The sequence below is a fragment of the Ambystoma mexicanum genome, chromosome 7p (genome assembly GCF_040938575.1).
Source record: "Ambystoma mexicanum isolate Mex_15411 chromosome 7p, UKY_AmexF1_1, whole genome shotgun sequence".
In the NCBI taxonomy this organism is placed as follows: Eukaryota; Metazoa; Chordata; class Amphibia; order Caudata; family Ambystomatidae; genus Ambystoma; species Ambystoma mexicanum.
The window spans coordinates 496,308,171-496,452,349 of NC_090939.1; the positions used below are offsets into that span (position 1 = coordinate 496,308,171).

At 46.5% G+C, this 144,179-nt stretch overlaps 1 protein-coding gene and 1 long non-coding RNA gene across 7 annotated transcripts; one reads left to right on the forward strand and one right to left on the reverse strand.

Moving 5' to 3' along the window:
* Positions 1-35,517: 35,517 nt before the first annotated feature.
* On the reverse strand, positions 35,518-102,173 carry LOC138526140 (uncharacterized). The gene is made up of 3 exons (XR_011283508.1): positions 101,916-102,173; positions 58,239-58,376; positions 35,518-35,693 (listed from the first exon to the last, which is right to left on the reverse strand). It is a non-coding gene; the product is annotated as an uncharacterized lncRNA (long non-coding RNA).
* LOC138526138 (large ribosomal subunit protein uL2) lies at positions 43,556-84,750 on the forward strand. 6 transcript variants are annotated; one of them, XM_069636529.1, is made up of 6 exons: positions 43,556-43,586; positions 44,134-44,277; positions 58,631-58,772; positions 75,581-75,799; positions 78,541-78,656; positions 84,554-84,750. In XM_069636529.1, exons 2-6 carry the CDS (start codon positions 44,140-44,142, stop codon positions 84,710-84,712), a joined length of 774 nt encoding a protein of 257 aa, XP_069492630.1. In that variant the 5' UTR covers positions 43,556-43,586; positions 44,134-44,139; the 3' UTR covers positions 84,713-84,750. The 6 variants fall into 6 exon arrangements, with proteins under 6 accessions (XP_069492630.1, XP_069492627.1, XP_069492628.1 ...); XM_069636526.1 differs by having other exon boundaries at positions 43,585-43,621; XM_069636527.1 differs by lacking the exon at positions 43,556-43,586 and adding an exon at positions 43,611-43,804.
* Positions 102,174-144,179: the final 42,006 nt, after the last annotated feature.

The window sequence follows — 144,179 nt, forward strand, 5'->3', positions numbered from 1 at the left end:
AGTTCAATGTTTCAGATGTTAAGATGGACTTTCAGAACCAGTCCTATAGGAGGGTTCTGAGAGGCCACTCTAGATGATTAACAGGATAAATAACTCTATCAAGGTAAGCGTGACCTGAGCTGGAAGGCAGACTTCAGGAGATATGGAGGTGATGCAGTAGTATAGTTAACCCAGTATAGAGCCCTCAAATGACTGAAGCAATACAGGAGTATGAGCATACGTTTTAAATTAAGCCTTTACATCTCTAGCAAGGTAAAGTAAAATATAAGTAGCAATACCCAAATCACATTAAACACATACATGTACACAGTTGATTTCAAAGTGAGCTTACCTACATTTTACCCTTAAAACAGTATAAATACAACTTTTCCAAAGCGGAAGGGGATGAGTTCTTTTTGAATGTGTTAACAGTATGACAGTCTTTGAGTCTACATGGAAAGAGGTTCTGCTCCCTCAGTCTGCACCACAAAGTGGGTAATAAGAAAAAGAGGAGGCAGCATGAATATAGACTCTTTAGCAAAGAATTATGAAATAAAGAGGGGCAAGACCTGGTCTAAACAAATGCCATGGTAGGTAGTCTCGAGTGAAGTCTCTTCTGTTTATTTTATTTTATTTATTTTATTACATTTGTTACTCACCCAGTGTGATGCTGGAAATGCATCGGAGGGACAGGGCCTCCGTATCCTTGTCCTTTACTGCTTTTTATCGTGTGTTCTGTCGTGTTTTCCACGCAGGAGTTCGTGTGGGACTCCTGGCGGTGCAGCTATCTCTTTTGGTTTGGTGAACAGACCCATGGGATACCCTTATGGCACCCATGGGTAGGGGTACAACGCTGTGCCCCTAGTGTCTGTTTTTGGGCACCTGTGTGTGACCCACAGAGCAGGGTATGGGCTGGTGGCAGCTCCGTGCTGAAATGACTGGTGCCCTGAGCGTCCTCCATTTTGGGATGCCCAGGCCCTGTCATTGGAATCAGTAGATTCCTGATGGAGACAAAATGGCCCCCATGGCCTCTTGTCTTACCTCTTGTTGTTACCTTGAACTTCCCGAAGTCCCGGGAAGCCCTGCCTCTGTCCCTTCCCCCTGACTGGCTGTTGGGTGGAAGTTCCATATATGGTAGTGTGGGGAAGTGCTGATCAGACTGGCTGGAGCCTTCTCAATGACCGAATGTTGTGGGTACGCCTGAGGGTGGGACCGGGGTGAATGGAGTGTGTGACGAATACGCATTCTGTGTTGTGGGTGTCTAGTATCTGGTGTTTGACACAATGACTGAGACAGCCCTGCACGAAACCGGTATGAATGCAGTATGGAGTGTTGAATGGCTCTGTACTTGTCTCAATACCCATGACTTGTTGTGAGTGTCTGGAGAGAAGTGAATGGCCTGAATGCACTGTGTGCCTGATTGGCTGCCTGCCTGCCTGAATGCCCTTAGTCGTGATTGGATGCTTGAGTGTGACCCAGCGGAATGAATGGGAGATCAACAGTATATCTGGGGACCTCTTACTGCTAGGAATCGTGTTCAGAAGCTGAAGTCCACTACGATGAGTAACTGGAGTAACTGAAGCTTGATCTTGAAGCCCTGCTGGACGAGAAGAATTGCTGTTACTCTCCTTCACAATCTGAAAGCTGTTCTGCCTCCAAGAACTGACCCAGAGAAGACCTGGTAAGGTTCCCTCTTCCTGAGCTACGAGAGACCATCGTGCACCAGATGATCTTTGCCTAAGCTCCCTGGTAGACAGACCTTCGACAGGCTGCCGACCCGATACGGGGACTGCTGCAGAACTCCAAGGAGAAGCACCCGGACTGTTGTCCGCCACTGTCGACGACCGCCGTCGCCGACCGGAGCCGCTGTACTCCCGTTTGCCTAAGAACTTCATTTGATCCAAGGACGCTCTCATCCGCATCGTCGCCGGTGTATCCCGCTGGAGAAGGCCTGACCGTCGACGTGCCGAGGAGCATCCACCGGTGGGTTTCCCGCCACCCAAAGACCACAGAGATGCTGACGACTCGACGCCCTTGCTGGGCCACAGTTCTTCAAACTCTTTGCGGTCCAGAACTATCGACACTGAGGTGCCCCGCACGCCTCTTCCTTGCAGAACGTTTACGCTTCCCCATCAACGAGCTCCGCTAGGAACGACGCGGTCACTTAACCGTCGTAGCTCCACCTGTTCTCTGTCGGACGTTCGACGACCCGTGACTCCTGCCTGAAAGGGAGGGCACTCAAGAAGGGCCGTCGATTCCCTGATGAGGAACGCTACAACGCCAGGTACTTTGGGGTTGCAGAACTATTGGGAAGTCTAGTGTGAACAATATATGGACTGGGCTTGTATCCTTCTTCTACAGGTTGCCCAGGTGGGGGGATCTCCACACAGAACTGTGTTTAACGGTAGTGACCAGTATTCTGCCAACTGTTCAACCATCTTGCTTTCCTTCCTCTCTCTACTGCTGGTTTCCTCTTTATTTTGATCTGTGTGCAATTCTGACCGTATGTACTTTAATGAGATCTGATAACGTTAGTGGTACCACTTTAGAACTGTATATATTTACCATTGTTGATTTCTGAGTACAAAATTAGTTATCGTGATAGCGTACATGACTTTGAATATTAATTATATAAAGTCTGTGTTTTAACCAATACAGGACATTGTGGGTGATTGGGGACTACACTGTACTTAAGAACCAGCCCGCGGGAGCTGCTTCGTCTGGCATGGCTGCCTGAGAGCTCCCACATGGCCCAATGCGCTTTCTAGGATAAATACCGTTCCCCGACCCTGTTTTGGTTCGGAATTGAAGCCACCGGTGGGGGTTCCCCTCCAGCACCTCCCGCTCGAGTGGGTCCCGGCTCCGATTCCTAACGGCCTGTCGCGGCCCCTCTCCAGCTCCGGGACCCACTCGGCGGCAAGATGGCCGCCGCTTCTCCGTGACCCAGAGGCTTCACAGGAGGGGGCAGAGCGGGCATGACTGCAACGCCAATTGACCGCCGAGTTGCATAGTTGCATCCGTGCTACAGATGCACCGGCTCCACGGACCAACTGCCTTTATCTCCGCCGGCTGAAGCAGAGCTACGCTGCGAACCGCTGCAGTTCCCCGGCGCTCCGCTACTTCCCCTTCCCTTTGGAACTGGCCCGCTGTCTACTCCTCGGCTCCTTCCTGCTCGGCCCATGAGGGGGGCTCTCTCTCACCTAGCTAGTAGCTCCGCTCCAGCTCTTCCTGCTGGACGAGCCCTCTGGACATCCCGCCGACACCGCAACGCAAGCACCAGCCCCTCCGGACCCACCTACGCTGTTCGGGGCGGCGTCCGCCCGGGAAGGGCTCCCATCGCGCGGCCTCTCATCCCCGAGGTCCGCTGTCGGATAGCCTCTGCTCCTCACGGCGCCGGACTTCAACTCTTCCCCCGGCACTGCAATAGATCCTGCTCACGGTCTCCACCTCAACTCCCTCGTGAAGAGGGGCAGTGGGCTCTCTCACCCAGGTTGCTGCGGTCCACCGAGGTGCCTCATTACGCCCTGATCGAACCCGGCTGCTCCGGCTCAGAACTGCCTGTCCGCCACGCAAGCCCCCGAACATCCCGCCGACATCACAAATGAAGCTCTGACCCCGCCGGGCCCTCCTATACTGCCCTGGATCACGTCCGTCCGGGAGGGGCTCCCAACGTACGGCAGCCCTTCGCTGCAGGCCACGGCCTGACCTGCCCGCCAGGCCTAACATCCACGGCACCATATTGCTCCTCTCGCCCCCGGCACAGTAGCAGAACTTGCTGCCCTTTCCCATCTGCTCCAGTGGGAGCTCTCTTCACCAGCCATCCCTGCCACGGTCTCCTTCTCAGCCCCCTCTGGGGACCATCGAATCCTCCATCTACGTCCAGGGAGGGCCTACTGGCCACGCACCTGCCTTCCCTCAGCGGTATACGCCCCGCATTGCTGCACTGTCTGGCACTGGGGACCCCCGAGCTGCAGGCCTGCGAGGTCTGGAAGATTATCAACGGGCCGGGTGGCACAGAATCTAGAGGTGAGGAAAAGGGGGGAGGAGTGTGGCTATTCCTGAACTGAGCGGGCTCCTGGGGCTAACGCCCATGGTCAGAGCAGCCCGATCTCCCACCAGCAGTCCATTGTTGACCCAAGCCTGTAGCCCACCTTCCTCCCCGATCCTTAAGTTCCCTGTCAACGTCTGGCTCTCATTGGTTCCCCCACACGAAAACTTTACCTCTCCAACCTCCTTACCTATAATATGTGTAGAAGCGGGAAGCTAGCAAAACAAACTGACATTGCCACCCTCATGGCCTCGTCAGCCGCTGATAGGGCCAAGAAAACCGATCCGCCGGGAGATAACAGCATGAGCGGCTCCCCCGCTTCTGCGAGTCCAGACCCCAACACCACACAAGCTGCAACCAAAGCCGACTTGCAAGATTTACTATCAGCCCTAACCAAGGAAATCCAAAGAAGAACTGAGGAGGTTACCAAGAAACTCAATTCCTTAGACAAGAGAGTGGGAGAGGTAGAAAGTCGGACTTCCGAAATAGAATCCGAGATCTGCGACCAAAGATTTGAACTGGAACACGACAAGGACAGAATAGCCGCCCTTGAGTCAAGATGCTACACCCTGGAAGCAAAACAGGAGGATTTGGAAAACCGATCCCGGAGGAACAACATCAGGGTACGAGGTATCCCAACCTCTATTCCAGATACAGAAGTGAGAGCTTTCGTCTAAGACCTCTTCAGATTCATTATAACTCTCCCAGACAACTCCCCCCTGGAAATAGACCGTGTGCACAGGACGATCCCAAGTAAATCATCCTCACTCCCGCCAGATGTGCTGGCCAGGATTCACTTTTTCCAAATCAAAGAGGACATTATGCCGGAAGCGAGGCAAATGAGACAGATCACTTTCCGTGGAGCCACAATCTCACTTTACCAAGACCTATCAAATTCTACACTTCAGAAACGGAAATCTTTGCGTCCCCTGACAGCCTGGCTGCAAGATAAGAAAATCGCTTATCACTGGGGTTTCCCCACCTCAGTTAAATTCAGTTGGGAAGGATCACAGAGACAAATACAATCCATGAAAGAAGCAGAGAAACTAATGGGCCAACGGGGTACAGAGGGCGAATCCGAGTCTGAGGAAGCAACCCGTCCACTGCGGGACCCCCCCCCGGTGGGAGAGTGGTCCAAAACCAGCAGACGGCACAGGCTAAGGGGCCCTCCGAAGAAAGACGGCGACAGAGGTTGATCAGCCGGTGAGGTCCTCACGCCCCATACATTTCCTCAAGAGGAGGACCAGCCAAAGCCGGCCATAAATTCACCAGCACCAAGATAAGGATCATATATTTATCCGCACGGATACATGGTCAGCGGCAAAACTTTGCCATGGTTCAACTCGGCGGCCCAGTTTGCCTATACCGAGCGTATTGGCGCCACTAGTTCCCCAGTGGCGGTAGGATGCTGTTTTTCCTACCAGTTCAACTTTGGGAAGTGAGGGGGCAAGGGGAGGGGAAAGCGGGACTTAATTTGACAATCCCAAAGCAATGGTCAACATGCGTCTCAAGCTTGGTCCCGCGCTATCTAAAAACATCATGCAACAACAACAGAAGGCATATTACCACTTCAATACAATTGCAAGAGTCGCTCAAGAGCCCTCAGTCTAGGTTGGGGGGAGGATCCATGAGTCACACTCAACACAGTAAGACTGCGGATGGCTAATCCGAACGAAATAAGAATCCTCTCCGGGAACGTCCAGGGGATGAACTCGCCAAGAAAGTGCAGATCAATTGAACACCGCCTGGGTCACCTGTCCGGGGATATCGTCCTACTTCAAGAAACACATCTATTATCGGAAGACGAACATCGCATAAAATTTAAGAGATTCAAGCAGGTCTTCTTCGCCTCTTCAGGGTCGAAAAAACAGGGAGTGGCAATACTACTCAGCGACAACATCCCACTATCCAAGATCACAATAAGGCGAGATCCAGAGGGCCGATATCTCCTACTCAAAGGCTATTTCGAGGAACTACCCATCACGATCGCGACAATCTACAGCCCCAACACTACCCAAGTCAGCTTTATAGCAGAGTTCCTCCCGATCATCCTGGCCTTCCGTGAAGGCCACCTGATCATCGGCGGAGATTTCAATTCCACACCGAACCCGCAGCTGGATAAAACGCTGCCCCCCACAAGAGCAGACTTCACGCAAGCCCTAGCCCTAGCCAATCTATTTAGAGAAACTGAGACTGTAGACGTCTGGAGATTACACAAAGATACCGAACGGGACTATACTCACTATTCCAATGTTCACAAGGGTTTCTCAAGAATAGACCTCATTCTCATCTCTGGTATCCCATTCCCATGCGTTAACATGGCAGAAATCCACACCTGCATGATATCCGACCACGCTCCAGTCTCCGTAAACCTAGCCATCTCGGGACAAAGAAACCGTATCCAGAGGTACTGGAAGTTAAATGACTCACTCTTACTAGACATCAGCATAAGGGCCGAAGTGGAGGACGCAATATCCAACTACTTCAAAGAAAACACATCGGAGTCTACCCCCAGCAACATAATCTGGGACGCAATGAAGGCGGTGATTAGAGGAGTGCTGATCGGGGCAGGAGCGGAACAACGAAGAGTCTCGCAAATAGCTATAACCAAGCTGGAAAATGAGTGCTCCAACATGAAGCACTACTAAAAACACGCCATTCCAGAAAAACCGAACGTGCCTTGAGGAAGGCGAAGGTCGCCCTGAAAATGCATTGCACCAACCAAACGGCTAAATCCCTAGCCTATACAAAACAGTTCTATTACAACAAAGGGAACAAAGCAAATAGGATTTTAGCTCAGAAGCTAAGGGCGATCCGAACTCGAAGCAATATCCTCAAGCTGCGAGGGGAAAATGGCACGCTGCTTTACTCTGAGACTGACAAAATCAATGAACTCATGAGATATCATAATGCAATTATGACCGGGGATCCCACAGCCCTAAATGGACTACCAGACTATCTGAGGCTGCTAGCACCTCACAACTCATCTCTACTAGATCATCTGGAGGCCCCTATTGATAACGGAGAAGTCCTTGAAGCTATCAAAACCCTCAAATCTTCCGCCCCAGGCCCGGACGGCCTTTCTGCAAACTTCTACAAAAAGTTTGCCAGCGTTCTGGCTCCCCAACTAGCTGCTTTATTTAACTCCTTCCTTTCCACCAAAACAGTATCGAAATCAATAGCTGAATCAATCAAGGTACTACTACACAAACCCGGGAAAGATCCCGAACTGCCGGAGTCCTACCACCCGATATCACTCTTAAACAACGATGGCAAGATCTTCGCCAAAGTATTGGCTAGTAGACTGGGGCCTGTCCTCCCAAGGCTAATTGATCAAGATCAGACGGGGTTTATTCCTGGAAGAGGGACCCATGACAGCATCAGATGAATGATAAATCTAATTGAATGTGCCCACAAATCAAAGACAGGGATGGCTGTGATCCCATTAGATGCCCATAAGGCCTTTGACCGGGTGGACTGGGGCTATATCCATGCGATCCTTAAACACTTTGTCTTTGGCCCCAACTTCATCACTTGGGTCATGTCTAACTACCAAACTCCCACTACACAACTTCGAATTAACGGCGCTAGATCAGACCACATACACATATCGAGAGGTACCAGGCAGGGCTGCCCACTATCTCCCCTAGTCTTCGCCCTGTCCATGGAACCCTTCACCGCTAGAATTAGACAAAATGAGGGCATTAGGGGACTACAGGTAGGTGACCAAGCATATAAAATAGCGCTTTACGCTGATGACGTGCTAGTCACCGCCACAGACCTAGCATCCTCCCTGGGGGCGTTATGGAGCGAGATCGAGGAATTTGAGGCCCTGTCAGGATTCAAGGTCAATCTGTCTAAATCCTCAGCACTACCCGTTAACCTCTCCACCAAGGAAAGGGACTCCCTTACCCCACTCTCTCCAATCCCCTGGGCTAATGGTGCAATAGAATACCTTGGGATTCAGATCACCAAAGATCCGAACCGACTGTACTCGAACAACATCCCGCAATCAATTAGCGTCCTGCAGAACGACCTCAAAAGGTGGAAACAGCAGGAAATCTCCTGGTTCGGGCGAATTTCCGCAATTAAAATGAACCTGATCCCCAGGTGGTTATACCAATGTATAGCACTTCCTGTACAGATCCCGGGCCCTGCCATAAAGGCTTTACAAAAGAAAATCCTAGATTTTGTTTGGGGGGGAAAAAACCCTGAATTAACAAACAAATCATGCTTAAAGGGAAATCGCAGGGGGGGTTGGGTGTCCCTGACTTGGCCAGATATTTCCTAGCCGCCCAACTATCACATGCCTTCTCCTGGTTGCAAGAAGCAGACCCCCCGAAATGGCGACAAATCGAAGAGTCCTGGTGCCCGGTCCCTCTACCTGATCGCCCCTATCAGCCACAAATATAACGACCCATTGCTGGAAATCCGCAGCACGGAAATGGGGAGTACGTTGCACCCTGGGTCCCCTATCTCCCATCTGGAACAACCCGGAATTCTCTCCAGGTAACGCCCCGAGGGACTTCGAAGCCTGGGTAGCAGGGGGTCTGTCGAGAACTTGCCACTTTTTAGAAGAGGGTGTGCACATTACTTTCGAAAGATGCTAAATAAAATTCGGAGTGGGAGAACGAGAAAGATTCCGCTACTCCCAAATCAGGCACTGGCTATCTCACAAGAAAACACGTGAAAAATGCGCCAGAGAACCAACAGCGCTGGAACTCACGCTAACGTCGGCAACCAGCAGTGGCAGAATGTCCACCATCTACCGGCTCCTGGACAGATCAGACCCTACAAAAAAAGAAAGATATATGACAGAATGGGAAAAGGATCTTGGTCGTCAAATAGCGATAGAAGAATGGGGGAAATATGGGCCAGATTGCACAAAAGCTCACAATGTATCACGAACAGGGAAAGGGGTTACAAACTGTGCCACAGATACTATATCACCCCCACCCAAATCCACAAAGCTAACCCAGATTTTCCTGACACATGCTGGCGCGGTTGTCCGGTGCCCGGGTCCCTATTCCACCTGCTGTGGTCGTGTCCAAAGGCAGAGGCATATTGGAAGGAAGTTCTCAAACACATCAAAGATATCTCCAGCCTCTCCATTCCTTGGGATCCAGGGATCGTCCTTATAGGGGAAACCAGAGACGGAGCATTCCCGATCTCAGGTCACATACCCCGGCTATGGAATCACCTACTACTTGCTGCTAAAATCGCAATGGCCCTACTTTGGAAAGACGAAAAGGGTCCCTCGATTGCCATATGGTGGGCCAAATGTTGGGACATAGCAGTAGCGGAAAACATCACAGCGATATGAACTGACTCCCTACATAAAACCCTGAATGTCTGGGACCCATTCCTGGAATACGCGGCCAGATTCCTTGCCCTCACGAGGAGACCTCCACTCACCAGATGGCTTCAATGCAGCCCACTGTACTAGGACCCGGAGTTCCCCTTCTCGCGCTTGAATTAATTCGGACAAGCATCAGGGACCAAGAAATCCCCGCTCCCACCGGACAATATTCCAGCTCTACCCTCACTCCCAACCTACAATCACTTTGAGTGACTCTTGCTCATGATGCAACTTATGCCTTTACTGCATTGCTGTAATGAATATATTTTGTTGTAAAAATCAATAAAATGTTGTGTTAAAAAAAAAAAGAACCAGCCCGCATCACCTCTCGAGAAGCTAGGCCTTGATTGCTCGACCACGTGTCAATAATAGAGAATCTTGGCAGGGGTCCTTTGTGCCTCTCCTCTACCAAATAGAGAGCGGAAGTACAGACCCCCCTCCGGTCTTTACAGCTGGTGGCAGCGGTGGGATGCTTAGGGTTTTAAGAATCAGTCTATAATCGTGCCACTTACGAAGGATGTCTGCACTTTATTAAATTAAGGTTTAGTCGTGTACAAGATAACAGCATTACAAGCAATGGAATCTATTGCGAATGGTAAATTGACTCGGATGAGCTTAGAGGCTCTCCAGAGTGCTTGTGAAGCCAGGGAATTAGACTTTGTGGATAAGTCTAGGGCGGAGCTGATAGCTGCTCTGGTGGACTACCAGATCGATTGTGAAGCTCTTGAAGGGGGGATGTAACCACTGAGGACTCTACCCCGAGGGTTGTCGCAGAATCTGATTCTGGGAATGCCATCATTCCTGCTGCCTCTGTTCCAAACCCCAGCACTGCTCTCCAGGGGGAAGCCCTGAAGATCGAACTTTGGAGCTACAACGGGAACAGTTAGCCTCTCAATACAAAAAGTTGGCAACAGATGCTGAGCTTAAGAAGGAGGAGTTGGCACAGCAAGTGATACTCAAAGATAGGGACACTGAGCACCAACGAATCCAGCTAGAGACAGCTCGAGTGGAGACTTCAGCTAAACCAATTGAGAGTGTCAGGTCCCCAGCAACCAAGTTTGTGAAAAATTTGGTTGGTGTGTATGCGGAGAGTTCTGATATCCTCCAATGGATTGAAGCATTTGAAATGGCTTGTGCAATTCACAATGTTGACAAGAGAGATTGGGCTAAGTGTTTGTTAAGCAGAGTGCCTCAAACTGGATGTAACTGTATTCTGAAACTGAGTGTGGAAGAAAGGGGTCAGTATGAGTGCATGAAGTCTGCTTTAATTGCCACGTTTTGCAAGACGCCTACCCAATATCTTAAACGGTTCAGGGATTTTAAGAAACGAGAGAATGTGTCTTGGATTGACTGGGTGAGCGCAGCGCACATGAACATGATGGGGTGGATTGATGGTTACAAAGTGAAAATGTTTGTTGAATTGTCGCACCTCTTGTTTTTTGAGCATTTTTCAGAAGCTTGTTCACCAGAGCTGCGTCAGTATGTTGCTGACCAGGACATTTTGGACCCCTTTAAACTGGCTAGGTTGGCTGACAAGTGGGTCTCCCACCGGGTGTCCCCTAAGGACTCCAGTGGGAAGGACATGGACAAAGAAAAGGGGGCCTCTCAGAAATCTGAGGAGTCCCAAAAGCAGTCACAGTCGGGAAAACCAAAACCTTCCTCTCCGAAGACCCAAAAACCTAATGGGGATAAGTCTGTTGTGGGTGGGAGTAAGAGTAGTGGTCCGCCTGCTGCAAAGCAGGGTCCCAGTGGCTCCAGTACCATACCCCGCACTCCTGGCACTTGTTGGGATGGTGGGGCTCTGTACCACCGAAGGGGTGACCCCAAGTGTAAGGGTAAGGCACTTGAAGTCCAGGCTGCTAGCATGACCTATCCCTACTCCGTACCTGAGGTGGAGGCCCCTGTCCTCCCCATCTCTACTGGGATTACCTTTGGTGCTCCCGTAGAGATTTCCTTAGTGTCCCTTGGGGCCTGGGACCAGTACACAGAAATACTGGCGACTATCCCACAAAACACTCGTAGGTTTTTGAGAAGTGTCCTCTTGAATGGCCAGCCTTCTACTGGTTTGAGAGACACTGGGCAAGCATGACAGTGGTGGACAGGATCCTTCTCAAGCCAGAGGACTATGTAGGTGCTCCTTTGAGAACCACCAGGTTAGCTGATGGGCCTCACAAATTATCGCCTGTAGCCTTAGTCAACATTACGATTGGAGACAAGACAGCAAAGCTTCCGGCCCTGGTTCAGGACAACGTACCTGCGAACATTTTGTTGGGAAACGATTTGGTCGAGTTGGGGATGATCACGGATGGTCTACCCATGGCTGCTGTGGCAGTCACCTGATCGCAGGTCACACAGGGTCCGGCTGCGAGCCCGGCACCCTCGCCGACGGGGAAACCCAAGGCACGAAGGAAACGTAAAAGGAAGAAGACCACCTCTGTGGAGGGAGCCCCTGCTCTTCCTGCTGTTACGACAGCACCCATTGGGATCCATGCTCCAGACGGGCTGGGTCCAGTGGTGAATCCCGTCTCAACTCCTGTGGGAGAAGAGCCAGAAGACTTTCCTGTGGGAGAGGCTCTCAACCCGGAGGATCATCCCGACCTTCAATGATTGTTAGCTGAAGGGGGACCCTCCCGGGCAGACTTCTGTAAGGGACAGAGAGAGTGCCACTCTCTCGAGGGTCTGAGGAAACAGGCCCTGTCCCAGGCACAAGGAGAAGTGCCTAGGACATTTTGGATTTATTGGGAGGGTGAGCCCCTTGTTAGTGAGCTCACTAAGCCTGAACCTGGTGACCTTCCATTTGGAAAGAGTGCGCAGTAACCTACAAGTTCTCCACTTCTTACCACCCCCAGACCAATGGTCTGGTTGAGAGATTTAATAAAACTGTCAAGGGCATGCTAGGTGCTTCGGAAGAGCCCCTAGGGAAGAAGTGGGATCTTCTTCTACCATGCCTGCTATTTGCTTACAGAGAGGTACCTCAAGAGGGTGTTGGTTTCAGCCCCTTTGAGTTACTCTTTGGACATCCCGTGAGGGGGCCCCTTGCCTTGATCAGAGAAGGTTGGGAGGCCACCCCTCCAGGTCCTGCCAAGCAAGTGGGGGACTATGTGTTAGGCCTCAGACGGAGGATGACACAGATGATGGGTCAGGCAACAGCGAATCTTAAGGCCAGCTAGGAATTGAATAAGTACTGGCATGACCTTAAAGCATCGGAAGTGGATTGTCTCCGGGACAGGAGGTCCTTGTGATGGAGCCTACCAAGCCTCGGGCTTTGGCAGATAAATGGACTGGACCCTTCAGGATAATCTCCAAGATGGGCAAGGTCAATTATCTGGTTGACATGGGAGCGACTGGGGTAGCCCCTCAGGTATTCCACGTTAACAGGCTCAAGCCTTTCCACAGGCGGGCCGAAGTCTCATGCCTCTTGCTAGCTTCAGAGCAAGAAGAGGATGAGAGTGAGCCCCTTCCTGATTTGCTGCATAGCTACCCTCAAGATGGCTCAGTGGAGGGAGTACATCTCTCTCCCGATCTGACAGCAGAGCAGCAGAGGGCCTGCAGGGCTTTGCTCCGGCAGTATGCCTCTCTGTTTTCACTGACGCCAGGCCTTACACTGTGGTGTAGGCCCGTAATTGACACTGGTGACAGTGTGCCCATCAAAAGCAGGTGCTACCGTATGTCGGATACTGTTAACAACCACATCCAGGCTGAGGTCGCCAAGATGCTGGATCTGGGTGTTATTGAACCCTCAACCAGTCCCTGGTCCAGTCCTGTGGTCCTTGTCCCCAAGGCAAGTTCCCAGGCAGGTACCAAGGATTGGAGGTTCTGGGTGGACTACCGAGGAGTCAATGCCGTCACCAAAACTGACACGCACCAATTGCCCAGGGCTGATGAGCATGTGGACACCATAGGTGCTGCCAGGGGCGTTGCTAGGGGGGGGCTAAGGGGGCCATAGCCCCTGATCTTTTGGTTGTAGCCCTGGATAGAATCTCAGGAGCTACAGCCAAAAGACTAGCTAGCCCCCAGTCCCAACAGTTCCGACATCAGCTTAGCCCCGGGTCTTTTCCAGACCTAGCAACTCCCCTGGGTGCTGCCAAATTTGTGAGCATCTTTGACCTTCCCTCAGGCTATTGGCAAATAGCTCTGATGGACCATGCCAAGACGGCATTCTCAACACCAGAGGGACTCTACCAGTTTAGGGTCATGCCTTTTGGGTTGAAGAATGCCCCTGCCACTTTCCAGAGATTGGTCAACCATGCACTTAGTGGGCTGGAAGCCTTTTGTGTGGCTTACTTAGACGACATTGCCGTCTACAGTTCCACCTGGGAAGAGCATTTGACGCATCTCGATAAAGTGTTGCAGGGCTTGAAAAGGGTTAACCTCACTATCAAGGCCACCAAGTGCCAGATATCTCAGGGGAAAGTCATGTATCTTGATCATGAGGTAGGAGGGGTCAAATCCAGCCTCTCCCCAGTAAAGTACAGGACGTACATGACTGGGAGACTCCCACTACTCAAACCCAGGTGAGAGCCTTTTTGGGCCTCACTGGGTACTATCGCAATTTCATGGCAGACTATGGAACCATAGCTGCACCACTGACAGCTCTGACTTCACCCAAACAACCTAGGAAGGTTAATTGGACTGAAGACTGTCAGAGGACCTTTGATATCTTGAAAGAAAGTCTGTGTAGGGCACCCGTGCTGTGCCCTTTATCGTTCAAACTGACGCCTGCGACACCAGAATTGGAGCTGTCTTGTCCCAGTTAGATGACAAAGGAAGAGAACATCCGATCATATTCATCAGTAGACAACTTAAGGGTAGGGAACTTAGGTGGACTACTGTTGAAAAGGAATGTTTTAGTATAGTTTGGAGCCTTGGGCGTTTTGGACCCTACCTTACCGGGTCTACCTTCAAGGTCCAAACAGATCATAGCCCCTGAAGTGGCTTATGCAGATGAAGGATGAAAACCCGAAACTGCTCAGGTGGTCCATTAGTCTGCAAGGGCTAGACGTCACCATAGAGCACAGACCAGGGAAGAGTCACGATAATGCAGATGGCCTTTCCAGAAGGTATGTTGACCGTCTGGATGAGGGTGTCTATCTCGTGGCAGATTAGGCACCATGACCTCAGTCTGGGGCGGGGGGGCGACTCTGATGCTGGAAATGCATCGGAAGGACAGGGCCTCTGTATCCTTGTCCTTTACTGCTTTTTATCGTGTGTTCTGTCGTGTTTTCCGCACAGGAGTTCATGTGGGACTCCTGGCGGTGCAGCTCTCTCTTTTGGTTTGGTGAACAGACCCATGGGATAACCTTATGGCACCCATGGGTAAGGGTGCAACCCTGTGCCCCTAGCATATGTTTTTGGGCACCTGTGTGTGACCCATAGAGCAGGGTATGGGCTAATGGCAGCTCTGTGCTGAAATGACTGGTGCCCTGAGCGTCCTCCATTTTGGGATGCCCAGGCCCTGTCATTGGAATCGGTAGATTCCTGATGGAGACAAAATGGCCCCCATGGCCTCTTGCCGTCCATCACCTGTTACCTTGATCTTCCCAAAGTCCCGGGAAGCCCTGCCTCTGTCCCTTCCCCCTGACTGGCTGTTGGGTGGAAGTTCCATATATGGTAGTGTGGGGAAGTGCCGACCAGACTGGCTGGAGCCTTCTCAACGACCGTATGTTGTGGGTACGCCTGTGGGTGGAACCTGGGTGAATGGAGTGTGTGACGAAAACGCATTCTATGTTGTGGGTGTCTAGTATCTGGTGTTTGACACAATGACTCAGACAGCCTTGCCCGAAACCGGTATGAATGCAGTATGGAGTGTTGAATGGCTCGGTACTTGTCCCAATACCCATGACTTGTTGTCAGTGTGTGGAGAGAAGTGAATGGCCTGAATGCACTGTGTGCCTGATTGCCTGCCTGCCTGCCTGAATGCCCTTAGTCGTGATTGGATGCTTGAGTGTGACCCAGCGGAATGAATGTGAGATCAACAGTATACAGTCTAGAAGTGTGCCCAGTAGCCTCTCTGTGAATTTAGAAGTGTGTCCAATAGCCTCTCTGTGAAAGCTGCATTTAGAAGTGTGCCCAATAGCCTCTCTGAGAAAGTTGCATTTAGAAGTGTGCCCAATAGCCTCTCTGTGAATTTAGAAGTGCGCCCACTAGCCTCTCTGTGAATTTAGAAGTAGTCCCAATAGCCACTCTGTGAATTTAGAAGTGTTACCAATAGCCACTCTGTGAAAGTTGCATTTAGAAGTGTGCCCAATAAACTCTCTGTGAATTTAGAAGTATTCCCAATAGCCACTCGGTGAAAAGTTGAATTTAGAAGTGTGCTCAATAGCCTCTATGTGAAAGCTACATTTAGAGGTGTACCCAATAGACTCTCTGTGAATGTTGAATTTAGAAGTGTGCCCAATATCCTAACAGTCTAATACTGTGCCGGGTTGAACCGACTAATCTCCCTAATAACCTCTCTGTGCAAAGTTAACTTAGATGCCTAATACCCTCCCTGTATAAAGTTGAATTGAGAGAAGTGCGCCTATTAGCGTGCCCTAATTGAACTGACTAGTGTCCATAATAGTCTCTCTGCGCTTAGTTCAATTTAGAAGTGTACACAACACCATTAGTATACCTAATAGTATACCTGTGTAATGTAGAATCTAGAACTGTGCCTGATAATATAATATCCCCTCTCTACAAAAATTGAATCTAGAGGTAGACCTAATATCATCTCTGTGTACAGTTGAACTTAGAAGTGTACCTAATAGTACCTAATAGCCTAATATCATCCCTATGTACAACTGAATCTAGAAGTGCACCTAATAGTCTAGAATCATCTCTGTGCAAATTGAACTTGGAAGTGTGCCTAAAAGGCTGCCCCCACTGAATTTAGAACTACAATTAGAAAACCCTCCTAAATCCACCTAAAAGCTTGTACCAAGCATGAGTGCACCCACTCCACCAATGTTTGTCAGAAACAACCACCGCGGACCGCCCCCACTCCCCGATCAGCCTGCCCTCCCGTCCCCCCCTTCCCAAATCACCCCACCCTCCTTCGCACTCCCTGCCATTCCCCTCTCCAAACACCAAGCCAAAGGGGTACGATGGCGAGCCAACCACCCTAAGACCACTCCTCCCCTGAACACCACCACCGACCAGCCAACGTTAACCATGCCCGCTCCCCTCACTATCATACTTGGCACACCCCGCCCTGCAATCATCCACCCCCCACCTTGCCCTCAAACCCCCGCCACCTTCCCCCGGCAATCGCACCCTTTCCCCTCCCTAAAATCTGCACGCCTAGCCCTAGCAAGAATCGAAGCCGCATCCCTCCCCCCTCTGACCCCCCTACCCTCTCTCACACTCCAATCGCAACAAAGAAACTAAAGAGGAAACGTGCCTGGTCCCCCTCAATCTCACAGCACTCTTCGCCTCCCCTGTCTCGACCCACCACCTCATTCCCCCACTCACCTCCCTCCCCCGTGGCTTCATCCTTCCTGAAACCCCTCTCCCTCGATTTCTCATCAACTGAAACTCCTAACCGCCCACACCCCACCTTCAAATCCCCTGAGCCAGACAGGAACATTCTAACACACGCAGCCACCCAATCCCGCCACGAGCCCGCCAATACTTCTGCTCGCCCACTATTCCCTTCGATCATCACTCACCCTATCCCTCTCCCTCTCCAGCTTCCACTCTCTCCGCCACCACCCCCTTCTGCTCCAGCTCCGAGACCAACCTCGCCTGCCGATGTGAACTGCATCCTATTTAATGCCCGATCCGTAGCAAAAAACAAACACTGCATCTTTGACCTCCTCGCCTCCGACAAACCAGACCTGGTTTTCATCACCGAAAATGGGCTCTCTGACGACTTCGCCCCAATCGCTAACGAAGTCTTCCCCCCTGACTACTCCCTCATCCCACTGAACCGTCCCACCAGAGAAGGGGGAGTAGCATTGGTCTTCAAGTCTCTTTTCGACGCCTCAATCATCGACAACCAACCTTCCATTCCTTCCTATGAATCTCTCCTCGTTGAACTATCCTTCTCCCCGTCGCTCTCACATAGCTTTGTATTAATCTACAGGCCCCCTGGCTACGATAGACAATTCGCAAACAACCTCTGCGACTCTATTGCCACCCTTCAACTAAACCATCCCAACCTCACCCTTCTTAGAGACTTCAACATATGACTTGACATCCCCACCAACACTATGACACACTCTCTGGTTGACGGTTTAGACACAATTAACCTCCAACCCCACATAAAAGGCCCGACTCACTATAAAGGACACACTCTTGATGCCATCTTTAGCTCCAAAACCCGGATTCATTTAAATCCCCCCACCCCTATCATCTGGTCCGATCACTTCATTCTCTCGTTCGCCATTCGCTCACCCGACCCCCTTCCCATACTCAAATCTGAACCTCCAAATCTACGCAAATGCTGGAAAAAACAAATTATTGTCCCGGACCTAGCCGATACACTCCTCCAGTCTCCACCACCTACCTGCCAACTCAATAAACAACTAACCGCTGACGCCTTTGACTCATGGCTCAACGCATCTCTGATGCGGCTCACACCCCCTTGCAAACCATCAACCTGCCGTGGCCTCTTCCCCAAATGGTCCACTCCTGAGTTGAAGAACACTTAACAACTATATAAATACCTACAACGCAAATGGCAGAAAGACAAAACCAAGAAGAACAGGGCCACCTTGGCCCGACACCTCTATCAGTACAAGGCCGAAATCCGGAAAGCAAAAAAAGCCCACTACAACTCCTGAATCCTAAACTGCAAAAACCCAAGCCAAGAACTCCACAAAATCATCTCTGAATTCACCAAACCGGCTTGCACCACGACTGTCCTGACCCCCTCACAATCACTGTGCGACTCACTCTCCCTCCACTTTTTCACCACGGCTCTCGAAAGAACAAATACTCTAGCCACCAAACTGGCTCTCTTACATCCACCAGGCAATACTCCCCCCATATCGGCCAGCCCACCAGCTGTGACCACTACGCAACCAACATTCGAATCCTTTAATCCAATATCACCAGAGCAATTTCTCAAACTCCTGTCCTGCCCGCAAACCATCTGGCTCTCTGCTGGACCCTTGCCCAGCCACAACCCTCAAAGAGATTTTCGCTTCCACCTGTGTAGGAGAACACGCAAGATCCATCATAAATGCCTCCGTTTCCTCTGGTATCTTTCCCGACGCATTCAAAACGGTTCATGTCAAACCGCTAATTAAAAAACCTTCCCTCGAACCTCTTGAGCCCAAAAACTACCGCCCCATCTCAAACAACAGATTCCTTGCCAAACTCATTGACCAAACCGCCTACTCCCAACTAAATGCCTTTGTCGAAGCCAACAATCTCTTAGACCCCGCAGAATCAGGTTTCAGAGCCCGTCACGGAACTGAAACCACCCTAACCTCAATCTGGGATGACCTTAAAATGATGACAGACTCTGCGGGATGCGCAGCACTAATCCTTCCTGACCTATCTGCCGCCTTTGACACAATCAATCACTCAATCCTCCTAGACCGCCTCAATTCCCTAGGAATTCGTGGAACCGAATGGATAGTCTCATTCCTCAAAGATAGGTACCAAATAACGATACTCTCCACCTATACCTCCCAAGTCCGACCAGTCGACACAGGAGTCCCACAAGGAGCATGCCTATCTGCCCTCCTATTCAATCTCTACCTGATCACTCTCCCACCAATAATTTGTTCACACAATATTCTGTGTTACAACTATGCTGACGACACTCAACTAATTCTAAAACTAATGAACTCAAAACCCAACTCCCGAACTGACCTGGCCTCCTGCCTCCTCGACATAGAAGTCTAGATGACCCAAAGCCACCTCCTGTTAAACCCCTCCAAAACAGAAATCATGGTATGTGGCAACTCCAAACTTCTTCTGCACCCACTACCCTGGCCACCCTCCATGGACAACTCACCGACCCCCTGCAACTCAGTGAAAAATCTTGGATGCACCCTTGACTCTGACCTAACACTCTCACGCCAAGTCAACAACGTCTCAAAGTCCTGCCACTACCACCTTAAAACCCTTAGGCGCATCTTTCCATATCTCTCCTTTCCCAACAGACTCTCTGCGGTCCAATCAATCGTTATATCAAGACTGGACTATGCAAACCCCCTATACCTCGGAGTCCATGCGTACCAACTGAATAAAGTCCAAAGGGCACAAAACGCGGCAGCCAAAATGCTCCTTTCGCTCAGCCCGAGAGACCACATATCCCCAGCCCTTAAGACTCTGCACTGGCTTCCAGTAGCCCGAAGGGTGACTTTCAAAACCGTATGCATCGCCCATCGAGCACTGCAAAAAACCAGACCCCAATATCTTCAAAACAAGCTAAAACCCTATCATCCTGCACGCACCCTAAAATCAAGCTCAGCCGGCCTCCTAATCATACCTAAGACAAGCTCAGTCAGGTTGGGCGGATCATCATTCTTAGCCTTGGCCCCTACCCTGTGGAACTCGCTCCCACCCCACATCCGCCTAACTGAGGATTTAACGTCTTTCCGCAAACTGCTGAAAACCTGGCTCTTCCCCTGAAACCAACGGTACCAAACTAACCCAAACAGACTAACAGCATCTCATTGACACCAATCCAACAAACTACCTGATGCAAGAAATTGACAGCTAATAACCCAGAATATAAACTAGAAGGACAAACAGAATTAAAAGAGTAAAGAATAAATCATAGGGAAACAGTAAAGAGATTTATACTGCCGAAATGGGCATAATGCATGAGGAGCGAACAAAGCGAATGGCGTGGATGAAATAGTTAGAATGGATGAAGCGTGTGGAACAGATGAATGCGCTGAGTGGAAGAATGCATGAGTGGAAGAACAGATGACTATATAGAGCGAATGAGTATGTAATTCGAATGAGTATGTAGATCGAATGAAGGTTTAAAATGGATGAACATGTTAAGCGGATGAGTGTGCAGAGCGGACGAGTGTGTAGAGCGGATGAGTGCGTAATTATAGAGAAGCTAGTAGAACGCATGAGTATGTAGAACAGATGAATGTACAGAACGGATGAGCACATACCTGATTAGTGTGTAGAGCGGACGAGTATGTAGAGCAGACGAGTATGTAGAGCGGATGAGTATGTAGAGCGAATGAGTATGTAAAGCGGATGAGTATGCAGAGCGGATGAGTATGTAGAGCGGATGAGTATGTAGAGCAGATGAGTGTCGATAGCAGATGAGTACGGAAGTGCAGAGAGTGTGTAGATCGCTGGAGCAGATGAATGTGCAGACCTTGCAAATGTATAGAACGGATGAGTGTATAAAGCAGATGAGTGTATAGAACGGATGAGTGTACTGAGTGGATGAGTGTACAGAGCGGATGAGTGTACAGAGCAGATGAGTGTACAGAGTGGATGAATGTACAGAGCGGATGAATATATAGGACAGGATTACTGCGTATTAGTGAATGACTTTATAGGGCTGACAAGCGCATATTGCTGTTGAATTTGTGGAAAACACGAGTGCTTAGAGCAGATGAGTGCATAGAGTGGATGAGTGCATAGAGCGGATGAGTGCATAGAGCAGATGAGTGCCAGAACCGGATGAGTGCGGGGAGCAGATGAGTTGAATGCGTGGAAAGCACGAGTGCATAGAGCGGATGCGTACATAGAGCAGATGAGTGAAGTGAGCGGATGAATGTGGGGAGCAGATGAATACGGGGAGCAGATGAGTGAGGCGAGCGGATGAGTGAGGCAAGCGGATGAGTGCTGAGAGCGGACGAGTGCAGGGAGCAGACGAGTGCGGGGAACGGATGAGTGCAGGGAGCGAACGAGTGCGGGGAGCAGACGAGTGCGGGGAGCCGATGAGTGCATAGAGCAGATGTGTGCAGGGAGCGGATGATCACGGGGAGTGGACGAGCATGGGGAGCCGATGAGCACGGGGAGCGGACGAGTGCGGGGAGCAGACGAGTGCGTAGAGGGGACGAGTGCGTAAAGGGGACGAATGCGTAGAGGGGATGAGAGCATAGAGGGGATGAGAGCATAGAGGGGATGAGTGCGTAGAGAGGATGAGTGCGTAGAGGGGATGAGTGCGTAGAGGGGATGAGTGCGTAGAGGGGATGAGTGAGTAAAGGGGATGAGTGCGTAGAGGGGATGAGTGCGTAAAGGGGATGAGTGCATAAAGGGGATGAGTGCATAGAGGGGATGAGTGCGTAGAGGGGATGAGTGCGTAGAGGGGATGAGTGCATAGAGGGGAAGAGGCCGACAGGAACGCATGCATGAGGCCGACAGGGATACATGCATGAGGCCGACAGGAGTGCATGCATGAAGCAGACAGGAGTGCATGCGCGGGGCAGACACAAGTGCATGCATGGGGCAGACTGGAATATGTGGGAGGGACTGGAGCACGCGGGGCGGACTGGCGTGCATGAGTGCGTCGAGCAGACCGGAGTGTGTGGAGCAGACTGGGGTGCATGGAATGAATAAGAGTGCACAGAATGGACTAGGGTGCATAGAATTGCGTGACGTACATAGTATGGTTGGAATGCAGGGAACGTTTGAAAGAGCATATAACCCATCATATCACACCACCACGCGTACTCTCCTCTTTACACCACCACTCAACTAGAATACAGAGATACTATGACACCATTCGGTATACCTGTTCTCATTCCAACATCCGCCGCTCACCCCCCATCATTCTAAGTAAGCACTGCTGGTTACACACCTCCCAGCCAGGCGTTCTCCTCCGGCCTAACGCAGCCACATTCGGTCTGGATAAATCCTGCCAGAACTAACACATACTCCTGATCTCTCAACCACCACACCTACCGCTAAGAAGCAGCTATTACACAAATACTGCACCAGCTGCACACATACCCGGTGCTCACATGCACCTTTGACTCTCTCTACTCTCTCTTCTGACCTGAACTTCGGTTCCCAAGGGCGTTCAACCTACCAGCGCCTTCAGACCATACCAATGGTATATAAGGCGCTATATAAATGCAAAATAACTTAACATAACATATCTGGGGACCTCTCACTGCTAGGAATCGTGTTCCGAAGCTGAAGTCCACTACGACGAGTAACTGGAGTAACTGAAGCTTGATCTTGAAGCCCTGCTGGACGAGAAGAATTGCTGTTGCTCTCCTTCGCAATCTGAAAGCTGTGTTACGCTCACCTGGCTCCCACAGAGGCGTCGATCGGAACTGGACAGCTGCGGTCTCCACCAATGTGACGCGTAGGGCCGAGATGACGGACTGGACTGGCCCACCGAGCTTCGTTTGCTTGGCCCGTAGGAATATTCTTCTGCAAATGGAGAAAGGGCATTAACCACCAGTGGGGTTAAGCTTAAATCCCCCACCCCTGCTGTTCTCCCCACAGATCACCTTTGATGTCCCCTCTTATAGTCTCACCTGATGGTTTGAAAAGATGAGCTCTCCATCCTGCATTGAGCGCAGGGGCATGTTGATAACCAGTTGCTTCACTGGCTCGAAGGAATTGGTGAGTTTCAGAACAATATTGACTCAGAGATTCCCGGCAAGACACTGTAAGTATAGAGTTCGTAAGAGTTCAAATGCCTGACTTTCACTCTTGTCCGATTCCTTGCAGGTTGCAGCTTGACCCTAATGAAAAGTTCTTCGTGGCAACCGGTAGTATTCCGGTAAGGATTTGTATTTTCCAACACAGTTCGATAAAATAATGTCAATATGTCACCTGTTGCTTTCTCCCTTATTCAGGCGCTGCGAGAAAGTATGAAGTCTCGGGGAATAATACCTCCGGCGGTAAAATCAGGTAAGTCTATTGTGGTGAGGAGGGTTCCCCTTGTTAGTCCCTTTGTTTCACCTTGCTGTCCTTTTGTTTCCCCTTAGGTGCCGGGGTTCGGCAAAGATGCCGACCCGTGAAGAGGAATGGTACCCCCGGTGGTAAAATCAGGTAAGTCTATGGGGGGGTAGCTAATATTCCTCTGTGTATTCCCTTGGCTCACCTTGCTGTTCTTGTCTTCTCCTTAGGTGCCGGAGTGCGGCGGGAACATGCATGAGGATGCAGTGGAATGTGAAGATGCTGCGAAGGCCGGTGAGTTCAGTGCGGCACTGCAGCAGGCGAGGCGACGCGCATAAAATAACTTCTTTCTTCCAGCTCGAAGGCGCGATGAATCGGGAATTCAGGTAAGGATCAAAGGTATTGCTCTTGTTCTAACCTTTTCTCCTTCTTTATCTCTTTTTCTAGGAGCTCCAAATTCGAGGCGGGTGTGGGAGAAGCCTGGATGCAGACTTGCAGGCACGGTGAGCGTTACGCTGCTGGATGCAGAATAACGCGAAGCGTGTGCTGCTCTTCGGGCATGGTTTAAATAGCCTCCAAAGTAGTTCCAGGTAAATATTCCTCCCCAGCCCCGCCCGAGTAAATAAATAGTCCCTAAGTAAAGTAGTCCCTTCCAAGCCTCTTTTGGCTTGGAGCTCCTGCAGCATGGTCTGCATCAGGTAAGTTTGCAGCATGGTCTGCATCAGGTAAGTTTTAATCTATGAGCCTGGTGCCTGTGGCGCCAGGACAGACTCTCCATATGAGCCTGGCGCCATAGGCGCCAGCACTGGACCCAAATAGCCCCTAGCAGGGGTTGTTGGGCTTGCTTAAGATAACTTGATGCCTGCTTCCGGGGTTGCTGGACTTGATCTGGGTCCCCGGGGATAGGCATCATGACAGCACTACCCCCCAAGGCCCCACCTAAAGTCGTTCTTCCCCGTGGTTTCGGTTTGTCTGGGAAATTTCTGTGGAATTTTTTCACCAATCGGGGTGCATGAACATGGTCACTAGGTTCCCATGACCTTTCCTGTGGTCCGTAACCTTTCCAGTCGATTAATTAAAAGAGTTTTGACTTTATCAGTTCAGGATGTTCTTAACTTCAAATTCGGGTTCTCCGTCTACAAGGATAGGGCCTGGTGGCTTGGTTAGTCTTGTCCCTGGTTGCACTGGCTTCAAAAGTGACACATGAAAGACGGGGTGAATTTGCATATTAGCAGGTAAGTCCAACTTGACAGCCACCGGGTTGATAATGGCCTTAATAGAGTAAGGTCCCAAATATCTGGGGTTAAAGGTCCGTGTTCCCTTTAAAGGTATATGTTTTGTGGCTAACCATACTTGGTCCCCTATCTGGTATTGTGGAGTATCACTTCTATGCCGATCAGCATCTTTCTTGTATTTTTCTTTCGCCTGTTTTAAATGTGTAGTTGCTTCCTTAAAGGCTTGTGTAATCGTAGCGTGCAGATGGTCCACTGCAGGCATTTCTAAGTGTTGGGGTGAGTCAAGGTCTGAGGTTCGAGGATGTGCCCATATAAGGTATAAAAGGGGCTTTGTCCAGTTCCAGAGTGTACTGAGTTATTGTATGGATATTCGGCGATCCAAAGAATATCTTTCCAATTACTCTCAGTCTGATGTAACATACACCGCAGGTATTGTTTGAGAGTCTGGTTGGTCCTCTCCGTTTGACCATAGGTCTGGGGGTGGTGACTGGTCGATAACCTCACATCGATTTGCGCCAATTCACAGCATTTTTTCCAAAAATGTGAAATGAATTGACTGCCCGTCAGAGACCAATATGGACGGAAATCCGTGTATGCGAACAATGTTTTCGAGGAACTCCTTGGCCAGGATTGAAGAAGAAGGTAATCCCTTTAAAGGAATAAAGTGGGCCATCTTGGAAAAAAGATCCACAATAACTAGAATAGTCTTAAATCCATTGCATGGGGGTAGATCAGTATTAAAGTCTAACGATAAGGTGTGGCATGGTGTAGGCGGAATGTCTAAAGGTTGTAAGAGTCCAGCTGGTTTTTTCTTTTGACTTTTGTTTTGGGCGCAAATGCCACAAAACATCACAAATGATTTAATATCCTTTCACCAGGCGGGCCACCAGAATTGTCTTTTAATTTTAGCTTCAGTTTTTGCAATACCTGGGTGCCCCTCCATTAGGGTATCATGATAACGGGAAATGACTAGCTCTTGTAGTTCCTTGTGTGGCAGAAATAGCCGCCCTTGGTAATAAGGCAGATCATTGGTGACAAAGTAGTCCGGGCCTTTTTTTACCCAGTCCTGCAGGGCTGTAGGATCAAAGAGTTGCTGGATCTTTACCTGAATGTCCTCTAGTGTCTGCAGAGGAGTCAGGCCAAGAATTCTTTGTTCGGAAATTATAGGTATTGGTTCTGGGTTCACTTCTGCCTCTCCCATCCCTATTCGTGATAAGGCGTCTGCTTTACCATTCTTATAACCTGGTCGATAGGTTATTATGAAATCGAACTCGGCAAAGAACAATGCCCATCGGAGTTGACGTGACGATTGGGCCTTGGCTGTCTTTAAATACTGTAAGTTCCGGTGATCGGTGATCACAGTAATGGTATGCCTGTCACCGAGAAGATAGTGCTGCCAAGCCTTGAAGGCAGATTTAATGGCTAATAACTCCTTGTCGGCAACCGCATAGTTTAACTCGGGTGCCGAGAACTTTCTGGACCAAAATGCTACTGGATGAAGCTCGCCAGTTTCAGGGTCCTTTTGAGACAGGACAGCTCCCATGGCTAGAATGGATGCATCAGTTTCCACTATTTATGGAAGTTCAGGGCGCGGGTGCTTTAATACAGGTGCAGAAGTGAATTTCGCTTTCAGCTCTTGGAAGGCATTTTCAGCTTCTTCAGTCCACATAAAGCGTTTATTTTTTCGCAAGAGTGCTGTGATGGGATGTACAACATGTGAAAAATCTGGGATGAATCTGCAGTAGAAATTGGCAAAGCCGAGCATGCTTTGTACTCCTTTAACTGAACTTGGTGATGGCCACTTAAGGATTGCGTCCACCTTTCGTGAGTCCATTCGGACTCCCTTTGGGGTCAGGATAAACCCAAGCAATTCAACTTCTGTGGCATGAAAAATGCATTTTTCCAGTTTTGCATGTAGTTTGTGCTGTCGCAATTTCTCAAGGACTGCTCGGACCTGCTTCACATGGTCAGATTCTGAAGAGGAGTATACTAGAATATCATCGATATATACAACAACACAAACGTCAATGAGTTCACAAAGGACATCGTTCATGAAGTATTGGAAGGCTGCTGGTGCATTGCACAACCCGAAAGACATCACCTGGTATTCGAATAACCCATACTTAGTGCGGAAAGCAGTCTTCCATTCGTCGCTTTCTTTTACACGTACCAGATGGTATGCCCCCCGGAGCTCTAATTTAGTGTATATACAAGCGTCCTTCACTTGGTCTAGTAGTTCAGGGATCAGAGGCAATGGGTATCGGTTCTTAACAGTTATCTGGTTCAATGCGCGGTAGTCTATGCACGTTCTGAGGTCACCTTCCTTTTTGGGCACGAAGAACAAAGCTGAAGATGCAGGGGACTTGGATGGGCGAATAAAGCCATTGGCAAGGTACTGGTCTAAGTATTGTCGTAGGTGAAGGTTCTAAGGTTCCGTAAGGGCATAGATCCTGCTACAAGGGGGTTGTGCACCGTGTATGAGATCGATTTGACAATCGTACGATCTGTAAGGAGGTAAGGTGTTTGCCTGTACTTTTTGGAAGACATCCTGGAATTCTTGGTATTCTGGAGGTAGTTGCATGACTGCTGTGGTTACTGTGGCCAGGCCTGCGTTCTGACTTTTCTTTGGGTAACAGGTTTGTACACAATCCGGGAAGGTTATTCTCTTCTCTCGCCAATCAATACAAGGATTATGTGTTTCCAACCAAGGTATCCCCAGTATTATTTGGAACTGTGGGGCTTTGATTAGATCAAAAACAATAGTCTATTGATGCCCATCCTGACCCAATAGTGTCATCTCTGCAGTGGAATGAGTTACAGGCCCAGAGGCAATTTCAGTTCCATCGACTGTGGTGATGACATCTGAGGTGGTTTTTCGGCAGAGAGGTAGATTCATCCTGGAAGCCAATTCATAGTCCACATAGTTTCCTATGGCCCCGCTATCAATGTATGCCCTTACTGCATGCATACGCGATGGCTGCCCTGGATCTATGAGGACCACTGGTATGATGAAATGCGAGGTCTGAGTATCCTTCTTCAAGCTCGGCAAGCGGACCTCTACGCTTGTCGGGCGTGGTCGTTTCCCGAGTCCGACTCCATATGGCTTTTATCAGCAACTCCTACCACCTTCTTGGGTGGTTTTACAGGGCAATCCCGTAGAAAATGCCCAGAAGTTCCACAATATAAACACAATTGCATCAGCCGTCTCCTTTCTCTTTCCTTCTGGGTTAAGGATCCTTTAACCCCTCCGATTTGCATGGTTTCTGAAGCATCTGCTCCTTTGGGGTTACCGTGGGTTTTGACCAACACCTGATTCTCAAACTTGGCTCGATCAGCCTTTCTGTTCTGAAGTCTGTGATCTAACTGGACCACTAAGTCTATATATTCAGCGCAGTCTTGAGGTGGGTTCACGACTTGAGCCAAGACATCCTTGAGTTCTCCTCGAAGCCCTCGATGAAATAACATGATTCGTTTTACCTCAGGCCATCCAGTTTCCACTATCAACCTATTAAAGGTTGCGATGTAGGATAGAAGGTCCTGGCTACCCCGTCGTAGGGACAAAAGTTTGTTATCCAGGGCCTGTCCTTGGGAGTGCCGGGCAAATAGTCTTTCCATGCTCGTTTGAAAGCCCTGAAAATCCCGAAGAATTGGGTCATCCTGAGTAACTAGTGGAATTGACCAATCAGCTGCACTGCCGCTGAGATATAACAATACAAAGGCTACCTTGACTTGATCGTTTGGGAAGGCTCCAGGTCTGCATAAAAAGTGCAGGCGGCATTGGTTCATAAACACGGCAAACCTTTTGGGATCTCCGGCAAAGCGTTCGGGTGGAGCTAATGGAATATTTCCTGATAGGTTTATTTGCACAGGGTTACTCGATAACACAGGATCTGGATTTCCCCCGGAACCAGGTAGGGGTGCTTGTCCAGCCTGGCTTTGCAATAGTTGCCTAGCAAGGTCATCAGTTTGCTCCTTTGACAAAATCAGTTCTCTCCTAGGAGCATTGGTTTCTAGACGGGCGTAATGCACTTCAGCCCTCAGTTCTCCTAGTAATTGGGCCAATTGGTCAGTCTCTGAGGTATCCATAACGCCCGGGTGGGAATTTGTGGGTAGGCTTCGCGTTCTGTTACGCTCACCTGGCTCCCACAGAGGCGTCGATCGGAATTGGACAGCTGCGGTCTCCACCAATGTGACGCGTAGGGCCGAGATGACAGACTGAACTGGCCCACCTAGCTTCGTTTGCTTGGCCCGTAGGAATATTCTTCTGCAAATGGAGAAAGGGCATTAACCACCCGTGGAGTTGAGTGTAAATCCCCCCACCCCCACTGTTCTCCCCACAGATCACCTTTGATGTCCCCTCTTATATTCTCACCTGATGGTTTGAAAAGATGAGCTCTCCATCCTGCATTGAGTGCAGGGGCGCGTTGATAACCAGTTGCTTCACTGGCTCAAAGGAATTGGTGAGTTCCAGAACAATATTGACTCAGAGATTCCCGGCAAGACGCCGTAAGTATAAAGTTCGTAAGAGTTCAAATGCCTGACTTTCACTCTTGTCCGATTCCTTGCAGGTTGCAGCTTGACCCTAATGAAAAGTTCTTCGTGGCAACCGGTAGTATTCTGGTAAGGATTTGTATTTTCCAACGCAGTTCGATAAAATAATGTCAATATGTAACCTGTTGCTTTCTCCCTTATTCAGGCGCTGAGAGAAAGTATGAAGTCTCCGGGAATAATACCTCCGGCGGTAAAATCAGGTAAGTCTATTGTGGTGAGGAAGGTTCCCCTTTGTTTCACCTTGCTGTCCTTTTGTTTCCCCTTAGGGGCCGGGGTTCGGCGAAGATGCAATGGAAGCTGCGCCGACCCGTGAAGAGGAATAGTACCCCCCGTGGTAAAATCAGGTAAGTCTATGGGGGGTAACTAATATTGCTCTGTGTATTCCCTTGGCTCTCCTTGCTGTTCTTGTCTTCTCCTTAGGTGCCGGACTGTGGCGGGAACATGCAGGAGGATGCGGTGGAATGTGAAGATGCTGCGAAGGCCGGTGAGTTCAGCGCGGCGCTGCAGCAGGTGAGCCGACACGCATAAAATAACTTATTTCTTCCAGCTCGAAGGCGCGATGGATCGGGATTTCAGGTAAGGATCAAAGGTATTGCTCTTGTTCTAACCTTTTCTCCTTCTTTCTCCCTTTTTCTAGGAGCTCCAAACTCGAGGCGGGCGTGGCAGAAGGCAGGATGCAGACTTGCAGGCACGGTGAGCGTTACGCTGCTGGATCCAGAATAACGCGAAGCGTGTGCTGCTCTTCGGAAGTGGTTTAAATAGCCTCCAAAGTAGTTCCAGGTAAGTATTCCTCCCCAGCCCCGCCCGAGTAAAAAAATAGTCCCTAAGTAAAGTAGTCCCTTCCAAGCCTCTTTTGGCTCGGAGCTCTTGCAGCATGGCCTGCATCTGGTAAGTTTCCAGCATGATCTGCATCAGATAAGTTTTAATCTATGAGCCTGGCGCCTATGGCAACAGGACTGACTCTCCATATGAGCCTGGCACCATAGGCGCCAGGACTGGACCCAAATAGCCCCTAGAAGGAGTTGTTGGGCTTGCTTAGGATAACTTGATGCCTGCTTCCGGGGTTGCTGGACTTGATCTGGGTCCCCGGGGGTAGGCATCATGACAGCTGTTGTGCCTCCAAGAACTGACCCAGAGAGGACCTGGTAAGGTGCCCTCTTCCCAAGCTACGAGGGACCATTGTGCACCAGCTGATCTTTGCCTAAGCTCCCTGGTAGACAGACCTTTGACAGGCTGCCGACCCGATACAGGGACTGCTGCGGAACTCCAAGGAGAAGCGCCCGGACTGTTGTCTGCCACTGTCGACAACCGACTTCGCCGACCGGAGCCGCCGTGCTCCCGTTTGCCTAAGAACTTCATTTGATCCAAGGACGCTCTCGTCCACATCGTCGCCGCTGTATCCCGCTGGAGAAGGCCTGACCGTCGACGCGTCGAGGAGCATCCACCGATGGGCTTCCCGCCACCCAAAGACCACAGAGACGCCGACACCTCGACATCCTTGCTGGGCCACAGTTCTTCAAACTTTTTGCGGTGCAGAACTATCAACACCAGGTGCCCTGCATGCCTTACACCCAGACCCATAGGTATCACGGCGAGGTTACAGACAGCTTGGTAATGCATATGTTACATTGGCACAAATGGCAAAAAATACAAGAAATACAACATAGGACAGATATTCATAACATAACATGGTAAGATATATTTACATCGCATTGAGATGACTATATTAATGTTACTGATTAAATAGGCAGGTTTTCAGCATTTTTTTTACCCCTTTAGGGTTGTCTCATTTTTGATGGAGATCGGCAAAGTGTTCCAGTGTTTGGAGGCTAAATGCTGAAAACTAGCGCCTCCTGCTCTAGTCTTTTTGAAGTGGGGTATTGCGAGTAATGAGTGGTTGTTAGATCTTAGGGATCTGGTACTTGTTTTTTTTGTTATTACGTGATTTAAACAGATAGGGGCATTTTCGTATAGGCATTTGAAAGTGGTGCACAGTGTTTTGAACACGATCCTTGCTTTGATGGGGAGCCAATGGTGCTTGCTTCTAATTTTGGAGATGTGATCCGATTTTCTTATTCCAAGGGCCGCCCTACGGGCTTTATTTTGTATCATCTGCAGTTTATTGAGGTTGGTGGTCAAAGTACCTAGAAATAGAAATTTGCAATAGTCGAGTCTAGATAAGATCAGGGCTCTTGCTAGAGTGATGCAATTGGATGAGGTCAGGAATTGACGGCTGACTGAGATGAGCTTTGAAGTGTAGGACGTGTAGGATGAGAGTGTGCTGATGTGTTTGGTCAAGGAGAGGTTTGAATCTAGATAGACTCCTAATGTTTTTACATGTTTGAGTACTGGGATGATGGTGCCGTCTATGTTGATTGTGGCATAGTCTGGCTGAAGTGCATTTATTTTGGCTTGTGAACCCACAATGAGGATCTCTGTCTTTTCATCATTAAGACAGAGGCTGTTTAAAGCCATCCAGTTTTGAATTATGGAATAGATTGTATTTATGGTAGATGTGTCTTGTATGTAATCCCTGTGAGTGTGATGAGAATCTGGGTATCATCTGCAAAGTGGGTGTAGATGACACCCATATTATCCAATGCTGAGAAAAGGAGCTTCGTGTAAGCATTGTAGAGAGTGGGGGATAGGCAGGATCCTTGTGGGACACCTATGGGGACTGGTATAGGGTCTGCAGCTTCTTTGCCTATAGACACTCTGGAAGTTTGTTCTGCTAAAAAGGATTTGATCCTGGAAATCTTTAGCTAGGGTGGAGCAGAGTTTGCTGTGATCCACAAGGTCGAACGCTGCAGATAGGTCCAATAGGAGAAGGATAGAGCTTCCCTGAATCTCTGATAGAGTCCATTTGGATTTTGAGATCCAGTAGCGCTGTTTCTGTGCTATGGTTAGGGCGGAAACCAGATTCTCTGGTGCCAAGGAGTTGGTTCTGTTCCAAGTGTGCTTGGACTTGATTGTAAGTTATTTTATCAATGATTTTTAATAGGAAAGGGACCGTTGTTATAGGTCTATAGTTTGTGGGCACAGTGGGGTCGAGGTTGGGCTTTTTTAGCAGGGGGTAACCCAAGCTTCCTTAATGCTAGCTGGCACTGTATTTTTGTCAAAAGAGGCATTTATGAATTTCGTTATGATGGGTGTCAGTATATCGGCGCATGATTTGACTACTTTAGCCGGGACGGAGTCTCACTTGCAATTGGATGCAAGTGAGGCATGTTTTCTTTTTCTTGTCTACTATTTTTCACTCAAAAGCATGTCACAAATAATAATGAAGCCTCTGTTGTTTATAAATGCCAATAAAATGTTACATTGAAAAAAGAAATTGGAGTCCTACCGAACTACTGTGTGTCTGTGTGTGCTTGTGTGGTATGCTGGTGGTGTCAAGAGAGAAGGACTGAGTGTTAGCCTCAGGTTTGATAATGAGGATGTCATTAGTAACTGGCGGGAAGGGTGATAGGGAGGGCAAGAATGGCGTGGGGCATGGGATAGGATGGTGCCTTGGGCATGCTGGTTTAGAGAGGCCATTTTTGTGTACATTGTAATGGCTACCTAGGCAAAAAATGTGGTTTGGTATGAGATAGAAAGGGGACATGATGGAATTTAGGCAACCTAACATGATTGATGTGTCTAGGTGGATATATGGTCAGTGTTAATCAATACTAGTGGTGTATAGGCTTGAAGGGCAGCTATAGTTAATGAGTAGTGCTGATATTTATCCAAATAATCTAATACTTAGTCATACAACTATAAAATAGGCTGATTAAACAATTCAACAAGTAGGCTAGTTTGACTTTTAGGATACAAGCATTATTGGCATCAAAGCAGAAGGCAATTCTTAGCAGCATTGTATAAAGGCTAGTCAATAAGAGAACAATACAGTTGAAATAAACATTATATACATGGATTAAAGGCCTGTGGGCAACTAGGTCATCAAAACAGTTATACAAATAGGCTATTTCGCTGTTGGGCGGGTGGGCTTATCAATCGTGGAATATGAAGCTATTGTCAGTTAAGCAGTAGGCTAATGCAGTAGTACTGCATATAGATTGACAAAATATTGAAGCTAGTCGCTAAAACATGCTAGGCAGTATAGACTGTAAATTGGGCATTTGGGTATGCGTAGTAAGTAATGTTGGCAGGAGCGCTCGAGTGTTATGGTAGCACTGCTCTGAATAACTGATGGGCATTAATGCATAGCCATTCAAGGTGAAGTAATATGAGGCGCATAGTGGTGGTATCACTGTTTCGTTTCAATGTGCAATTATCTAATAGATACGCGTATGTTAACAAATGGGCATGCCGTACTCGTCACCCCTATAGCAAAGGCAGGTGAGTACCTTGGTGAGCTAGTGAATGTCAATGAGGGTCACAATGTTTTTAACTCTGGCTTTGGTACTCACTTGTTGACCGGAGCCCGCTACTGGCTGGAAAACAATGTCTGGATGGAAAGTTAGCTGGGTTGGAGGAGGTATCCCAGTAGATTTGCCGCAGTTGCCCAGAGGTGAACAGGGGCAAGCAGGGCCTTTAGCTGGCCTTCAGTGCCGGCTCTTCCGCCTGCTGGCGGATGTCTAGTTGTGAATGGATGGTGTTGCTTAGCAACGCTCAGGAGGCATAGCCTCACTTTTGCGCAGCGACGCACCTGACATTTTGTTTTTCAAATCAAATGTCGGCGCGGTGCGCCGAGCTGATCCAGCCACTGCAGGCTGCAATATCAATACGAGGCAGAGGATGATGCTTCACGAAGGGTCACTGGTCATTTCAAGCAAAAAGTCGGCAGCATTTCCGTCGTGGATAGTGCTGCAGGCCCAGCAGGTGCGGACTGCGCTGTTGTGTTTTGGGGCAGTGGGGGTCGCAGGAGAACTCTTGTAGATGGTGGGGGCTCCTGCCCTCTCCACCCAGATAGGGATTGTGTCGTGTCTTTGGGGTTCTCTAGTATGGTATGTATCTTTTTTGTTCTTTTTGAAGTTATGCTTGTACCTAGTTAAAATGAGATTTCAAAAAGTCTTGATGACTATTGCCTATTGCATATAGGTTGATTTTTAGGTTGTTGTGTTATATTTATGTGTTAGATGCTAATAATAAGACAGTAGCACAAAACAGTAGCAATAGTTCGAGATAGTTAAAACAAATACAATTGTAGGCAGTAAATGGAAGAAAACAGTACAATGTAATAAAAAACAAATGTCCTGCCTTACAAGTATACAGCCCTTTAAGTGAGAAACTAAGAGGCATGTAGATTTCCTCAATTTAAAGTGAAGAGGCACGTGAATAATGCATTTCTTCATTCATGATTTGTGTTTCTCAACAGCTACCATGAAATTACCTGAAGGAAGTTACCTGCTGCCCTAAGAGACCACACCCTACAAATGGCACAGAGTTTCCCCACACACCAGGAACATTCCATTGAACTGGCCCAGGAACTGGGTTTTATCCAACATTAAATTGGCAACAGGAAATGCTCAAAGCACCAGTTGAAACTAGCACTCTTTGCATTCATGAAAAACGTTGCCCTTGCTGCAATGAAACAATGTACATTACAGGAATATACAAACACAACGTTTTGGTGATGTGTAGAACAGCATCGCATTTCATCTAGGTAAGTGAGCTCTGATGCACTCACACCGCCTGCTGCTGCCTGATTCGTGTAGCTTATCTCACTTAGAGCTCGTAAGCTCTCAGCTGCAACGTGTCTGCATAACAGTTATCCAGATCCAACTTCGCTTTACCATATTAAACCCTTTATTGTGTTCAGCCGTGCCGCGAGCACTATGAGGTCTGACCACGCCAAGACGGCCGACCCGTAGGCTCACCGAACCTCCACCCGACTCCGCTGCTGCCTGTTGTGGACTGGCTGCCCATCAACCTATCCCTGCAGCCTACGCACCGGCAGGCGCAAGCCGGCATCCGCAACAAAGGTGGAGAAACAAAGGCTCATGTCCCGAGACTGTCGTGGCCTCTGGCGCCGTAGGGCCAGAAACGCTGTTCGATGCATACCGACTACCAGGGTAAGACTGTTCGCCCGAGCCCACCTGCATCTAACATTTTACTCCTAACTACCTGCAAGCTCGTATCCCTAGCTCACCCTGACCTACGGGTGCTCCCTACCGGGCCACAGATCTGTCTGATTCAGATGCGAGAAGCGCAAGCCCCAACTTTAACTTCATACTGTTGACTCCATACTGTTAGTGTATCTACTCTCACTATGTGCCCTGCTAAACCTAATATCTACTACGCCATATGTGACTTTGAGACCGCATCCTAATGCTACATGCTCTGCCATATATCCCTGCTATACTGGAAAAGTTGCATTGTATACTGTGCCATATTGAGATCCTGACATCTCATATATGAGTAGTTTAGAAAGCCTCACTATCTGCGTTGCCTACCCAGATCAATGTGAATGGTATATTACAGAGCTCCTAGTAATTACAGGTAATGCAATTAAATATGAACTAAAGATCCTTGAGAGTTACCCAATTGGTGAATATAAGGTAACATAAATTGACACTATCTACCATTCAAAGAAGGTTCACAATGATCTTATTAGAGAAGCATTTAGTCTATTTAGATTTTCAATAAGTTATTTTTAATGTTCCATAAGCTTATTCAGCAAAAACGTTAAACTTAAACATCAAAGAGCACCACTTTTAAGCAATAATGCTAAAGTTAAACAACAAAAAACGCCAACACGTGTTTCAACCCTAATCTGGGCCGTATTCAGGGCGTAAGAAATATATGGCTGCCAACAGAAATAACAGTTTGTACATATTTAAACACATAGATCATCGACATTATTGTAGGTCAAAAGCCAGCAGTTATGGAATTCCAGTGAAGATGTAGAGGCATGAATACAGAAGAGGGGTAAGGGAAGGGGAAGGGAAAACAAAAACAAAAGAAATAGTCAGCGAAAAAAATGCACTGTCTTAACTGTATTATTTCATTAATGTGATAGTGCAGTCAAAAGTAATAATAATAATAATAATAGGTGTGCATATCCACATCACAAAGAGAAATAAATAACAGTCTAAACAAGAGGGGGTACCTGATAAGTGACCCCACTACTGACGCATACCTCAAATTCAGTGACTTGTACTTTATTTTCACTCATAACTACTCAAACTTACCCTTTGTGTTTGTGCGCAACTTCCCATCCAGGATAATTTCTCAGACAGCTCTGCCATATATGCCCTGCTATAATGGACAAGTTGTATAGTATAATGTGCCATATTGAGATCCTGACGTCCTAATGTTAAATGCTCTGCCATATATGTCCTGCTATACTGGACAAGTTGTATTGTATACTGTGCCATATTGAGATCCTGACGTCCCAATGTTAAATGCTCTGCCATATATGTCCTGCTATACTGGACAGGTGTATTGTCTACTGTGCCATATTGAGATTCTGACGTCCTAACACTATATGCGCTTCTGTTTATGCTTACCTATAGTTACCTGTAGGCCTACCCCATCATGAGGCTCAGAGTCTCCCACACACAGTATACTGCTCACACTACCATCCTCTCCTTCATCATAACCCTCTACTCAGAAACTGCCATGATCCACTCAACCACCCTCCCACCTTCTACACCCACAAACTCCATGCACACAGGGACACTGCTCCCTTACGCCACCGCAGAGTACCATGATGCCACTCACACTATTAAGAGGTCAGATTTCTCCCATGCCAATTGAGTCTCCGTGCTCACACCATTACAGCACCCCGTCCAAGCTACCAGACTTTCTTTCACTCTCCCATGCACACTATCACCTCACCCATGCCTATTAGCCTAAGAAACCGGAGACTAGGCACCCGCACTGCAGCGAACACCTCCTCCTACATCACTTACCCCTTCACACCAAAAGTAAGGCCAACCCCGCCTCACAGCACTAAGCCTTCACCCTCAACCGCCATACCTACTAACCCCCCACCCAAAGTTTGCGTACCCATGCCACCATTAGTTAAAAACTCCCTAATACCACACCTCAAATGCGCTCAGCTCAACGTGCGCTCTCTCCCTGCTCACGCTCTCGAAATAAGTGACCTCCTATCTAGTCAAGACCTAGACATATTAGGCATTACTGAAACGTGGCTACACAAGGCTTCTGGCCCTGCCATCTCCCTCGCTCTGCCCCCAGGGTACACAATCCTCAGACAGGACAGACCATCCAAAATAGGATGGGGAGTTGCACTAATCTACAAAGATACCCTATCTATCAGACCCATCTACCGTCTCTGGGAGGGCAACGCAGACATCCTATCTGTCAAACTATCCCTCTCACCAAACAACATCATTAACATCCATGTACTTTATCGGCCTGTTAGGGAGAATTCTCACACAAGTGCTAAATTCCCTCTACCTTAGAGCCCTCCAGCTCTCTTGCTATATTTTGGGGCTTTGAACTTTTCATTTTCAATGTGTTTTACTTTTGTGTTCTTTAGTTATGGAGTTTTAAAACAACTACAGTGACATCATCTGTTTCTATGTGTCACACAGCACCTTCAGTGAAGTGTCACAGGGATCTCTTTCAGACTTCCCAAGGTTTAAATACCTTCTCTGGGACTGACTACTGTCTCCCAGAGCAGGTAAAGTTAAATTGGCTTTACTAGTCTTTTTAAATTTACTGACCCAGCACACACTATCTTCCTATAGAGTGCTGGAGGGGTTGCATAGCTTCCCCTGAATCAAAACACTCATGTAAGAGTCAAATGTTACCTTTTCCTACTTTAAATGGCTGGTGGCAGTGGTTTAGATCAACTACCGTGATTTTTCCCGACCGCTAACAATGGTAAAACAAATCGGGTCAGCCATGTTTTTCAATATGGCGCCCCAGACCTGTCTGTAAAAACAGACTATGGTCATCTTTTTTCGCCATTTCTTTTAGAAAAAATCCTTCTTGTGTTTAACTCTGCGCGCCAAACCAGGTTTGGTCTCTTTGTTCGTTGGCCTTTGGCGGGCTTCAATGCTGAAGCCCTCCTCTGGCGCCTGAGTGTCTGGGATGGACAGGATGTGAGGGAGGTGCCCGAAACTCCCTGTGCTTAGTCTCCTCTGAATGCACTCTAGTGTGATTGGCCAGCGGGTTGTCCGGCAAGGACAGCCACCCTGTCGTGTGAGTGACAGCCAGCTGGAATGAATGGTGGAAAACTGTTTAAAAGCAGGTCTCTGGGACTTGGAAAGCAGAGTCGACCACTGGAACAAAAGAACCGAAGACGAGCTGAAGGAAGAGGACTGCTGCAACTCCTGGACGACCGGTGAAGCCCTGCTGCAGGTCCGAATTCCCTGAAACTCCACCGACAGAGAAGCCCTTCAAGGTTAACTTCTTCCCTTGAATTTGGTGGGAACAACCAACTCGCAAGCCACCTGCACACCGTCCCCATCTGGTCGAATTTTCATCAGAGTGCTGTTGAAAACCGGATAGCCAGAGGGAAGGAAATCAGCTTGTGGACTGTAAGGCACTCACACCTTAAACCGGCGTCTTGCTAAAGCTTTTGGCCTCATCCCTGGGCTTCCTCTTCTTGTCCCCACGACTGAAGCTCAAGAACAGCGAGATCTGCTCGAACTGCCAGGAACAACTGCCTAAGCTAAAGCTCTTCTTCATTAACAAGGTACTGTGCAAACGCGGTCTGGAAATCTTTTCGGCCATCGAGAAAGTGCGTGAAACTTTCCTCAACTACGAAGGCTTGTCCTTCTCTAAACATTCGTCAACTTTTTCGCCTAGCCAAATTTTTCTAAACTCTGTGGCGAAGACTTAACCGTTATCTACCAGAACTGTGCTATCCTATACAAAGACTCTGAACCATTGACTTTGGCCCAGGCCTATTGAGAAGAATTGCTGGTTGTAGTTAACTGAAACCCTTTGCCTTGCCTATGAATGTATTTGGACTGTCTATTCTTATAACCTTGCCTTTTTACCCCTTTATTAAGTATCTGAAGTGCCATTTTGCTTCCACTTCAGGGGAGCTAAACTTGTTCATTTACTTACCGGTTGTATTTTTGTGGTTTATTAGTGTGTGATATTGAGCTGCTCATCCCAGTGTAATGTTTTCTAACTGACTGAGTAAATAAATGTATATTCTTTTACCAAGAAACCTTGAGTAAGTGTTTGTTTGAATCACTGTATTAGTTGGTCCTTTGCGTAACTTGTTCTACTGCTCACTTAAACTCTTGAGATCATTCTGGCTGCTCAGCCATCGCTACCACTTTACTGTGTAGTACAGGCTTGTACCAAAGGTGAAATTGTGCTTACACTTGTAGTCTTAATTGCCTGAAGTGTTCCCAAAGGGTACTGCAGGTGATTCTGTCTAAAAGGCCCCCTGGTCTCCCTGCAGACTTTCAGGGTCACCTCATCCACCTACTCAGTGACAACATCAAAACATTTACTAAAACCATACACCTAGGCGCCCTGACCCTAGACTACAACGACCCCAATGATAAACCAGCTATTGCACTTGCTAAAGACTTTCTAGACCTAGGATTCTCCCAAAAAGTCCTGAGCCTGACTCACTCCAAAGGCTGCACCTTTGATTAGGTTGTTGATCACAAATGTGACTCATGCATCACGTCTAATCTTGCCTACCCGTGGACAGACCACAACTGCATTCAATTTACCATTCCTACCGACCTATGTCCCAAAATCCCAACACATGCCTTGGGGGCTCAAATAAGAAGCTCTAAAAAAACACATCAGCCAACCTCCTACCATACCTCAACATCCCCTGCCTATCACCCCCCTTCTCTCAGGACCCTAACATTCTAGAGACAACTTCAAGGACACCCTCACCAATGCAGTAAACTCCATAGCTCCACTTGAATGTAAAAAGGAGAAAAAGTTCTTTCACAGGAATTAATGGTTCACAGAAGAGCTCCAAACTCTTTGCTTGAATAAACGTCTGGCTCTCAAAAACTGGCAGACTAATCCTAGCGACTCATCCAAAAAAAGCTTTAAGATGATTGCCCTTCAGTACAAAGAGGCCATCATCACTGCTAAATCCAACTCTTTCAATGTGCGAATCTCCAATGCCAACTCCCAAACTAAGGAATTATTCACTATCCTCAATGAACTTACTGCACCTCCCGCTAGCACTGATGAGATCATTAAAGATGAAGCATGGTGCGCAAGCATACAAGCTGCAATGCTTAACAAAATAGACATCCTCCAGAAGAAAATCCAGGATCATTACAATGCTCTACCGAGCCAGCACCTGCCCACTCTAACCCCCTCAGAGCACAAGGTCCCACACCTCCCCAATTTCTCCTTTAGAGACATTTTAGAACTAGAAGTCATAGACCTCCTCAAACACCTTAAACCGTCAATATGTAAAGGCGACATATGCCCGCCCAAACTCATTCAGGGTTGTGCTGAAGCCCTCACTCCTCTTCTGACGGCCTTCATCAACTCCTCTTTTAAAACAGGAATCATTCCCGATAGCCTCAAAAAGGCCTGGGTTCGCCCCCTCTTGAAAAAACCTACCCTTGATCCTGCGCAGCCTAACAATCAAAATTCTGGACAAGGCAGCCCACAACCAGATCCAACCATATCTAGAAACAAACTCCATCCTAGGAAAAAGACAGTCCGGATTCCGTAAAGGGCACGGCACAGAGACGGCCCTATTTGATTTATAAAACCAAATTACTCAAATACTGGACAAAGATAAGCCTCCCCTTCTCCTCCTCCTAGATCTCTACGCGGCCTTCGATCTTGTAGATCACAAGACCCTCACAGCCCACCTCACCCAAGCAGCACAATTCTCCAAACAAGCAGCCTCCTGGATCACCTCTTTCCTCGAAGGCAGAGTAATGAAAGTATTCTCCAACGGTGTCCAGTCATTTGGTCGAATTAAAACTGGTCGAATGACATTTGGTCGACGCAATTTGGTCGAAAACCAAATGGTCGAATTTTTTTTTTAATTATATATTTATTTTTCGGGTTTTCGTTTTTTTAAAAAACGTTTTTTTAGAAAAAAAAGGGGGTTGGGGGGACCCCCCCCCCCCCCAAAAAAAAAGTGAAAATAAAAAAAACCTGGTAATGTCTGGTAACCTTCTCCAACATAGCTAATGCAGCCCCCACCACCATCCAAAGCGGAGTCCCACAGGGCTCATGCACAGCCCCTACACTATACAACCTCTTTACGAAGCCTCTCTTGGACAAGCTTGATGCACTCGGGATTGCATATACAAACTATGCCGACGACACTCAAGTTCTGTTACCACTCTCTGGCTCATATGACCAAGACGCAAAGGCCCTCCACCTAATCTACGCCACCATCCAAGCATGGATGGCAGCAAATGGCCTATGCCTCAATGGGGACAAGACAGAGATCTTGATTCTCAGCCAAAAGGCCACACTAGCCAAGCTAGACTTCCTTTACCCCAATTTCAACATAGACAACTCTAGCATTCCTGTCTCCTCCTCAGTAAAGACGCTAGGGGTCCACATCGATGCCACCTTATCAATGAACAAGCATGTAAGCGCCATTGTCTCTGAATCTGCTATAAGCACGAAACTCATTAACGCCATAAAACCCTACCTAACTAAATCAAACTGTCTCTCAAGTGCCAGAGCCACAATAGGGGGCAAGCTAGATTATTGCAATACTCTCCTAGCAGGCACCTCTACAAAAAACCTAAACAGACTTCAAGTCACCCAAAACAATGCGCTAAGAGCAGCATTAAGCATCCCGAGAGGAGACCACATCACCCAAGCCAGACAGGCAGCCCATTGGCTCCCAGTCAAAGACTGCATCACCTTTAAAATTCTCACTACAGGATATACCAATCAATTAACATTCCACCCATCAACAGGGCTAAAACAGGGGGTATATGCTTCCCGTTCATAGCCCCCAAGCTCTGGAATGCTCTCCCTACTGCCCTAAGAGCCAAAACTTCCCTCCTGGCCTTCCGGAAACATCTGAAAACCTCCCTCTTCAATTAACACCCATTCCCCTACTCGCTCTCTGTCGCATAATTATCCTACATCCCATACACCTACACATATTTATTTGCAATGTACTGTGTAAATCGTGCAAAATGTACTATGTAAAATATGTAAAAATGTTTAATTGTCTCCCACCCTGTAACTAAGCTCTGATCAATCTCTGTAACAAGTGCCACGATGCCTATGGGCTGTTGCACGCTTTACAGATATGAATTAATAAAATAAATAAATAAATAAATCTATAATGACACAATTCCTTATAAATAAAAGAAATGCATGTAAAAAATATGAGAAGGCCAAAGCGTTTCCGAAAATGTTCCAATGTAAACAGTGTATTTCGTTTTCCAACAGCAATTGAAACCTTTAAATTCTGTTCAAGAATATATATTGTCTTATATTCTGTACTTTTGTATATTTGTACTTTATTTTTTTACTTTTGCACTTTTGTACTCTTGTAATCTCACTGAACAGCTTTTTTTAAGAATGTTTTAACACACTTTTAAACACTACTGTATTTTGATATACATTTTCACAGAGTAGACGAACTGGGCCAAATGTACTAATAGTATATTTATGGATTAATTTAGTCCAATACCATCAAAATGGGGGGATTAATTATTGGGTCTTAAGAATGTAGTATTGTAGCAGATTGCACACCTAGTACACGTTTCTAGGTCACCCAACATTAGTGTCAATTAGAGTTTTTGGTGCCATTTATGGATCCCACAATATGTCCGCTTTTTTGGGCGATCGTATATAAGCACAGTGCACTTTAGAGACTGCATATATCTTGTAGATAGTGAGCCCTTTTGAAAATGTCCTTTTTCAAATACATACTTCGTTATACTATGATAAACCCATGGGACATTAGTCCCTGTGGGAGACCCTTTTGTTTTCCTTTGTCCATTTGATCACGTAAATACTTTATAAGGTTTCTGGCAGCATTAGGAGCCCACTTGGGTTCCACTAATAAATCAATTAATGAATTAATTAATAATCTCCAGTAAGATGCTGACACCCGTGAGGGTTCACTGTCAGTAGACTGCAACCTGTAGAACGAATGGGTGGCCCCTATTTTTTGTTACAGATGGACTGTCTTCTGTCAGGGTACTATCAAGTAAACATAAAGCACATAGAAGAACAGTTACCCCCAAAAAAAGGTAAACCAAGAGACGGGAATGCTCGCGTTCACCGATGAAATTAAAGCAAATGTGTTCTGGCAGTAATCGCGCAGCAATCTAAATGAACAAACAAACTGAATGCAAGTGAATAAACAATGGCCCCACCGTCACCGAAGCTTGGCGGAACGAGGAGCAATCATGACAAAGTAACGTATCCTCGGTGCAACAGAACGCTTGTAAACTAACGCGGTGCGTATCTTTATATTAAAGAAAACATAAACAGGAGACTAAATATGAAGGAAATGTTAACGTTAAAATAATATATTATGTTATATATTTATATTGTAAAAATTATAATAATATCTTAATTCAAACACTTTGTAACATTAACTGAAAAACCAGCTTGTATTGTATTGAATTCTATAGTTTTAATTGATTCCTGCTATGCCTCTCGTCTTCTTAACAGAAAAAATGACACTTCCATGCTGGCCGTTCAATTTCCATAGCCACCTAGGGCACTTCGCCCTTCCGGACCTTCTTCTATTTCCATTTCTCCGGAAGAAGTATCTGCACTGAAGGTTCGTACTTCCTTTCTTTGGAATAGCCCGGCTGGGTAGGTTTGCGACAACTGAGGGCCTTGCTCAATCCGTTCTGAATCACTTGTTTTAGTTGCCATCTGATGTTTATGGAATGTCTTGTGGCGACTACTCCAGATCGGGGACGTAAAGGATCAATTATAGTGATAAAGACTGTCCTGAGAATTGGAGACGTATTCCTATAAAGTAGGCGTGGAGTAGTAAGGGCTCTTGCAGGAACTACGGGACTCAAGATTGAAACAATTGGGGGCGGGGGTACCCACAGTTTGTGTGCGCAGCGCAGAAGCAATCCGCCCCGGGTTTGTAGTCGATATCAAAGGCAGCAACTTAAATCGCGTGGTACCTGGGAGGGGAAAGCTGCGCTAGTCGCGTTAACTGCTGTGCCCTTTCTACTTTAGTGTTTATACGGTTTTGAATGGGAACACTGGGTGTATGTTTCTGTACGTATGTATAGGCGGTAGTCTATTTTTTTGGGCTGTGTGCGTTGAATTTCCTCAGTCTGATCTATTCCCCTTTGCTTTCCTTGCAGAGTACCATGGGGCGAGTGATCAGGGGTCAGCGAAAAGGCGCGGGGTCCGTATTCAAGGCCCACGTGAAGCACAGGAAAGGCCCAGCCAAGCTCCGATCTGTTGACTTTGCCGAGAGGCATGGCTACATCAAAGGCATTGTGAAGGTAAGACCCTCCTGGGTTTTGGACGTGGGGTGATATCCGTTCATGGTCCCTTAATTCGGAACAGGACATTGCTTAACCAGTCTTATTTGGAGCCGAACTGACCTTTCCCATCCTAGCCTTCCCACTCGAACACAAGCTTGGTGATCTTGGGCAAAGTTATCCCGACACAACATTGTTGCAGAGGAGCAACTGTGGTGTTCTGCTGAAATCGGCTTTGATGAAAGCTAAGTGGAACCTTAAGCAGGGTGACAACAGAAGCGTCTCCATACTATACGACTTAAGTTCCAGGAAGCGCATGTCGTGTGACAGGTGTTCAGTCGCTTCTTGTGCCTATATTGTCCAAGTACCTTGGCGCCTAAGGATACTAGCTACGTTCTAACAGCATTTTAGCTCGTCAGCTACGTGTGGCTGCTCATTGGTACACCAACAAGTGCTGTTTGTGTACACACTGGTCGTACAAGAAAATAAGTACTGGAACCATGTTCACCGCTGGCATGTCCCTGCTCCCCACAAACCCATTGACACGCCCCCCCCCCATAAAAAGTATTGGAGCACCTCTCCCACCCAGTGCTCAAAACCAAAACACCATTGCATCTTGTCTTTATGTAGATAACTAGTTTTTGAGTGTTCTTGCGATCACCACGTTAATTGATTTTAGACAGGTAACGCCACTAGGCCCATCGTAGGGGCGTTTAGAATTGGTTAGTAATTGACGCGTAGTAATTTTGTCACCCCTTATTTTAAGACGCGAGGGAATAGGGACTACTCTTAACTACTGTGCGCTGAATATAATTACTATCTTCGGCGCTCTCCTTCCTGGTGACACCACTGTGCTAGAGTATCACTTTCTCTACTGTTCAATATACCCACACACCACACTATACCAGCACCCCACTTACATGTTTGTAACTATTCAACACGTCATGGGTTGGAATTCGTTGAACAGCAGCTTGAAGTTGCTCCTCCATGTTAGGATTTTCCTTTGACCAATCTCACGATTGGAGTGCCTGGAAGATTGTGCAATGCTCCATAAAATGCACGCCTTGAATTGCTGTGTTGCCTTTGTTTGTCTTGTAGGCCAGTTTTTGTTGAATCCTCTTCTTTCTGGCCGTGTTGCTTTTACATGTTTTCACTTTTTACTTTCTTTGCCTTTTTACATTTCTTTTGTTCGTGCATCTTGCCCCAACCTTTCATTTGGTCTTTACTTATCTTTGCAGCTACGTCATAACTGCCACTTCATCCGTTACTGCATTCATCTGTTACTCTTTGCCACCACGTTTTCATGCCATTTGACACCTTTCTGTGATATAAACCTGCTGACTCTTTATCCCTGCTACTGCATAATGAGGCACTAGCATCCACTCGTTTGTGTGACCATTCATTCTTTACATGTCAAAAGATCACCTATTATGGTAAGACTGTTGAAAAGAGAAAATATGGCGTTGCACGCTGGGTGTCATAGGTATGGAAGGATTGGGCTTTACTCCTCTTCCTGGTTTAAGATTCCAACAATATAATCTGAAGTTCAGAAAATATTTCCAGACTAACCTTTTGCTGTTGCATGTGGGCTGGGTCACCAATGTCTCTGATAGCTGTACCTACATAATTCATTGGAGTTAATATTAATACTTAACCCATTTGTCGCTAATCTTATGTTCCTGCCGCCCCCTAGTTGTGTGTAGACGACCACAAATCGGATCCAGCGATGGCAAGACGTTCTTGAACACTACTTTTCTAATAAGAGTGGTGGGTAGGAATCATAAACCGAAACGTTTTGCCTGGTATGATAGAATTTTATTTGTAAGTGTAGGATGTTATAAAATACCCATTGGTGTGCATGCTAGGTAGCACAATGGCCCTCTTATAATTTTGGGCTACACGTCACTACTGTAGCCTAAAAGGCAATGCTCATGCAAATGAGGGCATGGCCGTTTTCGGGCTAGGACCAGTACCGCAGAAGGAACACCTAGTTAACTTCAAATGCTTAGTGGATTACTGTGCACCTGAGCCAAACACAATGGCATATTTTAGTTTTGAGTCCAAACATTCATTTTTGGGCAGGAACTATGTTCTTGGTATTGGAGTTAAAAGGTGAGTTCCTTCAGAAAGATTGAGCTATGTATATAGGTCGCATCACTGGTTGTGAACATTCCTTACTGATTCGTTTTTCATTCATTATAAACAGATCCTGGGTAAGATGCTTTATGAAGTTCCCTTGACTATGCCTATTGGTTTAAGTAAGAACATGCATTTTCCGAGCACCTCTTTAAAGCATTTTTTTTATACAGTGCTAAAAATGTAGTGGGCGGTACTCAGACGTGAGAACCACCTGCTTTAGAATTGATTTTGACTTTTTGTAAAACGCTTATACACAAGTGAAGTGCTTCAAGGCCTGAAGGGAACAAGGGAATACAGTTCTTAGGCCTTGAAGATTCATCTAACAATATGTATGCCTCTGGCCTAGTATGCCAACTATCAGTCAAGTGCTTGACAAAGCGGGTCGGGGACGGACATACAGATCAATAAACTACAGACCTGACCTGGCGTCAATTCATATTGCTTAGTGGTTGGTAATCCAATGCGCCTATACATGAGTATTTCAAGCACGACCAGGCTAGGGAGTGAGACAGTGGGAGGACAGGACAGACCTTGCAATGACCTAGAACATTCAAGGTCATGTAGGTGCTCAGAACAGGAAGTACAAGGGAGGAGGGGGACAGGTGTGCCCAGTCCAGCAGGGGGGCCTGGGTGCGGAGTGGTAGCCCTTCTTGGAGCATATTGCAGTAGTGCCAGGCAGAGGCCCTTGGGCGGGTGCAGGACACGCAGGGCAGCCTGGGGCCTGTGAGCCTCTGGATGTGCAGCAGGCTACCAGTGTTCTGAGCAGTTTGAGGAACAGAAAGGAGGGTAAGAGTGAAGAGAACTGTTAGCAGTGTAGAGGGAGTGGAAGAGAAGAGGCTGGTTTTGAGGAGTTTCTGGATCTTGGGGAGGTCTGGCTCAAGACTGAGAAAAGTAGGTAGGCTGTACCACTCTGTTCCAGAGGGAGGCACCTGCAGGGGAGCAGGATCTTCCCCCCCCCCCCCCCCCCCCCACATCTGTTCGGAGAAGCGGCTCACCTGCAGAGTTGAGGAGGCCCAGTTTAGGGCTCTAGAAGGAGAGTAGTTGGGAATAGAGCGTTGTAGATAAGACCCCCGGTTGCCTCTGGGCCCGGCTGCGCTATACAAATAAAACAAATACAAGGGCAAGAGACCCAGAAAGCCCTGTGAATTGTGCAAAGGGACTTGAACTTGATCCTTGCAGCCAGTGGAGAGGTTTCAGCACCAGAGATGTGGTCCGTGGGCTTGAGGCCAAGAAGTCTTGTGGTTCTGTTCTGGATACGTTGGGGAGTAGAAGTAGGAAGAAAGGCTGTTGCAGTAGTCCACTCTGGAGAGAACCAGGGCTCTGGAGACAGTGAGTGTCTGGGGTAAAGTGAGAAAAGGTAGAATACCTCTGAGGAGGTGCAGCTGGTAGTGGGACTTCTTGGACATGTCCCAGATGTGAGCGGAGAAGGGGAGAGTAGTTGAAAATGAGCCCCAGATTTTTTCCTCACTGGTGAGTGAGGGGGAAGTGGGAGCAGGGGCCCCAATGAGGATGATCTGTTTGGCTGGCATTAAGGCAGAGGTAGTTGGCAGCACACGAGGACTGAATTGCAGACGGGATGAGCGAGGAAGAGGCAGGGGGGAGCCTGAAAGAGTGCATCAGCCATAGAACACTGGAAGTTGGAGTTGAAGGCAGAGATCTTGTGGACCACTTGTGATAAATGCCATATATCATGTAGACATTGAAAAACGGGGATAGATTAGATCCCCATGACACCACAAGTAGCGTGAGTAATAGGGGATAGAAAGGACTCAAGTTCCACCTCAGGGCGGTCCGAGAAAGGACACAAGCCAAGCCAGGGCCTGATCTGTGATGCCCAGGGTTTCACAGACAGGAGACCCAAGACGACATGGTTTACTGTATCAAAAGCAGATGAGGTCAAGGAGACTAAGGACAGAGGGAACGTTGGAGTCCAGGTTTGAGAGCAGTTTCCGTGCTTCTGGATGCTCTAAAGCCAGGCTGATTGTCATGGAGACCACCAACAGATTCAGTGTGGAGGGATAAGCTGAGATGGCCAACTGTTGGAAGGAAGTGGGGAAAGCTCCTGTGGTAAAGGAGAGGTTGCAGAGATCTGCCAAGGATGGAGCTAGGGAGTGAATGTTGTCCTTTGATGGTTTTGGGGCGGCAAGGGTCCACCTTTTTGAAAGTGGCGTTCATAGACTGGACTTGTCTAGAAACCGCCTCAGGTGAGAGGGAGGAGAGAAGAGGGGGTGCTGTGGGGGCAGCCGAGTGGGCCGAGGAGATGATGGTGCACGGGTGGGTGAGGATCAGGTGTACTGTGTTTTGGCGGTGTAGTGTGCAGCCAGGGCCCCGCATTAAGAGTAACATATGCTCTAAAATGGCCATACCATATGATTTTAGCCTGAACTTGGAGCTTGTTGTCCTTTGGCCTTCTTCATGCCCTCTCTGGTCTGGAATTGCTTTATATGGAAAGGCCTTTCCTGTGCAAAGTGGTCTGTGTGTGTTGTGTGGCCTGGATATGGGGACTGTCTGGTCCCAGTCCACATACATGCCCATGTCTATTGCTGGGCAGAATGTTTGGCCAGTGGCTGTCCCCTACCAGTTAGAATGGTGCATATCCTTGTCGTTGGTAGTGGCAACTACAGTCCGAATAGTGGTTATAAAGGACTCCTTGTGGAAGCAAGCCCTATGAGGAAATGCAGTCCTCTGAAGGTGCACGGGCAACCGTTGCAGCTGACCGACATTGCCACTCGTCTAGTCCTGGTGAGGCCCTGTTCCTCTGTCCCGATCTCGAGCCCTTGTCAGGACTTTTGACCCCTTTAACAGTTGGTTACTACCAGTCTCTACCCTTGCTCTGCAATAGTTGCCTGCTTAGCCCTCGAAGTGTCTCTGGACCACCTGTTGGACTGATCGGCTCTCTCCTGGGCTACCTCGCTGAAGCTGTTGCCGTAGTGCATCTTTGCTTCTTGGGAAGAGCTTCAACTTGTTCTGCAAGATGCCGCTCCTGCATTTTCAGCCTTCCAAGTCCCAACGGAAGCCATGAAGGTCCTGCTCTGTTGTTCACCAACCAATGATCAATTGTCGCCTGTTGACTCCTGACATCTCGGACCTCCCCGGGAGTTAAGATCTCCTACTCCACTGAATATCTTCCTTCCGTTGCAAGGGTTGCCAACTGGCCAGTCAATGGAACCGCAATACAGGTACATCTGCTGTCGAGCTAAATCCCATGCCCAAAGCCTACATCTGTACCTGTGACCACTGGGCCTCCCATCGACCAGACCAAGCACGGAAGTGCGTGGCCCCAATTGTTTCTGCAACCACTGAAGTGGTCTCTGGTACGTTAATGTTTCCCTCTTCACTCCTGTCATTTCTCTGCCCCCACCCCACGCCCCCCCCTGCCGTTTTTATTCTGTATCCTCCATGGGTGGTTCAGATCTGTGGTGGTCTAGTTGAGGGCCATCCAGCCTTCTTTAGAGTGGTGGAATGAAGAACGTTTTCCTGTCTTTTGGAACATCTGAATTTTCAACCACTGCATCGCCCAATCCAATAGTAAGCTGCCTGAACAGTAACTTATGGAATTAACGAAGATTTGGGGATCTATCCTAGAAGTGCTCTTATATGTAACAAAACCGGATTACAGACCTTTATTGCACTGATTTTGAATCGACTGATTTTTCTATTATCACACTGACTTAACCACATGGTGGCTGAAAGCATTGCCGATGACTGCCTATAAGTAAGTTTTGGGGGTTCGCTTTAGAACACCTAAAGGGTGAATGTATGTATCTATTTTATATTTGTAGCAATACTTGCCTAGAGGTTTGTGTGTATTTGTAGGCCTAATAAATCCATTGAATATTTTTGTTCTTCACTGACTGAAATTATTGGAGTGACCTGTCTCGTTATAGCCCTAGACTGTTCTCCTGCCTCTGCGATTAACTTGATTGGGTTTTGCAGGATTTATTTTGGAAATCCATTTTAAGACCATTTCATTGGGTTAGCCCTCATTAATTTTGTAAAGCATTTAGCGTAAGGCGATATAGAAGTGGAACAAATTGCATGTTTATATTGCGAAGTTGTACACTGCATTTTTGGATGCATGCGTTTGACTGCCTGGCCATCCAGGATTGCTAATAAAATGTTGCTAAATTGGTGTGATGACGTCCGAGGACAAGTTTGAATGCTGTAGGTTAAGGTTTTGAGAGTTTGGGGGGGGGGGGCTGAGCTGGAATATATGTGCACTGGGGTGGTCTTAGGAACTTGTAAATCAGGCAGGCTGAACTTTTGTAAGCCGTGGCTCACAGCAGGTTTGCGTCTGGACTCGACATTGCTTTCATGATTAAAACATACATCAGTAATGGTGGGGAGGAGTGCGGTCGGGGCTACCACCATCTTAAAATGCTTGTGGGAGAGTGAAAGGTGGCCCTAACGCACATGCAGCTCAGCAAAGTGCTTTGGTCGTGTGCTATATGGAAAGATCATGGATGGGGTACTGAAAAATCAAATCCTCCGAGTACCAGTATGGCTTTCAGACGGGCATATGTACAGCAGATCAAATATTGCATTAGAGCTTAGTCTAGATAGATATGTACTGTGCTACAAAAACACGGTATACATGGGGAGGTGGGGGGTCATGGCTCGCTAACTGCATTTGACAAGATCAATCATAGAAGGCTTTGGGAAGCCTTAAGCGGACTAGTCCTGCCAGGGGAGAGCTTGGCTATTTTAGTTAAACGCAAGCTTTTTGGATTCTCAGGAGTGCGTTATAGCACTACTGCCTTTTAATCTCTACATAAACTCACTACCAACGCATTATCTGATTTTGACGACTGATTGTTCACAGAATGGCTGGCCAAAAGACATGCATATTTATTTCTGTATGCTGATGGCCAAAACAAAGCATGCCCTCCAAATATTGGTCAATGGATTCAGTGACTACATGGGACAAAAGATCTAAAGCTTAACTTGGGAAAGTCAAAGGTAATGTGTATTGGTAGCAGTAAACCCCTAGGGGACCGAATAATTACAAATTGGATTGGGTAACTCTTTTCACTACTTGGTGTTGGGTAAGAATTGGTGCAGTCACTGTGTGAGACTACATAACACTTATCTGCCTGGTATTAGGTAACCCACCTTTTGATATAGGTCTGTACTACACAAGTTGGTAGTGTGACTGAGCTGAGCAGCCAGGCCTATCTTCAGAGGGGTACATTTGAGCTGTACAGATGAAATCCGTAAATACAAGTAGCCAAGTAACACTTCAGGGTTTCAGTTATAAAGTTGTTCAACAATTTTTAAATAAGCATCCTTTAAAAGGGCAATTCGGGGGCAGGGCTTACTTAGTAGCCCCTTATCCAACTTTCTCATGTAACGTTTTTTGTTAACCAGTATATTTTTAAATTTTTGTATTTGTTTATGGTTATTTTACACACCTTTACAAAATTACATACAATTTAAAATTAAAACTTTAAGTGATAGACAGAACCACACTTCAGTGCAATATACAAATTATAAGCGATAACATATACAAATTAAAACAATTCACTAAGAGCGCCTGTTACAGTTAATTTCAAATAAAACAATCGGATTTCCAATTTCTAAGGCGTCTAGAATATATAGGTGATTCCAATACTTCATTTTCAATCACCTTTAAAAATGCAACTAAAGCAAAAATTAACGTTTTTACTTGGCCTAACATCATGCGATTCCACGGGTAATGATGATGCTATTTGTATAGCGCTTTACATAGCACATATTTACAGACAATATCACCCAACTGAAATTGGTACTCATTTATCGACCTCGGCAGTATGAAATGCTGAGTTGGCCTTGCTGGAACCTGTGACCTGCAGATCGCACTCGGATCGCAGCAGCGAGCGCTCAACCCACTGAGCTATTGCACCGGCTTACCATCGGCATAGTTAATATTGACAAATCGCGCCAGCATGATGGTTCTTGCATCTCTACAATATGGACATTCCAATATAAGATGTTTTAGGGTTTCTTTTGGTTCAAAACAATTTGGGAATCTGCAAGTCCTAGTCTTACAACGATCTTTCAGTTGCCCCCAGTGCTCTGACCTTTCCAACGTATGCAGTTGGTTCATTTTAAATCTCGTAAAATACAATGTTACAAGGAAAAATTGCTAAGTAGGAACAGCACCCATCCCTTTTTTGGGTAAACTTAGCATATTCTTTGTATGTGCTGAAGTTGGTGAGTTCATCTATGGTCCTGGACCAATCGCGTTCAAACGTTTTAGTTTTCCCCACGTAACCAGGACACGGGTGTAGATCATACTGGTTTACCCCTATATCATATATTAGTAGCATCCTTGAGTTGTAGGCCATAAAAGAACTTGAACTACAGCCCTTTGTCATTTTTTAAAATCTTGGTACAAGGAGTTACCGGAGGGAGCAAGAATTCTGCTGTAGTTAGACGGTGATCTCCACTCCCAGCAAGAAAGTGAGAATGCCTAATTCATGACGAATAATGCAGTTAGGAATGGAAGCTGAAAGATGGAATGCAGATTTTAGCAGACGCCCCTGTAACGTATTAAGCTGTAAATTTAGGTTACACAAACAAAATTCTAAGTGTACAAAAGGACTGGTTCCACCTTTTTAAAGCTATGAATTCCAATAGCGGGATCAAGGAGCATCTACAGTATTTTGAAAAGAGAATTTTCATCTAACTTAGTAAGGGTCCGGCCTTAGATTGTAGACAACCCACGATTTCAAAAACGAAATATTACTTAACTGGTAACCAAGATATATAATTTCCAAAAGGGTGAGTTTTTTTTTCCCCATGTTTTTTGCCTGCATCAAACACCAGAATATTGGTCTTAGTCAAGTTAGGTTTTAAATTATGTTGAAATGCCTATTCACTAAAAAGCTTCGACTTCTATTGCAAGCCTGTCAGTGTTGGGGTTGAACACAATGTCACCTGCAAAGGCTATCCAATGTAGCTTTAAGGAACACAACAGACCAGCAAACGTGGTACTGGTATTCCAAATCTCATCCATGCCCCATAGATATAGCTTGAACAGCGTTGCTGCCAGGTTGCATCCTTGTTTAAGTCCTAAGACTTTACAGGGTTGGTAACGGCTCCCCCCTCCCCAGGGTAATTCAAAAGATGTATTAGAATGGAATTTTGCAATCCAATGTATTGAGGCATGCCTAGTTTGGACATCTTAAATCTACTATATCGAATGCTGCAGTCATGTCTGTTAAGGCTATGTATATTGGGCTAAGTTCCTTCGATTTCGTCCCGGCTAACAAATGAGCCATGATTGTTGCATTCAGCATTGTGCTCATGGACAGTCTAAAGCCACATTGAAATTTCGAATATATATATATATATATATATAATCAAGATTGTTAGAAATCGGCTAGAACAAGAATCGAAAAGACTTTAGCTGCGGCGTCAGTTAAGGAAGTAGGCCTATAGTTTTCTGGTTTAATAGGATTGCACTTTAAATGGCTGATGGCAGTGGTTTAATATTTAATATTTACTTTTGTGATTTTTTTTGTATTTTATAGAATTTATATAGCCCTTTACGGCGGACATGGGGGAAGCCCTAGAAGAAATGTCATTTCCGCCGAAAATAAACAGAAATTATATAAGCTGGCTAAATTATGCTGATATTGTTTTGCTAGACCTGACCCCGATAGGACTACAGCGGAAGTTGATAGCACTTGCAAAGTATATAAAGTTGAATGGCTTGGAAATAAATAACAAAAAAAAGATTGTCCAGCTATCTGATCTAAAGAAAGGTTGACCAAGCTGGACCCCTTGAAAATGAGACCATTCAGTGTTCGTCCCAAGTGACTTACCTAGGGGTACAAATAAGTGCTAGTATAATGGACGAACCGATAGTGCCTTACATTTTTGTTTTATTTTTTTCAGTACAAGGCGCAATTTTGGACAAAAAATATGGCAAATTTTCCTACAGCCCATTATAAACTTTTATAAAGCAAAAGTAATTCCTGCTTTAATCCATGGGGCTGAGGCAATGTTTGGATGTCATCACGTTCTATGGTCCAAGTGCGAAAACATGTTAGGTTTCTGCAAGTGCCTCGTTGTACACCAAATGCTTGTATTAAATACGAGCTGGGCTTACTATCAATTAACGCAAGAGTGCGATGGAACACTTGCTCAATTTACAGGAAGATCGAAGAAAAAGAATGTGCTCCACAATACGAAATACTGAGTCCAAATAAAAAGAATAATCCAAAGGATGTCTTTGAGATCTGGAAGAATTGTGAAACAACTTTAGCACAATTGGAAACGACAAAGGAGATGCTAGAACAAAGTCCCACTGCTGGAACAAAATCCCACCGCAGTAAAGAAAAAATTATGGGAGACTGATTGGATAAATATGGTCGACCCGAGAGCAGCCCATATGTTTATGAAAGTTTACGCATGGGAAAATAAGGCACTAAATGAGCTACCCAAGTACTTAAAAAGGTTTCCCTGTCCGAGGAGAAGAAAAATCTTTCTAAAACAGACTGAATTTATTCCACACACTGGAGGTTAAACACATGAGAGAGAGAAAGAGAAGGAAGCGGCAATAGAAACTAAATGTTGATTCTGCAAGAGACTGACAATTAGACACCTGATACACTCGTTCGGAATTGGTGGAAGTGAGAAATTCTTGGGAGTTGAGCTCTAAGTTCACTACGTATAATGAGGAAGAGTGGTGGAAAAAGATACATGATGGAGAGGATGGAAAATTGACTTTCGCAATAACCTTAGAAGAGCTGGACTCGTGTATGATTTTGGACAATTAAGGAAGAAAAGAAGGAAAGGCGGTGTTAATTTCTAGTGTGTAACAAGCTGATTTAAATTAAAAAAAATAGCCCTTTACTCCAAAGTGCTTAACATGAGAACAGATAAACGTGCAGTAAAGCACCCATGGGTGTCCATTTTGTCAAAATGGCCCTTAAGTATTTTTTTCTGCCTTTTTCCGTTTGAGGTCTTTCTTGGCTTTTACTTTGGGCGTTGAGACATATTTGAGTCATTTGTGTTTTGCCTTTGGCGGGCTTCAGCATTGAAGCCCGCCCCTGGCTCCAGTGTGTCTGGAAGGACAGGGTGTGAGGGAGGGTCCCGAAAACTCCCCCGTCCTTCTCAGGGAGTGCCTGAACAAAACCAGTCCTGATTGGCTGGCTGTCCTGAAAGGACAGCCGCCCTGCTGTGTGATTGGCAGCCCAGGCTGTGCATGAATGGAAACTTGCTTAAAAGGTGAGGGTTTTGGGACTAGAAGCAGTTGAGCGCTGGAAGAAACCTCCGAAGCAGAAACATTGAAGAGAAGCCTGCTGAAACCTCCTGGGCCTCTAAGTACTGCTGAAGCCATGCTGCTGTGCTGACCGCCTTTTTCGTATTGACCGAGAAGCTCCAGAAAGGACAACTTCGTCCCTTGGGTTTGTGGACCAAATAAAACAGGGACTAACTCCACTTTGGCGCAATCCCAGACTTGCTTTGCTTGAGTGTCCATAAAAGTGCAACGTCTGCCGTGGAGAAAATCCGGCCAAAAGCTCCCTGAACCTCCTAAGGACACTCCAGAAGCAGGAAATCCCGAGTGCCGGACCGAGGGAGCAAGGAAAGTCCAACCAGAGATATTCGATCTGCATCAGTGCACTGTTTGCATGCTGAAACCATGAAGTGCTGCTGAATCCCTGAGTACTGCCTCAGGAGCCCGCCAGGCGTCCTCACGCTTGTCCCCACGACTGAGGCTCAGGAACCAAGAACTACTTGGCTGTAGCAAGACTGAATCCAGCTGGACCACTTCTCACCAGAGGTACTGTTTGGGCTTGGGGGGGGGGGGGGGGGGGTACTTACCTTCTTGCCTTCAGTTGTGCTGTCTCGCTTGAGATTTGCACTTGCTTAACGAGTTGATTTCAACTCGCAGCTTGTCTTCAGTGATTTCCTTTGAGCTATCTTAATTTTGTGAAAGACTATCCAAGAAGTGCATCAGAACTTTAGACTTTGTCCAAATGACTGTCCTGGCTCATTAAATTCTCCTTTCTGAATCCATCAACTTTGGAATTGCTTGTCCCTCCATAGGTTGTAGCTTGTTGAATACTGTTAGCTGGAAAAAGCTTACCTAGATTTCATTGGAGGATTCAGTTGTCCTCGCATTATAAGAAACTGTTCTAACCTTTATATTTTCCTTAACCCTTACTGAAACTTAGAATCTGAAGGTATATTGGCGATATATTAATGCAATATTATCTTGGTTATTGAAGTCACTTTTTGAAAGTAATTCAAAATTTTGCTTGAACAGTTACACACCAATGCCTTTTTAAAGAATGTTTATTTAAAACTGATTATAACAAACCTTGTTATAACCTTGTTACTTGTATTGACAGATTTCATATGTACAGCTCACCTCTTGAAGTGGGCTTGGCTGCTCATTCACACTACCAACTTGTGTACTATAGACCTATACCAAGTAGATGGGTCTTTTGTTGGCTCAGTGTCTCATCAATTCTTACCCAACACCCCCAGGTTAGATTTGCTTACCAACTAGAGTACTGCTTTCTTTCCTCCTCAGTGATTTAAAGTCCACTTGGAAGTTGTCAAAGGCCTTGTTCAGAGAAATACTAGTGACTGCTGAATTTGGGAAGCTCCGTAGTTTAGTATTGAGGGCTTCCTAAACCTGGGGACGGCCTATGCTGCATTGTTAAACGCATCCATATACATATATGGGTTGGGAGTCAAACTGGTTATTCACATGTCGTTGTGCAAATTGCTTTCGGTGTAATTCCCTCAACCTTCTGTTTTAGAGCCGATGGTTGGGGAACGGGTATAGGACCACTAGAGCTGCTCTTTGCATTCCTTTGAATGGCCCTTCACATGATATTGATTTTCATGTTGTAAATTTGTGAATACTTTTCGCTTTGAATATATGAGCAAATCTAAGTGAAAAAGAGCATTTCAGCTTGGTTTTTAATGTACAATGGATGGATCCTTTTTTCTTTTCTTTGATGGGTATGTTTTGAATATTGGGCTTCTAACCAGTAAACCTTGAAGTGAGAGCCTAGGCAATTTCTAGTCCATGCACCTAGGAGCACCATGTCTTTGCTAGGTATGCGCTATAGAGGGCTCCTTGCATAAACCCATGCAGGAGCGAGCTGAAATTATTGGCACAAGATGCCTCAAACATTTTTAGCCTACTTTTCATCACGGAAACCTGCCTCTCTCCGATCAGTCCCTGGTTAATCGCAAGTATCCCAACAAGCTACAAAATCATTTAAGTCTGCCCTCTAACACACCTTGGTTGGGAGACAACTTTTTCATTCATTTCCCAATATTTTGACAACACCCCTCACAGAACCACGAACAAAAACCCAGACGCTGGAAAGAAATACAAATAAATTGCAATGGCTATGAAACTCCACAGCACTCCTGACCAGATTATTTTTCTGCCTTGGAGAGTATAGCCCCCGAACCATTAACTCCCCAACGCACCCCAAAACGTATAGGCATGAAAGGATATCGACTGGAAAATTTGGAGGAAGACCAACTGTAAAACCGCTTACCATCATTTATGCTTTTTCAAGCCAGATGTAATCAAAGCAACTATGACTCAAGAACTTTGTTCAGATAGCTGCACATATCAACAAGATCTTCGCCCTCCAAGAACACATCACAAAGGAAGCTCACATCACACTGGCCTCCGCCTAGTGTCTAACATCCAACCTGTTAGCCCTTTCTGCAGAGGACATACTTGCTACCATCTCCAGATAAACTGGGCTGCCAAATCATTACAAATTCATCATGAAATATGTTGTACTAATGTCGGCTTTGCTATCCTAAAGTGATAAGCACCGAAGGTTTTACAACTCTATTTTCCCCAAACAACTTACCTTCTGGATGAGACGGAGCAGGGCTTCAGACCCCGGGTGCAGAAAGTCTTTGTTCGATCTGGGACACACCTGAAAACCAGTCGAGAGCAGCTAAGTTGTCGAGTCGAATGGAAGCGCTCAGTCCATCACAAGGTGGTCCTAAAATATTAAAGGAACAGTGAATTTGGGACTACATTCTGCGTTTTTTTTTTTGTTTGTTTTTTTTGTCATTACATGATTATTGGGGCATTTGAGGCAGTACTTGACACCATCTTTAACTTGGTTTGTAAATCTCACTCTAATTAAACATGTTATGCACACTGGTGTCTGTATCCTCGATTATCAGTCTGTCCTTGTGATGGAAAGATGCATAATACTCAAGTTCCTTAATGATCTTTGCTCTTTACCCACAGGATATTGTGCATGATCCTGGTCGTGGTGCACCTCTGGCAAAAGTGGCATTCAGAGACCCCTATCGCTTCAAGAAGAGGACTGAACTGTTCATTGCTGCAGAGGGCATTCATACTGGACAGTTTGTCTATTGTGGAAAGAAGGGTATGTTGGAACGAAACTATTATGCAGATAATGTGTGGTGCTTATGCACGCCATTGCATGTTTTGGCACTTGTAGTAATTACTGTTACCGTCCCTTTTATAATTGTCACCTGTTGCTGTGAATTTGAAGAAAGCTTGAAGCTGGGCAGATTGTTTTTCTCCTTTATAGTTTTCTCTACCGCTGACATTACTAATATTGAAATAAGCTTCGGGTGTACCATGACCCTTTGGTTCAGTGCTTTGGTCTAGAACAGTGGTATGCAGACCATATCATAGTGCCCCCTCTAGTAAAAATTGTTACTGGGCCTCCCTCCTAGGGGTTGGTCCCCCAACTGCTTAAATTTATTATAAATGTATTCACCATAATATTTTTTTTAAGTGGCGGGGGAGCCCTAGACATCTTTCGGGCTCCCCAGGCAGCCAGTCCCCCAGTTTGGAGAACACTCGTGAAGGTGGTCAATTCTGTATGCTTGTCAGTTTATTCTTAGTACTTCTGCACGTGGTGCCTCAAAGTTGTGACTTGCTTGGCTGGTTTAAAAAAAAAAAAAAGAACCAGATGACATTATTTTCAGAATGAACCGAATTGTTGGGGCTTGTGCTTTCTCCCTCAGTTATTCAAATGTGGGAGCTATGTGAGCTTGTCAACTGGAAGCAATACATGTCTGCAAATATTGTTTTTGGGGGATCTGGGGGAGTAAGCGCTTCGCAATCTACAGTACACTATCGCTGCTTTCGTCACGTTGCCCTCCTTGGCCGAATTAACAAAATGAGTTTCCTCAAACGATAATTGGAACGAATTCCAGAGTGTTGGTTAAAGTAATCCACATGCTAGAAAACGGACAGGTTTTGTAGCAGATTTAAGTCTTTATTGAAGTAGCGTCAAGGACAAATCGGAGCATATGTCTGAGGTTGTAATAACGTTGGCTTCTCGAGCTATCTATACCTAGAGGCGCTGTTTGGGAAGCCCTAACTGGTTTTAGTAGTGCTAGATTTCTCCTCCAGCAACGGTACCTAGGTGATGCCTGTTCTGGTTTTTGCAGTCTGGTTCCAAAGAAAAAAACCTGCCAGTTTAACTAATTGGCTTAACACTCAGATTAAGAATGGGGCATCACAGCCTTGAACAATTTCACCCCTCTATCCTGAGTCGAAGCAGATTGAGTGAAATATTCATCTGGCTTTGCTGACTGGCTATGGGGGCACCGGTATGCCGTGTTCCCCACTCTGTAGGCCACATGCTTCTCTGGGCCACAGTGTGGGGCACCTTGAAGCCTCTGCACGGATGAGGCAGCAGTGCCAGTGTAGCCTGAGCTGTACGTGGTAGATAATCTGATCGTGGTACCGACATTTCAAATCATTTAGTTGTGAAGACATCAGCTGAGTGAGTGGTGGGTGCAGCTGGGTTGAATATCTGTCTACTGGTGCTCCCACACAGCATGTGTGCAATGCACATACCGAACTAACCATGCCGTGATCGTGTACCTGAGGCCCAGAAATGGACCAACCTGACCATTCCTCTCAAGACCATGGTATTGCTGTTGTAATAAACCGTAAAAGCTACCCACAAACGTACTTGAATTTTACTACAACACACCCACTGTGCCGCACTCTACATTTGCTGTGCCACTTGGAGCTACAACACGAGGTCTACTGCAGGATAGTTCAGGTGGCACAGCCAACATTTGCAACTAAACAACCGTACCCGGTTGCGCTAGGGCACAGTGAGGCTATTAGCATAAGCCTGGCAAGTACATAATCGGAAAATAAGTAACCCGCGTGCCCAACTGCTCATAATTACAAGTTGCACTTAATTTGAGTTCAAATTTATTACAAAAGATAGCATTCTTATAGCCTTTTCTCCTTGTGAATAAATGTCCATCTCCTGATAACTGCCTCGCTGGGAAGGGTTTTAATGAGGAAATTAATATAACATGTCCATGTTTCTATCTTGGTGCAAATTGCCATCTGCACAGATGCCAAATGCATAATGACCAAATAAGTGGCTTTTATTAAATTTGCATATGCTCGTTTGAAGTATATGCAACCATGCCAAATATTTGTCAAATGTCACATAATCCTTGCAGTGTCCCGGTTTAGAAACTTTTAGTCTTTTTCCATCGTTTGCATGGATATTGGTCAAACAAGGCAAATGCATGGCAAATAAGTAATCCTAAAATAATGTGCATAACTTTCAGTTCAAATCCAACAAAGTTGGATTGTTTCTAATGGAACCCTACATTCTGCCAAAACCAGCAACCCCTTCTGTAAGGTGATCTTCAGATATTCAGTTGACCTGTTGTCCTTGTGTGCATACACTTTCACCACACGTTTCCTGCAAGATCGCTGGGCAAATGGCCACTGCCCCACATGCTTCAGGAAATCGTATACTCCAACCCTAGTTTCCTACAATGTTTTGACCAGTGTTGGTTCTTAATAATATGCTAGTTGCCATTAAGCACCAAAAAAAACCTTAAAAGCCACCTGTATATTGTTTTGTACCCTAACTAGTGACCAATTTTACTGGCCTAACATGTTTGATTAAACGTTCTGATAATTTCTAGGGGGAGATCTCGAGTCTTTTGTAATATTCCTTACCCGCTGCTTTTTGAAACGCCAATGGCCCCTTCAAGAAAAAAAAATGCCTGGTTTGCCTTTGCATTTCAGAAACCTTCTTTGTAAATAACGATTTTAGGGTCGTGTGAAGTTAGACGCCACTACAACTTGCTTGGACTTGGTTTGGGCTACTGTTACTTCATATTAACATAACCATATTTCAAAATCTACCCCAGTTTTAATTTTACCGCCAATTAAGTGCAGTGGTGTTCAGATGTTGTTCAATTTGATAGTTTAATCATTGCCTACAAAAGGTTGGGGGCTCCTGTGCAAAAGGTACATGCTTCCCAGAGTAATGTTTCCGATGAGATGTCCTGTCATATACACCTCATGGAATATAGCGGGAATTGCTACATAATTCTGTGGTATAGATGTGTATATATATCTTGTGTGATCTGCTTGGATCACATGCTGTGCATGGAAGCTGCAGAGTATTAAAGTTGTTTTCAAAACTCAAAGGGACGTGGACCGGGCATGCCACGAATACTATCCCTAGTGTGATGTCCACTGTACCCGTTATTCCTCATGCGTCAAGGTCCCTCGGATAGTTTTCTTCCGCCATGCTAGTCGGACGCATATAGCGGAGTTCCTTTTGGCGATACACCATTGACTTTACACAATTACAATAGTTTTTCTATCCTTTCGACTGCCAAAACACCACACTGGTGAAAGAGAACTGCCCGTTGGCGATCATTGCGACGGACCGTACAGCCTTGGAAGGGCCACCTCGGCCCAAACAGTAGGTGGGAGAGAGGGAGGCCATGTATATTCACTTTTTTTGCCCAGCTGCCATTTCCATAACCCATAATTATGGAAAATACACCATTTAAATTTTGCCTGAAGTGTAATCGTAAATTCCCCTGGGTCGACAAACACTTAGTTTGCTATTTGCGTCTCCCGTGAGACCACGCCAAAACGTCATGTCGGTCGTGCAGGCTTTTCCAGCCTACGATATTAAAGGACCGCTCCACAAAATGCTGGGCCTCCTAGGCCAGGCAACTCAAGGCCATGGAGGTAGAGGGAACCTTTAGCGATGGCAGTGATGCCACACTTTCGGACGGCAAGGGCACCGGAGCAGCTTCAGCTACTCAAGCACAGACCCCCGACCCTGTAGGACAGGCCGGCTGCCATGTTGTGGGGACTACACCCGGTGGTGGCAGCGCTACAAAATCACACACCACCAAGCGCATAAGCCCCAGTCGACATTCGGCAGATGAGTTGAATACTCAACGTAACACCCCGTGAAAGGTCCACGGAGTCCCAGTCCTCTGGGCCATCTCGTTCAAGATCTCCAGACAGCAAGGGTGTTGCTTGAAAAACTCCTTCCGAAGGCCAATCGTCCGCCGAAGAATCCTCGGCTCCCACACCCGAAATTTGACGTTCTTCGTCTGATAAAAACAGCAGGCCCCAAGAAGTCTGTTAAACTCCCGGGCCCCAGAGTGGGGGAAAAAAAATCATGAGTCCTATAAGACCCCTCACAAAGACAAGAGTCCTACTAGGGTCAAGTCATCACAAAAGGGAATATTGTACAAGCCCATAGAGCAACCCAAAGACTCTAGGCCAAAGATTATACCGCCCACTGAGGATATGGGTATTTCTACTTTTCCACTCAACCTATTGTAATCCCAAGTTCGAAGGAATGGTCTTCGCAAGATATCGATAGGGTTGTGCGAAGAATTACCTTTTTATGGTGAATATTTATGAAAAGAACCCAGATTTCACTCCACTCCTCCCACCTCAACCCCTTCTGGCTCTCAAGCCTCTGCCACACCCGCTCAACCCCCTCTAGTGTCCCTGTACAAAGCAGTTATAGATCTATATGACCCTGAAACGGATCCAGAAGACCAAGAGATCTCTCGGTTGTGGAAACATCTGACCCTCAACTTAATGGGGAGGATACAGATTAACTTTATTTGGATGATGAGACCCAGACGCTGACCAGGAGGCGAACATGTACTCCATAGATTCTCCTATTAATCGGCACCCCCCTGTGGTAGATCACCCCTGTCGACAATCAATTCCCCTTCTCAATGAAGTCTTAGCCAAAGCGGCGGAACACTTCTGAATTGACACACAGGCGGTAGAGGAGGATGGACTTCGCTGAACTCATTGTGGGACAAAATGACAGTAGGTCAGCTGATCCCACAGCTAAAATCGGTACAACTCAGAATACAATCTTCCTTTTTAAAAGCACCCAATCTCAAACTGGCTGTTAACCTCTGTGTGGAAACTATTCAGGCCTTCACCATCAGACCCCTTGCACATTGAAACCAGACTCATTGGTTGTCACCAAGACAGAGCAGGCACACCCCTTGCTTCCTCCGAGGCACCACCGGATAAGGAAAGCAAGAAGATGTATGCAATGGGTGGAAGGGTCACCTCTTCTTCGGCCTACCAGACGAGAATAGCTAACACTAGACTTTTCGCAAGTTATAACTGCCATAAGTGGGAGAAGGTCTGTTACTTTCGTCTGCCCCAGAGCCACTTAAATCGCAACTAGCTCAGGTGGTAGCAGACGGAAGGCCCGTATCTACTTGTCTCCTCGTCAAATTTCGATGCAGCTGACAATGCCGGGAGAGTCCTTGTAGAGGGGACTATGATAAAGAGGCATGCATGGCTTCGCCGGTCCGGCTTTAGGCCAGAAACACAAGCCACTCTAATAAATATGCCAGTGGAACCTAATGTGCACTTCGGCAAGGCTGTAGAAGACGCACTCGAGACAGCAAAGGATGAGTATGACTACTGGTCAAAGGGGTAACAGTAATTTTTTTTTGCTGTTTTCGGGGCCAAAATTCAGAGGATCCGGCTACAGTCCAGGCCAATGTTCCTATGACAACCAATCAAGGACAAGCCTTCCAAGGCTATCCATGAGGACAACGCAGAGGTCGTAGTCGGGGCAGAGGCCCAGCTCGAGGTGGCACCTCACCCCAGAGCAAGTGACATTCTTCTCCAGGTACCCTCCCATGCATCTCTTAATGGTGCTTGCCAAATCAGTGGGGCATCGCACAGTCATTTAAGGCAGGCCAATTTGTACACTAGATTAGAGTTGAGTTTTCTGCACAAGTGACTCACTTGAAGGGACAGTAAATGGATGTAAAAACTGGCCCTCAATCAGTTGAGCCACTCGTATCGACAATGGGCCCGCTTTACTTCCTGCTGATGGACTGGAACAAAGTCTGAAAGTATGGTGGGAACTCTGACCACTTCCTGACCCCCCCGTGTCAATAAGATCCTGTAAGTCTATCTACGAGAGGTCGGGTGGCTGTGAAGAGGCCTCTGTGTACTTAAATTCATAATGGTCAGTAGAGGAGTAGAGTAGTAGTGGGAGAGGGGGGGGGGGGGGCTCAGCATGTCTGTGGACCAATAGTTAAAATTCCATGATTATTGTATTTCCACATGTCCTGCTCCCCGGAAAAATAATCTGTTAAATCGTCACATTTTTCATGGGGCACTTGGGCACGTCTGATGCCGTGCCAGGAGGAACAGGCTCCAGGGAGGGTACAGGAGTTTCCTGGCCCGCCCTTTCACTTTGGGTAAGATGGATATCTCCATTGGGGGCCCCCATGTCCTTCAAGAGGGGATGCAAAGGTTGATTAGGATTGGTCGCAGTTGAAATGCCATTTAAGATTTCTCATATCAGAAGTAGAATAGTTGTGATACCTTTTGCTCCCCTTTAATTTCAGTCGAAAAATGTGTGCTCGTTCGAAAAGGGCCCCTTCCCTTTCAATCCTGACCATTTCAGGCCGTGCAGCACACAAAAATCCAAATCTTGCAGCCCCTTTGGAAAAGCAGAGCTGGGTTTGGCAGGAACCTGTGTATTCATCCCTTTATTAAGAACGACTTCAGTCGTATCAGTCTGCAGGCCGACAGGTCTTTCATTTCTTTCTGCATTTTGCTTGGGATGCCAGTTTTGGGTTGCTTATTAGTGGACCTCTCAAAGGTAGTAGGGGTGGAATGGATTAGGTCTGTAATATTGTTGGTATAAGCGCTTGCTGGGACTGATCAGGTGGTTGCAGAATTTCTAACCTCAGTCTTCCCCATCAGTTAGCAAATTCAGACGTACCTGCCGTTGTATACATTGGTGGTATCCCACATTACTCATGGAGTCCACACTGCTCCTCACGGCTCTCCCACGGCGAACACTCTGGAATGTTCCGTGTCCAGAGTGGGTGTTTGGTTCAGCCTCTTTCCAACACACTGGAAAGAGAAAGCAGACTTTCCTTGGTCTGCAAACGCTAAAGCAGCAAAACGTTCCGTGGATCAGAACACTGGGCAAACGCTTTATTTGGGATTAGAAATCCAGCAACGCTGACTAGTGGAAATTAGGGTGGGCAGTCTACTAATAAGTGCTACGCCCGGCTTTGTGGTGGCAAGTTTAACTGACACATTCTCTAAAGTGGCTGAGCGGACCATACTTTTAGTAGACCATGACTGGCTGAGTACTGCCTCCTAGCAATAGTATCAGTTGTGATTAATTTGCAAACCACATACTTTGATTTGAAGACTGTTTCCTTCAATGTTCCTGCACTCGAAAAATAAATACTACTGTATTGTTGGCAATTAATATTGCAGTGATAGAAATCTGAAAACGTTGCATGCAAGTACTGTCCTTAAATTGGGTGCAATGGGTGCTGCAGGATTTTAAGATGTGATGTTGATATACCTTACAACACAAACATAATTATCTATGAACAGCGCAAGTAAATGCAAACTTCTAATGAAGGTTTCAAAATTGAGGGGGATCTGTTCAGCTCCTGCTTCTAGCCTAGCAGAGTTTGAAACCAACAGCTACCCAGTTAGGTTTGACTTTGCAGGCAAATATGCCATTAACTTTGTATTTCGGAATGCTACCAAGAATTGACACATCTAGTACACATTTCAACATTGTACATAACGGACAAAAAGTAAATTTGCATCTCATGTGGAAGTTAGATTTGCAGTGTGCTGGAAACTGTTTCCACAGAGGTAGCCCCTGCCTACTGGCTGATACCCAAAACCCAGGAGCTGGTTTTGGCTTCTGCTCATCAAATGTTAATTTCGAACCCTGTAATGACAAACCTGTCTGTGTATTGTTACACCTTGATTTCTCATTTGTTGGATGAGAAAGGGAACGTGTTCCATAGTATAGGTGTAACGTGATTCGTTCTGCTCGGTTCAGGGCGGAGGGGTGGATTGTCGAGCTCATTCTGGAAGTGGGGCCTGGGGGGGAATTGTAGCCAACGTGAGCAGTTACTCCTGCTCCACCTCCAGGGTTTATTGGTTTAAACTTCTAATGCCTTTTGGGTGCTTGCTGGAAAAGATTACTCTTTACTGCACCTTTCCTTCCATTTCTATGTACCCCCAAGCCTTAAGCTGCACCACACTTAGCTTTTTGCTTATCTGTCATGGGGAAACTGACATGTCATTCAGGCTGTCAGTACTGGGAAACCTTGTTTCCCTTGTCTTGTTACTTAGTTACTACTTTAGTAACTTGTTATCACTTGTGATTTTCATCATTGAACTCGGGACATACTGTCCCCTTGTATTCGTCCTGTTTATATAGCGCCCGCCCCATCCCCATTTATATGGCCTAAATGTACTTTGTGGGTGGAACCTCCTCAGTGACTGCAGTCCATGTGCAGGAGGATGTACACTTTTTTTTTTTTAATTGAAGATGCTTGAGTGCAGTTTTGCTGGGTTATGACTTAGGTGGTCTGGCAAGGCTCAACGAAGCAGCCTGGAGGTCAGGCACGTGAGTGGGTGCGGTTGGTGTTTTAGGATAAAGGTTCTAGTGCTGAAGATTTGAAGTGTGCCCCACTAAACCGAATTTAGTTTGTCGCTGTATACTAATGGCATAAGTGTTGAGGTACGTCAGAGGTTTGTGTGGGCAGCTGTGTGCTGTAAGGACGGAATAGCATAGCCATAGCTGCATTCTAGGGTGCATGGATGGGTGATGGTGTCCACAAACGTGGTGTAAGGTATATGTACGGTTGCCTTGGCTGTAGTTCGGCTGCTTTCTTCTTCTTGGTCCAGTGTGATTGACTTGTGTCCCTATTTGTGGTTTCTCTGGAATGAAAGTCTGAGCCGTGGGAGACTGGCCGGGTTTGAGGGAGGGTGATTGTCAGTGTGCCGCTGCTTGCTTCTGTGGGGTATTGGTGGATAGTGTTTTTGGGATCTGCTTTTGTGTGCCTCGACAGTATAGAGGGGATGATTTCAAGAGGAGGGGAAAGCCAGGTTGAGGGCCTTTCTGAATGCCAGGTGATTGTCAATATTGCTAATGTGCAAGGAAGATTGTGCTTGGATGGAGGATCTGCCAAGTCTGGAGTTGTACTGTACTAGCGGGGATGCTGGGCCAAATCTGAGAGTCCTAGAGGGGTGGTAGTGGCTGACTTTGTTTTGCAACTCCGGCCCTGTGTTGTGGATGGCCAGGTGTGTGCGCGCACACATCTTTAAAGGTAGTGTCTGCCAATGGGAGCCAATGGATGAGACTGTAGAGCTTGTGTGTTCTCCGGGAGGTAGGCTAATGAGCAGGCGGGCTGCAGCATTTTGGTTTCTTTGCGGTTTCCTCAGCTGAAATGCTAATATGTAAAGGCAGTTTGTAGTCTAAGCGGGCGAGGATCATGGAGGATGAACGGTGAGTATAGGTGAGGTAAGGGATGATGCGCCTTAGGATGCGTAGGTAAACTGGTTCTGGAAACAGTTCACCTTTTTCAGAGGAGAATTGCTTAGCATTTCAGTGCTGCACTGCTCCTGGGCAGGGCAAGGACATGTTTGGGATATTTCTCTTCTGTGAAAGATAGTGGGCTAGAGAATCAGAATCTGCGTAAGGCCCTCGTAACCGGGACTAATGTACGGCAGGGCGACTCCCAGGGCACCTGGGAGTCTGTCCCGCCTGTCTTCTACTTCTCTTGCAACATCTGTGGCTGCTTCTCAAGGAGCTGTTTGCCTGAGGGGGGCTGCAATGGGCAATGGTTATGGCTCTGTGCTGCTCAGGAGCATGTGTGAGAGGTGCAGCGGAGACCGCTAGAAAAGTTGATAAGACAGCAAAACGGGCAGGAAAGTGGAGGAATGGGGGCAAGAAAGGGCAACAGACTAACGCATAACCCAGCACAATGGAGTTCGCACAGACCAGTTAACAGCGCTTAAGCTCAGCGAACGGTGCAAACCGAACTGAAGCTGCCAACACATACAGATCTCACTTTACTATTCCCACCTACACAAAACCACCCTTTTTTTCCCCCCCCAACTCCTTTTCAGATCCGCCAGAGCACCTGGGGAACACTTTGGGTGCGCGGTACGAATACCTTTAATATTAACAGGAAAGCATTGGAAACACCTCATCAAAGTGAGGACTCTCCTCTACCTCTCTTGGCCCCACTCTGGACAAATCCGATCCATGAACGTTTACAGGTGCTCCCCTACTCCTCCAGAACCATTAAGGGCCGCATCACTTTTGCCACTGGATCTTACCCCTCTCCTTAAAAGCCTGTCGATCCTACGGATCCAGGAAAAATCACCCGATGTCCGTTCCTGGGCAAACTCCTGGGAAAGCTTGCCATTTCCCAGCTTACTCTCCACACGGCTGTCTCCATGACCCTTAGTCTGGCGTGGGAGCAGCCATAGGCACGGAAACTACTCTCATGAACACCTGTGAAGATCTGCACACTAATCTCGAGTCTAGCCTTCCCCCGTCCTCCTCCTTGACCGTTCCTCTGCTTTTGACACGGTCCATCACACCATCCTGATCTACTATATGAACCTGGGCATCACTGATCAGGCCCTAAAGTAGTGGTTCTCCTAGCTCGACCCTCACATGTCCAACTTGGGTCCTTTCTCTCCACCACCTCTCCACACGTGGTGTTCCCCAGAGCCCAAACCTTTCACCCTGTTTTTTCCAGTTTATTTGGGCCACCTTCTCTAACTTTGAGTGTTTTGCAGTGACACTGCTCTTTCAGGCTCCCCTGGGCCTCCTCTCTCATTCCTGACTATCCGCGATTCAGGAGTGGTTTGCCGCTAATGATCTATGCCTTAATGCCAGTAAGACTGATCCTTTTCATTGGGACTGTTGCTCCTGCTTCCCCCTCTGGGTGCCCTCCTTGGGCCCTCTGCCTTTGCCTTCCTTTGAGGCAAAAAACCTTGGTGTCATCTTCCAATCCACTCTCTCCTTCTCTCCACACATCAGACCTTGCTATGAAGTACCATTTCCAGCTACACTTCCTCAGATATTATTCCTTTTCCCCAGAAGCTCACTGTCCCCAGAGCCCTGATTCTCTTTAGGTTGGACTATTGCAACAGCCTCTATCCCCATCTGCCTTCCTCTACTCCCAACTAATCCAGAACAGGACTGCAAGACTAGTCCTTGGCCTCAAGCCCACAGTGGCCTCAAGTCCACAGATCGTATCTCCACTGGCTCCCGGTGACTGCAAGGATCAAGTTCAAGACCCTCTGCATCGTCCACAAGGCCTTCTGGTGCTGCGACCCGCACTACATCCAACTCCATTCCTAAACACCTTCCTTCTCAAGCCCTTTCACTCCACCACCTCCAACTCTGAGGGTCAATCGCTTCTCCAGGCAGAGAGTGGGGGATGGGTCTCGCCTCTCTGTAGGTGTCTCCCTCTAGAATGCCCTCCCTGCCCCTCTCAAACTTGAGCTAGATCACCTGAAGTTCTGGAAGCAGCTTAAGACATTCCATGTTGCCTCGGCTTTCTTTCCCTCCCCCTGCCCCCGGCTGACCTACCTGTCCGCTGCGTTGACTGGTGGCTTGGCTGCTACCCTCAGTCTCATTGGATTCCAGGAACCTCCACAACCAGTTTCCCCAGCACTTACTTCCGGGCCTACCGCGCGCTTGGGTACTGTAACACATCAGTTCCACCCCCCCACCCCCCTCTCCTTGCGCATAACCAGAGCTGCACTGCCCTGGCTACACTTACTCGGAGCATGCTGCCCTGTTTGCACTTACCGCCCCCTACACTGCGTTATCACACTTGCATAATCTGAATGACATGAGGCCTAGTAAGATTGTTTGTTTTGTTCCCCCCACCCCCTTGTCATGCCTAGAAACTTGTGTGCAGGCGCGTTCTATTGTAATTGTTAAGCGTTTATAAACAAATGAAGTGCTTCAAGGTGGGAAGGGAACAAGGGAATAGTCATTCTTCTGAGGCCTTGAAGATTCCAAATGATCCAACAAAAATAACTAGCATAGTAGGCACAGAGGCATATCAACTAATGAAGTGCTTGACAAAGGGTGAGGAGTAGAAATACAGAAGTTGCGGGGGGCGGGGAGAGAACATACAGATCATGAACTACAGTACTGCTCTGGCAAGCAATTCAGATTGCTTGATGGTTGGTCATCAATGCACCTATGCATAACCAAAACTAGGGAGGGCGGGGGGAGATGAGATGGAGGCTTGGACAGACTTACTGGGCCTACAACATTCAAGGTTGAGTACGTGTGCTCAGACCAGCAGGGGCCAGGGTTAAGTGCAGAGTGATTGCCCCTACCATGGGGCCTATTGCAATAGCATGCACAGTGCATGGGCCCAGAGGCAAGTGTGGGACTGGTGGGGAGCCTGGGACCTGTGGGGTTTTGGGGGTGCACCAGTCGGTTCACTGAACGGGGGGTGTGATGGGAGGGAAACGAGTGGCAAGAGGGCAGGTTAGCAGGGGTGAGGAAGAGGAAAGTCAAGTTTCCATAACTTAAGGTCTGGCTCAAGACGGGGGAGGGAGGCACCTGCAGAAGATTCAGATCTACTCCCAAATCTGTTAGGAGAAAACGGCTCACCCGCAGAAAGTTGGAGGCTGAGCGAAGTGCTCTAGAAGGAGAGTATTTGGGGAGAGCGTTGTAGATAGTAAGGCCCCAGAAAGCCTTGTGGACTATGCAGAGGGTTTTGAACTTTAACCTTGCAGCCACGGAGAGCCAGTGAAGAGACTTCAGCGCTAAAGACTGTTTTGTATAAGTTGAATAGGATGGAGAGTAGAAGTAGGAAGAATAAGGAGACTGTTGCAGTAGTCCAGTCTGGATAGAACCAAGACTCTGGAGACAGTGACCATCTGGGCGAAGGTGAGAAAAGGCAGAATACCTCTGAGGTGCAGCTTTGTAGTGGGACTTTTTGGACATTTGAGATGTGAGAAGGGTAGTAGTTGCAGATGACCCTCCTCCCCACATCTGCCCCACCCCAGGTATTTGCCTCACTGGTGGGTGGGGTTGCAGGACCCAGGGAGGCTGGGAAGGTGTGAGCAGGTGTCCCAATGAGGATGATCTGTCTCGCTGGTAGTAAGCCAAAGGTCGTTAACAGCACCCCAGTACTGAATTGCAGACAGTCTGGAATGAGCATGAGGAAGAGGCTAACCGGAAAGAGGTGTCATCCGCATAGCAAGTTGGAGGTGAATGTAGAGATTTTGTGGGCCAATGGGGCCATGTAGACATTGAAAAACCAGGGGGATAGATTAGATCCCTGGCACACCACGTGGAGGCTAATGGTGGAGACTAAGGACCCAAGTGCCACCTACGAGGGCCAGTCGCAGAATGGACACAAGCCACGCCAGGACCTGATCTGTGATGCCCAGGTATTGCAGATGGAAGATCGGGATATTGTGGCTTACTATATCAAAAGCAGAGGAGAGGACAAGAAGAATGAGGACGGATGGAGAGTTGGAGTCAAGGTTTCAGAGGAGGTCTTCACAGGTGTTAAGACAGTTTCTGTGCCTCGATGCTCTAAAGCCAGACTGATGGTCATGGAGACAACCCACAGATTCAGTGTGGAGGGTAAATTGAGAGAGAAGGATTTGGCCGGTGGCTGCACAACCAAAAGCATATATCGAAGGGCATACCACCTTACAATCAGCAAAATCTGTCAAACATTTGCTTGCCGCAACTCTGAGTACCATGGGTACACCCTAGCAAGGTTTAGGCAACAGGAAAAAAAGTACTCCATTAGTGCCCCAAAGTTTGTAATATTTGCATGATTAGTTTGTATTTTAGTTTCAAAATCCAGGATAATCGCAGGAAGTGTTTTTTGCAACCTGAAGCTGGGAAACCACGCAGGTGCTTGGTATCTATTGCCTATATAAAAAATATCTAGAATGCTAACTTTAGCTGCGGGTTGATGAATTTGACTTGATTTGAATAGCCCAGTTTTTGAAAAGGGCCTTAGTGAGCCGAAACGCGTGTCAAACAAGACTGGTGTGCAATTTGAAAATAAAATACAAATTACAAACTTTGGCACACTAATTGAATTAATGATATATTTTATTTATAGCGTGCCTATACGCAAGTGTTTCAGAGTGCGATGAGGCAGGGGAAGGGAACAAGGAACAAGACCAACTGTCTTACTAGGTCCAGTGACCTTGAGATTGCGCTAGTGCGAGGGGGGGGGGGGGGATTGCAGGACATAGGATCGACAAAACACAGAAGTGATGCAAAATAAAGTAGCGCAGCCAGCAAGTTTGGGTGGGGGGGGCTATAGGGTAACGGATCAGTGCAGTGGTGCCCTGCGGCAGTGTGGGTGTGCAACTGGGGGGCAGGGACCTATGCCCAAAGTTCTGAGGGTAGCCAGGAACCAGTGCAGTGATAGACATGGGATCAGCAAGGAAGAGAGAAGGCAGGCAGAAGCAAAGGGAAAAGTCTTTAGCAGGTTCCAGAACCTGAGAGTTCTGCTCAAGTTTCAGAGAGGCTGTTCCAGAGGGAGGCACCAGCTAAAGAGCGATCTGCCTCCAGCTGAAAGGTGATTCCCCCTCAAGGAGTTGGAAAAGCGAAGAGTTCGTGTAGGGAGATATTTCAGAAGAGAAAGCTGGAGATGTTTTGGTCTCCTGCCCCAGAAGGCCGTGTGGACAATGCAAAGGGTCTTGAATTTGATACTTGCAGCCACTGGGAGCCAATGGAGAAATGTCAGTGCTGACGAGATACGAGCCCTGGGCTTGAGGCCAAGGACAAGTCTCGCAGCCCTGTTCTAGATGAGTTGGAGAAGATGGGGAGTGGAAGCAGATTTAAAGAGGCTGTTAAAGTAGTCCAGCCTAGAGAGGACCAGAGATATAGACATTGAGCTTCTGGGGGAAGGAGAGGAAGGGAAGAATATTTGAGGTGAAGTGGGTAGTTTGACTTAGAGATGCAAGGAGAATGTGGAAGATAACCCTGAGGTTCTTGGCATCACAGGTGGGAGCCAGAAGAGGGCCTAGGGAGGCTGGCCAGAGTGCAGGGAAAGGGGTATAGGTGCGCCGATGAGGATCTCAATCTTACTGGCATTCAGGCAGAGCTCATTGGCGGCGTACCATTCTTGGATTGCAGACAGTCTGGGATGAGAGGAGAGGGGGCGGCAGAGGAGCCTAAAAACAAGCTGGGTGTTGTCTGCATAGCATTGGAAGTTGGAGCTGAGTCCAGTGGTGCGGTGGGCGAGGGGGTGACAAATAATTTAAACTAAATTTAGAGCCAGTTTGCCCTGGAAAGATCAGGCGATAGTTGGCTGGAATGGAAGGGTCGGCAGAGGGCTTTTTGAGAGGGTGCACAAGAGTGCTTATACATGACCTATCACATCAATGCATCTTGCTATGCAGTACAGTGGTGTGTAACAGGCCATTTGGTTCGTCCAGGTTTGCTAAATGGACAAGCAGGTGGCAGCAGTGAATTTTTACCTCTTTTGGGGCATTATGGTTTTGCCTTGCCACGTTTGGTTAACTGTGGCTAGTGACCATGCCACAAGATTTGTTCGTTTGGCCTTTGGCCATCTTGTCTTTTTAGCCTTCTTCCTGGCCTGGAGAATCTTTATATAGACTTCCAGTGCCTGGGAAAGCGGAGTCTTTTGGCGCGCTACTGGAGGGCTAGACTTGCCTCTGCGAAATGTTGTGGTCAAAGCATCAAAGGGACCCGAGATGGGAGGGAAAGCCGGACTGCGACGAGGGAGTCCCTTTGTCGCTGTGCATCAGTAGCCACTGTTCAAAATTGCCTATCTGTCCATTTCTGCCCTGAGGGGCCCTGCATCAACTTTTGCTGCATTCTTCCACAGAGTCCTTGCAACATCTTCAGACACCGACAGATCTGCTTGAACCTGCAACCCCTGGTAATCAAAGGCTGAGGCTGACTGGAATAGCGACCTAGGACCGACTTCAACCCACCTGCTAGGTCTCATGAAGAATCTGATAACTGGGTTTTTGGTGGTGTGGGGGGCGGTTGAGTTAATAGATATACTTACCTGCACCGCTAACTACCCTCTAAAATGTTAAAACTTTTCTAACACTTTAGCTTTGCCATTGCTTGTTCACACAAGCACTCAAAATTGCTAACACGTTTGTTATCTTGGTTAACTCATCCCCCAACACTTGGAACACTGGACACCAGGACCCTACCTTCATTTTCTTTCCAGCTTCACAAAACTGTCTGGAACTTTGCTGAACTTTTGGGCACAAGGCCCGAGACAACTACTAATCGGTACCCTTCTTATTTTGCCCTACACCTGTAATTGTATATATGTATCTAATGTTGTATTATCTAATGTTAGTGTTGTGTGATTAGTATTCCCTGTTGTAGTCATTTTTCACTGGTGTATTCGGCCATAAGAGAAGTAGTTGTATACTTATTTGTAGAAGTGTGTTCCTTGACTCCTTTGCAGTGTGTGCTCAATGTTCACCTCTTACAAGCTCACCCCCTCTTCAGACTTAGCCTAGACCCACTTGCCTTGCTACCTTACAGGGGGTTTGGCTACAGCCCCCAAGAGTTATCCCTGTCGCAATATAAATTTGAATTCTATAAATCTGTCCACCATGTCAGAGTATAGAAAATCAGCCCTAGCAGTGCTTGTGGAAGCATTGTATGCTTTCATGTCTGTAGGGCTGATGGACGGCCATAACCCCACATGCAGCTACTTGCAATACTCCAGACATAGAATGGACAGTAGAGAACTTGTTAACTAAGCATCATTGCCAGCAGTACAGTGCTGTAAATCCATGTGGCAGTGCAGGGTTTCACAACTGTCCTTGTAAATGTTACTTGGCTAATACGTGTACACTTTCTCATTTCATTTTTAATACTTGGCGAAAGCCCTTGGGGTGGTCTTAGGACTGAGACTCATGTCTTGTAACATGTAGGCTTCATTTTCTATTTCATAGAGTCCTGTGTAAGCTTTCAATAGTCTGTCCAGGCTGAATAGTCTGCTGTGTATGAGAAGTTACCCCAAAATAGTTGTACGTTTGGTTTGATTCTTTTATGAAAATGTTTCCTTCTAATTACAGCCCAGCTTAATATTGGTAATGTTCTCCCTGTTGGAACCATGCCTGAAGGAACAATTGTGTGCTGTCTTGAAGAGAAGCCAGGTGACCGTGGCAAGCTGGCCCGTGCCTCTGGAAACTATGCTACAGTAATCTCTCACAATCCTGAAACTAGGAAAACGAGAGTTAAACTTCCTTCGGGTTCCAAGAAGGTTGTCTCCTCTGCAAACCGAGCTATTGTTGGTAAGTTACTGAAGCAACACATTTACTTTCAAGATCTTATGCGTTGAGTGTCAATATTATTGAACGCTCAACCACTTCAAACTGACTTGCATGGCCATAGTTGCCAGGCGTGAATTCGGTTTTCCATGTTTAATGTTTTTATTCTGTAACCACAGTTGAGGTGTAAACACCCCACTAGCAAATGAGTACTCCGCTAATACATGGCTGCTGTTGCATACCTGTCTTTCCGGGGCTTGTCACGCTGCTTGGATGGACATGCTATACATAGTCTACCAAAGTGGTTGGCTTTAAGTATTACAGACTATTTCAAACAAAATGAACAGGTGTTAATGTCGCACTATCCCTATCCTACATGGACTAGCAACCCTTCACGTGCCAACTTACTTGGATTTCTTTATATATACCTGCCATCCGTTGGCAGCAATTTCACAATGGGGAGCTTTTTGGCATGAACACAATATTTGTTAAGTGTTCTCACAATTGACAGACAAAAGGGGCAACAGCATAGAGGTGTACTGTATGGAGAGTGGGGGGGCATTATACGAACACCTTTAGCACTCCATTTCCCACCCCCTTCCCTATACAAAGACCGCATTGAAAACCTCACCCCTAAGGGAAATTAAAGTTTAAATTGTGCCCACCATGCAATTCAAAATTCCCCTGGCACATTGTAATGGTGGTCTTCCTCAAGACCATGCCAAGGACTGCTGCTTGGCATGCCAAAAATTCAAACCCAAATACTTAAACGGCAACAGAAGCACTGGGTAACATAAGCCATGCAGAGTGGTGCTACGAGAGTCTAAAATTCAGACTTTAGAAACTTCTAAAGACTTTATTTTTCTAATTTTCCTTCCCCCTCACGTGCTAAACTACATTTGCAGCTGCGACTGGGGCCTGGTCTCTTCAGTCATAGGGGTTGGACCATCTCGTCCCAGCATCCTTTATCGGCACTTGCTCTCCTCCGGGCTTCCTTTCCCGGACTAGCCCAACTGGTCCGTCCTGACCACACATTTCCTCCCACCCCTAGCACCTCTTGGCCCACCCAGCACTTAGCCACCCCCAGGGTACCACACTCCTGCACTTCTCCCTCCTCCCCTTGCATGGTAGGACATGGCAATATAACATGCCATTTTAGTTCCGTTTGAATCCCATGTGTCCTCCCACACCCCCACGTATTATGTCTGGAAACACCAATGTATAGACTCCATACAAATGTCCAATAAATAAGACTAAAATTTCTCTACCTGTCCCAGTTGTTTAAATCATGCAGCTGTTGCTGACTCTGCAGACTTTCCCAAGATTCCTGTCTACAACTGTATAATCACTTGGTTGCACACCGGGGTCCTGTAAGGGAAAGGGGAATTGGATAAAATAAAGTTTCTGCCTGCTTGTTTTTCTTCCTCTGCTTCTTCCTACACTCATGCTGCAATCTGAAACATGCAGATGACATTCCTGTGCTATTTTTCTAAGTTTTAACCTTCTGATCGCGGTCTAGCCCCAGTTTATTGCCCAGGGGACTCAAATCTGCTGGAGCACTTTATGGTTACAAAAAATGACCTTAAAGAAGCTCCTACCAAATATTCCCCAACCATGTCCCTTTGAGTTCTGGAGGCTGATAGGTGCCTAGGTTCCACAATTATCAAGCAAAGGACTGCTTACTTCAAATCTCTGCATGAGGCGGGTAAGAACCCTCAACAGGAATCCACTATTCCTCATTGGAGAACTGTTCTTTTTTATTATATTGGATATGGCTTTCATCCTAGGGAGAAAAAGGTGGGGATAAAGGACTCTTGCCTGACCGGGAATTCCATGTCTTGGGAACTGCATATTATTGCATCGCCACCCCAATCCTGTGTAGCTGAATTCATCCGGTGGAAGGTCCTCACAAAAATCCATTGATTACCATATGCCACGGCCTGTGGGGGAAATTGGGAGAGGGACTGCTATCCCTACCTATATTCTGTTTTAGCCAGAGCATGCACATCAAGTTTTCACAAACTTTCACGTGTCTTCCCATCTGCTGCCACCCAAAAATTAAGAGTTCATTTTTTAAAAAAATGTATTCTAGATGTCCTGTTAATTGAGATTTGACACGCCCAATTGTGTTTAATAGTTTTTTTTTAACCTTGATTCTCTACCTTCCTATGAAAGGCATTTTATGTTGGTAAATTATATTTATACCGTGCACCATCCCCACCGAGTGATCCTGTGGATCTAAAAAGCTTTAAAGGCTGGAATTATGTACTCCATTCAACCTGTTATGGCCTGACATGTTACCTGTGAATGAGCAGCTGTGGCAAGCCCTAGATTTGGAATATTTAATAAGCACTTTCCTTTAAAAACCAGACTAACCAGGAACTTTTCCTTCCCCGTAACCCCTTGTTGTAATACATGCCTGCAGAAATGTATTGCCATTAGCCAAAGCCATGGAAGGCTCAAGTTAAGGCTAAAATTACAAGTCTGTTATGTTCTGCATGTGTACAAGTTCTCTACATGCGGAGTAGGGTATTTTCTTCATGTTTCTGTAAGAACCATTGAATCTATCAGAATTGGTGTTGCAAACTGATCTCCCTTAGGTATGGTGTACTGTTGTGACCTACTGATCGGATACCACACTTGCTCGACAAATGCATTATTTCCCCCTCTGCCTGAGGAGCAAAGTTGATGAGCATGTTCATGCCTTTGTTTGTACATGCATTTCATTCCTTTAACCTAAAACAGTGTGTCCGATTTTGTTTCAGGTGTTGTTGCTGGTGGTGGTCGAATTGACAAACCAATCCTAAAGGCAGGTCGTGCCTACCACAAATACAAGGCAAAGAGAAACTGCTGGCCGCGTGTCCGTGGTGTGGCCATGAATGTAAGTATTGATTGTTATCCATGAACCCCCCCCCCCCCCCCCCCCCCCCCTTATTTATTTTTGTTGGGTATTTTTTTGGGCTCCAACCTTATCCATCAGGAACTGAAGATGGAGAGTGCACTGTTACTATTTCATAGAGGCATGTGAGTTAGAACGGCAAGGTGTATCCAATGATGATGATGGTGCTTTTTAGATTTCAACTGGATTAGCATTTCAAATGGAACCATAATAAAAGCTTTTGAATGGGCACTGCACCACCCCGTCCACTAACACTGCGTCCATAAACTTAAGTGCTTGGTGCAATCCCAGAGCACCAGTCCGTTCCTGCAAATCAGTCAATCCTCCCATGGTTCCCCAATTTCCCTGCTACTCCCATGCCTACCCACCCCCTTCAATATACCGCCCCCATACCCATGATGATGGTAGCCTTACCCTATTAAAACAGTCTCTGGGGGAGGGTGTCTGGCCAATTGCATCTTCAACCCGAATATCCCCTCCCCCCACCCCCACTCCACCCCCCTCCCCACTGCTCCTTCCGCTCAGCATACACATATGCCCCCAGAGTGTTCAGGTCTCATCTAGCAAATGTGTAAGGAACTCCATGTCATGTATAGATCTCACATTTGCCTCACTCCCTTTCAGCTGGCATCCTCACTCTTCCACAACTGGGCGAGGCTGGATCTAGCTGCCACCAACCAACATTACCCTTACCATGTGCCGTCCCCCGCCTCACCCCAAAGCGAATCAACATGGAGTTCCCCACTGATTCCATCGGCCCCTTTTGTTCCACAACAACCTCCTGCAAGTACATTTGCACCCTTCCGTAGCCCCACCACAAGTGGTCTTTGCCCTGCCCACATTTCCAACAGCCTGGGTCGTATCCCTTGCACATCTTTGCCGGCACCACTGGCGGGTAATTCCACCTATGCATAACCCTTAAGGCATGGTGCCGATATTGCTGGGAGGCTGAACTGGAAACCATTCTGCACATCAAGGCGCATAGAGCATCGTCTTGCTCTTCCCCTTGGTCGCGTTCCCATCTAATCCTAGCTGGTGGCGGGTTCCTTGTTTCCGCCATTTATTTCCCATTGTAGAGTCGGACTGAGGCCCCTTGAGCCTTTGGTCATGATCAGAAGTCTCGATCAGTCGGCCCCCTCTGCAAGTTCTCCCCAGCGACCCTCCAGTAGGACTCCCTTCAGCTGCAAATAGCGGAATATGGATAGTGTACCGATCTGCAGGCATTCTGCTGGCTGCTCCACCGAAATGAAGGTCGGCTCCTCCCACATCTGGCCTGCCCAACACAGCCCTGGCACTATCACAACTGGAACGCCATTGGTTCTTCAATTCTGTCTAGCAGTGGGGAGCCCAGATGCAATTCAGGGGGATGGTCGCGTGGACAGCCACCTGTTCTCCCCACCCGCCCACCAGAGTCCACAGGACTTAAATGACCGGATGATGCAACACCCTCAGGATACATGAGCGGGGAACCCATAGCCACTCCAAGGGTGGACGTCAAAAGAACCTCATTGGTCAACGGCATCCATTGATTCTCTGTTGCTGGGTCTGGGTGATCCACCAACACCCTTAGCAGGGCTGCTTTGTAATGGGTCTAGAGATCCAGAAACCCCACCCTCTGCAAGTCTCACGTCTTGTATGCTATTCTGCCCCGCCTATAGACATTTCAGAAAATCCCCCTTTACTGCCTCAAAGGACTTCGGGAGCATCTGAAATAAAAATAGTAATATCACAATTTGTATGCAATTTAGACCAGCTATACAAGTGAACCCCCAACCTTCCTCACTGCTCCACATCCTTGCGCATTGCTATCCACAGCGGCAGATAATTCCTTGCATAGAGCTCCCCACCCCCTGCTTGTTTATACACCCATATTCCCAAGTACCGAAAGTGCTCTTCCTGCACTTGGAACTGAAGTCCCTTCATATAAATCTATACCCAACAAGTGCCACAGACTTATCGAAATTAACTTTAAAACCTGATGGCTAACTGTATTGCTCCAAGCCATCCAAAAGGTGAGACATTGAATGCACCAAATCCGTAATGTTTAGCAGGGTGTTGTCTGCAAATAGGCTCATCTTATACACGCGCCCTTACTATCCTGTTTTCCGCATTCCCCTGGCCCATAGTTCTCATAATACATGCATAGTGCCACATTAAAGCTGGAACAGCTGCAACACTCTCCCATTCACCACCACCCTGGCTGTCGGATTAGAGTACTGGGCCGTGATCCTTCTCCTCCCAGTCCTATTACTGAAATGTAACCCAAGGCCTATATTCGTCTGTTGCTACTCCTTCTCAGTGTCTTAAGGCCAGCAGTAGGGCGTCCTTCCATCACCGGAGAATTGAGAATGTAGAGCGTTTTCCACATGTCAGCTACCCGTCTGCAGTATAAACCCTGCATGTACTAAACCAGGGACTCTAGACGGGACGCTAACACCCTGGTGAAGATCTTTGTGTCCACAGTTAGTAATGAGATGGGCCTATATGAGGCGCAGCTGGATGAATATCCTTTCCCGTCTTCGTGATTACTGTGTTCAATGCTCAGAGGAATGTTGGTGCAATCGACTACACATTCACCACATACCCCACCCCAGAATTACACACCGCTAAGATGCCTGAGGGTTCGTAGCGCTATATAAATGCAAATGATTTATTATTGATATTAATCTGTGGTAAACCCATCCTCCCCAGAGCCTTTTCAGCCTTTAGCTTGCGGATTGCGTACCATCTGCTTACGCACCTCCCCGATGGAGATTGTATGCAGTTCCTGCCGCTTTTCTCTCATTTCTCGCAGAACTTCTCATATCTGCTTCCAGCTGTGCCTTCTGGGCCCCTAGCGCTTTCAATTCCCCCCTAGCCTGGCTTCAACTAGCTCACGCTCCCTTTTCTTCTGCACCCCTTCTGCAATAAACCCCCTTAATGTTGCTTTCGTTGCCCCCACCCCATGGCCACGTCCACCTCCCCATTATCATTGGTTAAGTATGCCCCTGTCTCCTCCCCCAAAAAGTCACGCAACACATCCATTACCAATTTATCGTTGCACCTCTAGCATGCTTGTCCCTTGGCAAGCACACTACCTTCCATTTCCCCCACCAACAGCGGTCAGACCATGTTATCTCTACTCTAGGCCCTGCTACTACCTCCTGCTGCTCCCATAGCACCAATAGCTTAACTATCCTGGTATAGGAGTGATGTGTATCCTCCCGGGACAGTGTTATGCTCCTTCCACACATCTACCCAGTGGTAATCCTGCAGCAGGTTCCTAAAGTCGACATTTTCTTTAGTCTCCACCCTCTGCACATCCCCATTCATTGACCAACAGTCCACTGCTGGAAAGCCCACTAGGTTAGTTCCCCCCCCCCCATATGTTGACCCCTTCCACCTAGCTCTCCACCACCCCAAACATCCTATGCAGGAACTTCTCCTGTCCTGGGTGCATACACTAGGGCTAGTGTGAACTGCACACCCTCATAGAGAACTTTTACCCACAAACCATCCCCAAGCCCCTTCTTGGCCTGTCACTTCCAGCTGTAATGATTTTGCCAATATACCTATTCCCTCCCTCCTAGCGGTCCTTATAAGGAAGCCCAGTATGTCTTGCCAATACTTAATTGGGGACTCCGCACCCCGTTTGTAAAAATGCTGTTTGCAAAACATATTGGCCATCGGCAACCTTTTGCTTTGGGAGTTTAGCCCCTTAACATTTGACAAAGCTATCCGAACCCAGCCAAACCCCATTTTCACATTGTTTGGTTTGTCGCCATGATTCGAGCCATACCTCTCCTTCCAAGTGATGTGGCCACAATGACTGTCTCAGCAGGGCTCTCCGCAGCCTGGGGCATCCCCGTCGGATTAGGTGGGGTTGTTCCATTCCATGATCGCCTGAACTGTGGCCTGTTCCTGAAGAAACCAGGAAGGAGGGTTTCTTGTACCATAGGCTTTAGGCCAAGAGGAAGACACTCATGGTGGTGCCCCTTCTTGTGGAAGGAGGGCCTTGCCTTCTTGATGAACCCTTGCACGGCTCTGGCCAAACAGGATAGGCTGGAGTAGTACCAGGTGCCGGAATCTGCACTGAAGTGCCTGAGGTTGCAACCATCGCTGTATTCTGTTTACATAGCTGCGAGGAAACTGTTGGATGTCCTCATCTTCTGTCCCTCACAGCGAGGCGAAGAAGATGGACTCCATGGGAAGGAAGGTGATTTGCAATGTGGCGTCTACCAGCAAGGAGGCCAACCGGGCCTGGTACAACTGGGGGCTGTAGTACAAGCTGGGTCCGATTTTTGGAGTGCCTCCATGATCAGATTCATTGCCCTCTTCCAGGAGGGGGAGGTAGCATTGGATCACACATCAGTGGTGCTGGACATTGCCAACATAGTGCCTTCGTCGCCAGGGCTGGATGAAGGCCACACATTTCTGCCCCCCAACCCATGCACCCTTTGGGGTGCCAGGCAACTAGGTTTGTCAGCGAGTGGGAAAAGATCACCTACAAATGGGTGCTGGACGCTCTTGCCCAAGGACATACCCTGGAGTTTGAGCACAGGGGTCCACGGATCCCCTCTGGTTTCTCCATACCCCGCCACCCAAACCCCCTCCCCCTCCCCCCCCCCCCCCCCCCCCCACGACTATTCCAGATACTTTTTGGTCGGAAGGTAAGGGGTGGTGCTGGAGGTGCATTGTAGACCTACGACGTCTGAACAAGTACCTCGAGTCTCAAATTCAGGATGGTCGCGTTGCAACGCATGCTCAGCCAACTGGAAAGAGGAGACTTCTTGATATTGCTGGACCTGGAGGACACTTACTTCCATGTCTGCTTGAAGTCTGCCCGCCCGAGTGTTCACAAAGTGCCTGGCACCAGTGGCAGCTCAGCTGCATCTGCAGGGGGATACATTTATACCTATACCTCGACTGGCTCATCTGGGCCCGCTCGAAATTTGGCCGTCAAGCTGCTGGTGGAGGGTAGCAGCCATTCTCGGGAAGGTGCAGCAGACGGCCACAGAGTGAACCATCTCGGCATGATGTCCTGCATCTACCTCATCCGTCTGCAGATGCGTCCTCCGGGAGTTGCTGAAAGTATCCAGAAACTTCACGGACACGCTGGATGACTAGTTCTGTCGGGCAGCAAGGTGCTGGGGTGGTTAACTCGCTATGGATGCTACCCTGGAAGGCTGGGGATCCCACACTTGAGTGTCTGCAAACCAGAGGCCTGTGGCTGCCTGAGAAGGATCTCCATATCATCCTGGAGCTACGGGAAGTGTTCTGGGCCCTCAAGCCTTTCCTTCTGTCTCTGAAGGGTAAGGTGGTGAGGACCTTCACGGACATACACCAGATGTTGTACATCAGGAAACTGGGTGACACTCTATCCCTGGCGCTCTCCAAGGAAGCGCAACACTTGTGGTCCTGGGCCGTCGGACAAGAGATTCCTCATCCCTCTTCACCTAGCAGGCATCAAGAACACCATTGCAGACTCCCTCAGCAGGGAGTTGGTCTCCTGCCACAAGTGGGAAATTCAGCAGGGCCCGGTGGACCGCATATTCGCTAAGTGGGGCAGGCCTGCAACGGCGGCAAACTCCAAATACCAGACGTTTTCCTGCAGATGCCACCAACTGAGGAGCCTGGGGGGGGGGGGGCACATTCTCCTTCCCATGGAAAGGGGTGTTTCTTGAATAAGTGTATCCGAACTTGTGGGTGGGAGCTTTCTCTGCTTCGGGAAATCAGCAAATTACATTCCACACTCTATTGTGTTTTACTTGAGCAATGTTGTTGTGTGCATGTTTGGGTGGGGGGTGGACTGTGGCTCTAGCATGTGCATTTTGTTTGTTCTAAATAGCCATTTAATTTGTATAATTGTAACTAAACATTTTGATCCGTTTTCCTTTCAGCCTGTTGAACATCCCTTTGGTGGTGGTAACCATCAACATATTGGTAAACCTTCAACAATCAGGAGAGATGCTCCAGCTGGTCGCAAAGTTGGTCTTATTGCTGCTCGTCGTACTGGCAGACTGCGTGGTACAAAGACTGTGCAGGAAAAGGAAAATTAAGTCCATTGTCCCAAAAAATAAACGCTCTGAAAACATGATTGTTCTTCTGATTTAATGTCATTTTGTACACCATAGCAATAATCCACTAGGTATGTTGATTGCAGGAGGGAGGGCTACACAATAAATATATTCTGGTTCTGTATACCTTCAAGTTTATGTTTTGGTACTCATATAGGGCTCTGGCGGTTCTGTAAATGAAAAGGTGGGATGGGTTAGTAAGCTGAAGAGGGAGGATAGGATGGTGAGAGGGGTGGTGTACTGTTGGCAGCTTCAACTCTAGACACTGGGTGCTGAGCTTTGGTGCGAATATTGGATCAGTGTCCGTCTGCTGTTGGTGCGGCTTATGTGTTGTGCGTGCAGCTTGTTGCGCAAGAGATGGTTGTGTGAGGTTTTTTGTGAGGTATGCAGAGTTAGTTTGAGCTTACATTAGTGGGTTATATTTAACATGCTACCATTCACAGTTCTGTCTGTGTAGTAGTTGCTGATCTACATAATTCCTTGTAAGTGTGGTACATGCTAACATTCACAATCCTATGTAGATACAGCACAGGCTGATGTTCTCAGAATGCTGACCTAGTGAGAAGTCTTGCCTACACTGCAGTCAAAAGCCTTGTGGTTGCAACTAGGTAGGGTCAGCACATTTTTCATTATGCCCACTAAATGTCTTTTAGAAAATATTCTTTTGAAGTTTTTGGAGTTGTGCTTTAGTCTGACACTTTTCCTCAATTCTCAAGGAATCTTCCTTTTTGTGGATAGTTTGAATTTTGTGAAACTGCTGCTTTTTATTATTGCTACTGTATAGCCTTCCACGAATTAACATACAAAATAAACTGACCTAGTGTTGGTAAGGATTCAGTCTTCCCCAACCCCTGTAAGGGTGTTTAATTACGTTCACCAGAGTAAATACACCCCTCTAGGGAAGTAAGGCCAAGAGTCTCTTGTAGGGATAACACATTTTATCTTACAGAACATGAGTATGGTAGCAACGAATTCTGCTCCCTGTCCCTCATCCGTTCCTTTCTCCTGCCACATTGATGCCAGGCAGGGGTTTATATACTCCTGGCTTGCTGCAGTTGTCACTGGACATAGGCATTGCTCATCCCAAACTGTCCTGCTTCCATACAAGGGATGCTCAAAAGTCTTCCTTTCTTCGTTGTCAGCGATTTCTGTCAGGACATGCTACACATTTTTATAGCTGATGCAAGAATACACTGTAGCATTTATATATAAAAACATTTTCCTGTCATGCTCTCATATTTCACTCATACTGTTTTTATGTGGCCCTGTAATTTCCTTCAAATCTTATTCCCATAATTCTGCATGTTGTGCATCGAGCCTTAGCCTGCATGGGCTTTTGACAGACCGCAAACAGATGGTGGATCCCTTTGTGCTAGCACGGACAGAGTGTTTAAGCTTGCAGACTTATTTTTAGCACAGGCTGCATTCTTTCTGGCAGAGAGCTTGCCTCTACCATGTTCTAAGATTTTCGAAATGCATAGGATTTGACATTAACATTCATTCAGCTAATGGTACCTTATATTTAAATAACTGCCTTAGTTAAGTGCCTGCCCATGTCTGTGTGCATGATTACATTTGCATAAGAGCGTTCCAATGCCCCAGCCACCTCAACACCCCTCCTCCCCTCAAATGGGGTCCCTTGTAGTGCCAAGAAATCCTAGCTATATAGCGCTTGCAGTGCAGGAAGACACTAGCTCCTTCCCAACGCCCCCAAGCGCTTTAAAGTTACGCAAGACTTCCTCAAGGCACTATAATGGACTGGGAAGGTTCTCTAATGCAAGCATAATCGGACACTAGCACTGAAGGTAATTGTCTACAGAAGGATATAAAAGGGTTAATTAACTATTGGATAGATTTGTAATGTTAGATACCAGCCATTGTACAAGCTTAGTTATGTAGTGGAATCAAACTTCCCCCCTCATCCCCAGAAGGAATGTGGCCTGTGCGATCTAAATAGACCACTAAAGTGTGCAGTGTTCTTCACTATGGCCGAAGCACAAACTGACTCACCAGGTGTTCACTGGCTGTCAAGGGTTTATGCAGGTTAATAATGGGACTTGCATGGGTTGTGCGGCAAAGTGCAGAATGACATTTAAATATGAGTCTATTGTGGAGGAAACTACAGACCCCGATAATGTGAGCAGGATGAGTGGAATATGGATGAAATGTTTGTACATGGATAACAATGTTTCTGATGCTTGTTAAACTGCTTGGAAGCGCATGGTGTGCATATAGTCAGACATTTAGTGGTATTTGGCGAGTATTGCAGCTTTCTCTCCGAAAGGGGGTGTGGCGAACACTACCCCTAACGTGACATGTAGTGTACCCAAAATTCCTCACGCGTCAAGGTCCCTCACATATTTCATCTCCACGCAACTAGTTGGTTGCCTTATGAGGAGCTTGCAAGAGTTGTTTATTGCTCCATTTACTACTTTGTCCCACAACCGTGGTCGTCTAGTCTTCGCTGCTGCTTTTCAATGACTACTTCGTGGACTCCTACACCAAAGCTGCACTGCTGTTCTGCGACTGGTGCATTGATCGATCTCATCTCTGTTGACCGCATTGGCGCGACCCTCCGGCTAGGCCCTCACTGGCTCACCCATTAAAGAGTGGATAGTCTTTAAAGCCTTGCCTTAACCTTGCACCACTGTACCTGGCTCAGAGTTGTGAAGCTTGTTTCAGCCAGACCCACAATAATTGCCTATACTAACAGGATTTCCATTCCTAAGACCCCGAGAATGCGTGCAGGAGGATCCAGTTTCCCAGTCATGGCAGCGATGCATCACATTTAGCCTTCCGGAAAGCAATAACCATGCTGTTTGGCTAAATATCTTTGGCACCACTGTCCTATGAAGACTGCATATTCCAGTCTTCCTGTTCTGTATTTTCAACTGCAATGTAAAACAAATATAGCCACCTTTGTGTGTTCCTTGATATAGTATCATTGCAAGGATGTATGCTCACTGTAACCAAGAGCCAAGTATCCCTCCAAGACAATTTCATGCAACAGAGCTTCTATGCCCTTGGGCTGCTAGTACACTTTACAGATATAAATAATGGAGAGTAGGGCCCTGGGTTGATTATTTTTCGAGAATGCGTTTCCTTTTCCCTTCTCTTACCCTCTTTGGTCTGGCTGCTGTTTACCTCTGCTATGGAGAGCGCACCCTTTAGTTTGTTGTAATGGAAAATTCCCATGGAAAAACACCCATCACTGTTGCAATAGGTGTTTACCTCATGACCACGACGAGTGTTCTTGTAAATCCTGCAAAGTTTCGTCCCAAGACATTAAAGGATAGGTGGACAGAGCTGTGGGTGGCCTACGCAATGCAGGGTGACAGTTGTTTCAGGCCCCCATCCCCCATGCTGGCACTGTCTCTTTGAATGATGACGACTCCAGCGGCAGCCATGGCTTCGACCTGGAAGCCATAGATTTTTCAGTGGAACATTCTGGTTCCCAGATGCCACTGTTATGGGGAGTTTACACCCTGTTGACCAGGGAACACACGCACCACCTAAGGCAAAACACACAACCCTTAAGGCCTCCTTGATGGACATGTTGAAATGCTAACGGGCCTGCCAAAAACGTTGATGGTTCCTGCTGAACCTTGCAGCTTGGCGCCCTCCTCGCAATTGTCTTTTCGGCATGCAACTGGGTTTTCCTCTCACACAGGCGTTCCCATAAAAAAAGCACACTGCTACTGACGCGTCGTCCAAGAGTGCACTCGCACCTACGGCTTCGGTGGAAACTGCAACTGCGATGACTCCTCAGGCGCGTCAAAACTCAGCATTCAGCCACTGAAAATACATTAGTCTTGTGGCTGTTTTGACAGCGGAACAGCCCTGAAGCACCCCTCTAGTCAAAAGTATCCCGAAGGCCCCCAGCAGCCTATATACCTCTACAGGGCTTTATCAAGTCAATATTCCCCCTTCTGAACAGCCTTTCCCTCCTCCAGACACCTGCTTCATCCCTGTGGACCAGATGGAGATTTGAGAATTATATGATTAATGTTTGGAAGGAACAAGGGTCCTCCCAAAACCTAAGCGCTTTAGAGTTGGGAAAGACTGCTTTAAAGTGCTATAATGGACTAAGGGGTGGGGGGGAGGGGCACTGGGAAGGCTATTGTGCAAACATAATCGCGTACAGACATAAGCAAACACTGAAGAAAGTAGGTATTGTCTAAATATAAGGCACAATTAACTTGGCTGGATAGATTTGTCAGATCCCAGGCATTTTAAAATCTTAAATGCTATAGAGGGAGTGGAGCTCCTTCCCAGAAGGAATCCGGCCTGTGGGGATCTAAAAATTGACCAAAGGCGCTTATGCAGTGTTCGTCACTGGGCAGCACACAGTGACACACCAGCTGTCTACTGTAGGTTCCATGCAGGTTAAAAATGGGAATTGCATGTCATTTGTCCCGTTCTGTATTTTATCAAAGTGTGAAGGAGACTTGCAGGGCCTAGAAAAGGTGAGCAGGATGAGTGGAATATGGAGAAAGTTTGTACACAAATATTTAGTTCCCCCTGGGCTAGGCCTCAAGGTTTTTAAAAGCCTGCAGAGCTGCAGTATGTTTTTACATTGGAAGAAAGCATGAGCTACAGTGTATTCTTGCGAATTGAGTGCCATTGGCGAGTGCTTTTCTGCTGTGCCTCGCTAGCTATGTACTGACTACGTTCTGCGTTGCCGGGCTCCACCAGACTCTTAAAACGGCTGACCCCTCTCAACGTTAACTGCACTTCTAAGCACCGCCCACCATTACCAAAAATTGCTATAAAACCCTCTGGCCGCTTGCATTGAGTGCCATTGGTGCGTACTGTTCTGCTGTGCCTTGTTAGCTCTGCACTGCTGACTACGTTCTGTTGCTGAGCTTCACCAGACTTGTAAAACTGCTGACGCCTCTCCACATGTAAATATTGATGTTTACCCTGCTTAAGTGTGAAGGCAAGACTTTATTTACTTCTGTACAGTCCACTTCTAAGCCCTGCCCACCGTTACCCAGAAGTGCTATAAACCCTATGGCTGCACACATCGGAGCGCCATTAGCATGTGCTGTTCTGTGGGACAGCAAACATTGCTCGCCATAAGCTAGTCGAGCTGAGATCACTGCAATTTGTCTCTGGATATTTCACAGCTTTGGAATTGAGTGAGCTGACTGATTATACATAAAAAAAAAAACACTAACATGCCAATACTTGCTTCTGCCTTATTGGTCACTTTGTAAGATTGCATTGTAACTAATGAATGGAAAAGGAAACTCGCAAAAATTGCGCGTTCTAAATCATTAACAGATATAAGACATTTGGTTTCTGAAGCACAACATGCTCTGATGGTAACAAAACATTGTTGTAATACAACCGATCATATCTCCAGTAGTACAGTGTGGAATATCTGCATGAAATTAAAATAAGCCCCAACATCGACCCTCAAATATCAGATAAAGACATTCATTCTCAAGCAGGCCCCTAGCCAAAAACCATGAAGAGCAAATCATTCAAGCTGACCAAGATGAGTATATCTGAATGCAACCTGACAATTGCTATGATACTGAAAGCAATGGACATATCAACCTTTATTATTCTCCGAAATCATAAATATCTGAAGCAGTGAGTCCTTACCACATGAGGCACTTAGTAGTTTACTTTAGTTAGACCTTGACAAAAAGATGCTGCTCATCAAATTGATTCAGATATTCAAAATCTGAAAGGGAAGACTGAGAAATCATTAACCCTTTCTCCTACGACCAAGTAAAACTGAGAACCGGCGGAAGAACTTCAAATATCACAAATTGTATTTAAAACAGATTGGATCTCCTTTGCACATGGCAAATGTATGCCACTACCCAATACTTTACCAGAATCAAGACTAAGCCATCACTAACACAACAATTCTGTTGGATACGTCGTTTGTGAAGCCCACTCCTAGAACATCCTTTGGCAGCTGCTGATTCCTACATAGGAAATAACCTTAGCCGTGATGAATAATGGATTATATAGCCTAACTAGACTAAAAAATCTTGGGAGAAAAAAACAGGAACAAATAACATTGCAACCAAACTTGATCCGCGAAATAGCTTGCTCCTATTATATGGAAAAAACTACTTGAACAAACTTGTGCAGTAAGCTATCTGCCAAATGTGATGACCTGATGGCAAATAGAGACCAATCATTCACGAGTGCCGAAAAGTGGTGACACACACCTAACCATGAACAATCTTACGATTTCTCTGAGCATAAGTGCTCAGCAAAGCTTAATGGAACATCCAGACATGCCTAGCCTTGATATTGTGGAGCATGAATCTGAGGAAATCTTTGCAATCAAATGTGCTCACAAGGCAATTGGCAGCATTGAAACAATTGGACCAACTCAAGAATCAGTATTTGAGGTATTTACCTGACGACAAAAACAGGAAAAAAATACATGAAAGGACAAAGTTATGATAAAATACAAAAAAAGAACAAAATGACTGTCCCTATTAATTCCATAAGTGCACAACCATAAAAATGACAGCACAGAAAAAGCACAGCTAAGAACACAAGTTGAAAGATCAAACTTGGAGCAAACCCTCAACAGTTGTGCGCACACATCAAGTAGATATGATAGACCAAGAGCTGATGAATCTCACCTACTCTACCACTACTAAACAAAATAATGAAGAACCCATTATTGCTGAAAGATGAGCATGATCAAATTCAAGACCTAGACGAACAAACCAGACCAGCTAGATCATGTTAAATGTTAAAGGTATTTGTACCGCGCACCGTCACCAACGGCATTGGTCCCCAGGCGGATCTGTAAACGATGAAGGTGGGGTGGGTTAGTAGGTTGAAGAAGGGAGTAGGATAGTGAGAGGAGTGGTGTTCTGTTGGCAGCTTCAACTCAGTATACACCGGGTGCTGAGCTTTGGTGCGGGGATCGGAGTCAGTCCGCGTGTGCTGTTCCGGCTTATGTGGTGTTGCAGTGTTGTGAAGTGCGTGCGGCTTGTTGTGCGAGAGATGGTTGTGAGTTTTTTGAGTGAGATATGTATGCAGAGTTTGAGCTTCTATTGGTTAGTGGGTTACCTGACCTTTACCAATGCTAGCACTCGCAGTTCTGAGGAGTGTGGCACTTGTTGGCCCTCACATTCCCATCTAGACGCGGCGCAGGCCAATCTTTAGGGCTCCATACAGGTGCGGTCATGCCAACATTCACACTTATCTAGACGCGGCGCAGGCTAGTGTTTAGAGATCAGTCCAGGTGTGGGCATGCTAACATTCACAACTCCATCCGAACGCCATGCAGGCTGGTGTTCACGGCTCTTGAGTGTGGCACATGCTAACGTTCATGTTTTTCTAGGCGCGGGCATGTTATCCTTCAATCGATCCTATCCAGATGCGGCGCAGGCCAACGTCTATCTAGATGCGTCTGCTGGTTGGGGTGTGTTTGTCTGGTACGTACGAGTGGGAGAGTCACTAGAGGGCTTTCGTCGGGTTCAAGGTATGTGGTCAGTCTCTGTAGCCTTCATTTGTGGCTGTTTTCCGTGGTGTTTTATGCTCTGTCGAGTGGTTGGTTCTTTGGCTTGAGTGTTTGTCCAATTTGAGAGTGGCCGAGGTTGGAGTTATTTTCATCATTGTTTTAATGTATGCGCACTGTAGTGCGTCTCTGTAGTGGTTTCCTGAATGCTAGGTGGTTTGTTGTATTCCGTATATTCTTAGGTAGGTCGTTCCAAGTTTTGGGTGCCTGGTGAGAGAAAGACGATGAGTTTTTTGTTCTGTTGTAGTGTTTTGGTTCCAGGCGTATGTCGGTGCTTGATCTTAGTGTTCTTGTCGGTTGATGTAGGCGTAGTTTGTCGCTTAGGAATTCTGCGCCTTGTTTGTGTATTGCTCTGTGTGATGCATGGCCTTGAACTTTATTCGCTGTTTCAGCGGTAGACAGTGTAGTATTTTTAGCGCGGGTGTGATGTGTTCTCTTTTGGGTAGCTTGAGGAGGAGTCTGGCTGCTGCGTTTTGTATGCGTTGCAGTTTTTTAGAAGTCGTTTGGGCATGCCCAGGTATAGGCTATTGGCATAGTCTACTCTGGACATGATCAGAGCGATGATGGTAAGTGTTTTGTTGGCGAACGGCAGGAACGGTAGGATCCTTTTGCTGCTCGCAGGAGGAAGAAACATTTCTTAATTACCGAGTTTACTTGTGGCTCCAGGGTGAGGTTGTTATCCATCAGGACCCCTAGGTTTTTTACAGTTGATGATGGTTCTGGTGTGGTGCCGAGCTCTCTTGGCCAGGGGATGTAGTTGATGTCTCCTCCCATTTTTGAAACAATCATTATCTGTTTTGCCTGGGTTGATTTTGAGATGGTTGAGGTTCATCCAGTTGAATGTCACAAAGGCAATTCTCTAGTGTGGTGTTTTTTTTCTCGAGTGTCTTGTATGTTGAAGATTATTTGAGTATTGTCGGCGTAGTTGTAGCATGTGAGGCCGTGTTTATTGATGAGTTTGATTAATAGGTACATGTAGATGTTGAATAGAAGTGGGGAAAAGGATGATCCTTGTGGTACTCCGCACGTGGAGACTCTGGGTTTGGATTTACATTTTCATCCATATTGTTTCTGTTCTGTTAGGAAGGATTTGATGCATAGTAGGGCAGTGTCTGTTATCCCTAGTCCTTCAAGTCTCTTTGAGGATGGCGTGGTTAACAGTGTCGAAGGCTGCAGACATATCAAGGAGAATCAGGGCGGTGCTGTTGTCTGAGTCCGTTTAATTTTAGGTCGTCCCATATTGAGGAGAGCTGATTCTGTTCCTCTCATAGGTCTGAAGCCAACCTGTGCCTGGTCTAGTAGGCAATGCTCTTCTATGAAATCTTGGGTTATTTGGTAGACGTACGTTTATAGCAATTTGGCTATGTAGGGTATGTTGGAGATGGGTCTGTAGTTAGATGGGTCCTCCACGTTTCCTGTTGTCTTTAAGTAGTGGCTTGATGTAAGCCGATTTGAAGGCCTGCGGTACTTTGCCTGTTGAGATTGAGAGGTTGGGGAGATTCCTGTGGTATTCCATGGGGGTTCCTTGTTTGAGAATTGTTTTTGTATATGTCCGGGGGGCAAGGGTCTTCAGGAGAGCCCGATTTGCTGCTTTGGTTTACCAGTTTGACGAAAGCCTCAACTGATGTGTGTTCCTAGTCTGTGTCGGTGGGGTTTGAGCGTGAATGCTTGGTTTGTTTTGTATGGTGTGTTGGATGGAGGTTATTTTGTTTTTGAAGTGGTCTCCGAGCCCTCGCAAAGTTTCGTCGATGGGATTGGCGTGGTGTTGCAGGCCGGTGGGTTTTTTATTTCGTTTATGATTTTGAATAGTTCTATTTGAGTGTCTGGTGCTCTGGAGATTCGGTTGTCGTAATGTTTCCTCTTTGCTTTTTGTATTTCCTTTTTATATGTGCGGATCTGTTGTAGGAATTTCAATTTGTTTGCAGTGGTGGTGTTGGTCCTCCATTCAGCTTCTAGTTTTCGGTTTTTCCTTTTCATGCCGTTGAGTAGTGGGGTGAACAATTTTGCTGTAGTTTTCTTGCGTGATGGGGTGAAAGGCTTTTCTTTTGTCTAGGTCTGCTTCTTCCATGATTGATGCTTGTGGTTTGCTGCTTTCTAGGAGCTCGGTTAGGTTGGAGTTTTTATGGTTCTCCAATTTCTTTTCATCACGGTGGGTTGTTTTTCTTGTTGCTTTTTTGTTGGAGCGGCCGTTGTGATTATGAACGGAATAATGAGGTGGTCGCTCCAAAGTATTCGCATTTGTCGATGTTTAGTGGATCATCCATTTTGATGGCCAGTTCCTTGTGGATATCCCCCCCGCCCCCTCTCTTTTGGATTTTCCGTTTGTTTGGATGCATTTGAAGTATTCAGGCAGTTGTTGAGGGTGATCTTGTAGTTGTCTAGCCATGTTTCGGTTACAAATAGGATGTCTATGCCTCCTTCTGACAGCAGGTCGTATATTTCTGTTCAATGTTTGGACATTGACCTTGCGTTTATTAGCTTATAGTGGATTCTCTGGGTGAGATTTTGTTTTGAGGTTATTTGTTCGAGTTTGTAATTCTCTGTTCGTGGAGTTTCTGCAGCTGCTTCTTCATTGAAGCGGTCTAGTAAGTTGATAACAGGGCTGACTAGTTTTGGTGTTTCTGCTGTGATGCTACTCGGATGAAGTTCAGCGGTGGTTTCTTCATTGGGTCCGATTGTTGGGTGGGGGGGGGTGTTGTTGGTACTTTGCCGTATTGTGCAGGGCGTAGTGGGAATTGGTGTTGTCCCTCTGTTCTTGTAATGTAAGGGGTAATGGGGTCGGAGCCCTCCCACTTGTTGATTGCCCCATCTTTTTTCCGCGTGTGTCAAGAAATTCTTTGCATGTTTCGAGGTTTCCGTGTTGGGGTGTCGGTATACCGTGGTTGTTACGAGGTAATGTGAGGTATAAGGATTTTTCTCTTGTGGTTGTGGCTGCTTTAGGTGTGTTTTCTTGCAATGGGGCTGTTTCTTGTGGGTTCTGTCGGTGTTGTGTGTTTGCGTCTTTTGTTGCTCTATCTTCTTTCTCTGCAATTTTTTCTGGTACGGGCCATTTTCCAGTCTAGGTGCAGGCGTAGTGTGGTAGTTGGTCCTCTATTCTATGCTGTGTGGTCGCAGTAACCTCGGTTGCTGTCTCTGGGTACTCTGGGGTGTTCTCTGGCTCGGTGTTGCTTTCTGTCGGTGGGTGGGGGGGTGTATCCTAAGGGTACACTGTCGGCGGGGGGGGGGGGGGAGGGGGTTTGTTGGCAGTCTGCTGGTATGGGATTTGATTGAGTTAGGTAGTGGTGGGTTTCCGGGATTGGTAGGGTACTGAACTAAGCGCAGTTAGATTATTTGAGAGACCTGTATAGTGGGTGTGAGTCCTATCAGTGTGATCTAAAACATCCTACACAGCAATTTGGGGAGAGAGCCCCTGCTAAATTTGGGGCCTGTATAGTGGGAGAGGGGCCTATCAATGCAGTCTAAATATCATACAATTCAATTAGGAGACAAGACCCCTACTATAGTGGGAGAGAGGCCTACCAGTGCAATCTAGTCATCATACAGTGCAATTGGGAGACAGAACCCCTGCTAAATTTGAGAGACCTGTATAGTGGGAGAGAGGCCGATCAGTGCAACCTCATACACAGCAATTTGGGGAGAGAGCCCCCGCCAAACTTGAGACCTGTATAGTGGGAGAGGCGCCCATCAGTGCAACCTAAACATCATAAACAGCAAATTGGGGAGAGAGCCCCTTGAGACCTGTATAGTGGGAGAGAGGCCTATCAATGCAGTCTAAGCATCATGAAATGCAATCTTTTTTTTTTTTTTTAACTTTGGGTTTGGTAAGTGGCTCGGAGTCTGGGGTAGAGTGGTTGCTCTAATCCGGACCCAGGCCACTCCTACCTTGCTGGTCCTTGTGGATGATGGTTGACGGCTGGCCCCTGCTTCCCCTGCAGACACCGGCTGACACTTCTTGGATCCGCCTCTGTTGGAGCCGCCCTTGGGGCTCTTAGCCGCAGGGGGCTGCCCTGGGGGGGACCAGTGATAAAGGCTGGGAGGACCAAAGAGCGGGGCTGGGCGGGTCGGGAGGTGGAAGGGGAGGAGAGCCTGGGTTGGTGAAAAGGCAGTGAGCGCCTGCAGCGCGGGTCACTAGTCCCCTAACACGGAAGGGGATGAGCCAGCCAATCACGGGCGGTGGGCGGGTTGGGAGACGGGAGGGAGCAGGGATGCACTCGGGGAAGGATGCGTGTGCGGGGGGGCTTTGCAGGTGGATTGTGGCCCAAAATGGTGGTCGGGGCACAACACTCACCTGCCGAGGTTTGAGAAGGGCAGGTTGTGCCTGCAGCGTGGGTCGCTAGACCCCTAACACGGAAGGGGATGAGCCAATCACGTGCGGTGGGCGGGTTGTGAGGCGGGAGGGAGCAGGGACACGCTCGGGGAAGGATGCGTGCGCGGGAGCAAGGGGGGGCTTTGCAGGCGGATTCTGTGGCCCAAAATGGAGGTCAGGGGCACAACACTCATATGGCTAAATATCCCCAATCAAGAAGAGCAATGTTTCTTAACCTTGGATCAAAAAAGGTTAGCAATCACAGGAATACTAACACTGCTCTGTGGGGGGAGAATAAAAATGAAAGCAAGATTTTGGCAAGCAAGAAAAATATACGTGAGCGAAGCGATGATGCTCATACGGAAGAAACCCAATCAAAGAAATTATACAAGATAATTCAAGTCAATGAGAACCTGGTCATATCCATGATTGACAGAAATTAGAACGAGCTTTCCCATAATAGAACCTTGATTCTGATGAGTTTCCAGGCTATTGCCGAGCTAAAATTAATTGAATCAAGACATTGAAGCAATTTGTATCAGTAAAAGAAAAAGATGGATACAGCAACATTAGGAATTCCTTCACAAATCGTTAAAGAATGATTCTTGAGTGTCAAAGGGCTTTTAGCCAAACAGAGCTTTGACTTGACATTAAAAAAACAGAACTATAAAAGATAGGGATGAGATCAATGCGAAATGAGAGAATATGGAGGAAAGCAAACGAGAGGACAAGACGTACTCATACACTGAAGGAACTGGAGGCAATTACAAGTGCCAGGTTTTTTGTGAATCCAAAAATCCACTCCGCGCACTACAAAATGTACATGGCTCAAAGAAGCAATTAATACCAACCATTCTACAAGTAACTAGAGCCAAAACAAGATGTCCCCTCCCCCCCCCTCTTCAAGATTATAGTATGGACAACTAGGGATTTCATGCATTTATTGAAGGAAAGTTCAAAACATCAATTGGGCAACTACAATCTTATCCTTATGAAAGAAACATGGATCACGTCACAACCTACCATATTGAATATGAAACCTGCTGGAATCCTGCTGTTAAGCAAGATGAAGGAAGACCAAATGGCTGGTCTGCTAGCAGCCCTGCAATTAGGTTCTTGTGGCAAACGGACGACCTAGCAAACCCCACATCCGTGTGTACAATTCCTCAAATTAGAATTTTTGTAGAAAAAAATCACTCGGCTGCACAAACTGCAATCAAATTTGTATTGGAACTTCACCATTCTATCCAATGTATCATTGATGCTGGACATCATGGAGAATGAACCGCATCACAATACCATTATCGCTGGGAACTTGAATATAAGATGCATTCATTGCACAACAAATTGCGATCACCAAAGTGCAACAGATGGATGGCAATGATGGCGGAAAGAAACCTCACCATCCTCAATGGCACAATTCAAGGTGACAATATTCCTAAACCCACTTGGAAAAGAAAGTTCTACCATAGTAGACTGTCTTTATATCCTTGCAAGAAGTTGTGTCAGTAACTTCATGATCAACTGACAGCGACCACATCATGCTGGAAACCACACTGAAGAAAGCCATCAACCCAGCAAAACAATTTTAAATGACTGATTTGATGTTAAATAATGAAGCAACAGGATCAAGTGGTCAATTGCCAAAATAGTTTCACTTAATGAAAATGACAAGGGAATATAGCATCTTCAAAAGGAAAACTACCAAGCAAAAACCACCTGTATAATCACTTCCTGGCAATGTTCCAAGAAAAAACTCAAAAGAACTGCCCAGAAATTATACACAAGCATGTAAATGACCCTAAAATCAGATTATTAAAAGCAAGCATTGAGAGAATTAAGCAATCTTAAATCCTTCAAAAGAAGAGCAACAAAGAAACAGCCAATATAAAAATCGTGACACAACTGAAAGCTGTGACCACAAAAGTGATGGGTGGAAGGTTTTGAATGAATCTGAACCACTGGCAATTGCTCTGGGCAACCTTCCAAACCACTGTTTTTTTTAGCCCGTCTGTGCCATTGCAAAAGGGGTCCAGCCATCTGCAAGTCAGTCATCTGCTGCCATACTGTTAGTCTTTTTGCCCTCACCACTTAAGAGGGTATGATTAGAGAACAGTGGTAGGAACACAGATTATCTGCCTACGTATGTACAAAAGAGTCTAAATTGTACACCTTTTTTGTAATGAGAGCCGTATATTTATGTATACATGTCAGTGTCTAAATGAAAGTACAGTATGATGTAGTTTTTATATTGATGCATTGTAATTAGTGAATGGTTTCGATTAAATATTAAAATGTTTATTTTTGGATGACACATGGCTATCCGCCCTCTTTCTAATGATTAAGGGGTAAACATGCATAGGTCTATAGGCATCTATTGACTCGCCACTGCAGAAGAACAATAGGAAGCTGGTCTGTGGGATTTTGTATGTTTTGTTATGGAGGCCTGTACAAGATGTGGATGTTGATGGTACTGTTGGGGCAGATGGTACTGTTTGGGGAGAGCGTAAGCTTAACTGATAGGATATCGGCCTTTCCATCCCATGGACTGGGGTCTGATATTATGATGGAGAGTGAGTCTTTGTAGATAAGGGCGACACCACCTCCCATTCTATCAGATCTAACTTGTCTGAGGATGGCGTAGCCAAGGGGCAGCGCTAATGTTATAGCTGGGCATGAGGCATCATTAAGCCATGTTTCAGTGATGCTTAGTAGGTCTCATGTGTGGATAGTAGGTAATTTATCTCTAAGGCGTGAGCACAGAGTGAGCGTACCTTCAGAATTGCGTATTTGAGAGGTGGTTATTGCGTGATTTAGCTTTCTTCAATTTGGGGGGTGACGATGTGTGTTTACCGTGATGTGAGAGGGGTAGGGTTTGTGCAGCTGTTGGAGCAAGGAGTAGGTGAGGTGCGAATGTTTAATCTGGTGTTCCTTGAAGGCAGAGGTGTGGGTGCGCATGGTAGGTGTCTGAGTAGTGTACGGGTTCTGAGTCTGTGGAGTCTAAGTGCTGGAATGGGAGGGTGAGATTGTGTGATGATATGGTCTAGTGTAGTGAGGTATGAGTGTGAGGCGCATGGTGTGGGAGTGTAAAAGTATAGGGACCATGATTGAGATGGCTATGGCATAGGTTATCAGGATTGCTGAGAAGGGAACAGCAGTGAAAGAGAGGGTGTGTGCTTATGTTGCGAATATTGTATGGTATCTTGGGTCACATGATGGTAGGAGTTGCTGATATAGGTGCGAGCAACTAATGTGTCAGAGGTATTAAAGTGTGGCCTTGCCGCTAGTGGAGGTGCAGGTCAGTATTGATAGGTGACATTGGATTGGGTGAGCATACTTTCAATAATATAATAGACGCATGGAAAAGACAGTAAATACATACAGGTAAGTATTTCGTTAGAGCTACCGTTATGGCAGTCGATAATGGTACAGAAATATGTCTAAATTACCCTAGAAAAACTGGTGTGAATAAGCATTTAACGCTGTGTTTCAGAGTGCTCCTATAATTCTACTCAAAAAAGGCACCTGCGTCTGCAGCAACGTCTGAGTCTGGATCGATTGGAAGGAGTGTCTTTTAGACGACCCAGTGGCTAGCTTGCAATATTGGCAGCGTCTGGGTCCAGGTACATCTTGCGTGTGTTTGAGATTGCATTGGGTGATACACAGTGCCTGATGGCGATGGTACTGCTAGGTTAAGGGCACTAGTGCAGTAGAGGTGTTGCAGTGCCATACAGAAGATAGTGGGTGATGTTAAATACCTGGGGGGCAGGGCGATGCGGCGAACGGCGTCCACCAGCGGACAAGGCCTTTTTCCTCTGGCCTTCTTCCAGGTGGTTGGCTCTTTCCGCCTGCTGGTGGATGTCTTGCCAATAGATTTACTTGGGTTGCCTAGCAACTTGGGCGAGCCTCGTTTTGAGGCTGCGCTGGCCATTTTGGGGCCAGGCATGGCATCAAACAAAGCAGCAAACGGCTGATCTGGGCAAAAACAAACACCGTGTTGCAAATGGGCAGTGGCGTCTGTGTACAGCTAAGGCAATCCTGCAATCTAGTGCATCCAAACGATGAGAGAAAGCGCTGATACCTCAGGAGCAGTGCTGGATCATGTTGTGTCGTGATGTGCTCGCAGGGCAGTCTGGGCTGCAGGAGCTAAGTGGAGGGCTCCTGCCCTCAGTCGCACGCTGGATATGGTGCTGGAGGGGCTCACCACCCCAGGTCTAAAAGGATGACTTGAAGAGGCCATCCTGGAGTCATCCGATGATCATCGAACTACATTAGAAGTCATTTCCACATCATCAGAAGTCCTCAGGCTGTTAAAGTCATCAGCAAATGTCTCAGAATGGTGGGTGATGATTTGGGGATGAGCTTAGATGACTTGCGGATGATTCCAGCATCATCCCTATTTTAGAAAACTCTTTGTTCCTGATGACTTTAGGATGACTTGCCGATTACTTCAAGAGCATCACCATGATGATTTGGGATGATTCTGGGATGACCTGCCGATTACTTCAGGAGCATCAACAGGTTTGCCCCAGATGATTCTGGGATGACCTGCTGATTACTTGAAGAGCCAAAACATGTTTGTCCCTGATGATTTGGGAATGATTCTGGGGTGACCTACCGATTACTTGACATGAAACATGTCTTGATGATTTGGGGATGACTTACTGATTACTTCAGAGCATCACAGAGTTTTTGGATGATTTGCAGACTAATACTGATTGTCATTTAAACTGCAACACCCAATGTAAAAGTGCTAAACCATTGACCAGGAATCACACTTAAAAAGCATACATGGCACAGAAATAGTTTTCTTGCAGTAAAAAGTGACTGGTCACAAATGTCCCCAACACATATTTGGCGCTAGGGAACAAGTAAGGGAAACGCACCGTAAAAATACTAGCAGCACTTAATGGAAGAAGGGGTTAAACAAGTTGTGAATGGCCAGACAAACTATAGAACCCATCCCAAATGGAAGTCATGAGGCCTAAACATATCATGCACCTCCTGGGTGAGAATCCTTTGCCATCCAGTCAAAAGCAGGCACCCAGCACCCTCAAAATCCCCAATGTGGCAAGGGTAAAGCTTGAGACTATGTTGGGTGAAAATGGAAGCCATGAGGCCTAAACATAAGCATGCACTCCATGGGAGAGAAACCTTTGCCATCCAAGCAGGCCCGAGCACCCTCAAAATGCCCAATGTGGCAATAAGGGAAAGCTTGAGACCCAGCATAAAAAAAAACATTGCACACACCTGAAAGCCCCCCAAAAAAATCAAACGCAGCTGCCATGCTGGTCAAGTTGCTGCATGCATAGAGTTTTTCAATGGCGCACAAAATGCATATAGTATTCACAGAGCTGGATCGATGCACTCACCTGATATGCTGCCTGGACACTGAAACTGAGCTTCTGCTAAAAGAAGGCCTTATGTTGCTTTCATTGGTAATAGCACATAAATAAAGTCCATATGAGACCCGAGAGCATTGTGTGTTTGTTTAAAAGTTTGCCAACACTTTCTGAAATGCCTTTAAGGCGTCATGACGTAGGGGCGATTTTTCACATAGGATGCCTACGTGATGACGAAGCTGATGAAGACAATCATGGAGGAAGAAGGACTCCATGCCGTGCAGCGGCAGGTATATTTAGCTGCTGGTGCGCTTGATTTGTTCTTTCTATTTTGGAATTTTGCAGCAACATCTCGTTGTGCCTGTTTCGTGTTTGTCTGGTAAGCATTACACTCCCTCTCCCCACAAACAGAAGTGTTTTTGATAATTTCGAGCGATGGCCGCCATCATCCATGCAGCCCCTGTGTGCAAGTGTGACTAATATTAAGTGCTCCTCAGTGTATGCGATGTAACTGTTCATCGCGGGCTGCGGGTGTAATCGGTTTCTGTATGCTGCATACAAAGCAATTGTGGAATACGCTGTGCTTCTGTGCCAGCTATCAATTTCTTCCTGCATACACCGGACGCGTATTCTTTTTGCTTTTATGATTCATTGTCATTTTCATTCCTTAATACGAATGAACCTCGGCCTAGAAGGTGGTTCCTTTGATCTCACAAGCATGTTGGGGTGGAGGCTACGGTTCCTCACAGCATGCTGGAGTGATAAATGGAAGAAAGGGCAGGGAATTCTCCCAGTAATCCTGCGGGTCTGCCTGCCCGAGTCAGGTTATCCTAGCTCAGAATGATGGAGCTAGTGCTATAGTTCACATCCCGGAATCCCCATTGTCTAGGATCGCTCTAAAGGTTTTCGTCATAGTGTTGCAGATCGCACAGTCGACCCTAAGTTACTTCTGAACAGGTGTTTAAATATCGCCTTCTGTGTCCATGGGCTAACCCAGCGCAGCGCGTGCAGGGTCGCAGAGACTCCCCGTTTTAACTGGAAAGCTGCAAGTACCCAAAGGCAAAGTAATATGAGCTTAATCTCCATTGGGTTTGTAAATGTGCTTTCAAGACACACAACAAAATGTATTCAGTGATAATAATATCACCTACTTTTAGTCATTGTTTGATAAAGGTGTGCAGCCAGGGACGTCATTTCACCAAAATGCCTGGGGTAGGACATCACATGACCCTTAACATCTGATGACATCACAGGAAGTGATATAATTGGACCCCACCCAGAAGTGACATCACAGGAAGCGATGGAACATGACCTTTCACCACTCGATAAAACAGGAAGTGGCATCACATAGCATTGTTTCTAAGTACAGCATGAAAATTATGGGTTACGCTATCACTGTAAAGTGATATACATTTCATACAAGAATGGATCACCATATGTATCGTTAATATCAGTGTATATAGGCACATATTAACAAATCACTGTAATTGCAAGGAGATGCCCAAGGCCAAACGATAATGATGTGTTATTATATAGCACTTATGTTTAAGTGATTCATATAGAACAAATATACGTACAATATCACCCAACCTGTGTTGGTACTCCTTTATCAACCTCAGCAGGATGAAAGGCTGCGTTGACCTTGCTGGGAGTCGAACCTGCAGATCGCACACACTTTGCAGCAGCCAGCACTCAACCCACAGAGCTATTTTACCAGTTATAGCTATCAGAAAACCAGCCACTCCAGAAACAGAGCCACCTGCTGCTGGCCACAGCCCATGAGTCTGTTTAAAAAAATCAAAAAAAAAAATCGATTTTTATTTTTTAGGGGTACCAAGGGAGACTACAGGGGTAGCAAGAGAGACCTCAGGGGTCGCAGTTGCGACCCCTAAATGACGTCCATGCATGCAGCTAGTTAATAAAGAGAATTTCATTTAACTGTGCTGCTTAAAACAAAGGGTGTTTTTTTTTTTTAAAAGTGTCTCTTTGGAGAGTGTGGTTATATATGCTGGGTGAGCAGCAGATTATAGTAAAATATTTTTATTTTAAAACACTGTGTTCTATGTATAGTTATGCTATTCTGTTAAATGTGTTACTTTTGAGACCTAACCATGGCATTTTAAGTGGGCGCTCTTTCTATCTGCTTATTTTGTTGGGAGTAGGCTTGTTTTGGGCTTGTCTTGGAGGGGCGTGCAGCTTTTTTTATTTTCTCGGACCTGCACGGGCACAGCTGCTGTAAGCCGCAATGGCGGCGGAAGAATATATGGTGGTCGTGCTCGTGCTGGGAACCAAAATAAAAGTGGATAAATAGCACAAAAGGTAGGTGGGAGTGCACACGTTTGAGGGCACCCTTGTTTATGTCAGCGTGAGGGTTTGCAACCTACACTGGGGACTGGGTCGGATCTCGTCTCTCTGGACGCAATGCCGGATCACGCCACAAACATGGAGGGGAGACGCGGGAAAAGGCATCCAAGCCAGCTGAGTAGCTCAGTCAGGCAGGCAGAGAAGGAAGGCTCTCACGGGCCTGTTCTGAGGCCTGGCGAACTGATATAGCCGAGGAACAGAACGTGAGGGAGGATTGAAATAATGGAGTAACTGCAGTGAAGGGGGATGGGGGTAGTTGGGAGAGACGTGGTGTGTGATAGAAGGGTGTATGAGTCCGATGGGAGAAGTGGGCAGTTAAAGGAAAAGGGGGAATTTTATGGAGAAGGGGTGGGGAGCAATTGAGGCCGAAGGGCCTGGGGGCAGTTGAAGGGGTGGGGCGGTTTCGGGCATTTGTGCAAAATGGGGAGAACAGGATGGGGGCAGATAGGGAGCAGAGGATGTGGCAGTTGGAGAAGTGGTCGGGCATTTGAAGGGAGAAGGTGTGTGGGGCAGTTTGGGGAGAAGGGTGGCGGGTGCAGGTAAGGGCAACCCTCCTGATTTAGGCGGGAGACTCTATTTTTAAGTGAAAAATGGTGCTATTTTTCACATTCTCCCGCCAAAAATAATGATTTCCCCAATGCATTCCTATGGGGGAATTGTTGTCTCCCGATTTCTCTGTAGAAATCTACCTCCCGGCTCCCAGCGTGTCAGAATGTTGGCATGTATGCATCCTGTGGCTCGGCTGAGACAATTAAAAATGTAGTCTTCCTGTAGGTTGGGTGGTTATACTGCCCAGGGATGGGAGGCGGGGGGAGGGGGCTTAGATAAAAGCTTGGGGAATATATAATTCCTCGCGAGTGCACATTCAAGCAGCAAAGGTACATACTGTAACGAGGAAGAGTACGACTAAGAGTAATGAAGATTACTGCCATCACGTTTTTGGTGCATGTCGGAGCTAAGGGTGAGATTTCTCTTTCTTAAATGAGAGTATGATACTAGAAGTAGCACCCAATGGGTTCAAATCAAAAACGCATTGGTCATCTCCCCAGAACCGTTCCTTCCTCTATTACGCCATTAGCTCCTTTTCACCGGAACTCAAACATAAGCTGAACAGTGTTTTAACTGAACGATATCAAATACTAGACGTTCAATCGTTGTTCCATATATCATTGCCTGCAATTCGAATGCATTTTCAAAAAGAACACGCAATTACCAATACATTTACGCCAAGAAAAACATTTTTGCACTTAATCTAGGTAATATCGATTTGGCGGAGCTATGATATATGTTTCACTCTCTACTTGCACCAGGTTGCAGGCATTAGTTATGGCACTTATTGGCACAGCATCAACCAAGTCACCCTTTTCTACAGTCCACAACTGTCCAATGCTTTGAATCATTTTGAAATTCTCGATCAAGGCAACATTATATATTGCTGAATCCACTTCGAACTGTAAAAAGCAAACTGCAATTCCCAATGCAAGCTGGTTTCCCTTTCTATAGGATACAGCACTGGTTGACATCTATGAATGTTGTTCTGTTTATATGAAAGGAAATGTAATTGAACTTTAATGATATGACCCATACATGTGACATGCAGATCATTGGCAGCAAAGCACTGATATTTATATTGATATTTTTTTTATATCGCGCTTGAACACAAGTGTTTCAGAGCGCGACCAGACAGGGGAGGGTAACAGGGGAGAACAAAACAACAACCTTACTAGTCCCGGTGACATTGAGAACGCGCAAGTGCATGGGAGAGGGGGAGGGGAAATGTGCATGGGAGGGGGGAGTGGAAAGTGCAGAGCAAATGAGAAAAACAGATAAATAATAATAAATAAATAAAGACAACAAACCATGGTAGTGCAGCCAGCGAGTAGCAAGTGCCAGGTTTAAGGCAGCAGACAGGATAATGTCTGATAAGTGCAGGAAGAAAAAAGGGGGGCGGCTGTATGGGTACAGATACAGACCCCAGTGCGAGGGGTAGTCTGTAGGCAGTGTGGGAGGGTGAGCAAGTACCTATGCCCGGAAGACAGAGGATAGGCCAGGTGCACGGTGCAGAGAGAGAACTGATCAGCAGGGGAGAGGGGGGGCGAAGGGCAGAAGCAAAGAGGAAGGTCTTGAGGTGCTTCCGGAAGCAGAGATGGTTCTCCTCAAATTTCTGAGTGGTAGGGAGGCTGTTCCAGAGGGAGGCACCAGCCGAAGACAGAGATGTACCACCAGCTCGTTTCTTTGAAAAACGACTGATCCTGGGGGCGTTAGAGGTAGAGGAGCGAAGAGCTTGAGAGGGGAGGTATTTGAGGAGGGATAGCTCAAGGTATTTTGGACCCAGCACCAGAAAGCCTTGTGGACAATGTCAAGGGTTTTGAATTTAATCCTTGCATCCACTGGGAGCTAATGGAGAGATTTCAGAGCTGGAGAGGTACGATCACACCCATCTTGAATGGCAGTTAGGTGATGAGAGAAGGAGAGGAGGTGGCCAAAGGCAGCCTGAATAGCATACTGTCTCTACCCCCAAACAATAAATACTATGGATGGTACTCTTAAATAATTAACATTTCTTAAGCAGATGTAAGTAAACCAAGCAGTAAATAAATAATATGCCTACCAGTTGTTCTTTTGCATACGGACCACGTTTCTTTTGACTGTAAACAAGTAAAACATGTAAACTAAAATATAGGCAGCAATTGCAAAATTGTGGAGGTGCTACGATGCAGGGGGATGGATATGTGAAAACTCCTTGCAGCTTGCCTCTAATCTCTTGCTCTGCCTGTGCAGACTATTATCGTCTCAGAATTGCAAGGGCCATGGCCGACAGTTATTCACCTTTGTTCCTACCCTCCTTGAGGGTTTTGAAACACTTTCCTGTGTATAGATTTGGGTGACAGATCCTACTGCTTTTTACAGTGGCAGGTAATTTATGTGACACTAAGGCAATTTGTTTGTGTGGTGGGCGGCTAAGCAATACATTTGAGTGATGGGCTCAGATCAATCCACTGACCTGACCACTACATGACTCTGCCCTGCACTCTGGGCGGGACAGGCCTTAGGTGAACCACCAGTGGAGGCAAGTGGCAGAGCGTACCACCATCACACAGCATCTGCCTATCAGACCGAGGTGGGTATCAGTCTCCATGTCATTCAGTGTTCACCCTGCACTGCAGGAATAAATATGTATTGCCCGGGCTGCTGCTGCAGAGCAGTGGCAAACGTTGCCTTCCAGCTCTGTGTGATGACCTTCTTTGTAGTTAGGTAATTGAATTTGGTGTTAACTTACCATTACTACAATTATACATTTTAAACATTCGAGCTTCTTTGCATGTTGTGCTGTTTGATGGGTTGCGCATTTTCAAATGCTCCAGTGGTGCCAAAAATGTAGGTTTTGTAATTTCCTATGATGTCATTGTTATGCTAAATAATATTTTTGAAACTTGAAAAATCGACATGTTTTTGGTCACAGAACGTTGGCAAGTATGTATATTTCAAGAATACAGTTTTTCCAAGCAGTTATAAAAAATAAATGGGCTATACTTAACTTCATTTGGGCTATACATTGGTTTTCCTTCCAATCTAGTCTTTCCTCTCTGCCTATCTTGGACCTGCTTGGCTTTCTCATCCCAGTCTTTCCTTTATGTGCATCATGTACCAGCTTTCCATCCCCATGCTGCAACACAGTCGTTCCTCTCTGCTCACATGCCTGCTTTGGGGGGCGGGTGAGGGGATCGGGGAATCGGACTTGCTGTACTGTTTGGAGATCGAGATGGAGCTGATAAAGGTAAGCGCATGCAGCTTTATTTTTTTATGGGCCACGCGCTTTGTTCTTAAATGTGCGTGAGGGGTAGCCGGAGACCGCCACGCCATGCGCAATCGGTCCGCACACGTGCTGCAGCAGAGTAACCAGCAGTAACCGTCTGATTATTAGTTCTAACATATGGCGACTGTCATTGCTCTGATGATGTGGCATGAGTTGATTTCCCCCCTTCACACACTCGAGCGCCGCGTTTGCCACCATTTCAGCGTTCGTGCTGAATTAAGTCAACCATTCCAGGCGCGCTTTTGTGTGTATGCGCGGCGCACAAGAAGGTCGTAGATTGCTTGCAGTTGCCGTGGCAACGATCTTAAACTGGGAGTTGACCTGCCTGAGCTGATCGGTAACTACTGCGAAATGACAAATGAGCTGAGCTGTGACCCCTCTGATACTTCTGGGTGGTGGGGGCCTGGCGACTCCCTTGCTGGAGGGGTTACAGACAGTAACCGGTTTGGAGGAGCTGCAAAAATAACATCTGGCATCTGATCTGCTTAGTGGCGGATTTAATGTACGGTCCAAATACGAATGGACATGCCAGCATAGGTCACAGCAGCCACTTAATTACGTATGCTCGCAGCCGTATTTTTTCGTAACAGCTAGAAATTAAGACAGCCTGTTTTTTTTCTTTTTTTTTTTTTTAGCCAATGTCGCTTTGCATTATGGAACTTGTAGGCCTTGAGTTATGCTGTGAAACACGAAACTATAGGTACCATGGTTCACCAAGCCTGTGTCTTGTTGCGGTAAACAAATGATACAAATTGTTTAAGCTCATTAGTGTTTACAATCTGTGCTTTTAACGTACAGTCTCTATTGCAGTGAAGTGCTAGGGGGCAAATATACGCTCTTTTGCAGTGCTTCACAGTAACATACCATCTACATTAGTACTGGCATAGGTTCTTTCCCACATCTGGCATGTGATTCTGCATAAAGGATGGCCATCATGGGCGATATAGGTCAGCATTCTGAAACGGGTCTGCATTTAACTAGCCGTCCATGCGCGCTCAGAAGGGGGGTGGTCCGATATATAGCCCCAAAAATAATGAAAATGAAGGCACTGAACACGAACTCGCCGCAGTACAATGGGCTGACGGAACAAGCTCATTTCCCTACAAGAAACACTCTAGAAGCGACGTCACTCACCTCTACCATGACTGCTCTTAGCAAGTAACAATTAAAAATCACCCAATACAGCATGCAACGCGACCTGCCTCCTGTCGCTTCTGCAAGGGGTGTTTTCTTTAAAAAAAACATTGAGAAAAGTCTATTGAATCTCAGATTTGGAACGTGTGACATGCAGATTGCATATGAAACCCTGTAGCAGGCACACAATCCACCCAGCTATCTATTCTGTTTTGGTGTGTCACAAAGCTTAGCAGGTGCTACCTTTGGCTCCCGGGGCCAACTGGTGCCTTACAAAGTTAAGTGTGCATCTCATGTGGAAGTTAGATTGCTGTGTACTGCTCCTTGTTGGTTGTAGGTCATTTGGTCGAAAATAAATGGTCGACAGGACAAATGGTTGAATTTTGTTTTTTTTGTTTTTTCACTTTTTTTGTGGGTGGGGTCCCCCCTTAACCCCCTTTTTTTGGCTAAACCCTTTTTTTACCTAAACGAAAACCTAAAAAATATATATATAAGTAAAAACAAAATTCGACCATTTGTCCTGTCGACCTAATTGTGTCAACCATTTGTCTTTTGACCATTTGTCTGTCGACCATTTGACTGGACACCCTCCTTGTTTATAGCGTTCTAGCTCTTGCCTACTGGGTGAAGCCTGACACCCAGTAGGATGATTATTGCTCCAGATCATTTTCTATTCTCCTCTGGCTCTTACTAGTTTGGGCGTCTGCTACACACAACTCCTCGTCTGTAAATGTCATTGAGCTTTGTTTCAATAGAGATCATCTGTACAGGAGGACACTACGTTTAATGAGAATAATACAGCACATATGGGTGCTCTCTTGGTTTCCTTTACCCTTCTTCTGTACATCCACCACCTGAAAAGTCAAATAAAAAGCAAACGCATACATAGCATTGTTTGCAGCACATTAATATCAGAGGGCCTTAGCAATATTCATCTTTGATGTATTACTGGACTGTGTAACACCACCCGGTTTTAAACAGAACTAAATGGTACTCCTTTCATCAACTTCAGAAAGAAAAGTGGCTGAGTCAGCAGTACTGAGATTTGAGCCCACTGGTGGCTGGTGAAATTTGGGTGGGGTGGTGATAGAATGGGGAGGGGAACAATGTTATTGGTAAAATCGTGCTGCCAGACAGATTGGAGAAACTGCATGCCAGTAAGCATATGCGTGTTCAACAACGTGCAGTGACTTGTTTTCAGGGTATGCACCAGTGAGTTGCTTGATGCTCATTAGTGTCTGGTGCCAAATGGACCCACGTCATTGTTACTTTGGGGAGGCCATTGGCATTTTGGTCATTGTGTGGTTTGAAGGCCACATTTTGGGTGTGAGTGAATAGTTAATGTTAAAGGATATTTGTACCGTGCACTATCACCACCGAGGTGGTCCCCTGGCGCTCTGGCGGCTCTGAACAAAAAGGGAGAGGGGGTGAGTTAGTGGGAATGAGCTGGAAAAGTGCAAGATAGCAGTGATGTGCTGTTGGCAGCCTCAGCCCGGTGGGTCCGTTGGCTGAGCTTGGGGTGTTTCATGGTCAGAAGTCGTCATGTGCTGTTGTGGAAGTCTATGTGCAGTTTGTTTTGTTGTTGCAGTGTAGTGAAGTTTGTGCGGCTTGCTGCGTTTAAGGCTTGTGGTTGTGTTTGGTTTGAGTTTGAGAGGCGTATGCAGAGGAGTGAAATTGTTAGTGGGTTGGTTATTGATTCATGATTGCACGCTTGGTCCAGGCTTTGCAGGAGAGTCGTATAACAATCATTGAATTATATGTCTGTCTAGATGCGACGCAGACTAGGTTGAGGAGTCCATCTAAGTGCAGCATATGCTAAGATTTGCAATTCTATCTAGATGTGGCGCATGCTAAGGTTAGGAATTCCCTCTAAGTGTGCACATGCTAACAATCACAATTCTATCTAGATGCGACGCAGGCTAGGTTGAGGATTCCATCTAAGTGCGACATATGCTGGTCTGGAAACAACGGTATCGGCAAGCTTACCAGTACTGTTGTTTCCAGACCAGCAATACCGTAATGACCCCCATTGTCTTTTTTCTCCTAGCAGATGCAAACAGTGTTGTTGGTAAAAGCTGCCGGCGTGGATTTATCTTCTTGGTGTTTACGAATTCTCGAGGCCAGGATGGATAAAGAAAACAAGAGTGAAGGCTTGGGAGGAAGTAGTGTGCTACTCCAATGCAAATATGCTACCCTTTTTAAGAATGGTATCTCAAATTATGATTTCTTTCAATGTGTGTTTTTATTTTTTCTTGGTTATTTTATTTCGGAGTTTTATATTGTAATTTTTGGCCCCTTCAACTGCATAGAGGGAGTGATCGATTAGCTGGGTGGGTAGGAGAGGTTGTGCGGTTGAGAATGTGAGTGTGGGTAGAAGATAGTGTGTGCGTTGTTTGGGAGATATTGTATGTATGGTGGTGTACGAATGGTAGGGGCAGAAGGGTAGGTAGTTTGGGAAGAAGAGGGATGGGGCAGTTCAGGGAGAAGGCGGGTGCGGGCCATTGGGGTAGAAGGGAATTTGGTCACTGGTCATGTGTAATATTAATGTTTGTGCTACTATCTCAGTGCACTGGGATAGAATGGACTTGCATCGGAAGCTGGCCATCGGACACTGCCTGGAACTGGCTCTTCAGTGGAGAAAGAGGGGGACCGGAACCACAGAGTGCCTGATCCTGGTCCGGCAACAGCATCAGAAGCAAGCACCCCTTCAGTAAAAAGCAAGTTGGTTGACACCCCTATTAAAAGTAATGCTTTATTTTCTCAGTCAATATGCCAGTGAAATCGTAGTCTTCTCCTGCCTCATCTCTCCCCTCTACCTCCGGCTTTCCTGTAAAGACATCTTGGGGTCGATACTCTTGTAAAGTTTGCAATCGACTATATGCCTAAGCCTACAGATCTATAATTATATGTATTGTGCTTACAAAGCTGTTTCACCAAAGTGCGATACTATGTGAATAAATAACCAGTTAGGCAGAAAAGCAGTAAGGAAACACGATAAACAGACCACCAAAAAGAGAGCATATACTTGTGGGCGTGGCTTTATTAAATATTGAAATCTGAACAATTTCCAGATCTTTATATAGTTTTTCAGGTTTGAGAAATCTAATCATTTTTTCTTTTCTTATATGCACAGAGGAACATTCTTCTCGTTACAGACTTCATGGTGAACCAAGGCAGATTGTGATGACGGCAAAAAAAGACAGACGAGCAACTTGGCCTGCTATCTGCTGAAAAAACCGCGGGACCATGAATGTAGCAAAATGGCAGAAAAGGAAAGATTAACATTAGATTGTCATCGACAAGAAGCTATAAAAGGTACATAAATGCCATTCAGAACACACATGTTAAATATATTTATTTGGAGCTTGTACATTGCTAATTGTCTACTGCACTTCCTTTCATCCAGGCATCTCTGTGCCAGGCACTTCTTCAGCAAAGCATCCCCAAGCAAGCACAGACCGGCATTACACGGCCTGCCTGACCGTGTCCCAATCCTGTGCCTGACCTGCTCATGCCGGGCGCGACGCGGCACCACAGCGAGGCTGAGCCTCGATCTGGCCCTTATTTTGCATTCAGCATCCGCCGGCAGGCGGATGAGCCGGCGGCCTGCATGAAGGCCGTATAAAGGCCCTGTTTGCGCCTGTTCACGGCCTGGAGCGGTATTGAGCATCCCCAGAAAACTCCTATAGGCAGAACTAGAATCGCATCAGGAGCTCAAACCGCCCCTTCTCCGCATGCCCTCGCCGCTTCTATCATCCAGTCTCGGAGCATGCATCTGCAAACATCTGCAAATAAAGCTCAAAGCATGAAGGTAAACCTATAAGCAAACGTTCAATATTATCCCTGCATAAGCTGCCTGATTGTCCTAGCATCCCCGCCCAAGACTGATTTCACAACTTCCATAGTACATCTCACCCATCGTCTGCCGTACCGCATTTCTGCTATTGTGATATCTCTAAGTAATCTGCTCCTCCATAGTATCACATATTGTGCCCCATTAGACCACATTTAACCTATGCTGAGCCTTGTGTTGTGCACCATGGTCGCCATTAGACCACATTTAACCTATGATGAGCCTTGTGTTGTGCCCCATGGTGGCCATTAGACCACATTTAACCTATGCTGAGCCTTGTGTTGTGCCCCATGGTCGCCATTAGACCACATTTAACCTATGCTGAGCCCTGTGTTGTGCCCCATGGTCGCCATTAGACCACATTTAACCTATGATGAGCCTTGTGTTGTGCCCCATGGTGGCCATTAGACCACATTTAACCTATGCTGAGCCTTGTGTTGTGCCCCATGGTCGCCATTAGACCACATTTAACCTATGCTGAGCCCTGTGTTGTGCCCCATGGTCGCCATTAGACCACATTTAACCTATGCTGAGCCCTGTGTTGTGCCCCATGGTCGCCATTAGACCACATTTAACCTATGCTGAGCCTTGTGTTGTGCCCCATGGTCGCCATTAGACCACATTTAACCTATGCTGAGCCCTGTGTTGTGCCCCATGGTCACGATTAGACCACATTTAACCTATGCTGAGCCCCATGGTCGCCATTAGACCACATTTAACCTATGCTGAGCCCTGTGTTGTGCCCTATGGTCGCCATTAGACCACATTTAACCTAGGGCTGTATGCTGAGCCCTGTGTTGTGCCCTATGGTCACCATTAGACAACATTTAACCTATGCTGAGCCTTGTGTTGCACCCTGTTGCGCCTTAGATGTGCTTTATTAGTGAATGCCTCACCTAGCCTATATGTGCCTTGTTAGTGAATGCCTCACCTTGGCTAGATGTGCCCTGCCACTGAATTGCCCATTTGTGCCTGCTAGTGAATGCCTCACCCAGCCTATATATGCCTTGTTAGTGAATGCCTCACCTAGCCTAGATCTGCCCTGCCACTGAATTACCCATTTGTGCCTTGCTAGTGAATGCCTCACCTAGCCTAGATGTGCCCCTCTACTGAATTACCCATTTGTGCCTTGTTAGTGAATACCTCACCTAGCCCATTTGTGCCTTACTGGTAAATGCCTCACCTAGCCTATATGTGCCTCGCTACTGAACGCCCATATGCACCTTGCCACTGAATATCCATTTGTGCCTTGTTAGCGAACGCCTATACGTGCCTCGCTACTGAATGCCCATATGCACCTTGCCACTGAATATCCATTTGTGCCTTGTTAGCGAACGCCTATACGTGCCTCGCTACTGAATGCCCATATGCACCTTGCCACTGAATACCCATTTGTGCCTTGTTAGTGAACGCCCCACCCTGCCTATAGTCCTAAGCACCCACGTGCACATATCTGGATTCACTAAAAATGCTGCATCCATTATTGCACTACAGCATTATAGCTGTTACTCTAAGTTTTATCACCATGACCCAAGAACACCTTACGGCGTCTCCTGCGTCGATATCAGACCCGACTCTACATACGTTGCCCAACATAGTGACTAATAACCCTACCAACTCCCCACCAAATAATATTAGTACCAGAGGTGAAACCTTCACCTCCCCCCCAAGCACCTTACCAGACTGAAATCTTAAACTTCGCGCAAGACTCACACAACTATATGAACCACCTAGAAGAACCTTACCATCAACCAACCTAAAAACAAATTACCCACATAAACCACACCAGACGGTAACAACAAATGTCACTACAATCAAAACACAAAAGTTCAAGACCTCAGATACCAACTTAACTACCCCTAGCCAAGCAAATATGCCTAAAGAGACGCTAGTACTCAAAGGAGCACTCCTTAATGCGAGATCCCTTGTCGCCCATGCCCTTGACATAGCCGACCTCATTACAGAACACAATCTGGACTTCCTGGCAGTAACCGAGACCGGGCTACATAACGCAGCTGGACCATCGCTAATGCTAGCCATTCCAGAAGGCTACACCATAACAAGACAAGATAGGGATGGCACATGAGGTGGTGGAATTGTCGTCATCTCCAAATTGAGCCTCTCTCTCAGAACATCCCCTCCTCAAATCCTACAATCCTGTGAAAATATCTTGGTTAAATTCCAGATAAATAAAATACAAACCCTCACCATCCACTTAATTTATAGACCCCCAGGTCCTCTCGGTACCTTCGACGAGGACTTGCATAGCCTAATCACCAACAACCTTAAACCTACCTCCCAGCTTCTATTATTAGGAGATTTTAACCTTGGCTTTAATGACCGTATGGACAAACAAGCCTCAGACATAGCCAATACCATCAATGCATCAGGCCTGTCTCAGAAAGTCAACAGACCCACTCACTCCAAAGGGAGAACACTAGACTGGATAGCAGATTACAACTGCACAGCCTCTATCACTTCCATCTCTCCCCAATCATGGACAGATCACTCTCTCGTAACCTTTAACCTATCTACAGCCAGACCCTCTCCGACGGTCCCATTGTTAGCACCTCCTTGTCTAACCAGAAACAAAAAAAGTATTACAGCGGAAAAAGTCATCCCCGCCATCCTACCCACGTTAAACGCTCTATCTGACAATCTAGACCCTAGTACTCTAGTTGAAGAATATAACAAGATTATGCTCAACACACTGGACAAAATCACCCCGCTCAAACTTAGAAAAAGCAAACCTAAAGCGCACCTTAACAAATGGTTCACTCCCCAATTGAGAGATTTACGACTCCTAAAAAGAAAAGTGAATATTCCTGGAGACTATGTCCCTCTATCGAAAATAAAGCAAAACTATCCTCTATCTCCTCTCACTTTAAAAAAGAAGTGAACCTTGCCAAAATTAACTCCTATGATGAACGTATCACTAACTCTAATTCTAGCATGAGAGAACTCTTCGCCATACTGAAGGAATTAGAGTCACCAATAGCCACACCAGACTTAGTTACCAAGGATAAGACTTGGTGCACAGCTATTCAAAATGCGCTAGCAAATAAAATCAATACACTTCAAACCAAAATACAACAAAAAAAAGATATGCTCAACCTTCAGCACTCCCCTAATACCTCTACGCATAGTATCCCACCAGAGGCAAACAACAAATTTCACTTCTCTAAAACATCCCCACTAGAAGTAGAAAAAATCATTCTTTCACTCAAACCATCTAACTGCAAGGGCGATACTTGCCCAGCACAGTTAATAAAAGACGCTGCCAGAGACCTCTCACCATTTATTTCTAAATTAATCAATGCCTCCTTCACATCAGGCACTATCCCAGCCAATTTAAAACATTCCTGGGTGCTCCCACTTCTCAACCTTAGACCCACTTATCCCAACCAACTACCGCCCCATTACCACTGTGCCATTCCTCCTCAAAATATTGGACAAAGCCGCCTATATTCATATACAAAAACACCTTGACTTGTATAAGCTCCTAGGAGCAAGACAATCTGGTTTCCGTCCACTTCATGGAACGGAAACCGCCTTAATTGATTTAAAAACGCAGGTCGACGAGCTGAGGGATGGAGGAGGAACAGCACTCTTGCTCCTACTTGATCTCTCAGCAGCATTCGACTTGGTCGATCACAAGGTACTCTGCAAACACCTGGACTCTGCTGCCCATTTCTCTCCTGAGGCCATCAAGTGGCTAGAATCTTTCCTCAGCGAAAGAACAAAGAGTTTTTTCCCCTTCGGCCGCAGCTGACCCTACCCCTATATTATGTGGCGTTCCCCAGGGTTCCTGTGTCTCGCCTACCCTATACAATATCTTCACCAAACCCTTGTTCGATGATCTGGACCTTCTGGGTATCACCTACACTAACTATGCAGATGATACACAGATTCTCCTCCCGCTTTCTGGGGCTCATAGGAAGGACTCTGAATTGGTGAACAGGGTATATCTCGTTGTTCAAGCATGGATGGCCACACATGGCCTGTGCTTGAATGACGACAAGACGGAGTTGATAATCCTGGGAACACATATGAACACCAAAAAATTAGGTCAGGAATTCTCCTCCTTCAACATTGATGGAAATCCTATCAGGGTCTCCAAGGAAGTAAAAACCCTCGGTTTCTACTTGGATTCCACACTATCATTCGACAAACAACTAAAATCCTTGGCCTCCACCACCGCCTACACCTGCAAACTGATAAGAGCAGGCAAGCCTTTCCTCTCTAATGACAGTTGCATGATCTTGGCTAGAGCACTTATCCTCTCCAGGATCGACTACTGTAATGCCCTTTACAGTGGCGCCAACAAATCTACCATCCAGAAACTTCAAACGCTCCAAAACAATGATCTGCGAGCAGCGCTTGGCATAAATAAAAGAGCACACATTTCCACCATTAGACGTCAACACAAATGGCTATCTATAAACCACAAAATTCAATTAAAAATGATCTCCTTGACACATAAAGCTCTTAACAACCCCGCCCCAAGCTACCTCACGAACAAAATACAAAAAAACCCTCCATCAGACCTATTAGAGCTACCAACACTAACTGTCTGGTAGTACCTAGATTTAAACTAACCACGGTCGGTGGGAATAGTTTCTCTGTGAAGGCGGCTAAAACCTGGAATCTATTACCCAACAATCTAAGAGCAGATCAGCCGTACCCACTATTCAGAAGGAATGCTATCCAATATCTTATCTCCAACGACCACTAGATATAGGTTTATAGTATTCCCAGACCTGACACTGGTCCCTCTCCTCTGTCTCACGATATGTTATGCGTATCATCTTCTATGTAACTCATCGACCTGCACGATGATGGTCCTGCACATTTGTATACTATTACTGTATCTTGTATAATATGTATAACTTGTATAATATCTATAATATCAATTACTGTATCTTGTATAATATGTATAACTTTTACTGTATCCTGTATAATCTGTAACGATGTAAGCTTCGCATTATCCTACCTGCTGAGCCCTTCTACCTATGGGTCTGGAGCGCATTAGAAATAAAACAAACAAACAAACAATGTTTGTTAATTACCTCCTTTCAAGATATACCTGTTGGTAAGATGTCTTTTTCCAGCTCTTTTCAAACAATTTCTACAGAATTATTCCTTTTTGCATTTCAGAATGTATCCGTTAAAGCAACAGAAATGGGCTTTGCAGAACTCTCTGCTGTTGAATACCGAAAAGCACTGCCGAACACAATTGGGATCTCCTGTCTGAAGCAGAAGGCACCTGACTTGTCTTTTTCTACGCAAGTCTAGTCACTATTTACAGAATGCAAAATTCATCTTATTTTTCTAATCATTTAGTTATTGTATTATAAAATACTACCTGGGCTGGTTCAGGAGAACTCCCTTGCTGCCTGTACTTGTCTGGCCCCCCCCCGGCCCTCTTGCTCCCTGCGTTGTGGCTGGGTCCCCTCCACCTCTTGCTACCTCGCATGGTTTTGTGCCCTCTCCTCTCTGACTCACTTGCTCCGTGGGCCGGTCCGGTATCACTTCCTTTAGCTTCCTGGGCTGGGTCTGCATCTTCCCTCTCCTCTGCTCACAAGGCTAATCAAGGGCCGCCCCAACACTTGCTTGATCCCTGGGATGGGTATGCATCACCCTCTCCTTTAATCTCTGGATTGTGTCCCCACCTCTGTTTTCCTCCTTGGGATGGGACATGCCCCCCAGCTCTCTGGTCTGGGTCTGTGCCCCCGCCCTGGCTCCATGGGCTGGTTCTGGGTCACCATCTGACTCCCCTGATCCCTGGACTCACCCTAGGTCCACATCAGAATCCCTTGCTCCCCAGCTTGCTCTGGTTCCCCATTTGACTCACTGGCTTGTTCTGTGTCCCTAACAAACTTCTTACTTGCTGGGCTCTGTCTGGGTACCCATCTGGCTCCCTGCACTGGTTCTGGGTCCCTCCTTCACACTTGCTGTGGGTCTCAATTTGTCTCATTGGCTGGTTCTGGCTCCCCACCTAACTTCCTTGAAAGCTGTGCTGAGTCTGGGTACCTGCTTCACAATTGCTCTGTGAGCTTGGTCCGTACCTGACTTCTTGCTTACTGGGCTTATCCGGGTTTGACTCCCTGGCTGGTATCATTTTTTTTTTTAAATCCATGCATGTGCACTAATTGTAAAGTACCCAGTTCTGGGATTGCTACAGTCATGCTTGTGTATATGTGCCCATTTTCAGGTTGAACCTCATTGTGCCTCTTTTAATAAATGCAATTGAATAAAAATCAGGTGTTAGTTCTTTTTTTAAAATAGATAATATCCCATTAGCCTTGTTCGACTGTCATATCATTTTACCCAAATGACGACTAAGACCCAATGAGTGAAATGCCTGCAGGAGGGTTTCTTTTCAGGGTTATAGTTAACATCGCTTTGGGATGTTTATAGGATTGTCTTGGGTTTGCATTGCTTTTGGATTTTTATAGGATTGTTTTGGGATTGCATTGCTTCTACCAGGAAGGACTTCTAATTAACATATTTCGGGTGCATTAAACCAAAAGGAAGCCATTGCTTGGGTTTATTTGAAGATTGTGTATTTTAGTGCAGCGCTTTGTAATTGTGGGAGTTTATTGGGTGTGAGGACATGTTAGCTAGAGATGAGAAACGAAATGAGGGAGTTTACAGGTTGGTTCGTGACATGGGGGGGATTTGTAGTTTTGTACACTAAATCAGCGAACTTAGCTGACAACATTTGGGTGCTATAGTATAGAAGTCCCTAGGAGTTTTCCAGTACACTATACGTAAGTCTAACTGGTGTCATTCTAAAGTAATGCCAACAATCGTACTCAAAAGGGATACATCCTGGGGTAATCCAACCCCTTTTCCTAAATCTTTTGGAAGCATCTTGAAATCATTTAAACTCATCCCGGAGTTATTTGCAATAATCATTCACAATCCAAAACCTGGAGTAATCCTCAACCATCCTGAATTTGTCATGAAGTCATCCTGAAGTTGTCATGGAATCATCCTGAAGTTGTCATGGAGTCATCCTAGAGTAATCCAAAGTCATCCGGGAGTAATACCAACTCATCCTGAAGTTGTCATGGAGTCATCCTGAAGTTGTCATGGAGTCATCCTAGAGTAATCCGGTCATCTGGGAGTAATCCCAACTCATCCTGAAGTTGTCATGGAGTCATCCTGAAGTTGTCATGGAGTCATCCTAGAGTAATCCGAAGTCATCCGGGAGTAATCCCCACTCATCCTGAAGTTGTAATGCAGTCATCCTGGAGTAATCCAAGATCATCACTGGAAGTAATCCAAACTCATCTTGGAGTAGTTTCTGTGATGACTCTAGAGTCATCATCTCATTAAATATTTCAGCCCACACACATACTTCAGGATGATCTTCCTGAACTATCCAAGGATGACTCTAGAATGGAGTCATCGGATGACTCCAGAATGATTCCAGGATGATCTTCCTTTTTGACTAGGGACGGCAAGCAAGGCCTTTTTTCCTCTGGCCTTCTTCCGGGTGGCTGGCTCTTTCCGCCTGCCGGCGGATGTCTTGCCAAAAGATTTACTCGGGTTGCAAAGCAACTTGGGCGAGCCTTGTTTTGAGGCCAAGTTAACGCTGGCCATTTTGGGGTCAGGCATGGCATGAAACAAAGCAGCAAACAGCTGATCTGGGCAAAAACAAACACTGCGTTGCAAATGGGCAGTGGCTTCGGTGTACAGATAAGGCAATCCTGCAATCTAGTGCATCTAAACAATGAGAGAAAGCGCTGATATCTCAGGAGCAGTGCTGGATCATGTTGTGTCGTGATGCGCTCGCAGGGCAGACTGGGCTGCAGGTGCTGAGAGTGGAGGGTACATTGTGCCTAGTCACTCAAACATGATTCTTCAACTTTTTCCTGTCCAAGATGGACAAAAAGGGAGTTGAATAGTAAATGGAAAATATTCTGCACACGAGAAAAAAAGATACACTAGATTCACTAGCTAAATAAAAAGAAAGCTGTGTGAACTCAATTCAGTAATGTACTCTTCTATTTTTCATGATGGTAATAATACAGTTATTCCTGTTAAGTTAAAAACATGGCAAAATGAGTACTATTTACTTAAATGCTATTAAATACGTGAATGTATGTGGCAGGACGCTCACCCATTTGTTTCAATTCTATTAGCCCATAGGCCCTCTCACTCGTTAGGACGGTCGCTGCAGTTACCCACAATACTACAAAAACCCCAACTATCTCTCAACACTTCACAGGCATCAAAAACTGAAGAAAGATTCCTTAACTCAGTCGGACGTCTCCATTAGCGCCTGCAATCATGGAGGACCTCGGCATTCGAGTTAGACTGTCGTCGGGACCATAGACTCCCACCCGGTTTCCCCCTGATCACATTGATGAAGTGCATCTTTTTACCACTGCTACTGCCGCACATACTGCTAAGTGCCCGGTCATGATGCCCTGCAGTCACCAGAGTGCTGAACGTGCCTATGTGAAATGAAGGGCATTATATGTGAGCAGGAGCAGGCCCTTTATCTTAACACTGATGCTTCCCCAAATAATAACCAAGGGACCTCTTATGTCCATGCATCTCCTGTCCAAAGCAATCTATTTCAGTACTCAGACACTTCTGAATCCTACTCTTTTCCAGCCCTGACATGCATCTTAAATCTGTTGGACAACGGTCATGATTTGATTCATCTCGAAATTCACTATATGAAATCTACTCTTTCAGACATCTCAGTAAAGCTGAGTCGACTGGAGGGCATTGTTTGTGCTCATGAATCCTTCTTGATTACTAAATCCACTCCCATGGTGGCGAGTACTTGCTCCTCTACTGCTTCTCAAACTGAATCTATACGGGTACAGAGTTTAACCCCTCAAACTGAAGCCCACACTACAACTGCTTCTCCTTTAAAGCCCTCATTTGCTGCAGTTGTTTGTAATGTGGGACCCTTGGCTGAAGCAATATGTCCGTGCAGTTTGAGAGCAGTGTGGGAATGTATTTAACATCAATGCGAAAAAGATATCAACTACAAAACCATGTACAAACTTTACACATTTCCTCTTCTCCTACATTGTATAATGGATGTGTTAGTCGGGTTAGGGTCTGAGATGCGGCTGAGTTGGGAACTGATGATCCTAACAGTCCGCCGCCCTCTATAGATCTGATAAATACTTCTGAGACTTCTTCCAGTCCGAAGTGCAGCCGGCTATGGATACTATGCATCTGATGGGGAAACTCTATCTCTTCCTCTGTTTTTCACGTAAATTAAAAAGGTCAGAGCTAGGAAAAGAAGAAACAATAGAATGAACGCCAAAGAGCCCACAGGGAAACCAACAAAAAAACCAAGCGAATTCCAAGATTATTGGCCACAATTCTAATTTGAAAAAGCTCTTTAATCTTCCTACTAATGATGAACTCAATCTTCACCAATTGGATTAAGAAAGTAAATCTCCTTCAGGTGCAGGAGGACTCTTCCAACCTTACCTTAAAAACCAATGGCGTGTCCAAAAACAAAAGCAAGAAAAAGCAAAGGCAACAATCACAAAATACCTATGTAAATGAGCATTTTGACATTCCTTCCAATTCAAAAATCAATCGACTCGTTTGCAGTCCCTGTTCATTTTATGACGGATCACAGTCCTATCAAACAAACACAGCTTTCTAGCTTTTTCTCAGTGATAGGCAAAATAAATGTCAACTTGCGTTCGCTTCTAAAAATACCAATCCACCAATTGATCATTTGAGTGTTGTTGAGGCTATTTCTGCTTCCAATTCTCAAGCGCAAGTCTAGCAAGAGGTGCTTCTTACAGGTAATGCAAATCCCAGTCTTGCTCCAAAGGTGCCGACATCAGATGTTAACAGAGATACGAATTTGGATCAGAATGATCTTGTCAACTGAGTTCACATCTGAAACCTCTACTATTATGGGGTGGTCTAGTGAAAACAGTGCCATCTATGAACAACTCCAATTGGTAGCCACACTAGTCTAATAATCCATTCTTGGAATTCATGTGGGTTCAAAAACCTTTTTTTTATTTTAAATTGCAAAAAAATGTCAACATCCCTTCTATTACCTTTTATTCAGGAAAACGTGTGTCTGAAACATTTCTGCATAGATGGTTACACCTCTTTTACTGCCTTGGCTCATAAAGGAATAGCAGGACGTCCATGTGGTGGGTTGGTCATTCTTGTAAACAAAAATCTCAAAGCTCACGCTAAATTGATATATTCGTCGGAAGCTTTGTTAGCTATTGAATTCCTTACTCCTACTCATTCCTCTACTAGATATTTATTAATGTGTCTTTATTGGAACCCTGCTAAAATGTCTGTCATCGATCCATGAACAATTTGATCTATTGGAGAATGCGTTTTTGCTTAATCCTAAATATGAAATAATCTTGGGTTGTGAATTTAATTCTAATTGTTCTGAACCTTCCAGTGACCCAACACTGAATACTTTGGTGCATCATGATCCTCGTTCTTCTACTAGAGGTCGAAGATCTATCCATTATCTTGCGGCCTTGGATCTCCATATAGTTGCAAAGCATAGCAACAAATTTTCCTTTACTTGGCATAGAGGTTCTTCTCAATCTGTAATCGACTACTTCTTTGTTTTGGCGAATCTACTCAACATTTGCCATCCCATCTTTATAACTGAGTTCGGCCTTAATGATCATCTGGTTATTTCTCTTCTGCTAGCTATTGAATGTAAATGTTTTGATACTGCTCCAGAGCTTAGTTTCATAGAAGTTGAGCGTACTCGTGTGTCAGTTCATTGGAATGTTAAACTGTGCAGATGATTTATTGGGCAGTTAAAGGACACAATTGTTTGATGAAGGTTTATGCTATTTAGCTTGTGACATCAAATGCATAGAGGAGCACAACCTACTCACTCGCTCCCAGCTCACTCAAATTTCTAATCATAAAAACTGGCCCTCTCAATCTCACAAACATAACTTTCGCCTGGAGTTTGCAACTTTAAAGCGCTGCAAGACTAAATGTTTTAGGGAAATTGCCAGGGATTACACTCTTTTGAAAGCTACTCAAAACCACATTATCCAGACATATAAAAAATGCAATTGAGGCTCTTAAGCATACATTGTATACTGCTGATAATCAGTCCATGATTTACTACTTCTGTAAGCATGATTCGAAGTCCATATGGTCAATGTTAAAATGAGTTGCCACTCAATCCCCGGTCACAATGAATACATCTATTTCAGCCGATACTTGGAGACAGCATGTGGCTCAATCATTTCAGATTCCCACATCACATACACACCCACACCAAGGTTTCTTACAACATTGCGAAAATGTCCTCTATGGCACGAACCCAGTGGTCTGTGGAGGATATTCAATGGGCAATTAAGAAACTTAACTTTTCAAAAGCAGCAGGTCCGGATGGGATACCGGTTTGCGTAATCAAAACCGTTGCACCTTTTTGGGCAGGTATCCTCAACGTAAAGTTTGAGAACTTTTTCAGTTCTAACCACATTCCTCACTCCTGACTAACGTCCATAATAATTCCAATATATAAAAAAGGGAATCCGTCCCAACCTTCCAATTATCGGTCTATCATTCTCATGGATGCATCCTATAAGGTGTTCTCGATTTTGTTACTCAATGAGCTGGATAGATTTATACAAAATCAGGGCTCCTTTTCCAAACTGGGTTCCTCAAACACATGGGAACTGCCCTCAATGCTACAGTGCTTTCTCGCGTGCTAGCAGCATCCAAAAAACGACTGCCGGACCAGTATATATGGCCGCTTTAGATATGAGTTCTGCTTTCGATCGTGTAATATGTAACCTGCTGTGGTCAAAAATGTCAGTTCGGTATTTTTGCTTTCATTATTAACATGATTGCTATGCTCCATCGGGCTACATTGATCAGGAAGTCACTCTTACTGATGAAATTCTTACACATGCAGGGGTCAAGCAAGGATGTAACCTTGCGTTGACGCTCTTCAATGTGTACCTTTTGCGATATGGCTGCAATCTGGGAACACCAAATCACGTTTCCTATCAGACTTGGTCATTTGCGTCTGCATTGGTTAGCCTTTGCAGACAATCTAATATTTTTTTTCTCGATAAGACTCTGTATGGTTTGCTAAATAAATTGAACTCTTTTTCTACCTATGCTTGCCAACATAATTTACATGCAAACATGGCTAAATCTAAAATTATAATGTCAGGTGGGAAAAAGATCTCTTTCAGATGGACACTAGATGGCTCACCTATTGAGTGGACATTTGAACTACGTTATCTGGGTTATGACCTGCCTGATGTGTCATCGTTCGCAATGTGGCAACACTCTCTAAAGCAGAAATTCAAGTATTGGGCAGGAGTTTTAAGGGGAAAGCCTGCTTCAATTTGTCAAAGTATTTTCTATCAGCCTTGGACATATCCACAAGAGTACTGCAAACAGAATGGCGTATACTACTGAGCAACCAAGCAATCTTGTCAGGCTCACCTACTTCATGCACCTCACAAGCATACCCAAAGCTATGAGCCAATCTATGATGTCATTCTTTTCATCATACTGGAAAAATCCTTGGGCAATCTAGGCTGAGAAGAGGATCCAGAACCACTCCTAAAACCTATGGAGGATCCTTGAGACCTTTGGAGTGTTGCCAGCTCCAACTGGTGAGCCCCCATCTTTTTGTTTCTCGATCCTTTCAAACTCCAGCTTAGCCATGTTGAAATTCAACTCTTTCTTTCTGGGCCGGAGCTTCTCTCTCTTAGGCTCCCAAATTTCCTCTGCTTCTCAAGTTGACATGGAAACATTGGAAGACTCTGCTTCCTCTTACCGTTCATTATCAGCAGTGACAGTTACCACAAGTCTATTGGGTTATCTGTGATTTTACTGACAAATTACAGTGGTACATTTCATTGCAGTCAAACCACCCTCTCCCCTCTCCCCCCCAATCCCTCTGATTTTCCACCCTTAACTCCACCCCAACCCGATTTAATTTCTTCTGTGTTAAAGTCCGTGCTGTTATGTACCACTCTGTAATGTTTGTGATAAATTGACTGGGTACAGTCTGTTGCTACTTCTGGGATCTGCCCCAGCATCCACTGCATCCCTATTAACGTGCATAGGAACAATCCTGGACTCCTGGTGATCTAACAGCTTCTGTGTCAAATCAGCTTTGTTTCCAGAGGATGGCAATCCTCCGTCTACACACAATGGTTTTTAGTTCTTTACTTTAAGTGCAGCCAAGAGTAGACATTATGAATTTTATACCACTACTAAGTTCAAATCAGTGTTCTGTGTAAATAGAATTGATACTACACCAGTGGGCAACACTGGGGTACCAAAGCATATCTAACTTCTTGCTGGGAGTTCCTCTTCTTTTGATATTAACACAGCTCAAAGAGATTGCTCCAATAAAATAACTACTTCATATCTTCGGGATTGGGCATCTGCCATTGAAGAAAAAACTAAATTGATTGACTGAACAGTGTCGATGAGACCCCAACCAAGCACCTTTTTGTCACAACTGGTGCCTAATTAAAAGGAACTGCTTTATCTAGCTTTCTGTTCTTCCCCATGTTAGATGAGAGAAACGCATCCAGGCAGGAGTGAAAAGTTAAAAAACAAATCAATTTAACAAATGTAGTCAAGTACATGGCCACCTCTTGCCATGATCCACTCAAAAGGGCCAAGATTTTCAAAGGTTGTAAACTCTAGGCCAGATTTCAGGGAGGCTGTCTCAACAGGGGACAAAGGGCATTCTCGGTGTCCCCACATATGGACAATCCACAAGCCAATATAGTCAACAGCAGGAAGCGGGTGGTTCACAAATACTGGTGCACAACCGGTCAGCTACACTATATCACGCATCAACAGTGATGTGGTTGTGGAAGAGGGCAATCCCTAAGGGGGGGCAGCCTCTGCTGCAGAACAACAACTCCAAGGTTCCAGTGCCCTCTGTTGGGTAATATTGTCACATGAATGATTAATCTTCCTGACTTGTCAACCCCAGAACCTTTTGCTTTACTGATGGATTATTTTTCCTTATACCTCAGTTAGTTGGAACCTTTTCCCACAATCAGGAGTCTTTTACTCTTTTTGTAAAGACACTATCAATAGTGTATTTAAAATATTATCCTCTTTCACAACTTTTGGCACATACTGCCTATTGTTGCTAGGTTGCCCTTAGGGCTCCCCTTTTAACTTTCTATGGCTAACTTTGTGAGAACTACAGTTCCCAAGGGTAGAAACAATCTCTGGATCCCTTTTACATTTTATTAGGTGAGACCGGCACCCCCCCACCTTATGGGGAGTGCCGGCGAGATACCCTATATTACCTTTGTCATTGCAAATGTAACATTTCATATGATATATTTATAATGCTCCTATAAACAAGTGTTTCACGGCGCGACGAGGCAAGGGATCGGGACAGAGGAAGGACAGACAATTATCTTACTAGGCCAAGTGTCATTCAGACTGCGCAAGTGCAGGGGAGAGGGAGGGGGAAAAGTGCCAGGGGTGGGGCAAGTGCCATACACGGGATCAAAACAATAAGTAGTGCGGCCGGCAGGTGGCAAGTGCAGGGGTTAAGTGTAGACAGTGGGTGACCAATAAGTGCAGGCAAGGGGACTGTAGTGTTGCAGATACAGACCCGAGTGCAGGGCTACAAGGAGGCAGTGCGGGTGAGCAACTGGCAGGCAGAGACAGGGGCCTGAATTCAGAGGGTAGCCAGGTGACCAATGTAGTATCAGACAGATCAGCAGGAGAGGAAGAGAGCAGGCAGAAGCAAAGAGGAAGGGCTTGAGGTGCGTCCGCTCAGGTTTGAGAGGAAGGGAGGCTGTTCCAGAGGGAGGCACCAGCCAAAGAAAGATCTACCACCAACTCGTTGCTTGGAGAAGCGTCTGACCCTGGGGGAGTTGGAGGTGGAAGAGCGAAGAGCTCGGTTAGGAAGATATTTCTGAAGAGAGAGTTGGAGGTATTGAGAACTTGGGCCCCAGAAGGCCTTGCGGACAATGCAAAGGGTCTTGAACTTGATCCATGCAGCCACTGGGAGCCAATGAAGAGATTTTGGGGCTCGAGAGATATGATCCCTGGGTTTGAGGCCAAGGCAAGTCCTGCAGTCCTGTTCTGGATGAGTTGCAGAGGGCCGAGAGTAGAAGCAGGCATATTAAGAAAGAGGCTGTTGCAGTAGTCCAGCCTAGAGAGAACCGGGGCTCTGGAGGCAGTGAGCTTCTGGGGGAAGGTGTGGAAAGGAAGAATACCTGTGAGGAGGTGCAGTTGGTAGTTTGACTTCTTTGAGATGTCTGAGATGTGAGGAGAAAAGGAGTGTAGAGTCGAAGATGTCCTCGAGGACAAGCTTAGCTTTAGGACCCTTAGTTGGGTCAGAGTCTCAGCTTGTTTGTGAGGGAGAGAAAGAGCCATTTGGGGTTTGTGGTGGTAGTGCTGCGGGTGTCCTCAACCCCCGAATCCATAAAGGGTGTGTGCCTGGCGCTTCAGGGCATGGACTACATCCATTGTGGTGACTGTCTTCCTAACTTGTCCCTATGTTACAAGGGAAAACTTTGGCTGCTCATTTTACCAAAATGGCCCCTGTCTTTTTTTTCTGCCCTTTTAGTGTTCCTTGTCCTTTTGTGTTCCTTCCCCTGACATCCAGGGCTGGACAATTCTTTGTGTTAACTTGATCTTCAGTGTGAATCCTGTGGATTCCCCATCCCGGATCAGAGGGCCTGTGAAGGCAGGGAGCGCAGTAGTCCAAAACATCGCACGCCTTTGTCTTCCGGCCTGACTGCGAGAATCCAGTTCAAACTGGGAGGATGGCTATCCTGAAAGGACTGCCAACCCCCACAAGTTTGAATGTTGCATGGCTGTTTGATTGGTTGGGTTCTTGCATAAAAGTCTGATCCTGGAAGCTAAAGAGGGGTCGACCACTGGAACTGAAACCTAAAAGGATTACGAAGAAAATGCAGCTGAGACGGTTTCTAGCGACCAGAGGGCCTGCTGGGTAACCAGAGCCTGCTGTGTAACTGGATCCTGCTGTTGCCCTTCCTTCCAATCGACCTTGGCACTCTGAAAACGATGCCCCAGACCCAGAGCCTGGTGAAACCCACTAGACACAAGAAGACATTCTTTTTTGAGCCATCGTGCTGCGGCCTTGCGGGGCTGCAATACTCTTGGACCTTGAACCATTGTGCTGTGCACAGTCTTCCGAATTCCGAATCTTGCTGAAACTTTGTGGGCATTCTGTTGGACCTCCAGAGACGTGACTCGAGTCTGAAGTCCCCTCACCAGCATGCTGGACCTTGCAAACAACGAGAATCCGACCAGCGATATTCAGTCTTCTGGCTCCTGCAAAGTGCGCCAAATCCAGAGCGGCATTCAGCCATGAGGAAAACCTTGTAGAGAGCCTTGGCCGTTGATCCTTGCTTTAAAAGTCCTTCCAGGGTCCTGTCTTCAGTCTTAATGACAAGGAATCCAGTGACTGGGTTTTTGGCTGCAGATCCTGAAGTAGTCCTGCTGCAAACTCTGAGCTGAGGTACTGTGTTGGCTTGGGTATCACTTAGCTTAAGTCTCTTGTGATTCCTGTGTAGCTTTGGGGTGTTTCTTGTGATTGGGAGTCTTCTCGTCCAGTTCACCCATGCCCCTGCTGGAATCCTCCTAGGGTGTCTTCTTTGAAGTCCCTTGACCCTCAACTAACTGTTTAACTGGAATACTTGTTTGAACAGTCTTCCTCAGGAGCTCTGACTTTGCCTGCAACTGAGCCCTATCTCACCCTGCCTACAGCTGGCTCCTAGACAACTAGGAGCCAGTTCTGCGTCTGAGAGAACTCATGTCATAGAATTGGGAAGGGCTGGCTACTTAAAGGGGTCTGCCTTGAAAAGTAAAACAAGTGTTGAAAAGTTTACTTGTAAAAGAGTTAGTATAACTGTAACTCTGAGTGAACAGTTACAAAGGTTCTTGCTTACCTTGAAAGTGTTCTGTCACAAGTAAAAGTATATGTAGTTATTACTTACCTTTGATATGTTCTGCCATTCTGAAAAGTATATATAGGTTTTACCTACCTGGAATAGCTGTGTACCATTCTGAATAAGTGTACTCAGTCTTACTTTCGTTAGTCTCGCCATTCTAAAAGAAAGTAGATAGGTTAATTTACTCATGAATTGGGTCACCCTCTTCCCAAAAGTAATGCTGTTGGTTCCACTGTACTATTCCTCTCAGGATATAAATGTCCGAGTGACCCCAATTGGGTTTTGCTTCCCCAGACATGCTGTTGGCCTGTCCAGAATATGTCTGCCTTAGGTTATACTGATCCCTACGTTGCTGATAGCTCCTTTTACAAATATATAGGTTTTACCTGCCTAGAACAGCTGTGACATTACTGAAAAGTGCTCTTTCGGTGTAGCTGACCTTGGTATGCATGGTGCACTCCTCAATTAGTGTAAAAAGTTCTTGCTGATCTTGGACAGTGTTCCACTGAGCTGAAATGTAAGTGTAATTGTATATTACATTACACCATAAGGTCCCAACTCCCCTAAAATAAGTGTTATCCTGAATCGCAGTTATAGGTGTTTACTCTTCCTGAAATAAGTGTTCCACTATTCAGAAAAGTATATTGTCCAGTTGGTTTACTAAGTGATTTCTTGCTGAGTGTCACGGTACAACTGCTAGGGTCTACTACCCTTGTATTACTGAAAGTAATCTAAAAGTAACTATTGGTTTGACTTTCCTAGAACTACTGTTAGTCTAAATAAGGTCTTATGCTTTAAGCATATTGGTGTGTCTTTATTAATGTGTTTTATGACTGTATGACCAGTACTTACCCAAAGACTTAAGTTGGCCTACTTGTAGTTAAAAATAAACCTTTATTTTCTATAATACTTCTAGTTGTCAGTGTTTCTATTGAATCCTTGGTGTACTACAGGTTCTATGTACTTTCCTACAACCCTCTCTCCCTCCTAAGATAAGCCTGTCTGCACTGTCTACGCTACCATGAACTCGGGCGGTACAGACTTATACTAAGAGTGGAGTCTTGTAATGTCTCAGTTGAATGGTTTTACTTAGTCCTAGCACCCTCCTGTGGTTCTATAGTAAGAGGTTGACTAATATCTTTCACCCAATGCATAGAACAGGGGGGTTACTACTGACGAGTGGGTGTTGACAATCGTCAAGAGGCAGAGGGTACTGTGTGGGACTGCTCTACACAGCTCCCAATTGCCACCCATATCAACACAAACATCCTTTGTTGCTCCAAAAGGAGATGGATACTATGAGGGGCCAAGAATGCGAGACGGACACATAGGTATAGTTTTCTTACAATTATCCATTTTATTAAATGAAAAAGGGTGAGACAAACTCGGATCTTTCCCTAGCCTAACAAAGATTTCCCTACTTAACAAACTAAGGGTAAAAGAAAATGACCTAGTGTCAAAGTATCTGTCCCTCATACTAATATAACAAAATCATACAGTACTTATTTGGCTGTTTAGACTTCATGAAACATATAACACAAACACAAAATATATGAACAAGAATCCTTGTAACCAGGGTTGAATCCCCTTTCTCTGGATGAATGTAGGATGTTTCAAACCAAAGTTCAGTTTCCAGAAAGATCTTTTCACTAGCCGAGTTCTGCTCCAGGTAGAATATAAAATTTTCATTCGATATGTCCTTCACTTGACAAAGTGACTATTTTAGGGCTTTTTCACACGCAAAAACAATTGTTAAAGTTTCCACATCCTTCTGCTTGTCCAATCCAAAAAGACTTTCTCTTCACACCTCAAGTCAGAAGGGTGCTGCCCAATCTGAGCCCCCTTACCCGTTCAAATAATTAGAAAAAAATCCCCCGTGGCTGCCCGCCCGCACGTCCTCGCTTCCTGGTGCTGCCAAAACCCACCTCCTGCGTCCCGATTGGCCCTTCAAAGAAGACAGTACTGATAACTCCAGGGCAGCCCTCTGTCCGGTAGCCCCATCGGCTAAGGACCCTGAGGCAAAGGACGGCTCCAACAAGGCGGCTCCAGATTGTATCTGCAGGTATCCGCAGGAGAAGCAAGAAGCCAGTAGCCAGTAGCCTGCCGTCAACCAGCACCAACCAAAAAAGTAAGTGTGGCAAGGGTGGGGACTGAAGCAATTATTTCACGCCAGAAAGCCATACCATTCTTACTCAAAAATCTTAAACGTTTTACTGCATTACACAGTACAGCCACATAGTAAGGTCAAACGATTATCCATACCCTGATTGCATCACCATATTGAACTTTGCATCATGATTGTGCTCCCAACATTGATTGTGCCTAATTAGCGTCACTGTGCTGGAGTTGAATCTGGAAGGTGTGCCTAGTAGCGTAGATGTGGTATGGTGAATTTAGAAAGTGTGCCTAATGGCGTAACTGTGGTATAGTTGATTTTGGAAAGTGTGCCTAGTATCACTGTGCCAAAGTTGAATTTAGAAAGTTGCCTAATAGCGTGCGTAATAGCTAACTGTAGGTAGTTTAATTTAGAATGTGTGCCTAATATCACTGTGGTATAGTTGAATTTCGAATGTTGTCTAATAGCGTAATCTGTGGTACAGTTGAATTTAGAAAGTGTGTCTAATATCACTGTGCCAAAATTGAATTTATAAAGTTGCTTAATAGCGTAATCTGTGGTACAGTTGAATTTAGAAAGTGTGCCTAATATCACTGTGCCAAAATTGAATTTAGAAAGTTGCCTAATGGCGTAACCGTGGTATGATTGAATTTAGAAAGTGTGCCTAATATCACTGCTAAAATTGAATGGAGCAGATGGATAGAACAGAGCAGATGGATTGGATGGAACGGATATATCTCTAGCTCCTATTTATGAGATATATATATATATGTATATATATATATATGCTATGTACCTGTATCCCCATGTTATCTGTATCACATGTTTACTCTATCCATCCCCGTCTCTTTATATACGTGTGACCCTGTCCTGCTCATGTGCTTGGTCGCAGGCGCTTTGCTCATAACCACCATATCACACTACTACGCTGCATCTCTACTATACAGCATCATTCAACTAGAACACAGCTATGCTATGACACATTTGGCCTAGCTGTTCTCATTCTAACATGACCCCACAAACACCTCATCCTAATAAAACACAGCTAGCTGAGCACATTCCGGCTAGCTTAGGCGTCTCCTCAGGCCTAACGCAGCCAGAACTCAGTCTAGGTGTCCACCCTCCAGACCGAACACGTTCCAACTAATTTCCTCAGTGCCTCACCTACCGCTAAGAAGCAGCTATCATGCAATAACCACACCAGCTGCACACACATCCGGTGCGCCCACGCACCATACGACTCTCTCCCTCTACTGATTTGAACTGCGGTTCCCGAGGGCTTTCAACCTACCAACGCTTTGAGGTCATAACAATGATACATAAGGCGCTATATAAATGCCAAGTAACATAACATGACAGAAATCAAGATCGTTGGCCTCGCAATTAAAAATGATTTATAGAAGGTACTACACGTTTTCACTTGTCCCTCCCATTGAATTCTACACTCTAAAGGTAGAATCAATCCTTATGTGTGCCTGCTTGATATTGATACTATTATGGACTCATTAGGGCTAATGTAGAAACATACTCTTGGAATGGCCAATTTGTTGCCGAATTCCATTCTACGGTACAAATTGGGCCTTTATTCCCTGTCTTCTCATTTCCACTGAAGACAATTGAATACCTATGCGAGAATGCTTCATCCATCAAGAAATTCACCTTACGAAGATCTATCGAAGCTGCTTCTTGATTCTAATCCACTTTCTAGGGTATGTTTTGATATGAAAATTAAAGTGATCTTGGGCAACATTAATATCACCACTTCCGATCTCATTGAACGCCCTGCATATGCCAAAAAAATAATTATACAAACTTGATTGGTCTCTCACGCTTAACGTTTTAGGAGACTACAGCACATATCGAGGATATTCCTGTTTTCGATAAATAGGTTGCGGAGATTGATGTATTTAGTATGCTTTCCCTGTGACAAAGCTTGTATGTTGTACATGAGGTTTAAATTTAATCAGCTTCATACTAACAAGCGTATCAACCATTGGCATCTAGGTTGTACCCCGAACTCTGGGACCTGTCGATTTTGTAAACACACACAACAAATGGAACCCTTAAAGCATCTTGTACTCTATTGTCCACTCTATGAACAAGTGAGAATTTCCACCCTGGGTGAACCTAATATTGGAACAACTACTTTCTCCAGGGAATTGCTATGGTCCAGATGCATGGTGGGAACCAACAAATCTCTTGTTCTTTCTTTGGTTTGCATGGTGAGTGTAATCAATGTCGAATTAACAAGCTTTTCTGAGCAAACATGAGTTGACTTCTCTTCTACAAGCATGGCAGCTGTGTACTGTAATTTATCTGTCACCGTAAGGGTTAACTGCAATTGTGGGCAGGACCCTTTTGTTTTGCATACTGTTGATCACCCATTGATGCATTCATGGCAGTGGGAACCCTTAATGATGCAATGCCTATCAAAACCATGTTACTTAGGTGAAACATCATACTGTTAAACCACCTGTGTTTTTTGGAGTTCTCAAATGTTGTAATGTACAATTTGTTTGGCAATGGAATGCATTTACTAATTTCATAGCAGCGACATTGCATTGTCAACACTGAACTTTTCTTCTCTTTGCACTGGTATGTATTGATTACATGTATAGTGGCGATCTTGCACTGACTGCACAGTTCACTTTTTCTCTACTTTAATTATGTTCTATGTAGAAAGTACTTTTATATGCAAATTTTATGTATTTTAATATCCCATTATGTGTGTTTATGAAGACTCTACATTTCTGCTTGTAAAGTTTTTGTCTAAACCAAGAACCCATTTTTTAAAAAAATGGGTACAAGGCAGATACCTATGCACTATTCAGCTCAGACAGCAGAACTTGTCGCCCACATCAAGAGCCTCTTAAGGGTGGTGTGCCACCATCTACTTGGACTCGGCATATGTCATGACAACAGTGTATGTGGGGCCGTCTCGGTGGAAGAAGAGGCTTTGCAGGGCAGATGGCTCTCCAGTGCAGCATGCAAGGCTATTGGAAGAACTGATTGAAGCCTTATTATGGCCCTCCGCTGTGGCCGTCGTCAAATGCGCTGTCCATACTAATGCAACGGATACATTCTCTAAGTGCAAGGCGGCTGCTGACCAGGTGGCCAAGTTGGCAGCCTGTCTCCCAGATACAATGTTGAGCGTGTATAGTGACCACCCCTGTAGAAAGCGAGACCACAGTTCCATACACATTGCCCATATCACAGATCATAGAGTTGCAAGGGAAAGCGCCTGAGGAGGGAAAGGAGCTATGGTTGCATGGAGGATGGGCCATCTATTGGATAGGATCGGCAGTGGAAACCTACAGGTTGGAGACGACATGACCACACCATGTATCTGGTCCGATCACTCCTTGTCACGTGTGTACTGAGGCTTCCTGCCTTAGCACGTAGAGTACATGAGCCTGCGCACAGGGTTGGAACTCGAAACCTAAAGGGAATTACCACCCCTATCTTAGTCAAGTATATGCACATATTGATGACCAAAACTAATGACTCTGATAATCCTGAGATGCTCATAAACACCTACTATAAGGAGACCACAGAAATGCTTGACAAATATGCCTCAGTGAAAGATAAATTGGTCAGAGACCTACCGAATCGCCACAAATGGTTCTCGCCTACCTTGGCAGAACTCAGGGCCAGTAAAAGGCAGGCCGAACTTGCCATAGGGATAGTTCCACTATTAACTTGTCGGACTGGAAATGCAAAGAGAAACACTAGAAGGCCGAGATTATGGAGGCAAAGAAAACCTTATATAAAAACCAAATTAGTTTAGCCGGAAATCAGGCGAAGGAACATTTTAGCCTTTTTAGATCCTGGGGAAAAATGCACAGCGTGCAGCCCCCCTATAAAACCCAGTTGAAGACTGTAACCGGGCACAGAATGCTTTCGCAGATAAATTACTGAAAGCGCAAGATAAAATCAAGCAAGAAGCTTTGGCATCCCCGTTGCCCAAACCAACATCTAATTCAGTGCACACTGAGACACCTTATATCTGCATCAACCCTTTAAATACTCAGTCGAATTTTACATCTGAAACTGCAACCTTACCTGGGTCAGCAGGCTTTATATTTATGTAATCTACCATAGTTGAAATGATAAATATACTTAAAACTATGCACCAAACTAATTGTCCTGGAGAACTGCTTCCATCCAAATACATCTTGGAACATAAGGAACTGTTTGCACCTTTCCTTTGTAGATTTGCAAACGCCTCTTTTTGGATGGGTGTCATTCCCCAGTCGATTAAAAAAAAATGTAGCAGTTACCCCCTTGTTAAAAATGCAGCTAACCTAAGACCAATCACTAATACACTTTTATTTATTTAACTTATAGATAAGGTAGCGACTATCCAGTTAAAGAACCATGTACAAATGGCCGGTATACTACACGCTAAACAGTTGGGGTTCAGAAGTCACCATGGCATGGAGAGCGCCCTTCTGGACCTGCAGACATTTATGCTCTCTAAATTAGAGCATAGCAAGTCGGGGCTACTGATGCGGTTGGACCGATCAGCAGCCTTCGACTTGCTAGATCATACAACATTACTTGATCAGATGCAGACCATTGGGGGCCTCTCTGTAAATGCCATTACTTGGATGAGATCCTTTTTGGAAGGTCGCCAGTCACAAATGCACTGGGGTGATGGTGCCTCTAAGTCACAAACCATAACGTGTGGAGTGCCCCAGGGGGCATGCCTCTTCCCCCTTGTTTAACATTTACATTTTCCACCTCTGTAACGAGTTAGACCTATTATGGCTCTTTTTCTGTAACTACGCTGACAATTTTCAGCTGGTTCTCTACATCACAGGAGACCATGATGGGGACCAACGCATGCTGGATGCAGTGTATCAAATGATGATAAAACAGTGGATGTCCACAAATTGGCTCTGCCTAAATGCTACAAAGACTGAATTCATGATATTTGGACCCGGCAGGCACAAGTTAAGCTGGGTCAGGATTACACTGGCTTCAGTATAGATGGTAGCCATATTAATGTTGTGCAAAAAGTAAAGACCGTTCAGAACCTACATCCGCAGCCAGGGAAAAAACTACATTGGCTCCTTGTGAAAGCCAGAATTCAGTTCAAACTGCTAGCCATATGCCATAAATGCATCTTTGGCAATGCACCCGTCTATCTAAAGGACATAGTTAGCACTTACCAGCCAAAAAGAAATCTAAGGTAAGCAGATGACTCCTTACTGGTACTGCACCGGGTAAAACAAGCTCATGGATTTGGACAGGCTTTTCACACCCAAGGAGCCATGGCATGGAATGCCTTGCCTGTATCACTGCGTAACACGGAGAACCTTCTTGCTTTCCGGAAACAATTGAAAACACATCTGTTCAATTAGCACAAATCTCTGCATGTAGCTTCTCACTGTATCTATCTCTTGGCGCCTGGATGCCTACAGGCTTTGGCGCGGTCTAAGCACAATAACAGTAACAAAAAGGAGTGGTTTGTGCCAAACCTCCAGGAGAGCATTTTCGAAAAAAAGCTATACTGTCTGACATGGCAAAATTTCAGCACAGGGATGACCTTGCAGACATTAAGAGGTGCATTGCCTCACCCTACGGGGCTGTTCCGTGAATTGCATATAAATTATGCAGATATGAGGGAAAGGTGCAATGGATATACCTTATTGTGGTGGTTTACCCCTTTTCAAGGTGGGTGCAGGCAGGACCATGTGCACACCCAGATGCGAAGTTTGCAGCACGGTTCCTGGTCAGAGAGGTGTTTCCACGATGGAGTGTGTGTGTGAAGTATTGAGATCGTATAATGGCACACATTTCTTTAATGTGCTATTTCAGCATGTTGCAGCACTATTGGGCATAAAACATTGAATGTGCTCAATTTACCACCCTCAGGGTAATGGTGTTGTGGAGAGGATCGATGGACTTTTGAACTGTCAACCTTGTGTTGCACGCTGAAGAAAAACTGGGTACACTGTTTGCCCTTGGCCCTCTTCAGTTTACGCACACAGCCTAATAAGGACCACCATTTGACACCACATGAAATAGTCACATGGCAAATCCCCATATCACCTGTGAGGAAAGTGTTGGATGCACATCAAGCAGCGACAGTAATAGGAGAGGAATTTAGGGGATATTTAATGGCACTAACACGTGCTAACATATATATTTCCAGACAGATTGCGCCACCCAGGAACGAAGGAAAGGACACACCGGAAGGGACAGCAACTGCAACTGCAAACATATCTGCCACAACTGGACCATTATTACATGGGGAGCTGATCTACATGAAAAATGTTGATGGAACAGTCCCAGGTTTCAAGGTCCATATGAGGTGCTGTTTTGTACGTGTCTCGCCGGCCGCATGAAGGAGTTACGATATTGGGACATCTCTCGGATGTCCGAAGAGCACCTGAGACAAGGTACATTGCAAAGCTCAATTGAAAGATTAAGGACATAACTGAAGAAGACGTTTAGTAAAAGATCCATGCCAGAGTGGTGTGCAGTGGCACACCCCTGTTTTTCTTTTTCGTTCCTTTTTTTGTATGCTTTCATCTCTTTTTTATATTTTTAAAGTTTTTGAGTTTTCAATTTTTGAAGGTCTAGAACCTGGTTGGCCCTCGTGGGAAAATAGTCTCTCTTTCTCTCTTTCTCTCTTTCTCTCTTTCTCTCTTTCTCTCTTTCTCTCTTTCTCTCTTTCTCTCTCTCTCTTTCTCTCTCTCTCGGCCCAGGACAAAGGCTAAGGCCTCTATCGAGGGAGTCGTGGTGGCCCTGGCGAAGCCTGTGGAGGTAACCTCGGGGCCCAGAGTTTCTCTGCCACCGCAGAGGGAATCCTCTTTTCAACCCATCGATAAGACCCCGGTGGAAAAAGAGGGGGGGGGGCGGTGGCCATCACTGACACGGATACAGCCTCTGAAGAGGAACTGGCTGGAGTTGTGAAGACCCTGAACAAGAAGTTCGAGGGGGCCCGGTCTCATGGGAGGGATCCCGACGAGGTGGACGAAGAAAGCGACGGTGGTGCCGACGAGGATCCCGTGGAGGTGGAGGATTCCACTCTCCAACTGTTGCAGCCGGTACCTGGGCCACAGGACAACACTGGAGCAATCTTGATGGAGATCCAGGCCTTGTGTACAGAGAGAAGGACAAGGTTGCCCTTACCCCCAACGGATGACCCAGCGGAGCCTGGACCGTCGGAAAGCCCTCCAAGCAAGCGGAGGAGAATTCATCCCCCCGCCTTTCCAGCCTTCGCGGCCCTCAAAGCCTTCATCTCCTTCCCCTGATCCGAGGGATGACACAGGAACAGAGACGGCCACGACTGGGACGGATGACGACGGAATGGGCCTTCCATCACCACCTCCTCGGGCCTCCCCGCCCGACGAAATTGGCTCCCTCCACGCCATGATTGCCAGGGCATCTGAGCTCTTCCAGCTGTGCCCCGAAGAACAGACGGAAGGTTTCCTCTATCAACGGCGTGAGGCCAAGAGGAAGATGGCCCTCTTGGTCCCGTTACTTGATGACATCTGGGACGAGGGGCTGTCGCTCCTGAAGAACCTGTCCATGACTCCTGCCAAGAGACCGGTATGAGAAGAGGTATCGGGTCCTGGATTCCACCCCCATGTGCCTTAGGGCGCAGCCGACCCCGGATTCGGTCGTCTCAGCGGCGGCCAAGAAGAAAGCGGCAGGGGCGACGGCTTCAACTTCGACCGCCCCGCCGGACGGGGAGGGGAAGAAACTGGATGCTATGGGACGACGGGTCATCTCATCGGCGACGATGATTAAAGCGGCCAATGCCCTCGCGATTGTGGCCTGCTACGATAGGGAGCTGTGGTTTAAGATTGCTCCTCTGCTGGACTTCCTCCCGGACGACAAGAGGGCTGAGGCCCTGGAGATCCTGCAGGAAGGCGAGGTGGTGTCGGACCACGCCATAACGGTGGCCACGGACATTGCTGACCCCGGCTTCTGCCCGATGGGCAACAGTGTTTGCCTTCGCTGGCGTGGTTGGCTCAAGGCAACTGATTTCCGCCAGGACATGCAAACCAGAGTTTTGGACATGCCTTTCGACGGGAACAACCTGTTTGGCAAGACAGTGGACGAGTCACTGCAGGCCATCAAGGCTGACACGGAGACGGCTCCGGCCTTGGGAGTTTTGCAGCAACGACGGCCGCCCTTTTGGAACTCTGGAGGCAAGCAAGGTGCCTCCAAAGGATTCTGCCGCGGCTCCTCGACTTACTGCCAGGCGGCCCGCTCCTCATTGCAGGAGTCCTACAGAGGACGCGGCAAGTCAGGAGAATCTCGTCGCCAAGGAGGCCAAGGCGGCAAGCCACTACCAAGCAGGACTGAACCGGCCGTAGCGTCGGGCCCCCACCTGAGCACACTGGTGGGAGGCCGACTGGCGAAGTTCGTCTGCGTGTGGGAGTCCATCTCCAATGACCAATGGGTGCTGGATGCCCTGGCCCGCAGGCACACACTCGAGTTTCTAAAGAAGTGCCCCTGCATTCCACCCGTGGCCAGGAAGGAAAACCACGTCCCTCAACCGCTGCTGGAAGAGCGATGCTGAAGAAAGGAGCCATCAAGCTTGTCCCAAAGAGGCTCCGGAGTGTGCTCGCGATACTTCCTCATAAGAAAGAAGACTGGCGGTTGGCGACCCATCCTGGACCTCTGTTGTTTAAACAAGTACATCAAGTCCCAGAAGTTCCGGATGGTCACCCTCCAGCACGTGCTGGGGCAGCTGGAGGAAGGTGACTTCCTATTGTTGCTGGACTTGGAGGATGCCTACTTCCACATCCCCATTCTAAAAGGACATCGAAAGTTTCTCAGATTTGTAGTCCAATGGCGGCAATACCAGTTCAAGGCCCTTCCTTTCGGATTGAAGTCAGCGCCCAGGGTATTCACCAAGTGCCTAGCACCAGTGGCAGCGCGGCTGCGCCTGCAGAGGATCCCCGTCTACCGCTACCTGGACAATTTGCTCATCCAAGCAAAGACCAGAGAACTCGCCGTCGAGCACACAACAAAGACCGTGCAACTGCTCACGGATCTGGGATTTTCCATCAACTTTGCGAAATCCCACTTGGTTCCGTCGCAAGTCGCACTGTTCCTGGGAGCCAGGCTTGACACAGTGGCGCGATTGGTCTCTCCGTCGGAGGAAAGGGCGAAGGCCATCCTGGGCAAGGTGCAACGGCTGTCGACCATGGATGTGGCCAGGATGAGGTCCATCAAGTCCCTTCTCGGCATGATGACCTCATGCATCTACCTTGTGCGCCTGTGCAGGCTTCGGATGCGTCCACTGCAAGAGTTCCTCGACGCCCGTTGGATGCAAGTGGTGGGCAGCTTCGAAGGCAGGATCTTGCTCAACGAGACCTTCCGCCAAGCGATCCGGTGGTGGGGCACCCGCTCATCTGGCGGCGGGTATGGACTTCCAGGCCCGGCACATCGGGAGACGGTGACGAAGAATGCCTCCCTGGAGGGATGGGGATCGCACACCGGAGATCTCCACGAAAGAGGCCTCTGGCTCCCGGAGGAGAGGTCACTACACATCAACGTCCTGGAGCTCCAAGCCATGTTCTGGGCCCTCGGGTCGTTCCTTCCATCCCTCAAGGGCAAGGTGGTGAAGATCTTCACCGACATCACCACCACGATGTTCTACAACCGGAAGCAGGGAGGCACCAGATCCCTAGCCCTATCCAAGGAGGCCCAGGGGATGTTTCTGGTACCCTTCCACCTGGCAGGAATAAAGAACACCATCGCCGACTCACTCAGCAGGGCGCTGCGCTCGTGCCACGAGTGGGAACTGCGACAGGATCAAGTGGATCTGCTATTCCAACGATGGGGCAATCCCCAGATCGACCTATTCGCGATGGCGATGAACAACAAGTGCCGGAGGTTCGCCAGCTGGTTTCCCCAGCCGAGGAGCATGGGCGATGCCTTCTCATTCCCCTGGGACGGCCTGTACCTGTATGCGTTCCCGCTGTTGCTGTTGCTGCTGCGACTCATCAACCAACTCAGACGGTCCTGGTGCAGGATGATCCTCGTCGCACCGGCGTGGCAGAGACAGATCTGATTCCTGGACCTTCTGGACATGTTGGCGTCCCCCCCAGTCAAACTGCTGACGGACGCGGATCTCCTTGCCAGAGAAGGAGTTGCCATCCTCCACCACAACCCGGGGTCGCTGAACTTGCATGCCTGGCTCCTGCAGCACTAGAGTTTGGAGGATACGATATCCCGGCGGACTGCAAGGAGGTGCTTGCAAAGGCCAGGGCGTACTCAACTCTCAAGTGCTATGGACACAAATGGAAGAGGTTTTCTGTCTGGTGCCGGGCACAGAAGATTAACCCTCTGTGGATTACGGCCCCTCAAGTGCTGCCATACTTATTATCGCTGGCCAAAGCGGGGCTGGCCCATGCCTCCATCAAGATCCATCTGGCGGCTATCTCCCGCTATACCAGAACTGCGGGCGCTCATCCCTCTGGTCCCATCGCCTGGTGAAGGAGTTCAAGAAGGGACTGTTCTGATCGTTCCCACCGGTGAAGGCTCTGGCCCCGGCGTGAGAGCTCAACATCGTGCTGACCAGGCTCATGGGACCGCCATTCGACCCTCTGCATTCGGCACCACTGAAGTTCCTGTCGTGAAAAATAGCGTTTCTTGTGGCCATCACCTCCACACGACGAGTGGGAGATATCCAGGCCCTCTCCTGCAAGCCTCCATACCTGACTTTCCACGAGACGCGGGTTGTGCTGTCGGACTTCCGTCTCAACGAGCCCTTGGTGTTGCCTATATTCTTCCTGTTGGCTTTGTTGCTGGCCAAGAGGACTTTGCACTCACTGGATGTAGCTAGAGCGCTGAAGTTCTACGTGGACTGCACAAAGAGTTTTCGGAAGACATCACAGCTGTTTGTGAACTTTGGACCTGTAAACCAAGGGAAGGCCCTCTCGAAGGCTTCCATTTCCAGATGGCTCTCTGGCTGCATCATGCATTGTCACCGGTTAGCAAACCGACTGTTGCCCGGCTGTCCGAGAGCCCATTCGACCAGATCGATCGCTGCTACCACGGCGTTCCTATCTGGTGTGCCCCTTGCTGGACAGCTGCATGGCTGCTACATGGAGGTCGACGCACACCTTCACGAGATTCGACTGCATCGAGCAGGATTCCAGGGTCGGCCAGGCAGTGCTGCGCAACCTGTTCGCCTGAAGATGGGCCTGGTGGGGAGGCAAGAGATGCTTAATGTTGAGCCTTGCCACCTCCCGTGGTTGTGCATGCGTGTACTGCTATGTATTCTTGTATTCATGAGCATGTGAATCCATGCCAGACCCCATGCTGGAGAAGGAACAAGTTACTTACCTGTAACTGTTGTTCTCCAGCATGGATCTGGCATGGATTCACATGCAAACCCTCCCTCCTACCCCTCTGCGGCTCTTCACTTGGTCCTACTGCCCCTTTACGTGCTACCAAATCTGAGGATGGCTGCCAGAGGAGGGGCTTAGGTAGAGGGCAGTCATTGGCTGAGGGCAGTATTACCCAGAGACCAGTGATTGGTTATTAGGAGAAAGACAGTTCGGAAACGAAACTGATTTTTTTTCTTTACCGAGGATTCCCAGCCTGACTACGAGGAATATTCATGAGCATGTGACTCCATGCCAGACCCATGCTGGAGAACAATTACAGGTAAGTAACTTGTTCCTTCCCTCCCTCTCTTTCCCTCTCTCTCTCTGCTCTCCCCCCTTCGCTCTCTCCCCCCCCTCTTCTTCTTTCTCTCTTTGTTGGTATATGTTTTTCTCCTTTCCAGGGACAAGCAAGGATGATTGACTGACTTGTTCAAACCTCTCTGTTATGTAGGGCTAATGGTAAAATTAACGTTATTAGTTCTAGGAATTCTGCATTATTCTTTCTTGATATTATATTGTTTTGTGTGACACTGGTTGTGGTTGTCAGAGTGTAGGAAGGCATGTCTAACGGGGGGAGATGGACAGTTACATATAAAGGAAAATAATTTTAGTAGATTCTTAAGCAATGGTATGAATATGTCTATGATAAATAAGAATCAAACAATGGCTCACTTTTTGCTGGCCACCCACACAGATTTTCTTAGACGAATAAAACGGGA

Bases quoted from the DNA above. Each gene is read 5' to 3' on its own strand.
- LOC138526138 (XM_069636529.1), top strand. From the start codon at position 44,140: ATGGGGCGAGTGATCAGGGGTCAGCGAAAAGGCGCGGGGTCCGTATTC. The intron at 44,278-58,630 runs GTAAGACCCTCC...CTTTACCCACAG, and splicing joins ACATCAAAGGCATTGTGAAG to GATATTGTGCATGATCCTGG. The intron at 58,773-75,580 runs GTATGTTGGAAC...TTCTAATTACAG, and splicing joins TGTCTATTGTGGAAAGAAGG to CCCAGCTTAATATTGGTAAT.